Here is a 119,551-nt window from a genome sequence, read left to right on the forward strand (position 1 = left end):
ATTAGATTAATTGATTATGACATGAATTGATTTGAATAAAACATCCTTATTAAAGCTTTGAACTCCTAAAATATAATAAATTAACTATAGACTGTAAGAAATGTAAAATACAACATGTATAAATCTAAAATCTAAATAAAAAGAAATAACACACCACTAAAATATGTAATATGGACACTTTAGTCATTACAAAGTCAAAGAAAATAGACTGGAAAGAAAAAACAAAACAAACAAAAGGAATTTGTTATCAAGTTTGTTGAAATTTTAATGTGTTCTCCTGCCCAACCCCTCTTGTAATTACTAGTGTATTACTGGTAGCAGAAATAACAGGTGGTTTGGGGGGAAAGTTGGGTGGGGCTTTTATGAGGCACCATGCTGTCAAGCTTGACATGTGGAAACTTTGCCCATCAGATGCAAAACTGAAGGAAACCAAATTGACTTTACTTATTTTGCTCTCTTGAGTCAGAGAGGGCCTGCCTTAGGCAAAATGATATGCACAGCAAAAAGATTGTTGATACCCAACATTTAGATGAGAAGAAAGGGAAGACTTGGGTGATTTATTTCTGGCTATGCACATCTGTGAAAGTTGCCTAAGTTTGTGGGCTGCGATGTCAGTCTTATTGTGCACAATAGTCCCTTTGCCATTCCCCTTTTCATGTCCCTTGAGGTTTGGGTCAGAGCAGGAACAGGGGGGATGGGAAAGTGAAACATGAGTCAGAAGTGGAGAAAGGCCAATGTGATGATTTAGCCCATAGAATTATAAGCATGTGCGTTTAAGCTGTTAAGCAGGAACAAGCCGGTGTGATTGGTGTCAGCAATTGAACTTGGGCCAACCTTAACCATCGTTTTTTCCATCAATGTTTCTGTTGATGCAGCAAACATGTGTTTGCACATGACTGAGTTTGGTGCCTAAAACATGTGGAAAGGACAGAAAAACTGTGGTCATTTCCTAGTTGCCGAGTGTAGTTGGACTGTGACTGGCAGAGCTTCTAGGGTACGTGGATGTGGTAATCATGTTTAGCAACCCAAATAATAAGCACTGAATCAAAAAAAAAAAAAATTTCAAAGAAGCTTTATATTCTGGCCCACAAGAGGTTGAAGCTGTCTCTGTAAATGAGGAAATAAAGAAGGCAAACCTGGAATAGGAACAACATTTTAAATCACTTTTAGTAGCCTTCAGTGTAAGTCCACAGCATCAACCAGTTCACTAAACTAAGGACTTTTCACATATATGTGACATCAGTTAGCAGACATTTGCACATCAGTTGTATCTCGCTGGTAAATTGCTTCTTTTCTTTTCATATCTGTACAATAAAATCTACATTAGGAAACAAAGACACCTTTTTTCCCAATTTTTGGAAGCAAACTCGAAACGTGTTACTAATTTAGTCCAGAGATGTGTACACAGAGGTGAGACTCCATCTATTTGGAAAACAGCTACAATAATTGTTGCGTCTAAAAACGTTGGCCTTTGGTTGTTGTCACTCATTGATTGTGGATAAATATGAATTTATAGCATCATCGTCACCTTTGACATTGACATAAGAGCCATAGCTGAAATATTACGTTTTAATTTTCAAGTTTTTTTATATATATTTTATTATTTTTATTATTAATTATTCTATATTAAAAATATTTAACCTCCCATATTGATTAATGATCTGAGACCTTTCAATTGGCTGAAAATCTAAATCTACATTTGTTTTAAACAATGAATAGATATAGAAAAAATGAATGAACTAATAAATAATATAAAAAGTTAGAGTTAGCAAAGGTGGATTCAAACAGTTTACATTATGACCAGTGTGATAATAAAGGATTCCAAGGAAGACACAGCTGATTCAATGCTTTTAATTTCAAAGTCGAACATTTATTTCCTCCGACTGAAATATTAGCGAGAACTCAGCACTGTATTTGTAAAATGTTGTTAAGTTACGGTGACTCAGTCAGAAGGAACTGTCTGTGTAAGTAGTAAAGCTTTAATAAAAGATAGACCCACCGTTGCTTCTGATTGGTTAATATTTCGTGGGGCCTTGTGGGATTTTTCAATCATCATAATTCCCATCAGCGAAACTTAATAAGACCCTTGCGAACAGTACACTTTAATGGTTAAAGAAATCAGCTAGAGACTGTGGAAAATCAAAGTAAATAAACGTATAAGTGAGCATTATATTGGCAACATTCAAGGATACGGCAACCGTCGCGCGTACATTGCATGTATCAACACAGTTTGTGATGGGCTGCGCATTGAGTGGTGAGGCATTGCCTCACCTGCCTACCATGACCACACACCCCTGACTTCTATGATACTAAGTTGTTAGCTTGAAAACCTGAAATCAATGAAAATGTGCTTAGGTTACTACTATTTGTAACCCAATGAGCGAATTTACCGAACTAGTTACTTACTGGCTTGGGAGAATCATTCATTTAAAAAATTACATAGGCGGTAGGGTTGTCACAAGAACCCATACTTCGGTACCTATTCGGTACCATAATGCAGAAAATATAACATTACCACTTTTTTTGGTACCGTGAGTACCAAAAACACGTTTTCTTGGTGGAACGAACAGGGACAGATCCTCTACCGTCTTCAAAACAATGGCTTCTGCTATTTCGAGTAAAAAACACGACTTCTTCTTTCCTTTCAAACTGCTACTTTCTGGGGTCGCCACAGCAAATCAACCTCCTCCATCTAACCCTGATCTCTGCATCCCCTTCTCTCACAAACAAACTTCATGTCCTCTTTTACTACATCCAAAAACCTATGTTTTGGTCTCCCTCTAGACCTCCTGCCTGGAAGTTCCAAACCAAGCATCTTCTACCAATATCCTCACTATCCCTCCTCTGTACATGACCATCTCATTCTGGCCTCTCTGACATTATCTCCAAAACATTTGCTGTTCCCCTGATTGACTCATTCCTGATTCTATCCACCTTTGCACTCCTAAAGGGAGAACCTCATCATCTTCATCTCTGCTACCTCCAGCTCTGCTTCCTGCCTTTTCGTCGGTGCCACTGTCTCTAGACCAACATCGCTGGTCTCGCCACCGTCTTGAATATCTTTCCTTTCCCCTACAAGGCCTCCCTCACTTCACATTTACTAATCTCTGCTACTTCATGGTTCACAGTGCAGTGAACTCCCTGAAGAATGGAGCAGTGGAACGGCGCTATCCTGTCCTTATCCCATCCTGTTCATTTTCAGACATAGGGTCTTTACAGCCCTTTTTCCAGGGTTCTTCTGTCAAATTTATCGATAATCCGGTGCCGTGTTGATTTTTTGCTCTGGCGGAAATCTCGCGATGAATTCAAGGTGCAAGATTGGAATCGCATTGCTTAATTTCACTATGATGTTGCGCCTACATCAGTCTCGCCTTAACAATACGTTGTTTACACTACGGGTCATGACAAAAGGAAGCGTTACTCGAAACCTTCAAATCAAAGGACAATCTCGTCAATCTTTGCGGGTCCTTCGGCAGACTCCTGCCGTAGAAGATGATCTGTCTGAAAAGCGCCAGAGGCGTGAGAGCAGCGATCGGGAGCAAGTCTGGGGAGCGAAGCCGAGGTGACGCTGATGACAGCCCGGGCAAAGGCAAGCGGCAGGCCGCCGACGCTGTCGATCCAAGCTTCCGGATCGGTGGAAAACAACAGTTCTGCCGCCCCTGTGACCGTCAACATGGCCGAGTTTGAGCGAGAAAAGGCGAAACGGAGATCGAGATTCTCGAGATACCATCACATATTTCAGCACTGAAAAGATTGTTTTGGGACAAAATAAAAATGGTTTATAAATTATTTATATTCTTTCAAACTTACTTTTAACAATGCCAATATCTTTTGATTAATTACTTTTTTAGATGTTTTTATTTATTCTTATACATTTCTTCTGCACCAAGAATGATAAGGAAGTGTATGTTGATAAGATAAGTTTAGAGAGGTTACAATTTTTTGTTTGATTTCAAGATCGACATCTCAGATATTTTTGTGTGGGTACCCAAGCTGAACCTCAATTTATATCTGAAATCCAAGGGCAGGGTATGAACTATTTCTCACTTCCTTTCTCTACCATGGGCATTCCAACCTTTAAAATTGTAATTTATGTAAAGCTAGAGAGGAAGGGTAAATTGTTGAAAAATATTTTTTATTTCAAAGTTCAGATTTTTGTTGTTGCACATTGTGTGCTGAGCTATGTTGCTATGTATCTATGTGAAAAATACTCAGGACCATGTTCCATTCAAATTGCTGTTGTTGCATGTTGAGAACTTTAAGTAAAACCATATCTGTATACAAGGAAAAACATACTCAGGACTTGACCATGTTGCATCCAGATTGTTCTTTAGTTGTTGCGTTAGTGGACTTGAGAATTTTCAAACTATATTTTTATTGAAGAACATAAATCCTACTCAATGATCATACAATCAATGTACAATCAAATGTAAAACATCTTTATACTCAACGTTATACTTGCTTCCAGATCCTTATTATTTTTGTGCAATTCCTGACATTGAGCATAATAAATTAATTTTGAAGTTGGAATGAAAGATTGAAGTTGAAGATTTTCCTTGTCTCTTCTTAAACTGTACTTTTAAAGCTAACTCCCAGGAAATGGCCTCCATTTGTCTTTCAAAAACAGGCAAAAAGCAAGAGCTCCATCCCTCCATCCTGTTCCATTTTTCTGGGAAGAAGCCTGCAGTAGTCACCTCTTTCATGCTCTCTTTAGTTTTCCTCATTCATTAGCTCATCTTCCTATTACCGTATTTTCCGCACTATTAGGCGCACCGGATTATAAGGCGCATAGAATAAAAGATACAGTCAATCGTTTGACTGGGGTTGCGTTAGGCATCCACTAGATAAAGCTGTGCTAAAGGGAACGTCAACAAAACAGTCAGATAAAGTCAAACTTTACTAAGCGTTCTGACAACTCTGTTCACTCCCATGGTAACGGTGTTCAAATGATGTTAAAAAGGCTTCAAGCAGCAGCGCGTGAGACTGTTGTGAGCAGCAGTGAAGTTGAGTGTGCGTATGACAAGGGAGCGCTCGTGTATGACATGTTGAGCGCAGCAGAGTGATTTTAAGTGTACAATAACCAGGACACACTCACTTAAAGTGGTAATCCTGCCCACGGCATGGAGGCTCAGTCGGCGCAGAGTCATGAAAGTGTTTGTAAACAAGTCACCCACCAGGTAATGTTCATATATAAGGCGCTCCGGATTAAAGGCTTTAAAGTGCGCCTTGTAGTGCGGAAAATACGGTACTTCTGTGGCACCTGTCAACACATTATCCCTCTATATCCTTAAACACCAGAACCTGCTGGACGTCTTAACCATCTATCTCTCTGTTTTGCCAACCTATATAGAAAAATCATCTCGCTTTGTAAAAGATTTTTCAGAAAAGCAGTGAGCAAAGTTAAAGTTAAATAAAGTGGATTACCAAATTGCTCATTGCAACTTAAAATACGAACTAGTGCATTTTTAAAAATTTTGGTTCGAAGTTGCTAAATTGCATGTATTGTATTGTATTTTCAGAATCAAATGGTTCAACTTGTCAAGGTTTAATTATTTGAAGGATTAGGATTAATTAGTGCAATTGAGCAATTATTTTCTGTTAAAAAAACAATGTTTAATCATTCATTCATTCACCCATTCATGTTCTGCCGCTTATTCCCTTATGAGGGTCGCTCATGGGTCGATTGGGATTCTTTCTTTTTTTTTTGACATCACGTTTATCTTTAGACTTAGATTGTGTCATCTTGCACTTTCTTTTTATTGCACGTTGTTTTATGAATCTATCGTTGGTGTTGCTGGAAGAACAATTACCCGAAGGAGATCTCCAGAGGGATCATAAAATTGATCTAATCTCTCAAATCTAATCTAATCTAATCCTAACACCCTGAACAAATCACCAGGTTGTCGCAGACTGAGACAAACCACCATTCGCACATGAACTACTTAAATATCTGTTTCTATAACAGTATTATAGATGCCTTAAAACAGTTGTTTTTTGATTCACAGATTTTGAATGTAACTGTAGTGGACAACATGCATGAAAGTCAACAGATCCTTGATGTACAAACTCTTTTATTTCACCTTCTATCTTCTCCAATTTATACAACAGTAAATTCAGGCTCATAAGTCCCATCACTGCGTAATCCTTGGCAAACAATAATGCAACAGTGAATATAAAGGACTGTTCAGTGACTAAGAAGAATTTATGGCTGTGCCCCACACACTGCTGACTCTGTCCCTCTGGGGTTGGGAAACTACAGACAAACGTCTAACCGTTTATATCACTCTTTTGCCTTTCCTTTCATGATGAGAAAAAGGGGAAAGGAGGTGGGAGGCGAATGTGGGTGATTGTATGAAGAGTCCTTTTAAAATAAACTGAACTGAACTGAACAGTGGGTTGGAGGGGGTGGAGGGGGTGTCAAAGGGTGACCCACTCTCCCTCACCTCTTCATTTTAATGATTAGCCAGTGACATCATCCCCACCCCTAAACAATTGTGTGTGTTTGTACGTGACAAATAATGTAAGAATAGTCCCATCAAAATACAGTACAAATGCTGTGAAATGGAAGATAGTTGATACCTACGAAAACACACACACATGCAAAGAATAATAGAACCATGAACCAGACCTTAAAAAGACCTTAATAGCTTTACCAGGTTTCCTGTAGCTGCTGTTTTGGGTCGGGATCAGTTTACATCTATGGCTGCTTATGCCATAACCACAGAGGGCCTGGTCTGCATTCTACTTTAACATCTTCTTCTTACTACGTTAGCTTTTTTACTGTTAATGCTTGACATTGTGATCCAAACCTATTGTTGTTAATTAAGATCTGCATTTGTTCTTGCTAAATGTTGATGGGCTCTTACTTATATATAGGTATGCTAATTCAACAAACACATACTTTACACAAAGTCACCCATTTAGGCACACGCTCACACTGATGGGAGTGGACGGATCTGGAGTGATCAGGGTTAGGTTTCTTGATCAGGGATACCATGAAATAAACAAGCTGGGATTCAACCGCTAACTTCTCAGTCACAAGTTAACCACCTCGGAGATATGCTACCCTAAATAATTGTGATGATCTATATTATATTTATTAGCTGAAATATTGTCTTGTTGCTAATCACACAACCACATTATCAAGTCCCTGGGGGGTTTTACCATCAAAAGAGGTTATAGAATTTTGATTATGAAAACATTTAAACAGCTAAAGAGCTGTGTGAAAATAATACAGTGTCTTTCCCCTCAGCCTGTTCTGAAAAAAGTATGTTTTTTGTTCAGCATATACATATCTATGTTCTGGGCTGAAATACGACAGCAATGTTGATTCAGACGATTAAAACTCATTGCTTTGTTCTCTTCAGTTACTTATTTAACACAGCCAACATTCTAAATACTTTTATGATCCTGTGGTGATTGATTTGTTCACTCCAGTTGGCCGTGAGACAAATAGAGCTCTGTTCTTAAACCCACTTTTTGTTTGTCCACCTTCATCATAGACCATCTTTACATGGCAACTGACAAAACAAAAGCCTTAGTCCAACTAAAATCAGCAGATTATTTTTATACAGCCACCAGTTATAGCTCTCCACTATTTCTATCTTAACCGCTCGGTTCTTTATGGGTTGACTGGAATGTGTGACGACAAGTCTCTTTTTTTGATTGTCCATACATCTCTTTGGGTAAAATATCTTGCCTTTGCTGGGGAGTTGCATTGCAGAGTGACAGTATTTGCTTAAAACTTAAAAATAAAACAATTCAGCCACTGTGTGCGCCAAGAAGTGTGGGAAACTAGGGGCGGCTGGTGAAAATTACTCTAGGTGAGGCCCTTTGATTTAAGTATTTGCCTATATCAATGAAATAAAGTCGAAACTAGTAGTACAATATTTCTTTCATGAAGAAATCAATACCTTGACAGCTAATGATGAATAATAATGTTAATCATGCTCCTTGTTTAGATAAAACACATTCTAATTATATTGTTACATACATAACACAGAATTAACTAAATTATTAAGACTTTAGGGAAACCAATTAATATAAATACAAAAGAGGTAAAAAATGGTGAACGGCAACAACTGAGCTAACCAAGTTATGACACAGTTTGAACGAGCATTGTTATGGATAGTACCCATAACTTTTGTTTCATCCATTCAGTTAGATTCTCTACTACTTCTTACTTATGCTACGACTCCAGAATTTGGATATCTGCCAATGCCGATAAAGTTCCAATTTCAAAGGCCTGAAATATATATATATTTTTTAATGCAGAGTAAGGCATGTTGCAGAAGCTGCCTTGTGCAGCATCAACAGCGAGCATCAACAACCAGTATAAGATTAAACTCCATCTGAAGGGAATTCAATCTGGAAATGCCAAATTACCGTGTAAATGTTTACATATTTTAAAGGGCAACTAATATGTTGATTAAAGTGTGTTTTAAATTTATCCTTGACCTATATTGTACTTATTAGTACTCTCTTTTAATTAAGATATTAACATTAGAAAATGTGCATAAGCCCTGTCCACTGAAAAATGTTTTTCTGGAGATGAAATCTGGTTTACCATAGCCACTCCAACTCTGCTGTGTTAGGTCAATTATTGAGGTTCATCAGTGTGTGTCATCAATCATGGAAGTCTCCACCTCCAAGGAACTTGTTGTATAAACAAAGCGGTGCATGATTAGTGCAACCCATTATTATGCTATGATGGACTTCACTCTCGTAACCTCTCATTTGCTGAGATTTTAGACTGGGTAGAACTTTATTATTTAACTTTAAAACAGAGCATTATCATGATGAGCGACTTACTGCGTCTTGGAGAGAAAGACTTGAGAGGAAGATTTAGTGAGTAAGTTAGAAGAATTCTTCTCCTTTTTTACATTCATTGCCCTTTAAGTAGTAGATATATTTTTCTTTTTCCGTTTTCTGCACTCTTGTTTGGGTGAAATAAGAAATTGTATACAAACACAGATACATTAATAAATGTATTTGTAATTAATGTATATACAAGGCCTATTCTGTTGTGTGATGTTTTGAAAGGTAATAATAGTTTGAAGGCTTGAGGTATATATTATATATTCATTATTCATCTATGATTATAACATTTTTCTGCTTAAATTTCAATAGGTAAATAAAGATGTGTTATTCATAATCTATGATGATTTTATTATATCATGTATCTTGTGTCAGTCATACTACAATGATCTATTACTTGCGTTCAGTGAAAAATGCAGTTTGAGATTGCAATTGGATTATTTCCCCAAATCACTAAATCCTAGTTAAAGACCAGAAAAGTCTTAAATATGTACTAATCCCACCCTAAAAAAATATTTGGTAAAATATTGCTACTTCTTTAATGATCTTTTTATTATTTTTCTTTAGCTTGCTTTAACACTGGGTCTCAGCAGCACATTTTGCGTAACTCTCGTTGAGTGAAATGACAATAAAAAACCCTGAATCCCTGGATACAATCCCTACTAACCAACATTCCAACAGTTGCTTTGAACAACGGTGAACCCTAACACACATACTGGCTGTACAGGCCCTGGCAATGGAGGAGTAACAACAAGACACAACTGGGACTTGCATGAAGAGGGGCACCAAAGAAACCCCCCTCTCTCATTCGGGAGAGTTAAGGGGGTTTGCAGAGTTCTGGCATTCAACGCTGACAGTATCTGGCAGGGCTCTGGGGACCCATGAGGACGAAGGAAGAACAAGGGGGGGCAAGCAGGCTTTCTGCATTTTTAAGCAGGCAGCCTGTGGAGCAAGTTTCTATAGAACAAAGAAGGACAAATCCACGAGAAGGAAAAATCTCCCAGACATGAAGTTTAAGTTTGGGTATGAAAGTAAACATACACGAATATAAGTGGCATGCATAGAAGCAGTGTGACACGGATGATGCTGTTTAGGATCTTCCAGCCTCATTCACTGCTGCCCCAGACTCCACAGAATGCGTCTAGAATGGATCAGCTTGTCCAGGGAGTCATCCGAACTAGGACCGCCACTGCCTGAATGACTGGGTCTAACAAAGCTTTGCATAGAGAAACATAAGACAACATCAAGCAAGGTGAAAGCACCCTCTTCCTCTCACACATCCATCAGAAACACATCACAATGGCTCCACCCAGACACAGTCAGCTTCTAGTAAGAATGGTTGACACTTGTGATGCAGCATCATCCTCCTCCTCATCATCACACATGCTTGGACACACGTTTCCCACGGGAGACCCCTCGAGCCTTCATGACTGCAGCCAGATATAAGCAGCATCTCTCCGTTAGCAAAGACGCACAACAGTTGTTCCTCCAGGACTGCTGTGTGTGTCATGGATCCGGGCAGCGGTGGTGAGGACGCAGACCCGGGGTGGGCCTGCTCTTAAAGACAGGGACTGCACGGGATCAGATCGATAATGCATGAATATATTGACAGATCCAATACAATACAATGCATTGATCCTTTAACCGAGAGAGAAAAGGGGGTTCTGGCTGCAGGGCGATGTACATGTGGTCCAGATCGCGGCCGCGAGCTCCGGACCCTCACCCGAGCCATGACAGTCGCGGGGAACCATGACTAGAATCGAGGTTTACACAAAACTACACATCGATGAAGAAGAAAAAAAAAACAAAGGTTTGGATCGCGGGGCCACCTCCCCTCGTAGTCTTAGAAAAAGAGGGAAAAACCCATCATCGCAGGGGTCGATCACACGCACGCACATGCACGTCTGCGGTTCTATAACTATCGCAAACACTCACCCCGCCATTCCGCGGTGGATCCGTGCGGAGGAAGCCCGTCAACCCGTGCTCACGGTCCACGGATAGAGAGCTCTCGGACTGGAGATGTTCACGGCCTACGGTTGGAGAGGCGCGCACCCCGGTGCACGGTGGCGCGCGGAGGGGGCGTGGGCACAGAGCTGCCCCCCGTACACTCGTCATCATACCTTCAGATGTTCACTCGTTATTTCTACAGTGTCGACACAGCCTCCTGAAGCACAGGTTGAATTATGACTGACATGTGTTTGAAAGCAAATCTCCAGGTGAAACAAAAGACAAAAAATGAGCTTTTTATGTCTCATTCATATGGTGTGTACAGCAGTGGCCCCCGAATCTTGGCCCCAATGTCAGACTATATTTTAGCAGATCTGCATTTAAAAGGGTTGGATAACCCAAAATTCAATACCCATTTTCTACTCACCCTAATGTCGACTACGCTTTGGGATTATATTCAGAGTAATCAGTTCCTTACTTTCAGATCTATTCATGGTCAGGCTCCTCCTTACATCACTGATCTGATCCAGCCTTACACCCCAGCTCGGGCTCTGAGGTCTGTGGATCAGAATCTACTGATGGTTCCACGCACACGGTTCAGGACCAGAGGAGAGAAATCTTTTCAGGCTGTTGCTCCTAAGCTTTGGAACGATCTTCCTCTCTCTTTGCGCTTGATGGAGTCTACTGACTCCTTCAAGAAACATCTTAAGACATTTTTATTTGTTCAGGCTTTTCCTTGATTTTCTGGAACTCCTGTTGTGTTATCAGTTTTATCTTGATCTTTAAAATATATAATTTATTGAATATTGTTTTGATTGTTTAAGCGCTTTGTGACCCTGGTCTGGAAAAGCGCTATATAAATAAGCGTGATTTGAATTAGAGAAAAAACATTCTGGAGTGAGTTAGATGAAGTGATGCAGAATCTCCCCAGAAGTGAGAGAGTGGTCATAGGTTCAGATTTCAATGGACATGTTTGTGCAGAAAATAGAGGTGATGAAGAAGTGATGCACAGGTTTAGTATCCAGGACAGGAACACAGAGGCACGGGTGGTGGTAAACTTGAAAGTGCAGGAGTATGTAAAGAGAAAGAAAAGGGGGGCATTGAGAAGAATGAAGAGAGCAGACAGGAGTACAGGGAGATGCTGCACAAGTTAAAGGTAAAGGAGGCAAAGGCAAAACAAAGGGTCTATGATGACTTGTATGCTAGGTTGGAAAGTAAGGAGGGAGAGATTTATTTATACAGGTTGGCAAAACAGAGAGATAAGGGTGGTAAAGATGTCCAGAATGTTCGGGTTATTAAGGATAGAGAGGGACATGTGTTGACATGTGCCACAGAAGAAATAGGAAGATGGAAAGAGTACTTTGAAGAGCTAATGAATGAGGAAAACGAAAGAGAGAATAGGGTAGAAGAGGTGACTAGTATGAACCATGAAGTAACAGATAATAGTAAAGGTGAAGTGAGGGAGGCATGAAGAGGATGAAGAATGGAAAGGCAGTTGGTCCTGATGATATACCTGTGGAGGTATGGAAGTGTCTAGGAGAGGAGGCAGTAGAGTTTCTGGTTAGACTATTTAACAATATCTTAAAGGAGGGGAGATGCCTGAGGAATGGGTAACAGGTGTGATGGTGTCCGTTTTTAAGGATAAGGGAGATGTTCAGAATTGCAGTCACTATAGAGGAATAAAGTTCATGAGCTTATGAAGTTAATGAAGTTATGGGAAAGATTAGTGGAAACTAGACTGAGGGCAGAAGTCAGCATTGTAAGCAACAGTATGGTTTCATGCCTAGAAAGAGTACTACAGATGCAGTATTTGGTTTAAGAACGTTGGTAGAGAAATACAGAGAAGGTCAGGGGAAGCTGCATTGTGCCTTTGTAGATCTGGAAAAAGCTGATGACAGAGTGCAGAGAGTAAGTAAGTAAGTAAGTAAGTAATATTTATTTATATAGCGCTTTTCCAGACCAGGGTCACAAAGCACTTTAACAATCAAAACAATACTCAAAAAAGTATATACTTTAAAGATCAAGATAATACTGAGAACAACACAGGAGTTCCAGAAAATCAAGGAAAAGCCTGAACAAATAGAAACGTCTTGAGATGTTTCTTAAAGGAGTCAGTAGACTCCATCAAGCGCAAAGAGAGAGGAAGATTGTTCCAAAGCTTAGGAGCAACAGCCTGAAAAGATTTCTCTCCTCTGGTCCTGAGCCGTGTGCGTGGAACCATAAGTAGATTCTGATCCACAGACCTCAGAGCCCGAGCTGGAGTGTAAGGCTGGATTAGATCAGTGATGTAAGGAGGAGCCTGATCATGAATAGCTCTGAAAGTAAGAACCAACATTTTAAAGTTGATCCTGAAAGAAACTGGAAGCCAGTGAAGAGTTTTAAGGATCGGAGAAATGTGAGTTCTTCTACTTGACCGGGTTAGAATTCTCACTGCAGAGTTCTGAATCAACTGCAGGCGAGACAACTCCTTCTTGTTAATACATGAAAATAAACTGTTACAATAGTCCAGACGAGAAGAAACAAACGCATGGATTACAAGCTCCAGATCATGTTCCGACAACATTTTCCTAAGTTTAGAGATTTTTCTCAGTTGAAGGAAACAGTTTCTGGTCAGTTTTCTGCAGTGTCGAACAAGAGACATGTCTTTATCAAATACAACACCCAGGTTTCTCAGGCTCAGTTTGACAGACTGACCTAAGTCAGCCAAGTACTGACTCAACCCTGGAACCTTATCATCAGGAGCAATCACCAGTGTTTCAGTTTTGTCCACATTTAGCTGTAGAGTGTTTTCACTCAGCCATTGTTTGATTTCTAACAAACAATTGACTAAGCTGTTCAGCCTTTGGGGCTCAGTTGGATCAAAAGAGCAGTAGAGCTGGATGTCATCAGCAAAAATGTGATAAGAAACATCAGGAAATCTCTGAATGATTTTACCGAGGGGAATCAAGTACAGCAAAAACAATAAAGGACCCAGAACAGAACCTTGAGGGACTCCACACAACAGATCGGCCGATTCAGACCTCATTTGATTGGCAGATACACTAAAACTGCGCCCAGAAAGGTAAGATGAGAACCATTCTAACTCAGACCCAGACAGTCCCACTTCATCCCTCAGTCTTCTCAGCAGTATCTGGTGATCAACTGTGTCAAAGGCTGAGGACAGATCCAAAAGAACCAGAACAGTCGATTTACCAGAGTCAGCCGACATCATGATGTCACTGGACACTTTCAATAAAGCTGTCTCCGTAGAGTGATGTTTACGGAAGCCAGACTGAAACTTCTCATGGATGTCGCTCTGATCCAGGAACAAAGACAGCTGCTCAGACACCACCTTCTCCAAGATCTTGGACAAGAAAGGGAGCTTAGAAATAGGCCTGAAATTACTGAGGTCAGTTGGGTCTAAGCCTGTTTTTTTGAGCAGAGGATCCACAATGGCATGTTTAAATGCATTGTGAAAAAACCCTGTGGAAAGGGAGAGGTTCAGAGGAACTATGGTACTATATGAGGAAATCTGGAGTAGCAGTGAAGTATATTAGACTGGTGCAGGACATGTATGCCAACTGTGAGACAGTGGTGAGGTGTGCTGTAGGTGTGACAGAGAAGTTCAAGGTGGAGGTGGGACTACATCAGGGTTCAGCTCTCAGTCCCTTCTTGTTTGCGGTGTTTATGGACAGACAGTTTGGGGTTTTCTCGGTTGACTTTAGGTTTCCATAACACCTTCACAAAAGCGCACATTTTTTAAGGTGAGGCTGGATGGTGGCTCACTTGACTGCAGTGTATTCCAAACACCTTATAAAATTCCTGTGTTCCTTACAATACCGACAATTAAGGTTAACAACGATTAATTGCTCTCTTTGGTTATGTATGCTCATGGCAAAATATAGAGAAGAGAACTAGTTTGTTCTTGGTTCTGTGGAAATTTGATTATGGACTGAATTAGTTAATTTTAAAATTGGTGAACTGAACTTTGAACTAGTTCACATAGAAAGAGATCTTTCCCAACACTTGCCAGGTGCAGATTTATCAACAGAAAAGATGGTTTAAATGTCATCAAGAGTTTTATTAACATCAGGTTTAGTTTAATCCATTTAAAATACAGGCCAGGGTGTTTCATTCTCAGGCCCGATCCTCAAGCGTTAAAAGTCGAGTTCTTTTATTGTCAAATATGCATGTATTAAGACATACAGCATAAATGAAATTGTGGTCCTCTCTGACCCACGATGCAACACATGAATACAGTTGAAAGAACTTAACAACAGACATAAAACACTTCAAACAATTAAAGACTTAAACAGACATTAATTAAGACATTTAATGCTGATGGCCTTGCTGGTGATGCGGTTGTTATAAATGTCCAGGAGGGGGGGGAGAGACACCAATGATCCTCTCAGCTGCTCTCATGATGCTCTGCAGCGTCTTGCGGCAGGAAACTGTGCAGGCGCCGTACCACACGATGATGCAGCTTGACAGGATGCTCTCTATGGTGCCTCTGTAGAAGGAGAGCATCATGGGTGGTGGGGCTCTGTAGACCATCTCATTGCTGTTGTTGATGAGACCCACCACAGTTGTGTCGTCCGCAAACTTGATGAGCCGGTTGGAGCTGGATGATGGGGTGAAGTCATGGGTCAGCAGAGTGAAGACGAGGGGGCTCAGCATACATCCTTGGGGGGGCCCTATGTTCAGTGTGATGGTGCTGGAGGTGTTACTGCTCACCCTCACTGTCTGTGGTCTCTCGGTCAAGAAGTCCAACAGCCAGTTGCACAGGGAGGTGTAGTAGCTGAAGGGTGACGACTTCTTCGGGACCGGGATGATGGTGGTGGCTTCGAGGCATTTGGGGACAACAGCTTGTCTCAGTGAGGAATTGAAGATATTGGTGTCAACATCTGTGAGCTCCTCGGCACTGTCTCTCAGGCCAGACCAGGAATGTTATCAGGATCCTGGGCTTTCCATGGGTTTGTGCGTCTGAGGCATCGCCTCACACTCTCTGGGGATAGCTATAGCACTTGGTCCTCAGGAGGTGGAGTTGTCTTCTGTGCCTGGGTGCTATTGGATGCCTCAAAGCGAGCAAAGAAGTCGTTCAGCTGGTTCAGCAGAGAGGTGGAGCTGTCGCAGGTCTGTGGAGGGGGCTTATAGTCCGTTATAGTCTGCATCCCTCGCCACAGGTTCCTGGTAAACATTGGCATCAACCACAGATTCTCTACATTTACACAGAACCATGAGATCTTTCTTTGAGGTTTAACATTTTTCCTTGATCATGTGAATGGCTTAGACATAGTTGTAAGTGGTAATAGTCACTGCTTCGTCCCCAGCTTAAGTGATCAAAGTTAACAAAACAATGATTTTTATCCAAACCCTCCCTAAACACCAGTTTACAAGTTCAGAGATTAAATGAACACAGCCTGAATTCAACAAGTTGGTTGTATTTATAATGAACAATCATCAAAATTGCAGATAAAATAGAGTTTGATGTGGATCTTGAGACCAAGTCCGCTACAAACTTCAACAACCAGGGGTTAACTGTGCAGTGAAGTTGTAGGTCTGCAGCCTTTCAGTCCACTGTAGAGGCTCAGTGACCTATTTGTGGCTAATAAAGATGTCAGGTCCTGATGAACCATGCAAAGATATAGAGGCTTTCCATACACTGGAGGTCAACATCATTGACGTGGACCTGCTCATCCGGCTGCTGTCGTCAAACAATGATCCTCTGTGGGGCAGCAAAATGTCCCTTTAGCATAAATTATTTAATAATTATTTAATAATTTAATAATTGAATTAATAATTAATTAATAATTAATTAATGCATGGCACGGTAGCGCAGTGGTTAGCACAGTCGCCTCACACGAGAAGGTTGCTGGCTCGATTCGAGGCTGAGGAAACCTAAAAAAAAAGGTGGTCTTCCAAGGTGCTGTCGCTGTGGACGAGAATAGCATATACATCGCATATTTAGGTCTAGTTAAACCGATGGCTGCTATAAATGAGCAAAAGAGGTCAAAAAACAATAAATTAAATATGTAAATATAACACAACATTGTCCATGTTGAAATCGTATCTTCAAACTACAACTGCAGAAGAAACAACTATCAAAAAGTAACTATTCTAATTATTGGTGACAAATAGTCCTCCCTCCCTTCCTTCAGTCTCTGGAAACACTAATAGGCTCCATGCAGAGTAATGTGAGCAAATGATCAATCCCCGCCCCAAAGCTGGACACTGCGGTTTTGAGGAAATACACACTGTCAGAGTCACTGCAAAGGACTCTTGTGGGACTTGTGTTCAGTCCTTCTAAGAGGAGTAGCTGTTTACTACATAACGCTCTTTAGAAGATCTTGAAGTGGTTTTCCGAGGTCAATGTGCCACACTCACTACAACTTCAGGTAAGTAAAGCTCAAGCGACTCATGATGATAGTTGAAGAGAATAACTTTTATTTTGTAACCAATATTCTTAAACCCACTGCAGCAATAGCGCCACCTCTTATTATAGTTAATCCTGTACTTTGTGCTGTACCTTAATGGAAACAAAAGCTCTCCATTGTAAAATATATTTTAGCAGAATTACCATGATGCCAAAACACACATAGAAATATTAGAGCAACTTTACTACCTTTGCGATTTTCAATACATTACATATTTCTCAAATTCACATACTGTTCCTTATTCCAGATCAAGCAGTAGAACAGCTGCGTTATTGATTATAGATTCACAGGCTCTCAGAAGGTTATCAGAAGAATGTCTTAGGCATTTTGTAGAAACAATTGAATTGTTTCATTGTACAATTGTTTTGAAATGATCCCTGCTCATTCAATGGATCGATAGAGAAATCATATGCGACAGCCTACAAAATAATCAGCTTTTTGAAATACTGCAAATAATATTGAAAAAATAAAATACCTTGTATGAAAACTACGCGAGAGGAATTAATCAAAAATATTTATATATATATATATATATATATATATATATATATATATATTTCATAACAGGAGTATAACAGCAGATAAATAAAAGCACTTCCTATTTCCAATCCGATGAAAATAATAAATAGTATATATAGAGAATTATAAAATAGGAGACAGGAAGGTCACAGGGCACCAGTACCAACCTTTGAACCAAATCTATAGAATTGGTTGTTTAATTTGAAGCAAACTTTTTGAGTCAATATACGGTTCCTAATTCCTATCACGAAAAGATAATGATTTCTGTGCATAATTTACTCAATGCCTTTTAGAAGTATGATGAGTCGTATGTAAATATGAGTTCCACAAAGGAACTTTTGAACAGAAACTTTCAACTACAACCAAAATGAAACACCTAATATACATGCTTAATTAGAGTGACCAGTAATATAGAAAAAAAACACTGACTTCTGTTTATAACAACTTATATTCACAGTTGTACCTCCTAACTGACACTGAATCCTTCTTTACCAAACTGGCATGTTAGTTTTTTTCTAAGACCTCTAAAGCTACAAGTGAACCTGATCATCAACACTCAAATGAAATAACATTGAAAAAATGACAACAACTTTTTGTCATACCTTTTTGTGTCGATTTAATTCATTAAAAGGCTTGTTAAAAATGTTCTGTGTTCAATGAATGATAAATATACAACAGTTATACATTAGTCAAATGTGTGGAATGTGAAAAGTACGAATCAAGTTGTATTCGTAGTGCTTTTAGTCTTTGTTAATCACATTTAGTAATTATGAATTTGTTTCCAAGAATAACATGTAGATTGTGCTATCATAATGTTGATGTAGACAGCCACAAAAAAAGGAATGTTTAAAAGTGTACAACTCATTCAGTGTTTGCCTGCATTTGGAGAAGAATAAGACTTTAAGAGCGAGGAGTGCACTAAGTTTTAAGCGTCAAGCAGATGAAAGACACATTCCTACTCTGCGTGTCGCTTGGTTCCTCAGACAGATTCCCAGCTGGGACCTGCTGCTGTTGCCTGGCAACAATATTGACATAGAAATAAAAAATGTTTAGAGAGCACAGGTCTAATTGTTGGCCTGTCAGATCTCTCTTGATGACATCTGTGGATGATGGTACTGAAACAGGTACTCTCACAGGCTGGACCCACACAAACAATACAGGTGTGAACTTAATGCCATGTGTGAATCTGCAGTGCAAATACCTACCCAACAATTCCTGCTAATTGCCTGCCTTCAGCGTAAAGACACTTTTACATTGTCTATTTTTCAGGTGTACATTTTTAAGTTTACAAGTTCCTCACCAAAATGTACTCATTGGTTGAAAACCTCTCTTATATATATATATATATATATTTCCAATGACGTCCTACATTGAGAAATGTCCACTTTCAATATATTCCTTGTTTTGCTGTCCACAGTTTTTCCACTAGCTGTGGATCAACTTGATGGTTCTGTTCTGTGTTTAACAGCTTTTTGGTTCATTAGTTTTTTGTTTTACTGCATTTGCTAAGGGGCATTGTGATATCTTGCAGGTGTGTTCCCATCTAGCTTGACCTTGCATGAGAGGTAAAACCATGACGACCAAATCCAAGACCAGTGTTATGTGTGGCAAGAATTCTTCCTCTCCCCTCATTTCTTCACTAGCCCGGAAGCGACTAGTCACTAAAGATGGACATTGCTCTCTTGAGCCTGCCATGTTTCCGTCTGGCCCTTTGTGCAGATCCTCAATTCAAGCCTGGCTACTCGCTCTGCAGGACCTGTGGGGTCTCTTGGTGGGTCTGCGCTGGAGATGGGTCCTACTTGCCTTTTGTGCATCCTTCCTGGCTCATTGGATGCTGTTTGCTGCCCTGTGGTATCTATTAGCTCACTTGAATGGAGATCTTGCCGTACAAGACCACGATGCTCCTCCACAGGGGCATATCATTTGTGTGAAGCATATCAACAGCTTCACCGCTGCCTTTTCCTTTTCCCTGGAGACTCAGCTGACCATTGGCTATGGCACCATGTTTCCCAGTGGGGACTGTCCAAGTGCAATCGTTTTGCTGGCAGTGCAGATGCTGCTTGGACTCATGCTGGAGGCCTTCATCACAGGTAAACCCACGTCTTATTTGTAGGTATATAAATGAATATCGTGATGATTTCAAACCTTCAATTATTATTAATGTAGAATGAATTTATAAGTAATTAGAAATAACTTAAATCAGACCTTACCCCTGACTCTAAAAGCATTTGCAGCATTGCGCAGAAAATAGAAGGCAAATCCACGGAAGAACTTGCATGAAAATCGCAGGCATTGAGCTCATGAGTTCAACTAAAATTGCATTGGTATATTCTCCACTACGTGTCACAGCTCTCTGTGATGGCGGTCTAGCTTTACTTATTCAAACATTTTATATATTTTTAATTCAGCAATCTTATAAATGCCAATGAAGCTTTTTTAAAAACATTGCTCCTGTGGCCATGTACCGTTATTAAAGCACAACAAAGAAAAATGTGATTCATTGAACTGATGATAAATTTGATCACTTTTTGGGTGATGTCAGAATGTGTTCTCGCGGTTTTGCTGTTTTTGGGTGATTTTTCACCCAATGTAACACAGGGAGCTTCAGGCCCTAATTATTTTAGTGTGAGTCGACAATTTGCTTTTGGAGTTATTCCGGATTTTTCTCCCAGACGGATACAAGAACATTTTGATTACCTACTGAATGGTTGTTACGATTATGGATACAAACTTAGTTTACAAACCAAGTTTAGATTGATCTGTCATTGAGAAGGTTCTACACAACCTTCACACATGCTCACACATCTTAATGGTTCCAAAATAAAAAGGAAAACTGAGTGCTGTTAAAAAAACTATATATACAATTTTGGACACATTTTGAGGGTTCATAAATCATATGATTAATCTATATTACAATAACAATTAAAATTAAGAAAGATAAATAAAGCAAGTAGATTTTATACGACCAGAAATCACAACTCTTTCCACTCTTAGTATTAAGAGAAAGTGATGAGAATTAGTGGTATCATTTTCAAACGTTTAGAGTTTCATAGAAGGTATGCATTGTGATTGAGTCTTTTAAAAGTAAAACTAATTTTCTGCTTATTTATCTTCAGGAGCATTTGTGGCCAAGATTGCACGTCCCCAGAAAAGAGCCGGAGTGATCCACTTCAGTCCTCAAGCATTAGTAGGTCCACATCAGGGTCAGATGTGCCTCACGCTTCGGGTGGCAAACATGGTGAATCGTCCTCTCGTGGATGTAAAGATGAGTGCCCTTTTATACGAGGAGCACGATGATCAAGCTCTGCATCAGACGGCTTTGGACTTCTACCTTGACACCGTAGGACAACATCCCTGCCCATTCTTCATTTTTCCACTTACTTTTTATCATCGCCTGGAACGCCAAAGCCCACTTTTTCCAGCTCTCTGTGAGGGTACATCCAACCACTTTGAATTGGTGGTGTTCCTGTCAGCTTTGCAAGAGGGTACTGGAGACACTTGTCAGAAGAGGACCTCATATATACGACAGGAAATCCAGTTTGACCGACGCTTCGTGCCTGCCCTAGAGTTGGATGATTGTGGAAGGTACAAAGTGACCAGCAATTACTTTGGAACTATCCACTGCAAAGAATCTTTGGATAAAGAAAGCATCGTGCAGATCAATGGAGATGGCAGCGAGAGGTTGGAGTAAGCTGTAGTTGAGCTTTTAATTGGACAAAGAGTTTCTTTTGATGGCAAGGAAGCTATTTTTTTTGTTAACTTGGTAAATGTGTATTATAATCTCAAGTAGTTCTTTTTCAGATATTTTCTGTGACATTGTTTTGTTTTTTAGCATTTTAAGTATACACTGCAAGAGTTTGTTCTTAGTTCTATAGTTTTGATTTTGGACTGGTGTGGTTCTTTAAACCATTGTCTCTAATCAAAACCCTTTTGATCACATTTGTAATAATTGTTTTCTTGTTGCTTCTGCATCTGGAGCAGCAATGATGTGGTAAACAGAAAGATGAAGCTTCCATATTAAAGATCATTTCCATTGTGAAACATTTGACTGAATTATAGTGTTCATTCACTGTCAATATTTACTATCCCGACATAAAGCTGCTTCGATGAACTAAAGACATCCAACTTTAATTTTAAATTTTGGTTTTATAATTTCCGCCGTTTCAAACAACTTCCAGCGTCATGCATATTGGGTAATGATTAAATAAATATGTGATGTATATTCAAGATAATTTCAGTTGCACTCAGAGAGAGGAGAAACTGTTACAATTCCTTTCAACAATTTTCAGCAAAGTGTTCCTCTTCATGGATACAAAAAAGGATCTTTCATTTCCTTAGCTACCTATCCTCGAGCTCCCATCTGTGGTAGGGTCTCAGGGGCAGCCAACGGTGCAGAGAGGCCCAGAGTTCACCCCTGCAAAAAACAGGTTGCAGCTTTTCAGCTCTTAAGTTTGTGAATAGTGAAAAGTGTGCACCTATAAATTCTCTCCATGAAAATGAAAATGAAATGAAATTCCTAAATTGATAATGTAGATATTTGTAGTGTTCCCGTTCAGTCTCAAACACTAATATAGACACACAGACGAGCAACGTGCATTGGAAGTGTTTATTTAGTTTTACCTCACAGTCTTTCATATCACTTCCTGTTGTCATGTGATCCTATCCGGGTCAACAACCAAATAATGGCAAAATAATTACTTATAATTGTACCTTCCAAAGTAAATGTTTCAACAATGTATCTGGTTCACAACACAATAACTAATATAGTAGTTATCATATCATTCAAGAGCTGGTATTACTATTAATTATGATTATTATGTTCAACGTGAAATTAAATAATTTGGACAGAATAGCATTAAACTTCTTATGTCTCTTTGCACGCAAGTTGCATTAACCAATCAACCTAGATGACAAGTTTATTTAGACAAGCGGAGGAGTGTAAGTATTTTGGGGTCTTGTTCTCATTTAAGGGAATAATGGAGCGGCAGACCGATGTGCAGACCCTGCTCCAATACTTTGTGGTGAAAAGAGAGCTAAGCCAAAAGGCAAATCTCTCGAACGACCGTTTACGTCCCCACTCTAACCTATGGTCAGTAGTGTCCCAAAGAACGAGATCATGGGTACAAGTGGACGAAATGAGTTTTCTCTGTTGGGTGGCTGGGCTCTCCCTTAGAGATAGGGTGAGAAGGTCATCTGGGAGAGACTCTGAGTAGAACCGCTGCTCCACCGTGTTGAGAGGAGTTAGTTAAGGTTGCCTTTAAGGGTGCTTTGTAAACAGCATGGTTGACTGAGTTAAGTTTTTGTGTTTTTTTGCTTTCCATATTTTGGAAAAATGTCCTTTTTGACACACATAACACTGTTTGTTTTGTTTCCCAGCATGTCCATTCCTTTTCCCGGAAATTTCCTAACAGCATTGACTTATCATTTTTCTATTTAGTCTATTTTCTTTCACTTTCCCCCACACATTTAGCCGTTATGTTTTTCATTCTTTCGCATCTCCTTTTCCCCCCAAAATGAACGATCCTCGTAGCCAAACGTATAATTGTCGAACACTAAACTATACCCTCGGACACATTCATCTGTACAAACTGTATTTTGTCCCGGTGGACTAACAGTAGCTACGTCATCAACAAGTCGACGCTTCCGCGCATGTGCAGAAGCAGTCGTGCGACTGAAGGGAATCGTGTATTGACAGACTGTACAGAGAGGGAAACTTCTGACAGCGAGGATTGTTGTGAAGTATGTCTGTTTATTTTCTCAATGAGTCCATGGTTTTGAGTCATGCCTTTGATTCCTATAAAGTTTTTTTGTTTAGTTTTGGCGGATTTATTTTTAACATTTCTGGCGTTCGTGGCTGTTGATGTATCTTATGTTATTTCATTTCATAGGTGGTTCCAACACTGTCCTGGAAATATGAGCTCGCTGCACAGGTGAGAGGGTGAACCCGCTGTTTCAGACTGGCTTTTCACTTACAAATATTTGCTAACTGACGATCCCATTTGACATTTAATGTCTCACCATTGACTATACGATGGAACCAGGAACAGCTTTGTCTTGAATATGGCTGTGAGTGACAGCTTCATGTCACCCGTCATGTTCGGACCTGCATCTTTGGGCTAGAATGTCAGGCAACGTCGCACAGTTGGTTCGCCAAGATCGTTTCCACAGCACCATAACCTTTCAGGTTAATTGTTATTTTAAATCAGCTGATGATCCTATGAACTGTGGATGATCAATGACCTGATTCAAATAACAAGCAACATTTAATTTGTAATGTTGGTTAGGTTTTTATTTATGACAACAGAACCCCCCAAAACACAATTTCCCTTAAGCCTTTGCTGTTTAAGCAAAAGTAAGTGTGTTTAGTTTTGTAGTTATAGCCTAAGAGTCCGCTTATGAACACAGAACAAATGTTTAAAAGTGTTTAGTGTTCAGATCAAGTAGTACATCAAGTTCATTGGTCTGTAATGACCAACATATGTTTTAGAAAAAGAAGCTAGTCATAATGTAATAAAGTTTTTATTTTTATTTTTATTAATCATTGATTATTTGTTTTTATTAACTTCCTGTTTTGTATCAGTTATGTTGAGTAAGACTGTCACGTGTTTCTCTCAGGAAAGGATCTTGGCAGCCTACACTGTCCAGGCTGTGAATTTGCAGTGGCTTCAAGCACTTGATACGTCACTATGGTTCCATCAGGGGGAAAAACACCTTGAAAGTGGTTAGGAACTCTTCACCGTGGACCGTCAAAGTAATCACCAACGGTAATTTAAAACATATGCTGTAATCCAGTGAACAAGAGACGAACAGCAGACCTTTGTTTTACTTAATTAGTATTTTTGTACACATCTCTGTTATTAAAGAAATCATAAATACATCTTTGGTAGGACAGAGAATAATAGACTCCAAGTGGGGACTTTGACTAACATTACATTATTAATTGTTTAATTAATGCACTTTATTTGTATTAAGTTATTACTCAAGTAGATGATTGATGATGTACAAAATATTAAGCTTCATCAACGATCATATTGTTTTTTAATTCGCAAGTAATGGAACTGAAGAACAAACACTGTGGCGTCATAATTTTTTTTTTAAGAATGGTACGTTTTTATGAATCAATGTGATATGGCAGAGATGTTTCTATAGATATTGATCGTGTTGTAATAATGTAGAACAATAGGTGTTATACTAAGAATCCACTAGATGGCATCAATGTATTAAAAAACCCCACTAAAGCTTGTAAAGCTTAATAGTTTGTACTTCATCAATGTGCTACTTTAGTAATAGATAAATACAGATAAACCTAATTCATTCATTAATTCATTTTAAACATGAATTTATGATTCCTTTAATAAAATCGATGTGTACTAAAATACTTACTAATACTAAGTTCACAATGGTCTACTGTTAACTGCATTACAGCAATTTAATTTGTTTTAAATTACTGTTGGCGATTGGTTTAACATTTCGTTGGGTGCTTGACGCTGCCGCACATACAATACTGTAGGCTTTGTCAGTACAGGATTAACTAAATTACTGTATTCACTCTTGGACTGCCCTCTCTATCTACATCAGCAACCTGACACTCGATAACTGTTCAGATTGCATTAAAGTTAATACAAAAATCAGTTTTAATTTTTTTAATTTTAACAGACAATATTTTTTAAAAAGCCTCGCCATTTATGAATCTCACTGCACACTGCACTCTCTATTTTAATGGGTTTAACATCACAATGAAACATTGTTATACAGCATGTTGTAGGATTGGTATTTTGGCACTGACCTATATTTTTATATTAAAGCAGATGGAGCTCTTCTATTGTTTTGTAAAAGGGCTTCAGGAGAGTTAAATTGTTGCCCAGTCAAACTAAAAATTATGAGACATGAGTAAACAACTATTTTAATAAGCTGATCAACTTCATCAACTTTGGTAGGGTTAGATTTTCCAAGTTTCCTTAAAACTAATGAACAATATGGTGTTCAAGTGTTAGCTGCCTTTGATTAATGTGAAACATAAACCCACAGATGTATCAAAAGGGCTCCGGGTTCAGCTTGGAAATGGAACAGGATCTGGAATTTGAAGGTTGCTCTGCATCATTCTTCCAGCTCAGCATCCAGGACTCTCTGCACCACCCCTTCAGAACCAGGTGAAAATACACACTTTTAAATCGGCAGCATAGACAAAACTAATGTGATGGATAATAAGCAACAATACTAATCAATATTGTTTTGTGTGCCTACATTTGTATTCCTTAAATTGATAACCTTGTTGTCCAAGTGGAAAATGTTGGCGTTTAAATCAAACATTTAAGGCTTCATAATCTGCATTTAGCATTTTTTACTTGTATGTAACTGTACATGGTTTTTATAGACGCACCATGAGGTGTTTAGTGTTCATTAGTTAATATTTTGTTTTGGGAGTATTTCAAATGTTTTCAGATAACTCAAATATGATTTGACACTTCTTCATGTTTTACTCTGTGCAGCCTGCTCAGGGCTTTACTGTAGTGTTTACATTTTTGTTATTTTGTTATTATTGGCGTACACAAGGTGCTCAATTTTGTTTCAAAAGTCCCATGGCAAAAATCAGAACTCTATAAACCCAAGTGTGCAGATCATGTAAGTATAATCTTAATTAAAAAGCTACTGTATGTGTTTTTTTGTTTTGTTTGTTTTTTCAAGACCATTTTTTTATTCATACTCTTCTTTCACAGGTTCTCTGGATCCTATAGAGATCCACAAGAGAAAGCTATTTCTATGGTTCAGCCACCTTCCTCTCGAGGAAAAGCAGTTTGGAGGTTACTTCACCCCAGAAACCATGCATGTGGACCCTTTGATCCTGGAGAGAAACCCAGAAGAGCATGGATTCCAGAGGGCCCCCCTGGAGCCATCGACCATCCCCAGTAACTCTGTGACTGTAAATCAGCTGTTTGAGACGGTGCCGTCACTGAATGACCAGCGAGGGCTTAATATTCTCCTGTATGGTGCTGTGGGAACTGGGAAGAGCACTGTTGTTCGGAAATTGGTTCTGGATTGGTGTGCTGGTACAACCCTGACTCAGTTCAAACTGCTGGTTCCATTCTCTTGTGAGGATCTGGGTCAGCTAACAAAGTAAGGTTCCTTGAAAATGCAAGAGTTGATGAATCAAAAACATTGAAATGAATTGTTGTATGTCGTCTTTTACATCCACAGAATATCCTCCCTGCGGGACCTAGTAAGCAGAAAGTACCTGCACCTAAAGAAACACCCACTGTTGAGCGGGGAAGGAACCGAGGCAAAGAATGTACTCTTTCTGTTTAATGGTATGGAGAAGATGAAGCTGGACTTTAAGATTGGTACCACAGAGCTTTGTGACGATCCCAGTGAGGCCTTGTCAGCAAGCACAGTTGTGGTCAACCTACTGAGGAAGTACCTGCTTCCTGAGGTATTTATCTCTATGATATTATACCAGACACAAGTGCTAACTACACAATTTAGACCAAGTATGATCAAATATGTGGCTCTGTCAGTTAGAAAAACTTTTTTTTTTTTTAATTGTAGGCAAGCATTATGTTTAAACTTTGACTTAATTATCAATTCATCTGTAATGTTTTAATTTCTGCCCGTGTTTCAGGCCAGTGTGTTGGTGACTACCAGGCTTTCTGCCGTAGACTGCATCCCCAAGAAGTATGTGAGTCGTTGTGCTCAAATCTGTGGTTTTAATGACCCACAACGCCAGCGGGCCTACTTCACAAGCCGTCTGCTGCAGCAGAGCGGGGACACGGTCCAGAACCGGGTGGCCCAGCAGCTCGTGGAGCTTCTTTACCAGAACCTGCAGCGAGAGAGTCAGTTGGCAACAGCCTGCTTCCTCCCGTCCTACTGTTGGCTCACATGTGCCACTTTGCACCACCTTCGCTTCACTAGTGCCAGGTCACCTCTGCGCACTCTCACCGGTATATACACAAGCTTCCTCAGGCTCAATTTTGGAGGGGAAGTGCTTGGTTCAGGGACAGGCGTACCAATGCAGGACCAGCACAGTTCTCTGATGCTGTATGTCGTCCGGACAGTTGGCAAACTTGCTTTTGACGGAGTTACCGACAAACGCACCTCATTTTCTGAGACCGAGCTTGAGCAGTGGATAGGAGGTAAAACCAAGACTGATGAGGAATTGCGTCAGTTGGGCATGTACAGAACGGATGTCCTGGACTTCTTTTTGGCTCCTTGTGTTGAAACTGGCAAACATTACCATGGGGATCTCTGTGAGGGTGATGAGAGGCGCTTCGTGTTTGCTGTTCCGGCTATGCAGGAGTATCTGGCTGCCCTTTATGTAGTGCTTGGTGAAAACAAGTCTGCTCTTGAGAAACTGACCAAACAGGTGTCTCTGGTCCTCGGTCAGGCCAGTGAAGATGTGGCTACTCTTGTCAGCGTCGTTTCCAAGTTCATTCCGCTCCGAATCTTTGCCATTTTCAATGTCCTCAAACTGTTTCCAAAGTTCTTTGAGAAGATCAGTAGTCACAACAAAGGCAGCATTGCCAGAACCATGGCGTCAGAGATGTTCCGCAAGGAGGACAGCTACAACGAGGATGTCCTTGATCAGGTGGAACAAAGTTTGCTGGGGGTTCATGGTCCAAAGCCAAAGCATTACATGAAGAGCCAGCCTTTTGAACTCTACCCCATTTTCATGGGGGGACTGTTGCACTATGGGAATCGTGTTCTCCTTCAGCAACTGGACTGCAGCATTCAAAGCACCACTGTGGTGCAGATCACTAAGGCACTGAGAAAATACCTTGTCAGAGGTAAGTATTAAAGTAAAAGTGACCAATGATTATGTTTGAAAATTTTGAACATATACTCTTATAATTTCTTAGAACTCAACAAGCCACAGCCCCCAGAAGAACTGATGGACCTGCTAGTTCTGCTTTATGAGTTTCAGAACCCTAGGCTGACCGCGGAGGTGGTGGCGTCTCTGAGAGCCATCCGCCTGCCTAACATCCGTATGACGTCCCTTAAATGCTTTGTGCTGAGTTCAGTACTCTCCTGCACACCAGCAAGGTAACCAACAGAGAACGTTTGCAGAAAAAAGTCTACTGAGGTTTGTTGCTACCATTCCATACCAAAGAGAAAATGTGCTCTAAAAGCTTCTCAAAATAATAATCAAAGGGAAGCTGTCTCTGACTACTTAAATTTGTTCTTGCACGACAAGCTGGGATCTAAATCTAGTAGTTATTTTCAAGACAGTTGGATTCATTGTATTTTGTTTATATAGTGAAATAAATACAACCATGTTAATGTGGGGGGATGAGAATCCCAATACTTGTACTAGTACTATATTTTTTGTGCGAGAATGCAACTCATTTAGTTTTCATTGTTGGAATTTAAGGCAACAGACTGTTGTTGTTTTTTAACTACCTTTGAATGTTGACTTAAACCTTGTCTTTTTTTAGTTACCATCTTGAAGTCCTGGACCTTTCATCTTGTCTGCTGACTCCTGACATGCTTGAAATACTGATGCCTGCTTTCAGACACACCCGCGATATCAAGTACAAGCATGCTGGTGTTGTTTTTAGACTAACTGGGAGTTTTTCTGTTCAAAATTATCACACAAAAAAGAAGTATCAATGTTTGACACAAGATATACAATTTACTTGAAAGTATTATTATGATTAATATATATAATATAATATATATCCTCAGTGCATTCTTGGTTTTCAGGAAATGTGAACAGTGAAGTTTCTAGTTTATATATGTCGGAACGTTCAGCAACCTCAGCATAAGAGCCATTTTGTGGATATTGTTAGATTTTCACCACAATACTATATATACTAAATGACCCAAACTGGACCACTGTGTTTGCATTTATATAACTCTGTACCCAATGACATCATTTCTGGTAACTGGCTCATTTTCCTGAACCTGGAGGGGTTTGAGGCATGAACGGAGCAAAAGTCAGCAAGTAATTTATTATTTTAGAAGATAGAAGAAAAATGCAATCTAAACACATTGAACACCTGGGTATAAAAATACTTTATTAAAGGCATTTACTACTTCATTCGCACTTGAAGGCACTTTACATTTGCCAATTCTAGGAGTTAGTTACTCCCTTGTTTTTCTTAATCTGACTGAAATTATTAATTATTATAATAATATATAATAATATATTTGGGATATATTTTGTAGCAAAATAGGTGCTCAAATATCACACCAAGATGATCTATAACTTATATATATATATATATATATATACATGGTTTGTAATTATTGTAATTACTTGTAACTCTTGAGTTATATGAAAACCTATATATATATATAGTAACTATATATATATATATATATAGTAACTCAAGAGTTACAAGTAATTACAATAATTACAAACCATGTCAAATATTTAAATTCACCTTTGTGCCTTTTTTTGTTGTTGTTGTGTTGTTGTTACTTACAAGTATGTGTAGCGTGTGTGTGTGTGTGTGTGTTTGTCAGCCTGCAGTTTAACAGCTTGGGCCCTGAGTCCTGCGACCTGCTGAGAGATCTGCTACTAGACAACAAGAGTCACGTTCAAACTCTGCTGTAAGACTATTTAAATCAGACTTCCTTCTTTCAATAAAACACATTCATAATTATATTCTTTTTTTTTATATTAATACATGTTTCATTTAATCTTTTCTTTCAAACTGTTGACTGTGTCATATTGGCATAAATATTCAGAAACCTTTGACAAGACTAGTTTAAAAGTAATCCCGCCACGGCTGTCATCACAAGGCTCTCCATGCATTCAGCAAAATATTGTTTTTGCCTGAAGAAACATTCCAGATGGACTGCAGTTATTCTGTATTACAAGAATACATTGATTTATCAGAAAAGGCAATAGTTTATTTACAACCTTGCTTCAACAAAAAAAGGGAAACCTTTTTAGTTTAATCTTTTATGTTATCATGGCTTAATATGATGATTAAAAAATGACATGAGTACTTTTAATGTACCACGCAGTGGATGCATTATTATTATATTTACTAATATGCAAGTGTCAGAATGTTTTCGCTCCTGCTCCAATTTTAATGTTTTTTTCCGTAGACTATGTGACAACCCTCTGTTAGAGTCTGGGGTGAGTAGCCTCCTCAAGGCCTTGCATGAGAACCAGACTCTGAGACACCTGTCCCTGATGCACACTGGCCTGGGGGACCAGTCTGCGCTACAGCTGGCTGAGGGAATCCAGCATCACCCAAGCCTTAAAGAGGTCAACGTTGCCTACAACAACATTGGAGATGATGCAGCTTTGGTCTTGGTTGATGCTTGCAGGGAGCATCCGAACATAGACACTGTGCAGTAAGAGATTACCGTTTTAAGAGTTTTTAAAAGTGGCTCCGTGCTAGATTTGGGAACTGATATGCATAAATACTCAGGACAGCTATCCAGTAAAAGCTATATTTTTTGTGATATTGATGTAGCATAAAAAAATATTTAATTTGACAATCAACATTCTTCAGAAAGTTTTGACTAGCAATAGATGTTGAACGCTAACAATGTTTTCAATTTTACTAACTCTATTTATGGTTTTGTACAGTTTGTACCTGAACCCGCTCAGTGATGTTGGAAAACAGTCCTTGTACATGAGAGGTAGCGAGAGCACAAGTAGCAGAAGAGTCAAGGTTTTGGCCTCAGTCACCGAGGGCCACGACATATCTGAGGACTGGCACCCCATACTCCGTGTTATCAGGGAAAACGCATCTTCCTGGGACCGGGAACATCTCAAACAGCAGTTAAAGGTACCCGTCAAAGAACAACAGACTCCATGACGATTCTATAAGTCCATTGAGGAAAAACGCAAGGTTGACTTTATTCTTCCTTAAGGTGAAACTGCAGAGTAGCATCATAAATGTGATAAAGATTTCAGTTCAGACAGCTTGAAGAGACAAAGCATTTCTTTATTATCATTAATTGAAGAGAACATCAATGGCCATATTTCTCTTACTATACAGGGACGTTTGTGTTACAGGTGGTTTTTTCTTTTCTGGTCAGTTGCAACAACATACTGGCAGAAGATCTCCAGCATCTTTCTTTACACACTGTTGAACATAAGCTTTCTCATCTTAAGTGTCGTTTTTAGTTCCTCAATTATACATTTTAAAGTATATTTTCAATTCCATTTTCTATCCTTTTTCGCTTTAATGCATGACTCATTACGGAGGCCTTACAAGTTCAAAAAGCATGGATGCTAACCAAGGCCTGCAGAAGTTTGTCTGTGTACCCCTAGTCAGCCACAAACCCAACAGCATCCCATCATCATTCTCAGCTTTGACTTTGAGCCTGGACCACAAATAAAGATGCTGATAAATGAGAGGGAAAATCAACAAAAAAAACTCCATGTTCGGTACATTTTGGAACTAAGTCAGATATTCTATGATGTTCCAGGTGTTCTTGAGGGATCTGGAGTGGGGCCGTCAGCAGCAGCAGAGCTTTTGGAAGAGGATGCACTTCCGCAGGGTGGAAAAGGGAGTACAGAAAACTCTGCGGATGCTTGAGAGGGAAACACCTTAAGTACCTGGACGACTAAACCTCACCTCAAACATTTAACTGCCGTTAATCAGACAATAATTGAAGCGTTCCAAAAATTCTGTTTATAAAAAATGTCTCCATTCAGCCAAGGGTCAAACTGTTATAAAGCAGGAGAGTGCTAATAGCTAGAGACAGTCTTGCTATTCACAGCAGCAACGTCCTTAAGAATCAACCCATCTGTGTCGGGTTAAGTTCCATTGAATGTGGTTCATGTTTTCATTTTAAATTTATAAGAATGTATTTTCTATTGATTTCCTGCCTCGAAATAAAAGTAAATCATTCAGGAAGAAGTTTGGGAGGTTTCTATGTGTTGATGACATGACTGCAAGTGTAATTATGACTGGCAATGATGGGTCAGGTTTGTGTCAGGATTTACAGTACATGTAAAATGTTTTTTTCTTTGTTCTTTGAATGTCAAACAATGACAAACAACAGGGACTTAATCTTAAAGACCAACTAATGTGAAAAATGTAACTTTCCTGACTTACTTGCATGTTTCAAATGTTGAAGTCTTCTTTTCCAAGATGCAGTTAGTCCCTCATCATGATGATGTTTTGAACTTTACTTTATAGACTTCTCTCCCGTCTGACATGTTTAAATGAGTGGTAACGAAAGCAGAGTCCATTATGACGAAATAATGGGCTTCACTCCTCCTCCAGCCATCAGTATTCACAACCGCTTTGTTTATACAACAAGTCCTTTGGAAGTGGAGATGTCCTGGACTTCGATGCGCGGTGATGAACATGATGGTTTTCCAAATCGCTAAATTTAATTTAATCTACATAAAAGCGAAGCTTTTAAGAAACATGAATTTTGCTTTAACTTGCGTGTTCCCTGAGTATACCAGGGAGCAGAACTTCTGCTTCTCGGTTGAGTCCCCAGACACTGAAACAAGGCATTTTACTGAGGACTCAGGGAATTACTTCCTTAAATTTGACAATTACACTTTCAGACAGACATTTTAAAAGTGCTTCTGCTCTGTAGTGCTGGGTCAGTTAAGATAAAAGCAAAAGTGATCAATTGATGGTCAGAAAAATGTTATGTACATACTGAGAGAAGCCAAGCTATCCTGAAGCATATACACATGGATGTTAAAGTCACAAACAATAATCACTTAGCTGGTATAAAAACCAGGCTAAATAACTCGGGGAACTGAGACAAGAATTCAGAATATAGACCAGGAGTACAGCAAATAGAAGTGAGTGACCTGAACTCAAGGTTGTATGAGACATGCTAAGAAGGATGTTTTCAAAAGGGTTGACCCTCTAGTTTAGATTTGCTTCTAATCTAGAAAAGATCTTCAAAATATGATTGAAGCAGATGATTGATGATTGAGACCGGAAGTGGGATCAGGCCAGAGTTATGGCTATGGCTTTGCAAATTAACTTATTTCAATGAAAAGGTAGGAGATGCATCATAGGAGATGCCCACAATATGAATGATATCCCATGTTCTCTTAATGTATTCCTCTAAAGGACTTGTCGTTTATAACCCATGTGAGGGAAGCTGATTAATGTCCTCAAACCAACAAGAATTTGCTCTTTGGTCCAGTTAAAACGCCATGGACCTCCTAATGGACGAATAGAAAAACTTACACATTACATTTATTTTCAATGAATGACGAAGACATGTATTTCTTCAAAGAACCATTTACGTTCCTGTTAGGATCAAGATCTGATATTGAACTTATTACTGAGTACTACGATAAATGACTGATCCGAGCCCTTCCACCTTGATAACTCCTGGTCTGAAATGACTGGCAGCATCTGGATGCTTCTCTGCACGGTCGTATCAGTCTTTTAAGTGTTTCAGTCGGTGGGAATCTTGAATTGACCTGCAGTTACTCACTGTCATCAAGATAAAAAGGTGAACGGACAGGGGCCTAGGGTATTCTGGTGACAGTTATGGAGATTTATAACTATTTTAGGCTCTCTAAGTGTCAACAGTTAACATCCTGAAACAACTTAGACAAGCATTAGAACATTAAAAAGTTAACAAACAATGTTTTTTTTTTCTAATTTCAGTTTGTTTTCCTTGGCTCAGAGATCCTAAGTTTCACTTTTCTATTATGTGCAAAATAGAATGGCATGTGACAACAGAGCCCCCTCATTAAGGATCAATGTTTAAGCCAGAAGTCGCCTGCTTTTATGGCCACTCAGCGCTGGACCTTGCCCGTCCCTCCAGACAGGACACCATGACTGCCAGCACAGGTGAGAAACACTTCCTACTGTATTCTTCATAGAAGTATTCTTCTTGTTTTTAACCTTCAAACTTAGAAGTGAGAAAACTAGAGGCTCTATGGCTGTATGAATGAAGAGACAAAATATATTTTTCTAGATCGTTTACTTCCTCTTGTTCTCAAAGGTAAAACATTGCCAGGGTTGAAATACTTGCAGAAAAAGCTGAACATGGGGCCAAGAATCTGAATAACAGAATAAGATATATAATGTATATAACGTATATAAAAAATGTATTCATGTTGCGGTTTTTTTTATTAAGTTTGAAATTTTGTAATGTTCTATTACAGAAGAGGGAAAAAAGAGTGCTAACAAAATAAATATTTCCATATCTGTCAGTTTTCAATAATAATACCAAATATATACAGTGTATATACAGTTTATATTTATATAGACATGTGCATGTGTGTTAAGTGTATTTGATGTTGTTTACTTAGTCTCTCTCTCTCTCGCTCTCACTAACTGGAATGTCATCAGTTTTTCAAGGTTTTTGGCTCAGGCTATATTGTTTGAGCTTGATCTGAGATAAGATAGTTGTAATAGAGTTAGCAAGACACTCTCCCTGGATCAATCTTTTTACTTATTAACCTCCTGATACTGAATTAATTTTTAACCGCTTGACCATAAGTTCCTCACAAGTACTCAGGAAGCTTATATCCAAATGGAAGCTGACCTTATATTCAACCCATGATCATTCATTATGAGAGGATTGCTATGCTAAGAATCCAGAAGACCTGATTCGCTGTTGAACCTTTGCGATAATTCTGAATAATCTGGAAAATAAGAATAAAGCCAATATTTGCTCAGCAGTGATTCGTTTTGTTCACACCTGTTCATTTAAAATATACTGTTGACATTCTTTTTTATTTCCCACAGCAAGCCAAGATGTCATTCCGAGGTGAGTGCAACACCAGAGTAACTTATGTTTCTTTTAGATCGGTATGATGGTTAACAGTTATTTTACACTTTTTTTTACCTTTTTATAAGAGAGCCTCTGACATAAGCAACAATAATGCACACATATTTCCACCAGTAAACACCCACACACACCTCTGCAGGGAAAGAGAGAGGCGACCCTCTTACAGACAGGCACTGAGCCATGGAACATTAAGTACTGCTACCATGCTCCAGTGGCGACAAGGTCCCCACCTTACGCTGCCTGGAATGCATCTTGTTGGCCCCTCTTACAGTTTGTGAGCCCATGGGAAGTAGGGGTCAAAAGTGACCTTTTTTGCCTTGGGTGTCCCTATCAAGGGCGTGAAGCCCCACTTCAACATATATGTAGCTCATGGGATAGTACCTTAAAATTGTTTTTGAAACTCCTTCTTTCCTGTGTTAGATTTACTTTTAATGCAAGGGAAGGGATCGATAATCCAGCCCTGGTGGTCTGCGATGATCCTGGTAAGCTTGTAGTTATCTTTCTTCTGCTCACGTAACATTAGGAAGCACTTAATATGTCAATTCTGTGTCACAGAATTTGGCCAGATGCCTCGCTTGTGTCAGCTGAAACGGGTTGAGGGTCAGAGATTTGGGTTCAACCTGCGGATGGATAGAGAAGGCAGAGGCCTGGAGGTGCGAGGTGTGGAGCGATGGACGCCAGCAGAGTACAGCGGCCTCAAAGAAGGAGACAGAGTCCTAGAGATCAATGCTGAGTATGCAGCAACCATGGAGTTCACCAAGGTGAGGAGGCTCAAATAGCAACGAAATCATCTGCTACAGTATGAGGCACAATTTGCTGAAATCTTTGGATTTGGACAGGTGGTGAGAAAGATCCAGTCGTGTGGATTGTATCTCTTTCTCTTAGTGTTGAGGGAGGACGAATACAAAGAGGTATTGTGGGTTTCATTTTTTTCTCTCTCAACATTTACTCTACGTCAAGTGTGAATGTTAACCTGTGGAGGACTGGATCTAGTTTTGCTGAAATTGTCAGGATCAGTTTCCAAACAAAATTTGGTGTAATGAAAACCAGAAACTCATTTGATTTTGAGAACAGTTACTATTCAACTATGCTTTTTAGAAAGGTTGATTCTGTGGCCATGAGTGATTTGAATAGAAATAGAATGAATAGAAAACCATTATTGGAAATTGTTTTGACAAATGAAATATACCCTTTTTTTTTGGTGTTCCCTACTAGAGACAAAGACTCATGAAATTAATGTTCTGGTAGTTTCTAAGGGGTACTGAACTGATTAACTCAGGTTCCGCCGTACATGTTTGAACAGTTCCAGAGTCTGGTCCACATTTACTGTTTGCGGTTAGATTCGTTTTTAGTAAGGTTTGGACTGGACCTATCTACAGTTTAGCATGAGCAGTACCTCCTAACTGCTTTTTGCAGGTGATGTGATGATGTTGGGCCAGATCCTTCAGTCCTCACTGGGTGGATTCACATCTGAAAATTAGGCAGCATGGATGAGAATCCCTTCTCAATCCAATGTGTGTGTCTATCTTTTTCGTTGAGTGTGCTCCCCACCTCATGCGATGAGGAAACCAGGATAGCCTCCTGTGACCTCCATAAGGGAAGAAGCAGCAGAAAATAAATGAATGAATGAATAAACCTCTTTCTGATTTATGTGTGTTCACAGGCGTTGTGTTCTGGTGTAGACCTATGCATGCTGGCTACTGCCTACAAAGGATTCCCCTGCTTCCGGCCCCGATTGTATCACATCCAGAGAGACCCACAGCACGGCCTGGGCATGAATGCCATATCTGTAGATGGTTTGTTTTTCCTACATTAAGATTAATAATTCATTTTATCTAACCTTTTTCAGAGATGGAATATTTCCAAAATTGGGTAATATAGACATATTGTAATGATCGTGTTAAAACTTCTTCTTCTGTAAGATCCTGATGTGTTCATTACACAGACCTTCAGAGCACAATAGAGAGGAAGTGTTACACACAAGAGAAACAAACATCACTTTCATTGGATCAAAATAATCTATAAAACTTCCAGGGATTGTGTCTGCAGGTGGAAAGGGTCAGTACATCCTAAGTACAATTACTAGTGGTCCAGCAGAGAAGGCTGGAGTTCAGTCTGGAGACAAGCTCATTTGGATGAATGGTGTGAAGGTGTCGGAGTTACCGCTGTTGAGTCTCAACAGAACCGTAAGTCTTGCTGCCACACACCTCCAGGTAAGTGAGATAACTGACATGTGTGTTCATCTCCTAGTTGAAGAAGGGTGGAGAGGTCACTGTCTTGGTCATTGACCATCACAGTGAGTCCAGCTACGCCAGAAGAAAGATGCCTATCCTCCCAGAGTTTGCCGAGTCCTGTTCCTTCCCTCACACCGCAAAGACGATGCAACTAGAGAAAGGCCTTGATGGTTATGGTTTCCTCCTCAGGCAGGAGAGACTCACTATGTCACGCCGACTTGGTGAGTGAGAAGATGTAAACTTGTGTATAAATATACTAAACTAGACTTAAATAGACGTTTGAATCAGGTCCAAGACACAAGGTCTACTTCAAATCTCCCACAGAAATGAGGAGATTAAATAAATGTTGTGACTCATTAGACTTATTAAAGCAGATATGAATCATCCTAGTAGAATTCACGAAAAGATCGACACATTGTCAAAAATAAATGTCCAAAATGTAACACACATTGTTATAACCAGTTTACACACATGAGATTTGTTCCTATTATTTTGATGAGGGGCCTTCACACCAGAGCGAGTCAACTATAAATACAATGTATTAAGTGTCTTTTTCCTTGGGGGTGGATAAGTACACGTACTGCGTGAAGTCGATGTAGGAAGCCCAGCTGAAGAAGCAGGAATGGAAGATGGAGATCTGCTGTTGGCAGTCAACGGAGTTCCTGTAGAGTCGATGGAACATGAGGAAATTGTGACAGTGATCAGAGACAGTGGTGATCGAGTCAGTCTCACCTCCATCTCTCTTCCTGGAAGAGACTTCTACCGACAGGTGAGTAAAAGCAGAGTTACGACATTTTCATGACAATGTGTTTTGCCTGTGTTGAGCCTTTGATCTCAGACTGATACTGTAAGTATCATGAAGCAGTCTCCTCATTTTAGGAGGTCAGTTGATGGCGGTGAGTGTTGATATTGCTATTTAGTGGTCTCTGTAAGCAAGGGCACCACTTTAGAAAGGGTTAATATGCCTATCACTAATCTTAGCATCCCTTAAAAAAAACCAAATAGCATCTGGCTTCTAGTTCCAACCATTTTGTTCCAGGACATTCTTTGTGTGGCCAACATTCAGAAAGTGATTGAGGATCCTTCATGTCTCTTCGTTCACAGCTGGGGATCTCGCCTTTGTGGTTCAATGAAGAATTCCTTGTCCAGGACTCACTAACCCACAACAGATCTGTAGGACAATCGATGCTGTAGGACCATAGTTGCTGCTTCAAGAATCCGATTTCCGACCTGGAGTTCATCAAATGGTCGAAGCAACAAGAATTTTCTACTACCAACAAGACTCTAGAGCTTCAAATGACTCCTTTTACTAAATAAGCTTTTTGATTCTCAGCACCTGAAAATCAACAAATTCCAGTACAGTATATATTTATTTATATAGTGCAATGTAAAATAAGTGTGAATGAGGATTTAGTCAAACAAATCACATCGTGAATTGTCTTTGTATATAGAGTTGGGTGGACCACGGTTAGTGGCACAGGGACAGTCGGTGTGGCCTCCACCGATGGAACAAAGTGATACCTTTTTTTTTCCATTTAACGACTGCATTGTGGTGTTTGTATTGTAATGATTAAAATGATTCAACAACATCCAACCATTGTTGTATAACATTCACAAAATGTATATGGTCATGACAGAATGGAATACTGCATCTTAAAACACAATAACAATAACAATATATATATATATATACAGTACTGTGCAAAAGTTTTAGGCAGGTGTGAAAAAGTGTTGCTGTAAACTAAGAATGCTTTGCAAAAATGATTGTTTATAGTTTATTTTCATCAATTCACAAAATGCAGTGAATGAACAGAAGAGAAATGTAAATCAAATCAATATTCGGTGTGAAAAAGGTACACTTTGACACAGTTTTTGAAGGAACTCGGCTGGTAGGTTGTTCCAAACATCTTGCAGAACTAACCACAGATGATAGATGATGGCTTTCTCAAATCCTTCTGTCTCCTAATGTAATCTCAGACATACTCCATGACGTTGTTATCAGGGCTCTCTGGGTCCATACCATCACTTCCAGGACTTATTCTTCTTTACGCTGAAGATATTTCTTCATGACATTGTCTGTATGCTTGGGGTCGTTTTCCTGCTGCAGAATAAATGTTGTGCCAATCATACGCCTCCCTGATGGTATTGCATGATGGATAAGTATTTGCCTGCATTTCTCAGCATTGATACCACTAATCCTGACCAAATAACCAACTCCAATTGCAGAAATGCAGCCCCAAACTTTCAAAGAACCTCCACCAGCTTTGCCTACACTCATTATTGTACTGCTCTCCAGCCCTTCGGCGAACAAACTTTTGCTACAGCCAAATTTTTAAAATTTTGATCCATCAGTCTAGAGAACCTGCTGCCATTTTTCTGCACCCGTTCCTATGCGTTTGTGCCTACTTGAGTCGCTTGGCCTTGTTTCCATGTCGGAGGAATGGCTTTTTGGCTGCAACTCTTCCATGAAGACCATTCCTGGCCAGACTTCTGCGGACAGTAGATGGTGTACCTGGGTCCCACTGGTTTCTGCCAGTTCTGAGGGGATGGCACAGCTGCATATCTTCCGATTTCGAAGGGAAATAAGCTTGATGTGACTTTCATCTGCTGCACTAAGTTTTCTTGGCCGACCACTGTGTCTACGATCCTCAACGTTGCACATTTGTTTGTGCTTCTTCAAAAGAGCTTGAACAGCACATCTTGAAACCCCAGTCTGCTTTGAAATCTTTGTCTGGGAGAAACCTTGATGATGCAGTAGAACTACCTTGTGTCTTGTTGCTGTGCTCAGTCTTGCCTGGTGTATGACCTGTGACATGAAACTGTCTTACACATCCTCAGCTTGGTAGCAGAGTTTGTCTGTTCCTTACCCAGTTTTAAGCTCCTACACAGCTTGACAGCCCTGACTTTGTCCAAATGTACCTTTAAGAATTGATGCTGGTTTGAAGGCAAAGGGTAGTAACAACACATATTGATTTGATTTAGATTTCTCTTTTGTTCGCTCACTGTGCATTTTGTAAATTGATTTTTCCACACCTGCCTAAAAAGTTTGCAAAGTACTGTATATATATATACAGTATATATATACATATCTGTAGTTTTTCTGAGTGTGTATGTTTTTTATCAGCCATTATCTCTCTGACTGTTAGAAAATGGCCAGAAAATATTTTAATAAAGTTTGAAAAAAGGGTAATTTTCAGTCATTTTAACAAGTTTTTACCATTATAACAGGCCCCAGTGCAAAGTGGGAACAGTTTTTTCTCTTGCCAGGGCAGGACATTAATGCGCGAGTCAGGCTGCCATTGTCTAGTCTCAAGACATTAGACATTAGAGGAGAGTTGTTTCAGTCACACAAATAGCAAAAATATTGTGTGATGCCTGTGGAAAAGAGTACAAAGTTAAAATTCAAACACAGCATACAAGGCACTCAAGATGAAACAGGTGCAGGGGGTTGATGTGGAGCTTTAATCGTTGCTGTTCAAATAATTTTAGGGAAAGAACTGATCTTAAAAAAATAGTTTTTATAACATGTATGAAGCAACTACCATATTGATCTACGAAAATCAAGAGAAGATTGGTATATATATCAAAATATCTAGAAGAAATATATATATATATACTCACAGGTAATTTGAGAGAAACTCAATAAAAACTAATAAATCATTTTTTTCATTTAAGTTCTGTGCACTTAATGTACATTTATTCAACATCATGTCTGCCATTTTCCTTCCTTCTGGAAAGAGTCCACAGCGCATCCAGAGCAGGACCAACAAGAGGAACAGCTTCTATTCCAAGGCTTTCAGACTGATGAACAGTGTTCCTTCTCTGGAGGAACATCATTTGTTTCCAGAGGTATATCATAGTGATCTTAAATTAATATTGTAGTTGAACTGTTAATTATATATCGTTTGTGATTCCGTTTTATATATTGCAGATATTGCAGGGCTCAGAAAATGAATCCACCGAATCCTGTTAGAAAGAGATGCAATAAAATGTTTTTAATATCTACACCATATTTTATAAAAATGTTCACTTCATGAGACTGCAAAAATATCTGTTGAAAAGGGCCACTGAAGAGAAGAAATGTAAATGAATAGGATTCATCTTTAAACTTGTAAATACTTTTGGTGAAGGTTACTTTAAATCATTAAATAGTAATACAATCTATTTCCAGCTCGTAATTTGCAACAATAAAATGATGTCAGTGTTTATTGTTAACACAGTTAGTGATTTTGTAATGGTTTTAACTATAATTAACACTATACAGTGTAATGTATCTTAAACTGCTAACACCGATAGTTATTTTGAATACTGTGCACCTTTTGCGTGGTTTGCCTGTTTGAAAAAAAGATTTGTGGAGTAGAAATGTATATGAAGTAAACTATAAAAGATGTAGTTTTAGTTATAACCAATACTTTCACTAGTGTAAATATAATTTTAACTAATTGTGTAAGAAAGCGTTGATTTTGAAAACTAGACATTGGTGTAGACATGCCTAATGCCTTTAAATATCAATTTAAAGTAGACAAAAGCAGACACTCTGAAAGTGTTTAAATACACTCCTTAGGAGTTTAATTAAAAATTGTAAATTTGCTCTGCATATGTAACTGAAACATAAAAAAAAACAGCTGGAGAGTCATTATAATGCGCTTATATAGAATACTGTACATTTAAATAATTTACGTGAAGTTCCATGAAGTTGTTGATCATCTCATTTTTGAGGTTTGCGCTTCAGTGCCGCTGAGTTCCTGGCACACTACAACTGTTGATCTCATTGGAGACCAACTGCAATATGTTTTATGATTAAAATGGAGTGAAAATTTGACTTATTTCAGAATCTAGTCAAAAAGATTTTACCTATCATTTCACACATCTGTCAAATCCCCAGAGAAATCAATACACACCAGAAAAACAATGTTAAGCTTCAAAAGAGACAACCGATGCATGAACTGTACATACTGAAGGTTTTATTCAAATTACAATGCATCTGATTAAAACATCAAATATACAAACATTGTTTTAGACAAAGTTCGATAAATTCAGAGGTTCAGTAAGTCTCAGTGATTGCTCTAAAGGTTAAATGATTCAAGTACTTCATTTGACCTGACAAAGAAAATACACAAACTGATGCATCTATATAAGGAGAGAAAGTGTCCGGTTGGACTCCAGAGGCTGTGCTTGTTCCTGAGCAAAGTATTGATTTAAGAGATACAAATGCATGTTTGAACCAGAGAATCCATTTAGGGTTGGACAGGAAACTATAATATAGCAGCTGAGGTGACTAAACCCAAATCCATTATTATATTTAAAATAAAACATATTTCACTTGAGAGAAACCATTTTAATTTAATACGCAAATCATAAAAAAATAAAATCATAATAATGATTAATCATTAGAGCTAATCATGAATCGCATGAAGAGGCAGGAACAGGTCGGTAATTTGCTTGAATGAACATTCATACACGTTTGATCTCATAAATATATGCAAACAAAGCCAGGTGATTGAGCTCAAGAGGTAGAGACTGCAAGGAAAATCCTTACTGTCCATCTTCTTTGAGTATTGCCATGGTGACGAGAATGGTCAACAACTCTCTCAGGAGATAGAAACGATGATAAAGAACAACGTTTACAGCAACTACTTGTCAGTTTAATCATCTAAATAACACATTTTTTAACTAAAACCAATATATTGTGGGAAAAAGGTGAGAGAAATGAATGACTTTTGATACACTTTCATGGTTACATTGTATGATAAGAATTATAACCGCCTTTTTGTCAAAAGCAGCATCTGATCTGGAACTTTACCCAGAACACGACCAATTTAAAGCCAACACAGGGGTGTCCAAGTTGACATTTGCTACATTATATATACTGTATTTTTCATGATTGTATTCTGTGAGTGAACAAACCGTTCTCTGAACAGTTATACGTTTCAGTTGGAGTGACTGGTGTTTCCATGTGTGTAGTATATAGGGGGAGGAGCACAGGCATCCACCAAAGCTAAATAAGTAGATATTAATACTGCGCAATAAACCAGCAAGTTTTTATACGTTAGTAAATATCACCTAGTACGACAGACTCAGTGCCAGTAAACAGTAATACCTTCACGCTTGTGTGTGAACGTTCTAGAACATACAGAGCTACCAAAGTCACCTACACAATGGATTGTTGTGTATCGTTTGTTGGAGATAAATGATCCCAGCTACCTTCTAGTGAAAGTCAGAGGTTCTCGCTGGGCTCACAGGGTTTTATTGTAAGTTGTACCTTTAGATCTGTTCATTATGTTGTTGCCTTGCTGAAATATAGCTTGGTTTGAACAAGCACAGGTTATTAACAGCTAATAATACGAATAATAAAAGTTATATTCTCCGCTTCAGCAAACAAACAGCTTTCAGGGCAATAAGTAATTAAGTAGGAAAATGACAAGTTCCAAGCATTATAAAGAGTGTGTTCTCGTGTTTTTTCCTTTTGTAGCTGCAACTATGTTTATTTTGTGGAAAAAAAAAATCTGCAACTATGAAAATATCATGTACATTTCAGGGGTGTTGTTTCTTTTTTACATAATACTCAACTCATACTTAATATGAATTAAACCTGGTTTCCTATCCATTTAAACATACACAGCATTTTCAGCCGTGTTGTTGTCTATGAAAGATAATTTCAAAGTTCTGTGGTAATTATTGTGACACGCCTGCAGAAATGGAAAATGTCTGCTGCAAAGTAAAACCACAGGCCATGTCCTTCTTTACAAAAGGTGCTTAAGTTACAGAGGAAATCAGAAAAATTGGATTTACTTAAACAAACATGACAGACACACATGACATGAGACTAAATTAATTAGTTTAAAATGATGTTAATCATTGAACTGGTTAAAATTTTCTCACTTTTAAAAGTATTAAAACAAATGATATATGATTCAAGTCTTTTAGATTGTCCTGTCACTGCTGAACACAGCAGATTTTGTTCTCGCAGGTCACTAAATATCTGACCATGTGATTTTAGAATGGCATAAAATGAATCAAGGTGAAATACCTCACTATCTAAAAGTTTATCAAACTTGACATGAGTCTCAGGATCTTTGGCCAATTCATTTGAACGTAGTAGAATGGGACAGACTGTCTAAAGTATTTTCCACCATAACTACAGCCTATGGTCTGGATACTTTAAATATTGGATAACAAATTGAGTTTTTGTTTTGGGCCCAAATTATATTTCCGTATTCACTGGCATTTGATGAAAAAAGGGTCTGCTAGATTTTTATTATCTGTTGGTTCCATTGCATGCATTGTATGCAGTGCAGTTGCTGAGTGGCCATGAGTTATATTCAATTGAATCAGAGCAGTTCCACTTTTTTGGATTCAATGCTGACCGAAATACTCTTTGTGTCAAATTGGATCCAGCACATTAAAAAAATCTATTAACACCTTATACAGCTAGATGGGCAAATCCAGGTTCTGGTTTTCATTGTGTGTCAATGCTCAGTGTTGGGAAGGTTAAGTTTCCATGTGAACTAAGTTCGCCTCACAAATTTTAAAATGAACTAGGCGAGTTCCTGATCTTTTCCTGAATTTCATCACTAAAATATATTAACTAGTTCATAGTCATTTTTTCTATATTCTACTATTCATGGTCAGGCTCCTCCTTACATCAGTGATCTGATCCAGCCTTACACCCCAGCTCGGGCTCTGAGGTCTGTGGATCAGAATCTACTGATGGTTCCTCGCACACACTTCCAGACCAGAGGAGAGAAATCCTTCCAGGCTGTTGCTCCTAAGCTTTGGAATGCACTTCTTCTCCCTCTGTGTTTGATGGAGTCTACTGACTCCTTCAAGAACCTTCTTAAGATATTTTTATTTGTGCTTTTCCCTTACTTTCTGAACAGAAAGTATATACTTTAACTGTATATTGTTTTTGATTGTTAAAGCGCTTTGTGACCCTGGTCTAGAAAGATCTTTACAAATAAACTCCACTTACTTACAAATAGCTATTATTTTTCAAATTGATTGCCACAGCCAATATAAAACTATAGACATCAATTATTTTATCGTTACGTGTGAGACTTCATCTTAATATCAGAATCAAAAAACATTTAATAACAGTATTGCAAATAAAAATCAGGGATTTTACGTGTTTTGGAATACAGTGTTGAAGAGAATTAATAAAATAAATCAAATGAGATAAATAAACCTCAGTAAAAATACAGTACTTTCAATTCATGTTTGTCCAAAATATATGAACCATTTCATTTGATTACCTTGTTGCTTTTATTTTGGCTCCTATACTTTTTCACATTATTATGAGAAAATTAAGCTACTTGGACAATGGCAGTTTGCAGCCTTCTTTTGCAGCCTTAACATTCCATACCAACTGTCAAGTGATGTTGATAAACCATTAGCAACTGCACGGCTCAGCAGACCAGTGGAACCAAGGGGTGAGCAGGAAGCCCTGGGCTAGCACGTCTCTTTAGTAAAAGCACTGCAACCATATTGGTTGAACTGAAGGAATAAGAAAGCCATCAGTCCACACACACACACACACACACACACACACACACACACACACACACACACACACACACACACACACACACACACACACACACACACACACACACACACACACACACACACACACACACACACACACACACACACACACACACACACACACACACACACACACACACACATACATACATACATACATACATACATACATACATACATACATATATATATACTTCTTTATGATGCAGGTCTGTTACATGTTGGCATAAAACCTGGAAGTGACACTATAGATATTTAAAACATTCTGATTGGTCAAAAGATACTTGTTTAAAACACACTTCCTCCCTCATATTTGTTCATACACACCAAGGATGTGATCAATGCTCTCCAGCTAACAGACATCTAGAAGACTTGGAGCCGCTGTGGTCGTCCCTCCTCAGGAGATGGTCACCAGCACAGTTGTCATTCCCACACCAGTGGGGACGGCGGCATCTCTGAGGGTTGAGCCACTGTAGAGCTAGAACATGCAATCGTGCACAAACGCAGACACAACAAGACACATACAAAAACAGAGACAAAACAAAAATGAACAACCATCATTGATTTCACTCTATAAACAGTAATGGAACCTTCATTTCAAATATCTCAAGTATTGGCTATTTTTGCCAGCCATTATTAAAGGGCGAAATCTAAACGATTCTCATAAAAACATACAGTCATGTTTGGTGATGTTTAGTTGAAAAAGAAAAGCCACAAAGCCTCAACTAAAAGGTGAGCTTTTTGAAAGGCTGATTTAAAGAGATAATAAAATATTTGATCACAAACGAAAATAATTTTTTTAATGGTCAGTTCAGCACAAGAAAGTTTCACGACGGGTCAAATCAATTGATGACAAGATTGCAATTGACTTCAACAATCCTTTGGGTTCTACACATTTGTGTTGGATTCAATTAAAGACAATATCTTTGAATTGACCTTGCTGTAATGAAGGGAGTTGAGCTCCACAGTTGGACTAGGAGTTAAGTTGAAGGGGGTCTTCCATGACATATCTGTCATAGTTGAGAGACCATACAAAAAATAATTTTAAAACCTTTAAGAAAACAACAGTGGGACTTGCTTGGGTGTGATTGTGAGTGACAGCCTGTCCAAGCTCCACCCAAATAACTTGAACACCATTTTCGAGAATTAGGTTTTCCATCGTGCTCCACCAATGGTCTTACCACAGATCAAGAATTTTTGTGTGTAACTGCTCATGTAAGCTGCAAATCGTGAAGTTCTTATGTACTCGAATCCTGTTGGATTGCGAGTAATTTACTGGGAGACAGCATGGAGAGCATACTGCTTCTGCATTTGAAGAGATAGTGAAAGAAAATAGGATTCCTCAGAAGACAACATCCATCATTATAAGAAAGCTGATGAAATTAAATTCACTTTCCAGGTCAAGATGTCAAAGCAGGGATCTCTTATAGGGGAAAGAGATGAAGAGGTAGTGACCATTATAAGAGGACTTGGAATCATCATTGTCAAAAGATGAAGGTTTTTCCTGTTGCTCACTTTCTTTGCAGCTAGTTGTGAATGATGGCATGAAGCAAGTAAGATACAGTTCTCTTGTCATTAATAAAGTATTCTGCTTCACAACAGTTACATAGCAGCTAACAGGATTCATACGTAGACAGTTCCAGAGGAAAATACCACACTCTCGAACAACATTCAAATAGGGTTGTTACCTGATAAAGCTTTTGAAAGCAGATGATTGAGGGTTGATACAAAGTGGCACTCGACTTCCCTTCTGCTGTTCCAGTATGAACTGATGGATGATCTCTAGGTAGACGATAGAAAGTAAGAAAGTTGGTATGGAGTTCAAAAGCAGAAAAATCAAGAAGTGGAGAGTCTAGGTCAAGAACGGGGAATTAAAGTTAATGTTAACATAGACTTCTTGAGGAAATATAAAAGAAAGAGAAAAAGATGGTTGAGCTCACTATTGTAACAACACAAATGAACAAACGGCGCTCAAAAATGTTTTGCAAAGGTGTGTTTATGTTTGCTGTGTTTTCTCTGGTTTGATTTTTCTTTTGTTTCTGTGTCTTAACCCTTACTTTTAATATCTGCCATAAAAAAAGTCCTTGTTTAATTATTACACATTTCGAAATGAGACTGAATCAAGTGAAGAAAAAAAGATCTTACCTTTAACTTGTCTCACAGAGCTCATGTTTTTTTCAAAACCGTCATCAAATTTAAGATCAATGACAGGCTCAAAATCACTGGTGTAGACACGACCAGAAGATGTGGTGTAACAGCATTTGCACATGCATGTGTGGTAGCGCAGCCTGCCATCATCCAGGTATGGGTGTGCCAGAGCGTCTTTGGCTGAAATCCGCTTCAACTACACAACATAGAGAAACAAGAAGTAGTTAACATTCTTTGAGAAAACTGTTCAAATATAAGCTTTTGCCAGTTTTCTTTTACTTTAGTCAGAGTTAGTAAAACGAAAACAAATACAATATGAATATATATATATATATATATAAAAGTTTGCCCAGTGACATAAGGGTCTACATTTTAATGGCAGGTTATTTTAACAGTGAGAGACAGAATATCAAAACGAGACTTAATGAACTTAATAAATGGACGTAAATATTAATATATATGCATGATTGGAACTTGAAACTTCTTCATTTCATCCAGTTTATCTACAAACTTTATTATGTACCAAACTACCACTTACAAACGCTTTATCAAAATATCCCTCTAACAATCCCTTCAAATTTGGACAAAGTTCAGGCGTTCTTATAAGATCGATGATTTATACATTTTTATCCGCGTTTAAGATGTGAAGGGAATATGTTGTTCTAAAGATCTGTTTGAAAATTCTGCATTCATGTCATTTCAACAACTTCAACGAAAGTTTGATATACCAAGGAACTATTTTTTCAGATTCCTTCAATTGCACAACATGATAAAAACAACTGTACTTGGGTCCCGTTACCATACCTGCTACAAATTAAACTGGTGCTAAGCTATAAAAGAGTGACTCACCGGATCAAACACCAACATCCTGCAGAGGAGGTGGACTGCTTCATGGGTCGCTTGGCTGGACAATGTGTACAGAACAGGAAGAGATGGCTGCAAACAGACCAAGAGATCAGTTTTGAATTGAAAAAACACTGTTACATTTTTAGAATAGATTGTTATTGGACTTTATAGAATTTGCTATCAATAATCGTTTTAATTAAAATCTAAATAATAATGGAATAATGGAATCTTATTTTATGTTTACGTTTCCCTTTTCAGTTCCTGAGAAGGACATGTCTTCTACACTCCTGAGCACTCCTTTGTTTTTGTTGTCATTGTTGAATCATTTAAAAACAAGAATAAATTCAAGAGATTTAAGAGATTCAAGAGCAGCTTTATTTGCCAGTACATGTTGGTAAACATACGTGGCATTATTCCTGGTTGTGGACGACTCTGGAATTTGTTACAAATATTTGAATAATCTATAAAGTAAAAGGTAATAATGATAATAACATAATAATTAAAAGCTCAGCGCAAATTAAATGAATGGAACTGCTTGTGTTACAAGTTTTTTTAAAACAACAAACACATGTGCAGAAAGGATGACACAAATATACAAAAAGGAGATGTGTCTCAATGAATTTATTTTGCATTGATTCATGCACTCTCTTAATAGCAGATTCTTGAACTGATTTTTAATGCACACAATGGGGTAAGAGCAGCTATGTTATTGCATAGGAGCCCTAGTCTTGAGAGTAACCCATTTTAATAAAAATCATCCATAAAATATATACACTACAACATTTAAGTACCTGAAATTACTTGACTTCCTAACTTTTATCAATAGGATATTTACCGAGGAACCTTGTAAACATTCCATGTTCCGGTCACTGAAGTTTGCTATACTTTTAGGAAGCAGATAACATTGGATAGATTACCATTTCAATAGATTAACTTAAGATACTGGTCAGGGGTGGTCGAATGTTTAGGTGTGCTGAGCAATCAGAATTTTATTAAGCCTGGCAAGACTGCACTTTTAAAATTTGGATGATAAATTCTAAATACAGCTTGGTCTCTTTTCCCTTCAAATTCCATAAGAAATGTTGCAAAATATACTGCAATACCTGCTTTTGTGGTCCTCTGAGAATATGTGCACAAGCTCCTTCACATGCTGTCCTCATGGCCTCTATCGACGGGGTTCCCAACAGATCAGTGATTAAGTCCAGCTGGAAATTATACGCACACACACACAGCATATAAAATATTTATTTTTCAGAAAATTTGTTTAAAAGTAGAAGTAACAGCTTTGGCCAGCTCAACATAAAATAACAGTTTACCTGCTGTATGGGACTCTGGGCTTGGAAAAGAATGCGACGGCCAAGTAGCTCAGCGAAAATGCAGCCTACGGACCAGATATCGATGGAGTTGGTGTAGTGGCGGCTTCCCATCAGGATCTCAGGGGCTCGGTAGTACTGTGTGACCACCTCCTGAGTCATGTGACGCGACTGGTCGGACTCCTCCACACGAGCCAGACCAAAGTCACAGATCTACGAGAAATATGTGTTCAGCACATGAGCGCTGTAGCCTCAGCAGAACAGTAACAGCAAACATAAGGGAGGAAAGCATTATATGGTCTCATTAAAAGCATGGGTTGAAGTCACTTCAGTGGTCAGTGCTAACAGGCCCTCGGTTAAAAAGGAAGCATCAGTTGAACAGCTGTTCAAAGAAAAGACTTAAAAGCAGAGAGTGCCCTGAAAATAATGACACTGCCTTATGAAGCTACAAGAGCGGCTTGTAAAAGGTTTGCATTCAGGAAAATAAAAATAAACATGTTTTTAAAATGGAGACAAGAATCCACATATGCCTGCTACCTTCCAAGACATCATAAATGCTTGGTGATTGTACCAATATATTTTTCTATGTGTACCTTGGTTATATTTTCATATTCTCCAGGTCCCTTGATGAAAATTATTTATTTACGTCTTATATGTTTTGGATGTATTTATTGTATTTATTTGATTGTATATATGTATCCATTTAAACATTTTTTTAACCTGTATTTATTTGATCATTTCTACATGTATTTATGCATGCTTGTATGGATGGATGTGTTATTGCTGCTGGACAAAATCATTTCTACTCCAGGGGATGAATAAAGTATCCATCCATCCATCCATCCATCCATCAACACTCTCAGCTCTTCTGACTCGTCCTCCAGCGCCTGTTAGAAACCTGACTCTTTGTCAAACTGAAAAATGCGAGTTCAGGGTCAGTTCAGACAGCTTCTTGGGGTTTTCTTAAGGGGTTTGTTAGCCCTAGCCGGATCCTAAGACAGAGGCGGTAGATAAATTGCAGGTTCCTACTAGCAACTTTTACAGAGGATTTATAAGAGGCTTCAGTAAGGTCTCTGCTCAGAGTTAGTTAAAGGGATCAGAAGGGCCTTTTCTAACCTACCAAGGTTGCTGATCGTTTGAACTCACGCCAGGCTTGTTGAACACTGTTCCTGACTCATTTAACCTTTTCATTGTCATACAGACCTAGCAGCAAAGACACTGAGCAACTTGAACTTAAATCTTTCACGGTAACCAGTAGGATTTAGTGAAGTGAATCAATTTTCCAAATGATTACAGGCGTCATGAAGGTCCAATTTCTCAGGTTTTCCTACCTTCAGCAAACAGTTGCTGTTGACCAAAAGGTTTCCAGGTTTGATGTCTCGATGTAAAATACCAGCCGAATGGAGGTATTTAAGTCCTGAAGTTGGAAGAAAAAAGTATTAAGATCGGACAGGTCAACGCATGGTCATTGTAGTGGACAAAAAAAGTCTTACCTCTAAGAATCTGATACAAAAAAACTTTGGCGTGGTCTGAGCTAAGGGGCTGTGGTGAAACAATGATTTTGTGGAGGTCGCTTTGCATCAGTTCAGTTACTACATAACTGTTTTGGTTGTCAAGGAAAAATCAAACATGCCTCAAGGATTCAATATGCAAATTGAATAGAATCTTTTATCAATGAAATGTGAAATAACAAACTACAGTCACTCTTGTTTATCAACTTTGCAGAGAGAAAAAATGATAGAAACCATTATTGGGTTATATTGCATTATATTAGACAGTAAATTAAGATATGTAAAATAAACTGTTTAAAAACTGCTATTTGCATCCGGGAGGCTGTCAAAAAATTACATTTTGTTCTGTTGCGCAGAGAGCACTTTGGCCAGGGTCACCAATCTCCTCATCCTCCTCGAACAGCTGCATTCACAAATTTTCAACTCATCCTTATGTCAACTAGGGGTTGAAATTATTTAAGTAATAAGTAAGTAATCGGTTCTTTTTGGAGACAAACATGATTGTTCATTTTAATGTAGCTACTGGAGCTCAGTTGTCTTTGTCTTCATCACCATCTTTGTCCAAAAATAAATCTTCCAAATACCTCCATACTGTTCGTCTTTAACGTCCATCTTATATTAAGCCTCAACATGAGAGCTTTAGGCTGCAGGTCTGGTATCATCCACCAACAACAAGCCTAAAATAAAGACTAGTTGAATTTTCTTTGGAACAATTCCTCATATTTGGATGTTTTTAAGTGTCTTTTTGGATGAAAATGAAGTCCAAGACAAATGATCTCCAGTCGCTATATTAAAATGAACAAACATTTTTGTCTATAACTATAAAAATTACAGATTTCTATGAAAATGATCCAAAATTATTTGACATGAGGGTGAGTAGAAAATGACGTATGAGGTAGAATAAAGTTTGAATTTTGGGTGAACTATCACTAACGTTTTATTTATAGTTTGTTTAAATATAGCATAAAGGAAAACAAAGAAAGTGAAGATAATATGGAATTATATTTAACTTTAAAAATCAAACAGGGTTTTGCGGCTCCCAGTGTTTTCTTTCCTGTAGGAAACGGGTCCAAACGTCTCTAAGTTGTAAAGTTTGCCGACCCCTGTGCTAAACGATGATTATATCATCATATACCACCCATTGCCAATTTTTTTGCACCTATCAATGTAGGCTTTTTCTTTTATAATCATATTCAAATACTTTATTCCAGGTTTTTAGCATTGATTGATAGAATACTTCTATTTGTATAGGAGTATTTAGGATCATAGTTTGACATGTTATGCCCAAGAGGTTTGCTTGTGCTCCCAACTTATTAAAGTGGTGCTCCAGACTAACTTTTTGACCTAGAAGCACAGTGCTCCTGTGTGGAACGTTCTCCCTGATCATCTGAAGGCCCTTAAAAACCTTTTTAGAAAAGCCTTTAATTTATCTTTTTGCCAATCTTTTATTGGTGCTCTTTTGTTGTGATTATTTTTATATCTAAGTAGAACTTTGAGATTGACCTGTTTCTGTAAAGTGCATACAAATTACATTTTATTTTTGTAGATTGAATTCTGTTAAATAATACCATAACAACTATAAAATGGAGCAAATTAAAGGTGGTTGTCCTGGCAGTAAATCTTTATGTAGCCAGGGCAGAGGAGTGCTCATATCACATGAGATGCTGCTCATTTTCTGATACACATTTGAATACATACAAAACAAAAGAAGTGCTGAAGGATACATCTCTTCAAAGTAGTCCACATGTGGAGGTTGCAGAATGTCCAGAGCAGAAAGAACCTGTTGAAAAGACATAGTTGTCAAGCTTAAAAGGGATAGTTTGAATATATGTATCTATTTAACAAGTCTATGACATGATATTTATTCCAAAATTCAAACTCTAAGTCCATTAAGATGTAGTTCCCTGTTGCACTGAGCATCATCCTGCACCTGGATGCACCTTCATGCCATAATGACAAACAGTCCTTTCAGCTGCTTCATGAGTTCCAACTAATCAGAAAGACGTTTTGACCAATCACTTGTTTTAGGAGTGTAATCCTTTGACGGTCAGTCTAGTGTTGCTTGTTTCCTGAATTACCTTTGAGGGCCGGTAACCTATATTTTTTGATTCGTAGCCTTTTATTATTATTTTTTCTTTGAAAGCCTTTAAGTTCAATATAAATGCTGGTATAATAGTGTATAGGTTTGGTACTATAACATAGCTAAAACTCTGCTTTAATATCCCCCTACATTACACATCAAATCCTTTTCTGTTCTAACATGACAAGTGGCTATTTTAGTGGATAAGATTTTTATTTTGTGTTTATTTGCTCTTATATTCTGCATTTGTTAATGACACAATAGATGTCAGCTGTATGCTGATTTAACTTTAAACTCATCAATTTTAGAGGGGATTTCACTGCAAACTAAAATAAACTGTGTCCAGTGGAGCAACTTCATCAGACCCTTCATCCTCTGACAAGTGAGAATCATTATTGCTTTCAGAATGTTCAAATAAATGGCCAAACTATCCACACATTTGTCAAATCCTTGCTGATCACCAGACGCTTCCTTCACTTCCTGGACCTGTGCTTGTTAACATCTATGGTTTCACTCAGTATGTTACGAAACAGCACAGACGTTTGACCCACAGAGGAAGATGGAAATGTTCCACTTACGTTGACATGTTTAAAGAAACAGAGCATCTTCAACTCCCTGAACACCCTCTTGCAAGAAACAAGGTTTTGGAAGACATTAGGCATCTTTTTTAGAGCTACTCTCTTTCCATCCCTGGGGTCCGTTACTGACCTGCAATAAAAAGGGGAAAACGTAAACATAGACGCAAACATCTGTAATATTGGAATCATTTATCCCCATAGTTTCGAGTCTTCCATTTCTATAGGCAGCATATGTGAGGTTTTTATTATCATATTGGATATCACTGTTTCAGAGAACTTAAAGATTTACTTTTGTTTGTTGGTTTTTGTGAGCATGTATTTTATGTGTTCTCAAGGAAAAATAAGGATTATACGTTATTGCTATTTTTGGTAAAAACTCATGTCCCTATTATAAAAAAATGATCGTCGATTGTTATTGTTTCGTTGACACGCTGCTTCTGATGCTCTTTGTGGTACAGCGCCACCCAGGGGCTGAATCGTTAAGTAAGTAAGTAAATGTTATTTGTAAAGAGCCTTTCTAGACCAGGGTCACAAAGTGCTTTAACAATCAAAAACAAAACGGTACACAGTTAAAATATATACTATAAAATGCCAACACACATAAGACAAACACAGGAGTCCCAGAAAATCAGGGAAAAGCAAGAATAAAAATGTCTTAAGATGTTTCTTGAAGGAGTCAGTAGATAATCAAACACATAGAGAGTGGAAGATCGTTCCAAAGCTTAGGAGCAACAGCCTGAAAGGATTTCTCTCCTCTGGTCCTGAACCGTGTTCAGGAACCATCAGTTGATTTTAACCCACAGACCTCAGAGCAGGAACCGAATCGCATACATTTGCTGCTTTTCACATTTTACACAATTTCATTCTGCTCATGCTTCATGAATGAGAGCCAGTGTGCATGCATGCCTGTGTGTGTGTGTGTGTGTGTGTGTGTGTGTGTGTGTGTGTGTGTGTGTGTGTGTGTGTGTGTGTGTGGGTGTGTGTGTGTGTGTGTGTGTGTGTGCTATAGCTGACCCTTTCTGTACTTCTGTTACTTGCAAATGTGGACAGATCAGCAGTCTTTATTCTTATTTTAAAAACAAAACCAAATTCTAATCAAGATATATGAGATAAAAAATGAATGAATACAAAGAATTGCCATTGGTGGCATTTAGTGGTAATGTTAGGACCTACCAAATATGTGCAAACATGTATGTTCCACTTGAAGATGGGAAAATATTCAACACAATTTGCAGACTCTAGACAACGGGGTTTGAACTTTTGAATTGAAATGCAAATGTCATGTTTTGAGCGTTAAATGAGGATTTTAAAACTAAGTCTTTAAGTGCTAATGAGGTTATATTTTTTGTCCAACATTATCACAACACAATTATTAGTCTGTTTGTTTTCTTTTGGAATTGCTGAACATTGAAAGCCTTTGTCAAGCCACATTTTTTTAATTTTCAAATAAAAATATTACCATTTTATTTAATTCTATAAGTATCATGCTCATTTCTGGAGAAAAAGTCTCAGGTTCAATATTTTGTCAGAATGATTTATTATTGTAATTCACTTCTCTATCTCAGACAAATAAGGATTGTTTTGACTATCAAAAGAAAATTTGACAATATTAAATTATATAGAACTTTAAGAGATCTGAATCTGCACATATATATGGTTGTTTTCAAGCTTTTAAAAGCATAACTGGGTAGAAATAGTTTAATAAACATCGCCTTCTCAGCTGGGAGGTGTGGTTGAAGGCAGGTATCCACATTTAGACACTGGCACCCAATTAGAATCCATAACAGTTGCATTCCTCTAATAACTTGTTGAGAAGTTGCTGCGTCTGCAACATATTCAGGAAATTAATGTGCAAGAGAAAAATTCGATCTAACATAACCTTTTTCTAACTAAGTGTAAAAAAAAAAAAAAAAAAAAAAATGGCAGATCACAGATTAATAATAGTAACTTTTATTGAATGTATTAATCATCACTGAACTATGTACACTGTTGCTTCTGATACATGCAACTGTGCACAATCAAAGCTCCTCATCATACAGTGAGTCTGGTCAACGTTTGCCTAAATGCTGGCAGATTTCCTGAACCTCAACATCATTCCATTTACTCCTGGCCAGGCGAAGGACATCCTCATTAGAAGAAGAGCCCATACGAGGTAGAAAAATACATTTTCATGAAGGCTGGTCACAACATTTATCATCAGCATCAGTTATCATTTCCTATCACCTCATAACAACACACCACTGGAGTCGGAACTGGCCAATGCCTAGACACGCTGGAGCGGATATTCGGGCTGGGGTCCCTCAGAAGATGCTCCCGACAGTCCATTATGTTCATTTACTAAATGCTGCCTGGAAGTAAGAAATACAAGTAATAATTAGTAACCAAAAGTTGTCAAATCCACACAATGGGTCTCATTCATGAAGTGTGAGCAGACAGGCTACGAATGGAGAGAGAAACAAACTTTTCTCCAAGTGGATTGCAGAAAAACTCAACAAAAAAAAAAAGAAAAAGAAAGTTAATCGGTTGGTAATGGAGTTTCTTCCGTTAGTTGTGAGTTGTGACAGGACAGTCAAAGTGCGATGTGGCGGATGTTGTTAATCATTCTCACATAACAGACATATCACACAATAAATAGGGAGGGATGCAAACAATTCATTAATTGTCGATTCATTGTCAATAAGAAATTTCTCGATTAAAATTAATGAATTGCAGTTAATCGTTTTTCGCAAATATTTTTTGACCCTGTAATTCCTAGCGCGTCCACGTGAGGGCGCACTTGAAGACAGACGTACTCTGACAGTATATACCAGGGGTCGGGAACCTAAGGCTCGCGAGCCAGGTGTGGCTCTTTTGATGATTGCATCTGGCTCGCAGATTTCGGCTTTTCAGATAAAACATAAAATATTATCACTTGTTTCAGGGGTGGGCAATACGTCGATCGCGATCGACCGAAGCTGTTGCGAGTAGATCGCGTGATTTAATAAAATATGATATAAGAAAATAGTAAAGAGAGCTCTGATTGGATGCTGTGCATATTAATCAAATGGTTATTGTGCCGATTGGTTGAAAATTTGATTGACATGCACAGCAGCCAATCAGAGCTCCCGCCTCTTCCACTGAACGCACGGAAAAGATCATATGAATCGAGAATAAAAAGAGCAAAACGTGCGACAGTCATTTTACGCAATTCAGAAAAACGATATAGAATTATAAGCTTGTTTTTTTTTAAATAATATATCGAACAAAATAATGCGCGTTTGATCGCTTCAGGTTCTTCTCTACGAGAGTCACAGAAACATGACGTCAGGTCCATCAAAGTTAAGCTGCAGGTTCCAATGAAAGCAACAAATGCTGGTTTTCCTTTTGTGATCGCGTCCTTAAAACACACTTGTATTAATACACCATCACATGATGACTATTTGTAAATTACCTTTATCTCACGAATGTAATAAGAATACGCAGAAACACAAACACGTTAAACAGGTGCAGGTGAGACACACATTCTAATGACGTCAGAGACGATCAGACAAAGCGATGATGATGTGAAGTTTCTGATTTATTTAACAGTTTTATTCTCGTTAAACTTCATCTGAAATTTAATTAATCCACTTGTGTGATTCATATCAGACATGTTTAAAATTAACAAATATAAACTGTTAGTTTGAATTCATGTTTTCATTTGTTTTTGTTTTTTCATGATCACAGAAATGGAGAAATTTTAGTCTTGTGCTTCCTTTAAATATGATGGACATATTGAAATGGAGGCATGGAAAGGGATGAACCCGTCTGAATTCTTTGTTGATTTTGATGAACAAAGGAAAAGGGCTTGAATTCGTGTCAAGCACAGATTCTTACATCTGAATATTATTTATATGGCTCTCACTGAAATAAATTTCCAAATATTTTGCTTTCATGGCTCTCTGAGTCAAAAAGGTTCCCGACCCCTGGTATATACTGTAGACATAAGTTAGCATTTTAAGTTTTGTATACAGTAGAAAGAACCTATTCAGAGGGAAATTCAGGTTCTCAGAAAAATTGCCGCGTATCAATTAATCTATCCTTGATCGATAAGGTGAGATTATAACTGTTTTATTTATAAACGCAATACTTAAATTACTTAAATTAATGCTAAAGGGTAATCACATATATTGTTGCATTAAAACGGCTATATTATTTATTCTAGACACTAAAGTTAAAGGGTAATAAAATATACTGTGTTTGATGTTGTATGACATCAGCACGCACCCACGCACACACGCACGCACACAGGTTTGGTAATATTACTGCATTAAAAGCTTTCTTGTTAATACCATTTTTTTTGTTCTTCAAGTTTTAAGGAAGAAAAATTCCCGATTGGTCAAAGAAGGAAAAAAAAACCCTTTTGTAACATTAAGTGTTTTAAGTTGTAAAGGAAAAGGTTCCCAGTGCGAGTTGCACCTTGACATGTTATCACATTACACACTGAGTGAAAGACAATGTTGGAATATACTATAGTTACCAACGAGGACCAACGAAAAAAAGATTAAGAAAGAAAACTAAAAGATCTTGAGGCAGATTATCTATACAAGCAAACCGATAGTCTTCTCTGTTAGATTGGGAAAGTTAAACTAGAATTAAATGATGTCTTGAATAAAAAAATGAAATTCCAAATAAAAAGACTATGCCTGAACTTGAACTGAACTCCAGCACAACAAAAAATCCAATAAATATTTGGCAAATTCAATTAAACGAGAAAAAGAAAAATCAACAATCTCCATTATAAACAACTCTAATACATCCAGATCAAACTGGATTCATCAAAGGTAGACAGTCCTCTGAAAACACAAGAAAACGATTCAATCTACTACAAATCTCAAATCAAAGCAATTCTGTCCAAAGACTTGTATATTGGGAGACACTTCTCAGCTCCCCATACCGGAAAAAACACAGACCATATTGTTATCTCGTCTAAATAAAGCCAAGAAAACAATCCTTCTGAACTGGAAGACTAAGGAAAACGTCAACAGCCGTATTTGGATGACCTTTCAATGGATTACATATCGAAATATTATATATATAGGCCTGATCAGTTGTGAAGGACACTGCCTCCTAGAGGCAGTTTTTCTTGCCACAGTGATGTTATCATAAGCTCTTGGCAAGGAACTAGAGCTGCACTGGTAGCATAGAGCAAGATTAAACCAACAATGTAAATAATAAACCATGAATCCAAAGGTTAAATCTTTGTTAATAATACAAAGATGACTCGCTTATACACAGATAAATTCACAGTTCACTTCAAACCAACTTATATTTCATCCAGTTTTTACCCTGAGCTGAAGCTTATGGAGGTCTAATAAATAGAGTTATTTAGTTAGTGTTTTTTTTTTTAAAAAAAAGGGGCTTTTCTTGTGATTTTATATTGCACGTTTTTTTTAAGAAAAGGTTTTGGCAGTCTTGTGGAACAGGTCATGTGGTGCTGTATTGGGTCAAACTGTTAGTTTGTATGTGGAGAAGATGAGTCTGTTGGATCGGAGGGGCATGTTGATGCCTGAAAAAATATTCTTTGAGAAATTGTGAAAAACATAGAGCAGGAAGGCATCAGAAAAAGAAGGTCAAGTTGGTTTTATAGTGAAAAAAAGAGACCAGCTTTTCTAAAAAAAAAAAAAACTGATAAAGAGACTATACAGCAGCTGGACGATGGGAGTGAATACAAGATTTGAACTATAGGCACGCCACTAAAACCCTCTAGAGATGGAGATAAAAGTAAGAAAGATGGGGGAAAGGAATTGATGGTGAGAACCGTTGGCCTGGAGAAAACAGTGGTGAAATTATACTGATTACATCTCATGATGGATTTGCAACGTTTCAAAGAAATACCTCTGCCATCAGCAAGAGAAGCAGGTGCATGAATAAAGTGTTTCCATAAATTGTTCAAAATAGAGGAAAAAGCAGCAACTAATAGAGAGCCACGTTCGGCACCGTTTGAAGAGGAACGTGAGAAAAATAATATGCCACAATTTAACAAAAAAACAACTTTCTGAGCTTTTTCAACAGGCCGATGAGAGGAACAACAACGGTACCGAGGTAAAGACACATGGTGCAGCGGGGTAGAAACATCAGAGGACAGAAGATCCATCAGGGGGGTTGGAGAGAAAGATGTAAAGAGAGGCAGATTTTCACTACTCAGCGATCTTCTCGTCTGGACTGCCAGAGTCAGATCTTTAAAGATGGTATTTATTTTGCTTGGAAGTGATAAACAAATGACCTGGAGGTAGTCTGGATCATTTCCTCCGCAGAATAAGGGAAGAATAAGAACCGCGAGAAAAAAGAGTGAGCAGGACCAGACGTGAGTTTAACTCTTTCAAAAAGATGAAACAACTATCGATTAATGAATAACTTGATCATTTGCATCCCTAATACACAGTCCAGTATCATTCGCAAGTGTATCTAAAGAGCTGTAGCTGAAGAGTTTTTGGAAGTATGACCAGCCGTGAACTTGGATTTCATTTCAGGGATGTTGCGAATATTAAATATAAAACTATCTTTACCGTTACCTGTTCGTTAATCTTTCCTCTGTAGAACAGAATACAAATCACAGATGAAATGATACCTGGCTGTTAACCACTCTATTGATCTCTAGCAGACCGTAAAGACTAATTCATTGTTATATACAGAAAGTGTTTCACAGGATTTGAAGATAAACAGAATCATTTTTTTTAAAAGACATGTATCGAGACACTAAAGCGTATCAAAAGATTAATGCCATTAATCTAAATGGAATCCTTTGGTGCACATTGTTATTAAAGTTCAGTATGTGACGAACACCAAAACCCCAGTAGTCTGTTCATACATTCTAGGTTGGAGTGTTCTGCACGAAGAAAAGGAAATATGCAATACCTTTGACTCTTACATTGTTGTCAACTTGATAGGTCCAAGAAGCGGAACTTCAGCAACACGGGGGAACCACAGGAAGTGTGCATGAAGCCCATGCAGATGTCCATGCAGGTCGACCATAGAGATTCAATTATTTTAAAATTCCACAGGGTGCTAGAAACAAATCCTTTCTACTGATAACTACTACTAAAGAGCAAAACATTGATTTTATTTAAACATTGTCACTGAGTTTAAACCGGCTCATAGCCTTTTCCTAAAACACTGAGCTGTAATTTTCATGAATATAACTGACCATAGGATGTCATGACATTAATATGACACGACAGATCTGGTTGATGAAGAATTAGGTTTGTATTAAAATGTTCAGTTCAATAGTTGAGTTGATTATTATCAGGATTCAATGGTGAGAACCCACTAAAAGTATTTTAAGGAGTACATTTAAAGAGATATATAAGAGGACATAGGGACTCCAGCGCTTTGATAAAAGTTTTGTAAACAATTTAACTGGTTTCTGAATCTTTTTTAAACACATATAATAATTTCGGCTCATACTTTAGAAGAGAAACGTAATAAGACAATTATTTATTCCTCTCACTGTGTTATTGTATACAAGTCAAGTGCAAGTGTGTTCATGGAAGTGTACTGGATCCAAGGTCATACTCCCTCCCCACAGAGGCAGCACCTACAAAAAATAAACACTTACCAGACGACACCAAATGCCCCATAGCCAATAGGTCTGTCGGGCTCCAGATCCAGCTGGGATGGCAGTTGGTGATGTTGCTGATAGTGGTGCTGAGCTTTGACAGAGGTGGCCGCCTGCACCTGGGCAGGTGCTGCAGCGGCTGCGGGGCCAGGAGCCTGTCCTGGAGCAGGGGACGGGAAGTAGGGCTGTTGCTGCCCGGGGTTGAGCATGACTGCTGCTGCAGCACCTGTGGAGGTATGTTGCTGGACGGCAGCAGCAGGGCCCGGATGCTGCAGGTGGTGCTGAGCCAGGGGGTGATGGTGGTGTTGCTGCAGGTGTGCTTGTGGGAGATGCTGGAGCTGATGATGGTGATGGGCCGTCAGGGTCGACGAGCCACTGCTGTAGGCGGCCATCATTTTAGGAGCAAAGTGCCATCCAATGAGGTCCCAGTGCTGGAGCAGTGACTACAGATGATCAGATTCAAAGTGGATCAAAGAAAGTTCCGCCATAACTTCTTCAGTCTGACCACAGAAATCCAAGCCATCACTGGAGATCCACGTCCATGGTGCAGGTCAGAAGCTTGGACACTAAGAACAAGTTGTTTGCATGATCTCAACTGTCAACATCAAGAAGAAGAGTGAGGCAGATGTCAAGAGCTACAAAAGATGCAGGTGTGTCAGGTGCATGGTGGAGTGAGTCTTCTAGAGGTCCTACCAAGTCCATCCAAGAGTGGTCCAGAGGGTGAGGTGAGGGCCTGCGCGTGAGTTCCCCAAAGGAAAATGGCTTCTGAGATAATCTCTGAGCGGATGTAGCGACTGATCAGATAAGAGCCAAATCCTCTCGACAGGAGCGCGTGAGTCCTGCACTCTTGGACCACAGACCCCAGAGAAGTCCTCGCACTACATCACGTTGACGCACAGCCCTGGTGAGAAGAAACATCTCAGCTCCCCTCATCCATTGACAAATACAGCAGGAGGTCGAAGAAAAAAGAAAATAAGTCCTCAAAGTTCAGAAGGACAGAATCCAGAGTCTCCTCTTCATGGGCGCCACCAGGACCAGAGTCATCGAGGACTACCGAGAGTCCAGGTCTTCGAACCAAAACACTGATTTCCGGGCCTCCTGCGTCACACAGATCTGGCGTCAGCGGAGACCGTGCGTGGACGCCCACTCTTCTGACACCCGGGTGCGTGCGCACCACAGGGGTGGGCGGGACCTCCGCTCGACCTGCGAGAGGAATCCTTCGCTGCGAACGTCGAGGCCGCTCGACCAATCAGATCACACGTACGCTTAATGACGCGGAGATTTTCCTTGATTGACACGTTTAACAGCCAATGGACGGATGGGCGCCTGTCAGTGCGCAATGCATCATGTGAAGGTGCTTTATTTACAACATCCCAGTTCATTTAACTTACATAACTTATCAGGACTGAAGACAGTATTTGTTAGTAAAAAACAGGGTGTTACAGATATATTTATGGAAGTTCAACATTGACAAATAAAACATACAATTCAAACTTGCCAGTGCATTACAAATCGCATCACACAATAAAGTAATAGTATTTTGTTCTATAAGGTCGCCTATAAAGCTTCATATATTAGAACAGCAATGCACTAAAACAAAGATAATAAATTAACGTTTGAAGTTTTTTTCAAGTAATTTCAGTCCCTGCATTTAATGAAGGACTGCCCTGTTTTTTTTTCTTTTAATAATATACTTAACTTATATTTCACATTTTTCTTAAATTTGCAATTGTGTCAAATTAACTAAATATCCAATTAATAAATTCAGATATTTATGGATTTAAGATTTTTTTTTTTGTCAATCAAGTCATCCTCGTTCATTGTTCAATCATTTTTCAAGCTCCGTTTTCTTCTTCGATACTCTCACTTGATCATCAAATAGTTCAATAATAATAAACAAATGGATGGTATAATCACACACACATGTGGAAACACTTAATGAGCAGAAGAATTGATCATATTCGCAGGTGTCCCTGACCAAGGAAAATAAAAAAACACGAGACGGAAAGACTAACGGCTAAACTTATACGTTTTTTCATACCAGTTAGAAGAGAGGTGTACGTTTTTCATCTGGAAAACTGGAGAATATGAGACATTCATCCATATGGACATAGACAAACACAAAATCTTGACCCTACACATAGTATGAGTAAGAAGTATGTTACCAGATGAAATTCAAATGACTTCTTGTTGATCACAATAGTTGTTGTAAAAACTCAACTTCCCGAGTGAATTAAACATATTAAACCCATCATGTCATTCCAACATTGTTGGTTCAAGTTTGAAAAACTGATGAGCTACACTCAAACTGTCCAGTGTCTTGAATGCATTCTTCCACTGATCTCCCACTTGCATAAATAAGGGATCGATTTAGACCAGGGGTGGGCAATTTGAAATTCTCCGAGGGCCACATTCAATTCTGTGAATGTTGTTAGGGGCCATCAAGCAAAAAGAAAGACCAGAAAATCCCTCAAAACATTTATTAAGCTAAATAAGCTACAATTGTATTCTTGTATATATGAGTTTTTAAAAAAACATTTCAACTAACTTAAAAAAAAAGTTTTGAGGGATTAATATATACTCGAAAAATTACACACAAGAAAGGAGGTAAAAAGTAAATAAGTGTGAAAATGTAGACGAATAATAAATACAAAATACATTTGATAATGCATTAGAACCATTTGTACATGATCATACTTTGACATTACGAGGGCCGCATAAATGCAGTCAAAGGGATGCATGTGGCTGTCCAGTTCTGGTTTGGACCATAGTAGTAAAAAAGACAGTTATGTCTGTCCTCAGAAATGAAGCCCAAAAGGTGAGGAGGATAGTCTGAAGAGACCAACTGTGACCAGCTAGAGCATGTCTGCCTTCTTTCTGGAAGGAAGCAACATTTAAAATGAGTAAAGCGCTTAATCAGCCCTTGAAGTTCTTATAGGGCCAATAATAATATTAATTTCTGAATAACTACTTGGCACCAAAGGTTCAGGACTGGTGTACATATTAGAACATCTTTATCAACTGATTCATTGAAGGTCAGAGTGGATGAAGGTTTTGGTTAAAACTAAACATGATGAAACTTCGCCCTGATCCAGAGAAAGTAACCCTTTCAGCTAACTGAGGAGTCCTTCCCTGGGTTAAGGTGTCTACATAATCCCTTACAGCTGTTGTTGCGTTGTTATTTTACTCAAGTTTATTATTGGCTTCCATTTTATTGTTCTTGGTTGGAACAGCCATGGGGGTTTTGTACCGTTGTACGTCATAAAAGCATCTTCTGCATGATGATGTCAAGTAAATCTCAACATTTAATACGACAGTCTCTCATACTTTTAAATGAATTGAATGTTTTACAGAAGCTTTTTTTTTTTTTTTAAATACTCAAAAACGAACTATATAAATCGGATAAAACAGTTTTATGTTGATGGCCACCAATGATCTCTGGTTTACTGTTAATAGGAACTTGTTTACAGATGTACACAGACTCGGAGGTTAATTCAAAATTGAAGATAAAATAACAGCTTACTAATATTTGTGAAAAGCAGCACCCTTGATTGAAATTCCAAATTCAACACCTCTGAGCAAAACATTTTATTACCAACACTGGAATAATTTTATATTAATACACGGAAACTAACTGCTTTACAAAAACAAAATGATACAATATCACAACTATGTACAGTGTAGTAAATATACCATCTCATTGTACACAAATTATTTACATTATCACACATCCTGCATTAAAAACAAACTGGGACTAAAATTCTATAGACATTAGATTTTGCATTATATCAGCTAAAACATGCCACATTTTGAGGTTTTCCGTCTTAACAAACCAAAAATTCAGTTTTCAAATTAGTGCAAGTCAACTTTCTTTTTCAGAGGTCAGGGAGAAACACCAAACATCAACCAGGAAACACGCCCACCTGGTATTACAGCTTCAGCCTTCATTTTTTTTTTTTCAATTTTACCATTTTATTATTTTAAAAAGTGCAAACATGGATCCTCGGGCAGATGCTAGGTACAACAGCTAAGAATACCTAGAGTTAATGATCGGAAAAAGAGTTAAGTCCGGCTCATAATGGTGAACAATTCTCACTGGGATTGAATATTTTAGATGCTTCACTAAATGTGCCCAGTTTCTTGTAGACCCCATCGATCATGTCCAGGGAAGAGTGTTGGTTGCATGGTTGGTTCTTCATTTATGTTGGGAGAAGATTACAGATTAGTTTGGATTATAATAGACATCATGTAATTAAGCCATAGATTGTGTTCGTCACATGACATAGCGCTCTGTTTTTCTGAGTTCACTGAAATAAAAATGGAGCACAAATAAAGAAACCTAAGACTGTCAAAAGCAGTAAGAATAAATAAATTAAATAATTTGTCCCAGCAATGTGTCAATTGCTGGTTTCAAAAGAACTTCTCCATTCATTAGGACAAAGTTGTAAATTAGTGGATGGAGGCTGGGTCGTAGACAAATAGGAGTGATTGAAGATTATTGCCTATAACTGCAATCTAGACATAAGATGTTCAACAATGTCAGAAGTGGGGAAGAAATCAAATAAAAAAAGAGCTGGGAGTATTTACACGTGATGGACAGGCGAGTCTATCCAACTATACAGGTTAAATGGGTGATTGTACATTTGTATGGTCCGAGGCCAGTGGAGCCTCGGCAGGTGGACGGCTCACCTCTATAATTAGTACCTGTTCTTTTCCAAGCAAGGTTTCACATTACAAATCGTACATTTTGAAAACCCTGACGAAGGCACACAATGGAGAGCACGTCAACATCTAAATAAGCACAAAGTACTTGGTACACATTATCCTTCTTTTGAAAATAGAAACAAGAGACCACCCATCACATCCATACACACACTCTCACTTTGCAAGCTTACACACAAGCACACATGTCATTTGGTCCATTTAGGCTGAAAAAACACATTGCGACAAAGGTCAGGGAGGCGACACTTTTGTCTAAGGTCCTATGAACCTTTGAGCAGCATTGTCCGGTGATGGCAGAAACTGTCTCAACCTCATTCCTCATCCCCAATGTCTTTCACTTATTACAAAACAGGTTCCCCAGGTCAACACAACATGGGTGCAAGATGAGGAGGAAATAAGAATAAAAAGTTGGATAAAAAGTTGAGTGCAGTTTGAGGTATGATAGGCAAGTGATGGGTGGGGTGAACATCAGACGAGCTTCTTATTACTGGGCCCCTTGAAGCTGCCAGCACTCCGTTGCTTCTGGACCTGACTAGCTGAACCGTGACGGGCTCGACCACTGCTGGAAAGAGCTGCACTGGGGGACAGTTGCACATTGTCTTTATCAACGCCTATAGGAAGACAAGGATTAGTCAGGGTATGTAGACAAATATAGTTCTTCTAATTCACAGCAAATATGAAGAGCTAATAGACAACCAGTCAAGTCAGTAAATCAAGTCTTTTGTGGATATCCAAATGGGGTAATCCTTAATGTGAGATTTTTCGGTGTGATACTGAGCTTCCTTAGTTAAAAATAGCCGGCCCCCCTTTCTTAGTATCATTTGTATAATTAACATTCTTGTTGTTGCTCTTAATGCTCCACCCAGACATCCCAAAGATGTATGATATATTTGAGAAACTGTTTCTTTGTTCCTAAACATACTTTTGAATTGTAAACATATTTGTCTGTGTATCTGCTCAGGCATCTTTGTGTGTGTTTTTCAACAAACATATTTTGGTGTATAAACACCATATAAATATAAAATATAAAAATATATTTTCTAAACAGGTGTATGTTTTTTACCCTTGTGTTGACTCTGGGTCAAGATGAACGACCTTCACCACAGCATTAGTATTTCTGGAAGCCAGAGACAACACAAGGGATACCACAGACACATTTGTTATATAATATAACACCTGTATACGTTTTTGAATTCTTTTAGTTTAAAAATCAAATATGTGAAATAATTAAAACATTTTAAATATGTGTACGTTTTTAACACAAGTGTTATCAGGCAAGTATTTTCTCAAAACATTTTTAAAGATGTATATTAACATACTGTACAGTATTTAATGCTTTTTCTCTGTTTTCATGAGCATTTTCATAATAGATTCTCACTTAAGGCATCAAAACTGTGAGGGACTATATGCAAAATTATGTACTTATTACTAAATATCTGAAGAAACTAGAATATAGAACAAGTTTTCGAAGTAGTCTCCTTTTTCTGGTATGACTGCTATGCAGACTTTTGGCATTCTTTTAATGACAGTCTCAAATAGTCACCAGAAATGTTTTTTACTTCGTAAGTGTGTCTTTTCAGGGTTACTTGGTGGAATTCTTTGCATTATTAATTGGGTTGGGACCATTAGATGTGTGCAGAAATCTAGTTGAAACAGCCCGAATGGACAACCTTATGATTCATTGTATGGAAAGAACCAATCAGCCAATTAAAGAGAAATTAGTGGCCATCATTACTTTAAGATCAGTCAGTCTGAAAAATGTAAAAAAAACTTTGAATGAGACAAGAAGGTGTGTCAAAACTTTTGGCCTGTACTGTATGTTTTTAACATACAGCTCTAAAATCCCTAAATTCAAAAAATTCATACTTATTTCTGTAATTCCTCAGACCAAACAAGGTTTACTTTTCTCTCGCCTGCTTCCCCAAGAGTCTCTGTGACCTCCAGCGAAGGCGCACCACTCACAGAAACCCGCTGGGTAAGTGATTATCAATAAGATTTGATAATTAAAATTAATATCAAATCAAGAAAAGACAGACCTGTTAGAATGGTCGATATCGACTTATACATATCCTAAATATCTCGTATGAAAAATGTCGTCAAAAAGTTTTAGAGTGTGATCTGGAGTCTTGAAGGCCTGTTAAGATTAGTTTGAAGTTCTATCGGTCTTAAAATTTACCATATGAGCCTTCAATGTTTGCAAATAAATACACAGAACAAACATAAAAAAGTACAAGTGTGTACAGGACAACTTTTACCTATGTGCATGTGGGTGAATTTTTCGTAACGAATGCAGACCTGGCAAATGCTGTGACGTGGCCAGTGATGTCATGGAGTTTGAGAGGTTGAGGTTGGCAGTAATGCTGAGCTGGCTCTGGCTCGTGGGTGGGTACGGCGAGGTGGGGGTACACAGCTGTTCTTCCCCACGCTCCTCCTCCGCTACAGGCAAGTAGCTGTCAATCAATGCCTCCAAGAATTTCACTATCAGCTCAGCATAGTCTGGTATTTGGGTTTGCTGTAAGAACAGAGGTTAAAAGAATTGACGCAAATGTACTTGTGAAACATGACTGAAGCAGACGGGTCAATACCTTAGAGAAGGGTCCTGCAAACCTCCAAAGCCCGTTGAACCCAAAACCTGTGTGTTGAAGAAGAGAGCAGACAGGATACATAAGCCAGATCGTACTGATGGATTGTTAGTGCAGTTGCTCCTCACTTTGTAAATAGGAGGGCTGGTATTGTGGAGGGGACTCCTCATAATACACAACACTTTGGACGATCCCATGAACTGGGTTCAGAAGGTTGGTGTCCTGGCACATGGAAAGTACTGTGTTGATCTTTGAGTCCAGAAGATTGTGGCTAAAAAGAAAAAAAAATAGTGCATTAGGAAATGTCTTTGCTGCTTAAAATGTTGTTTCTGATGGAGAAAAGGCAAATCAAAATCCAATGGGAAACTCATACATGGATGCGTTATTGAACAATTTAAGTATTATTACTGTGACTGTACTTGTAACAAATCAAATCCTGTGATTGTTTGTGGGGTTATATTGTGTAGTTTAACAGATTTGGCTGTCAATATTCAATTTCCTTACTTGCATTATGCACTGCATCTTACTATAGTGACAATATAATGTTTTATTATAGAATAAGCAACTTGTCTTCATGCATGCCCCATCTATACGATTTTTTTTTCATGATCTGATCTACATTTTGAATCAGAATGTACATTTTCAATATATCTCAGCCGCTGGAGAAAAAGAGGTGGTAGGAAAAAACGTATATGATCTTGAATCAAAAGAAAATCTAAGTTAAACTCCCACTAAAGTATTTCAGGTAGCATAAGAGATTCTTAAAAGAAAAGATCCTAAAAAGGTTTGTAGCAGTTGGTAATCTAATACTCCAATAGTTGCTTTGATTTTTTTTCTTAAAAGGGTAAAACATGTTCTTCTCAAAGACAGGGAGCAAAGCCTCTCCAAATATATTGGATGCCATAGCTGCCAGGATACTTTGGATTTGCTTGGGACACGAACATAAATCATGTTTTTATTTGAATAGAAAATTATGAAATTTTCTGAGGTGATGCATTAAAGTAACCACTAATTAAATAAAAATAAATAAAAATCCTGACTAAGTACATATTGGAGAAGAAGAAACATGAAAGTCCCTCATCATGATGATGTTTTGAAGTTACTTAAGCAAGTTCTCCCTCATATGTAATCTCGGCGAACGAGAGGTTACAAGAGAGGAGCCCATTATGATAATAATGGACTTCCACTCCTTCTGCAGCCAGCTGTAATTACGCCATGCTTTGTTTATACAACAAGTCCCTTCAAAGTGGAGACTTACAAGATCGAAGTCAAACCTCAATGCTTGACCAATGAAAGCATAGTGGGTATGGTTGAAGGTAAATGAGCTTTAATTTCCAGACAGATAAAGCAGGTGTGGCTTAAGCACATTTTCTAATGGAAATATTTCAATCAAAAGAGTTTTTACCCTGATCAGGACAGTAGTAGCCCTTTAAATAGATGGATCCATAACATTTATTTCGCCTGGATTATGTTGTGCTGATTATTGTTGATATTCTGTCTTTACGTTCATCGACGAGTGCTTCTATTCTATTCTCAGTTTACTCTGTGTGTTTTGTTTTTGATAAAAAACACCTATGACTACATTGTTATTTTTTTTCATAATATTGCATTGCACTATGACTGCCTGACATTATGAACGCAAACAATCTTTTAAATTAAGACGCCATCTACGATAGTTGTGTAATGACGAAGTTTTATGTTATTATTTCTTCGTCAATGTATTTCCGCTACTTTTCTGTTTTCTATTTGAGAGTTCTGTTCTGGATTAGTATCTTAATCCCCTAATAACATAATACTGGTCTCATAGTTTTCATTTATTTTCTTCAATGTCAAACATGTTGTCCTGAAGACATGGTGTATCATCTAACTATTTACTAGCAGATATTTTTCCCCCTAATGCGTATGGGATGGACACTTCATGATTGGCTTTTCGCCTAAATTAGTATCTACAAGTGAACGAAACCCAAGATATTTTTTTATTAACAATTAAAATAAATGTAATCAGTGAACTTGATTCTAGGCTAACTCAATAAAGCTGAACTGTGGTCATCACGTCGTATTTAAATAGAGGTGATATACTGTACAAATACTTAAAGCGATTGTATGCTATTTGAACTCGAACGACGCCAGTGGACTAAAGTGGTAGTGTTTAGCCCAAAAGGAAACCACATTTCCCATGAGCACTCGCTAAATGTCCCGGTTTGCAGCAGTTGGACGAATTTTCTGTTTCCAGACCTCCATTGTCTGAATGAAGGATGATACCAATTAGGTAATGAATCAGATTGTGGATAATGAAATATGCAATATTCTAACAGCTGAAGGGCTCAAATTGTAACACATTGGATCCAAAAGAAAAAGAAGGACACAAAATGAACACTTACACAACTGGGAACACTTTTGGAAAGACCACACTAGCCTCTGCCAAGTACTCATAGAGGATGCGCTGGTCGAAGTCATCAGTGGTGTACTTCACCTGTGTTGCCTAAAGCAGAAATGAAAAGATCAAACAAGTTAGCACCTAATGCTATAAAAACATAACAAGGACCAATGGCTTATAATATGATTGGATTACAAGTAATCGTTTTAAAAAAATATTTTCCTGTTAAGATTAGCGCTGTTGAGCTGTGCGTCCTTACCAAGACTGTGAGCAGCAAAGCCTGAATCTTTGGGTCGGTTAGCACTTCCTCATCCAGCAGGACATTGGATTCAGACACCGAAACTTTGCGAAGATGAGAGTTTCCGATCCTTTGCGTTTCTGTGATATTTTAGGAATAGTTGAGAATGATTTATAGTTTTTTAAAGGACTTGTTTAACCCTTGTATTATCTGGGTAAAGGTGAACGACCCCCCTTGCTTCCAGAAATACATACAGTATGCAGTGGTGGAGGTTGTTCACCTTGACCCAGAGGCAAAACAAGGGATACATCACGTTTATTTTTGCCAGTGGTCACCTTGACTAAGAAGCTGCTAAAGGGTTAATGTCTTACCAAGCTCATAATCATTTTCAGCAACACGTCTCATCTTCGGTGGAGTCGTCATGCCAGACTCCATCTCTGGTCTCTTTGGTGGCTTGCAGTCTGATATGAGGTGATCAAAGCTCTTCCTGGTGCCTGTGGGAAAATGACAATGAATGATTTCACTAAGACACATGAGAAGTCTGAAGGAGTTGATCCTACCTAGTAGTTTCTTAGTGTTGGCCTGTGAGGGCTGACCCATGTCTAGACTCATTGACTTGCGTGTCCGGGGGCTAGTTTGGCCAACTGTGGGGTAGTGGTTGGCTGAAAGGTAGCCTTCTGACACATCCGGTGATGTCCATGGTTGACTCTCTCTGAGAGTTCTGTGAAGTCAAAATTACAAAGACGCACACATTGACAATCCTCAGAAACAATGTCTTTCCTGTCACAGGAAATAGTGTAAAGAAAATATTAATTAAAGGAGGAAGAAGAATGAGAGTTGTCGAAGTCGAAGAGGAAAATAAACTGCAATCACTTCAGCACATAGAGAAGAGTCTCATTGTCCTGGTGGTGATTTTTTCATCACGATCAACAAGGAATTACTGGCATCATTGAACAGTAGATAGTTGTTTTCTTGTAGAGGCTGCAATGTGTTTAACAAATTAAAAGTTGTATATAATAACTGTAACAGACTTACAGACAGACATACTAGAGATCAGGTGTGGTGATCTGGTGGTTACCAGTAAGCTGGACTTGCTGGTAAAAGTTAATAATAACTGGCCATAATAGGCGATGCAGTGCCTTGCAAAAGTATTCACCCCCTGGCATTTTTCATGTTTTGCTTCCTCAAAACCTGGAATTAACATGGATTTTATGAGGATTTGCATCATTTTATTTACAGAACATGCCCACAACTTTGCTTCACAATATAAAAAAAATTAATCTCTTCAACAAAGAACAAATAGGACAAAATAACAGATAAAGTAATTGTGCACAACTATTCACTGCCCGAAAGGTGGTTCTACAATCACAGCTCCAAGATGCTATAGCCAAGTCTCTATATTCTCTAGTTTTTGCCCATTCCTCCTTGTAAAACTGCTCAAGCTCCTTTAAGTTGGATGGTCTTGCTCAACAGCAATCTTTAAGTCCATTCCAACACATATACATGTTGACCCTTTAACCAAAGTGTTGTTTGGGGCCATTGTCCTGCTGGAAGGTTTGGCTCAAGAATATATCAGTATTTAGCACAAACCCTCTCTTCCTCAACTCAGAGCAGTTTCCATGTACAGAAGAATACATATCTAAAAAATAATTTTAGTTTTACGTTTTTCTCATTTCAGACTTAGACTACTGTGTTCTGATCCATCACATCAGATAAAGATATAAAAAACATTGATCTTGATGCTGTAATATAAAAAAGAATGGGTAAGAATCCAATGGGGGTGATTAATTTTGCAAGACACTGTAACCCTTCACATGGTCATCAGCATGAAGCTAAAAAGATGAAACACTACCTCTTGAGGACTTATGAGTGGAAGTCCATTATTATCAACTTAAATAAGTTTTATATAAGTCCAAGTTTTACTTTTATCTTGATAAAAATTTGGATCTTATTGATCTGTTGACAGTTTGTGGTCTGTTTATCAGGAATTCCTGAACCTTTTTACAGTGAGAGGGATTTAAAAAAGGCATGCAAAGTGTGCAAAGATTGAGGACATTTATTTAGCGCAGAATATATATACAGTATATATTAATATATGGGTTAATTTATTTTTTTACTATACATTTTATTCATATACATGCAATCAAAATATTCTATAGATTGGTACAAAGGGCACAAATAGAGCTCTAGACCCACCTGCAGCTTGGATCAGTGATGTGAGTCAAAAAAGTATCCATAGGGACCGGATCCATGGACATGTCCGACATCAGGAGGGACTTCCTATGTTTTAAGCTGCAGCGACTTCGGACTTCTTCCGAGACCGTGAGCAGAGCTGTGCACAGATGATAACCATTATTGGCATGTGGTGAAGAAGTTTGAAAGAATAGAATACACACCGGCAAGGTAGGCAGCACTGTGGGTGTTGACCTCAAACTTGTCACACTTCATGTGTTTGCTGATGAGAGCCAGAAGGGTGTGCAGGATTCTCACAGTCCTGGCTACAGTGGTGGCTAAAGGGTGCCGGTAACCTGATGATCGAAAAATAAAAGTTTTTAACCAAAACTGGCTACAAAGAGGGGCAGCAAATGACCTTGAATTGAGTGACCAATCCTAAACATATGATCACCCTGCAGAAGACTCCAATTCAAACCCTTAAAAGGTAGCCTTTTTCTAACCAAAACTGAAAGATTTATAAAACTATGTTCAACAAAGTAACAATCATGTATAAGGCTATATAGGACATTATTACCAATTTCTAAAACGATTTATACCATATATAATTACAGTTTATGTCTTATTTTGTGTGTCATCTTATTTAATTGTTTTATTCTGTACCTGACACAAAAAAAAATGTCCTATGTTGTATTTACAAAACCTGAAATTAAATGTTGTGAGAAGTGGTGGACTTGATGCATTATAAATCCTGACTAGATAGCACAGTTCAACCATTATTACTTCATATATTTTCATGACTCATAACTACTTGGACGTATAATAATTAAAGTTTCAAAAGAGATCATCAATCACAAAGATATAATTGCCCGCCATAATGATTAACTAGAAAATGTAGGTAGGAACCATTACCCTCCGCTGCAGCTAGAAGGAGATGATCTTAATATGACTGAAATCTGATGAAAGAATGAAATCTTAAAAGACACCAAGACTGTGTTTCTTCAAGAGAGATTGGAGACATGATTGTTTGAAGTCTGAGTTTCTCTGCATTAAGGGTCAAGCTCTTTCCTAACCATTTCAATTTAACCAGAGCACACTTTGAAAACATCAAAAGAGTGATTATGGACAGGTTTCAAATAAACATGGACTTTTTCCAAGTGCATTGGAATAGTAAGGATGTTGAAAAAACATATACCTTAGGTAAATTTGCTGCACATAAGGGAACCCAAGCTTCATAATAAAGAAAAAACATGAACAATAAATTTCACCTTTAAGAAGATGGCCTACTAGCGCAAAGTTGAAGTTAGCACTGAAGTTAAGGCCAACAAAATGATCCATCTGTTTGCAGTGCCACTCCAGTGGACAACGGATCTCCATGAACACCTCTTCTGGACTCTTGACAAGGAGGCAGACACATGAGCATTTTAGACCAGACAACCTTATGATGTACAGAGGTATACAAGCAATGGAAATGTTAAGCTTAAATTATTATTTTTTAAATGAAAAAGAACCACACACCAACCTGTAAATGTAGAGGTGTGTTTGTGTTAAGATTGTTACACTGCTGCAACTTTTAATCATGATAGTATACTTATAAAAAACAAGGCACAAACAAGGGGCATTTTATCACAAACCTTGTCATTAAAGACGCGCATTGTGTCGAGAGTGTGCAAGTTTTGCTCCAGCAGTGCCGTCCCAGCCGAGTAGAGGTTGACCTCATCCAGCTGCAACACCGCAATTGCCACCCAGAACAGAGCTTTGTGCATGGGAGAGTCCTAGGACCGGAAACACCAATGAGCATGATTAGACTTTCTTGGATTTTGTGATGAAAAGTATTGGCCATGTTAATGTGTCAACCCCCTTTTTTTTTTGTTTTTGATTTTGTTGGTAGTTTGTCCAACTTGTCCATATTCATTTTTAGATAATATTATCAACATGACATTACTAACAATTCAGCTATAAATACAAAGCCATTCTTGAATCATGGATGTATATATTGGTTTGTAAGCGGTGTCCTTGGTAACGAAATTCTCTGATGGATATTATGTTGGTGCTCTCTGCAGATGAGGTGGTGCCCTTAGCTTAAAGGCCAACCTATAGCCAAAACTTTGGATAACGACAGAAAGAACAGATATAGAAAGATAAAAGCGGTCATAATGTGTTCTTTTCTGTAAAGGGCCAAACTTTCCCTTTCAAAAGCGGAGCTCAGTCATCCTGGGGACTGAAAGTAGAACTGCTGCTTCTTCGACTGAAGAGAGGCCCCAGGATGGGGAATGTGTCTCAGTTGGGACCCCGGAATTGTTGCAAAGGTTTCTGGAGCGAGGCCAATCACTTCTTGCTCCGTCTACGATTGCTGCGACCAAACTTCTGGTACATTTTGGAAGATGGGTTGATGATTTCTATTTAATGAAATTTTGTATTGTGATGTAATTATTTCTAATTACTATGTAAAATGTTTCAAAAAATGTAGGCGCAAACTCAAAAAGGAGGTTGATAAAGCAGTGCCACACCTTTTCTCTCAATAACAAACATTCAATAATCAAGGGAACACTCGACAATCCTTGAGTCACCTTGATTAGCAGGGGCTGCAGCTTTGTCAGAGCAATGACTGTCGCCTCGATCAACACTTGGCTGTTGTAATTGTCGGGACCCTTCAAGCAACTTTCAAGACTCTGGAAAAATAAATAAAAGTGGCATCAAAGGTTTACATTTTGTACAAACTGGTGCCATGCTTGATCAGTTTCAATACACTAGGTATAATGTTGTGTCAACTTTCATTTATACTCACAAATAACCTAATAAATCAAGTACTTGTTTGTTTGTGAGAGTTTTAAAGCAAAGTTAATGATTGTAACTATTGGTGTGCTCTCACCCTGTCGATGCTGAGGAGAGGGCTGGCCTTACTAAGGATGCGAATGATCTGCTTGATCTGACCATGGCTTACTCGCTTACTTATGCAGCCAAACACAACCAGTGCTCTCGGCTGGAGAGAAGGGTTGTACTGGAATGCAAACCTTAACACAGACATACACACACACTTAGTATCATATATGCATTAAAGAGGATTTAGGATAAAAAAAAGCATTACTTCTGAGCCAACTCAGTCCATTGGTCCAACCACTTGCACCCTGGAATGTCTCTCATGCAAGCCTGTTCAGGTACAAAGAAGTAAGTAAGTAATAGTTATTCGTAAAGCACCTTTCTAGACAAGGTTCACAAAGTGCTTGAAGAATCAAAAGCAAAACACATTTAAAAATACCTACAAGAAGAGTACATTTTTCAGGGACAAAACAGAAAACTAGTTAAGATGACCACATTTTATATGAAAATGATTTCCCCCTGATAATGAGCTTGTAAATCCAGCAGTCTCTAATGCTTCAATTGGGATTGTTTTTTTAATATTGATCAAACATGACAGTACAGCAAACACATTCTTAACATTTTCTTCAGCAGTTGTCTTACTTTGCTACTCGCTAGTTCTTTCTGAACCTCCATTAACTCTTCTTTAAACATTCTTTCTGTCTCAACTTCCATCATTTAATCCTCATCCTACTCTCTTCTTCCATTTCCCCAGGCACCACGGTCTCATGGCACAATTGATCTCATGTTAAATTCACTGTTTTGCACATCTACCTGTAAGCTTCACCCTGTATTCCTTTATCCTGTCTTCTCCAAAGTTACAAGTCTTCTTCAGGCAAATGCCTTCCATCACCATGTCTAATGTTCTAAACATCCCCTCTTTTTCCTCCTGCCGAGATTCTACCTTTGGGGGCATACTGTGACTCGAACATCTACTTTAAAACTCATAAGCCTGTCTAAACCACGTTTCACTTTCCCCATTATTCAGATTCTCCTCTGTCAAGGTGACCCAAAACATCATAAAACATCTGAGTGGGTGGTCTAAATCTTGATACAATGTGTTACTGCAACGTCAATAACGGCCCTTAATAGGAAGAAATCAACATCCAGATATTCAAAGTTAATTTACAGTTACTTGGAAAAAACAAGGCAGACCTCCATGATTTCCAACAAGGCCTCCGTGACCGTCTCAAGGGAGGACAGGGCAAATGTTTCCCTCTCGTAAGACCCAGGAGAGAACGATCGGTCTCTGTAGCTGGAGCGGAATGCGATGACAGCTGCCGACTTGACTTTACTGATGCCAAATAGCAAGTAGAACTTTGGCAGTGAAAATTCCGTTAAGCTCAGGCGCAGGACTTGTTTAGTCTCCTCTGAAAGAACCAATGAAGATTAATGCAAAAAAGGAGCCGTGACCACGACTCTGATATTTCACTTCTTACCAGTGAAGTTAAGCTGGGAGCAGGTGCAGAGTGAATGGATGATATTAATGACCAAGCCATGGGTCGAGGCCCTGAGGGAAAGGGGTCCAGTTGCTACTAGCAGAGTTACAACGTGAAACAAATACGGCAAATGAGCCGCAACATCAAGAGAGTTATTGAATGACAGCATGAGCATATAGCGAGCCAAGATCGCAATGTCGTCCCACATCAGGTGTTGCTCCAGTGTGGGTGTCGGTGACAAACAGGTCTTATCGATGATCTTGCACATCCGGCCAATAACCTGTCAAAGGGCAGAAGAAGGAAATGCATTTTTTTGTAAGAAAAAAACCCACTCATATTGATAGTATTTCTTCTTAGTATTTCTTCTTCTTCTATTCTTTTTAATTACTGCAACGTGAATTTCCCCTCGCGGGACTAATAAGGGATTCTAATTACAAAATCGACATGCACCCTAGCGCTATAAACACTTTTGAAAATTCAAAATAAATGTTTTTTATTGTTGGGCATTTAAAAAAAAAAGAAGTTTAAAGGTCAACTGATTAGAGTGCCAGTGGGGGCAGAAGACTCCTTTTAAGTATTACAGAGGACAGGGTCAGTCTAAACAACGCCTTGAATTAATTGTATGGGGTTGATGCAATAGCAGAAATCAGTCAGACACACAGAACATTGCATGTAGAAATATAAATGGTATTTGAAGATACAAATGCCCCACTGCCCTTTTACTTCATGTAGTAAATATGTTTTGTTGTTTTTTCCATTTACCTTACTAGAAACCAGTTTGACATTTCCAGAAGCCAGAGCCACTGCTGTATCTGCCATGACCTCTGCCTTGATAGAGCCCAGCCCTCCTGTGGCACTGGTCTTTATGAAGCTATCCAGCACCACATCCAGAAGGTCTGTGATCTGAGGACATAGCAAACCATGATGATAAATCTGAACAAAAGAAATCTGAGCAATGATATGGCACAGATACCTGGCCTAGGCTTCCCCAGATCTTTGCTTGAATGGATGGATACATCTGCTTCTCATTGATGGTCATGGTTATGAGCTTGTCCAAAATGGCTGTTACACGCTGGCGCTTGGCATCATCTTTATGCTTACAGAAGTGAACGAGGTTGAGCAGCCATGGTGTCATGTATTCCAGACAAAGGTGCTTCAGCTCAATACCTGAAGACAACAGTGTTAGCTCGACAGACTCAATCATACGTTTGCTCCTAGTAGACTGATCTGCCACGTGGATTCAAACAGTATATTGTACAACCGTGATTAATAAAGGATTAAAAGGAAAACACAGCTAATTCTATGCTCTTAATTTGAAAGCCGAACGTTTATTTCCTCCTACTTAATTTACCGTAAAGTTTATCGAGAACTCTCCAGATTTAAGTTTGGCTCAAGAGTGAAATCCCGAGCTTGACGGCATTATGATGTCAGGGCTGTAATTTTATTAAAATTTTAAGTTACGATGAATCAATCACACATTGTTCTCAGTGTTAACTAGTAATAAAAGATAGACCTGCCTCATATTGCTTCTGATTGGTTTATATTGCATGATGCGTTCTGTAAATGGCTAGATTTACGCAGAAAAGGACTAAATATTTATATGTTCCTTATAAACAACTTGGGTATTAAATGGGTCAATATAAGACAAAAAAAAGAATATTTTATGTAAGGAAAAAGTATTTTTAAAGAGTCCACGTATAGTTTAAATGTATTTTTCTTAGTCTAAGCTTTTTATACGATTGAAATTAAAACTGTTTCTGGTCTTACATTTATCTGTAGATAAAGTCTATAATGCTTCAATTGCATGTATCAACGTAGTTTGTGATGGATTGCGCATTGAGAGGTGAGGCACTGCCTCCCTTGCTTACCCTGACCGCACATCCCTGGTCTTGAAATAATCAAAGCTCTCTTGGTGGTGTGGCACTGGCAAAATGCAAAGCAACTATTTTCCAGAAAAGGGTTTGGTTTAGGTGCTAAAGCAATAACATTTGCTTCCTCCTCTATAAACTCTTGTATTGACATCTACATCTTTTCATTTTATTCTAAAAACATATTGAGATCTTAAAGTGCTGAGACTTACTTGACTTGCTGAACCCAGAGATGCATTCCTCGAGAAACTCTAGTGTGAGGTGAGGCTCATTGGCAGCAAGGGTCTTGCTGATGGAAACTATAAAGAGTGTGTTGTTGGCCGGGATGCAGAGCCCCGACGTCTCCAGCAGTTGTCCCTCGATCTTTAAGTTGAACGTGCAGGTCAGGGCACACAAAAGGTTATATGCAGCAGATCTGTGGGACAAAAAGAAAAAAACATGTTTTTGTTAAATGCAGGTATTATTATAAAAAGTACAAGTGACGTTCATTCAGAATAACATACTGACCTGAGGCTGGGATCGGAGCTGCCAAGGTTGAGCAATGCAATGTTCAAAAGGGTGCCAGGGACATCTTTGGGTCGGATCTTCGTGTGTTGAGGGATAGAGTCAGGCTGAGAGAGCTCCCAGCGTGTACGAATGTGAATGATGGACTGGACAATGGCATCACACTCCTGATGCATGAACGTCAAAGGTGTACCTTGGTTGGCCATGGTAAGGGTGAACTGACTCTCATCTACCAAACAAATCTCCTCAATCTCTGAAGCATAGTAAACATCATTCAGGAACACGGGCTGGCCAAGAACCCGAGTACGCTCAGCAGACGTCACCTGAACTGCTGTCGATCCAACCTGAGCAAGACATTTAAAAAAAACAATTAATGAGCATATTTCTTTTTATCAAATCATTCAAGAATAATGACCAAAGGACCACCCACCTTTATTGACACCTTTGTGTCTTTGTGGGCCAACTTTAGAGCATTGTGAAATACTTTAAGATCTTCCTCAAAAGTCAGAGTGGCTGCAGGAAGCTTCTGTTGGTCAGGTTCAATGTGTTCTGCCAATTTGGCCGGGGAGTCAATAAACTGAAGACGCTTACTTCCCTTTAGGCCTGTCAGCAGCCGTTCATGATACTTTGTGTACTCTCTGACCCATGTGTTACAGTTGTACACATAAACGGCTGCCACATTCTCATAGGCGAAGCCAGGAAAGACCACAAACCACTTTGACAGGAAATCTGTCTTGAATCGATTACTGGGTCCCACATGTGTCAGGTCCACAACAATCTCATATGGCTTGGCATAGTATGGCTTCAAAGTGAGGAGGACGTGGTAGATAAGCAGGTCTCCATTTATCTGGCCAGTTTTGAATCTAGGAAAAGATAGAAAATGTTGCAATTTAGTTCAATCTTTTCCTTTAATCATTTGAACGTATTCATTTTATTTTAATTAAATTCCTTGTAATAAAATGCCCAAATTATTGACCTGGAACCCTTAGTCATTGCACTGGGATCCTCTACAGAGATCATGGATTGAAAAAGGTTCTAATTACCATCTCTGCTCACATCTTCATTGGATGAATAGAATTATGCGAGCATGCAAGACAAGCACATTTTATTTAGCTCCGTCATGCTGTCTAAATGCAGACATTATGACAATGGGATGTAGCCCTGATCGTTCATCCATTGTCCTATCCTGTTTTTCAAGGTAACTGGTTGGATTAAATCAAGGCTTAGTTTGCTGTGCTATGATTTCAGTAAACCATCTCTCTAAGGTTGTATCCGCCTTTCCCTTCTCCAGTGCTTTCGGCTGGGGGGAAAGGAGAGCACAGAGGAGGCCAAAATAATTGTATGCTCCCTTGTTGTTGTTGTCGAGATCTGGACAAATTTGATACATCCCTCTTATTGACCTGTGATAATGTCTTGATTTAAACAAAATAAAATAAATAATAATTTCTTTTTTCCACCTTTTTAAAACCTAGTAGTGAACATTTTGATTGCTTTATATTGTTGACGTCCAGCGAAATTGTGTTTTTAAACAAAATGTAATGTAATGTTTAACTTTTGTCTTTGGTATCAATTAAGAGGACAACACTGTTCTTACCTTCGAGCCACATAGTAAAAGACTGGGTTCCCGGTCTTTGAGGTTCCTGCCTGGTAGAATATGTTGAGGGTCTTTAAGGCTTTAAACTCCTCTTTTTCATGGACCTGGTGTCTGGAAGGAAACCACAAGCATGAGGAACATCATCACACATTAAAACCACAATTAAGGAAATCATAACCAGGACTTTTACAGTCAGGTTCTATTTTCACAGGCCATAAACCGTAAGTAAATCAATATGCTATTAACTGGAGGTTACAAGCAACCTTGACCAATTTGTATCACAGTTTGTACTACTACAAATGGTATATTTAAATAATAGGAAGCCAATAGGTTGAATACCATATAATAAAATGAATTCAACTAAATAAATAGCTACTACTTCTATAATGTATTTAACAAGCAAGCAAATAGGAAAACATTTAGATGTACAAATGAACATTCCCTTAAAGTTTCCTCTGTTTGGGAAAGGTCATTTATCAGGTCATGAGCAAGATCAAACCCTCCTCTTTCTCGTCTGGGTCTGTGTTACAGTGGTTCTCATCATACCTTTCTGTGCGCAGTTTTAGTGTATCTGCCAAACAAATAAGGTCTGAATCAGCGGATCTTGTTGTGTGGAGTCCCTCAAGGTTCTGTTTTGGGTCCTTTATTTTTTTTGCTGTACTTGATTCCCCTGAAAATACTTTGAAGCTAAATGTGGACAAAACTGAAAATCTGGTTATGGTGCCTGATGATAAAATTCCAGGGTCGAGTCAGTACTTGGGTGATTAAGGCCAGTCTGTCAAACTGAGCCTGAGAAACCTGGGTGTTGTATTTGACAAAGACATGTCTCTAGTACAACACTGCAGAAAACAGACCAGAAACTGCTTCCTATCTCTAAACTTAGGAAAATGATGTCACAACACGATCCGGAGCTTGTAATCCATGTGTTTGTATCTTATTGTTCAGACTATTGTCTATTGTTTATTTTGGTGTCTAAACAAGAAGGAGCTGTCTCGCCTGCAGTTAATACAAAACTCTCCAGCGAGAATTCTGGTTCTTGCTTTCAGAGCTTTTCATGGTCAGACTCCTCCTTACATCAGTGATCTGATCCAGCCTTACACCCCAGCTCGGGCTCTGAGGTCTGTGGATCAGACTCTACTGATGGTTCCTCGCACAAGGTTCAGGACCAGAGGAGATAAATCCTTCCAGTCTGTTGCTCCTTGACTCCTTCAAGAAGCATCTTAAGACATTCTCATTTTTGCAACCTTTCCCTGCTTGGCCTTTTAAAGTATATATTTTAAATGTAAATTGGTTTTGATTGTTAAATCATTTTGTGACCCTGGTCTAGAAAGGCACTTTACAAATAACATTTACTTACTTACTATTTATATCTTAATAATGTCAGAATTTCAGTGGCTGCCTCTCAAAGGCTGGGAAGTGACAGTCAAATACAAAAAGACGATAGTGAAACGTAAACCACAAAACATAAATGAGAGTTTCAACCTTGTCATAAACTCCTCAAACTTGGAGCTTGTCAGGTTAAGACTGGACCAGTGAGTATCAGCCACGGGTTTGTGTTCTGGAGGCCCCAAATAAGCCAGCAGAGTCGCCATTTTGTCAAACGGTCTACGGCCGACAGCCTTGTGGTCTCTAAAAAAAAAGTTGGTACAGCAAATTAAGGTTTTATTTTAAAGCCAATATATGTATAGCGTTTCTGTATCACATTCAAGTCTGTCTGACCTGTTGCTGGATAGGTACTGGCCAATTCTCTCTTGGTTGTTCCACAGCAAGCGGTGAAGTGCCAGAACATTTCCATCACTGATGAAGGACAGACTGTGGTTGACGGAGTCAGTGGGAGGGGAGTCAGAGGCAATGTCTAAAAAAAACCTGGTGTGGAAACAAAGAAGAGCCTTTTGAATATCACAGACCACAGATATACAAATATTTCACTCACTGGGTACCCCCTTAAAACCTGAAATATTGACCTTTACAGATGTTTACAATGTCTACATACTGTATATTATCAATTGTGTCCCTGGTCTAACATTTAAGTCAGCTCAACTATGGAAAGGTGGAGTGCCACATAAGACACTGAAAGCAGGCAGAAATTGCCTTGAAAACACAGCAGGCTTTGTTAAAGCTTTGTTAACATTTTATAAGGATTGCATAGATGGACGTCCTTGGCCACGTGCAGAAGAAAATATTAAGCCATTTCAAACAAAAATGTTAAACTCTTGCTCTACATGTCGAAGCCCTGAAAAGTTTTTGGGAATTGTTGGCATGTAAATGTTCATTAGCTCTAGGCCTAAAATAGATGAGCATAAACCATATGAGCAAAATGTGAATGTGGAATATTGATATAAGTATGGGAATATAATATCAACAGTCACATCTCACATTTGATTAGGTTTAGGCCTAGATCAAATTTACATTTGCAAAGACAATATGACTTTCAGAATTATTTTTTTTTTAAAAACAACCTTTATAATTTATGTTTATTTTGTGTAATTTTTTCCGTTTTACTCGATTTCCTGCTTTTAGATAATGTCACACAATAAATACTTGAGGAATACTAGGTAAATAATAATAAACAATCTTTTGCAAGACTTCATTGAACATGTTAACATATCAATTAGCAAAATGAGTGATTTCATTGAGACGTTGGTTAAATATCATGTTTCTAATCTATTTTCAATGCCACAAAAATATTTACATCAATAACTACTCTAATTCCAGTCTAACAACCTTATAAGTTGAGAGTCAAGCATTTTTATACTGGGAAGAATCATAGTCCTACCTGCGTGCTGAATCAAAATTGCTCTTCACAAAGTCATTGAAAGGCCTCATGTGTTCTTCCTTAGTAAACAATACATGATTGGCAATGCTCTGCAGAATCTGAAAACAAAATCGAAAATCAATAAATTTGTGGATATACAGTATATCTTCATGCAACAGTTTCTTGTCAAATGTCTACTACCATGAGTTTGTATGTTTGCATTGCAGAACGAGTATGTATGTAAATAAATTGGCAGTAGATGATGGTTTGTTTGATTTCTGCATTTGGGTTATAGGAGATACTTGAGCTAGTGTCATGTACATACTGTATATGTGCAAATCCATTATAAGATGCATATATCAAATTTGAATAAATGTAAAATGAATAGGTGTCATATGGCTTCAAAGTCATTTTATCCAGAAGTCTGCTCGACCGTAAGCGGCTCTTTTTTTTTTTTAGAGGTTTCAATTCGATTCTACAGCATAAAAACAGTGACATTTATAAGCAACAATTTTAATTGAGAATAGCATAGATGTCACGGTTTCATTTTATCGAACTAATTGTTAAATGCATACTTAATAAAGTTCTTTAACTGGATCATCTAGATCAGTGTTTTTCAACCACAGTGCTATGAGAGAACATTAGATGTGCCATTGAAAAAATATCCAATTTCACCTAATTAATGTAAAACATAAATTATCTGCAAATATTAGTACATTATCAAGTGTCTGTGCTGTTGTAGTAACTAGGAGTGTAGTCATGCTAGTGTATATTGTTAATATAGACCAGTGGTGACCAATACGTCGATCCAAGCTGTTGCGAGTAGCTCGCGTGACACAATATGATTAGAAAAAAACTAAAGACAAGAGCTCAGATTGGCTGCTCTGCATGTTAATCTAATGGTTATTGCGCCGATTGGTTGAGATGCAGTCAATCTTCCAGTGTGCCCATGGCAAAGTTTATATGTATCAAGAATGAAAAGAGCATGAAACTTGAAACTTGACTTCAAAAAGAAAGAAAAAAAATGAAAAGAAAAGGAATTATAGGCTTGTTTTTATAACAACGAACAAAATTATCCGCATCTGATCGCTTGCTGTAGGTTTAAATGAAGACGCAGCTGAAGTCAGTTTCCCTTAAAACACTAATATAAAACACCAATACTTGATAAATATAATTAAAAAAAAATCAATATAATAAAAATATGCCCATTTGTTGCACAGGTAAGCCACAAATTCTATTGAAGCTCCAAGACGATCATCCTCATCAATACTCATTGCTTTAGGTTACCGATTTACAGTTTTATTCTTCTTAAACTTCATCTAAAGATGATTAAAACAAGCCTCTGATCATCTCTGTGAATACAGTATTCTTGCAACTCTGAGTAACAGTGTTGTAAAACAAACATTTACACCGGAGCCCATCTGAACTCATTTACAATAGTGTGATTAATTTAAGAAATGTTTAAAACGAAAATCTTAGTACATGAGGCCCATGAACTTATCTGCAGTGGAGGATGAGATTTTGACACTACAGGCTATAATTGACACTTTTGGAAGTTACTCTCGGAGGAAAAGTAACACAATAAGAGGAAACATGCTACTTTCTTGACTGCAATATCCAAATCTACCTAGTTATTCATGTATCAGTGATGGACAATACTAATGAAGACATCTTCAATATCTGGAATGGATTTATGATGCAACATGCTGATGTTCAATTACCTTGGACATGAGCTTTAGGCCACGTTCAATCCTGGGCAGCGGCTTCTTGTCCAAAATACCAGCTTCGTACGGGGACACAATGGCAGGGTTGACAAAACGTAAAAACATGGCACTTCCCACAGCGCCAATGCTGTTCTGAGGAAATCGCTGACTCACCACCTTTGAGAAGAATTCATTGATCAGGGATAACAATTAATGAAGCAAAAGAATAAATAGTTCAGACAGAATGATGGGTATAAGAAGGGGACCAGGTTTATATTAAGATGATTATATTAATTCAATATCAAATTTAATTTGAGAAAATTAACACCATGATAATGAAGTGAAAGAGTAAACAAAAGAATGACCAAATAAATTACATTTAAGAAGTTTTGTTGTGTATGTATAAATGTATTATTTATACTAAATTCACCAATCTGTCTATGTTCAATTATGTTTTTCCTACAACAAAGCTTATCCTCTTATATATATATATATATATATATATATATATATATATATACACACACTACCGTTCAAAAGTTTGGGGTCACTTAGAAATTTCCTTATTTTTTAAAGAAAAGCTAATCTAAATTTAAACTAATCTATACATTGCTAACGTGGTAAATGACTATTCTAGCTGCAAATGTCTGTTTTTTGGTGCAATATCTACATAGGTGTATAGAGGCCCATTTCCAGCAACTATCACTCCAGTGTTCTAATGGTACAATGTGTTTGCTCATTGGGTCAGAAGGCTAATGGATGATTAGAAAACCCTTGTGCAATTATGTTAGCACAGCTGAAAACAGTTTAGCTGGTTAGAGAAGCTATAAAACTGACCTTCCTTTGAGCTAGTTGAGTATCTGGAGCATCACATTTGTGGGGATGATTAAATGCTCAAAATGGCCAGAAAAAGAGAACTTTCATGTGAAACTCGACAGTCTATTCTTGTTCTTAGAAATAAAGCTATTCCATGCGAGAAATTGCCAAGAAACTGAAGATTTCCTACAACGGTGTGTACTACTCCCTTCAGAGAACAGCACAAACAGGCTCTAACCAGAGTAGAAAGAGAAGTGGGAGGCCCAGCTGCACAACTCAGCAAGAAGATAAGTACATTAGAGTCTCTAGTTTGAGAAATAGACGCCTCACAGGTCCTCAACTGGCAGCTTCATTAAATAGTACCCGCAAAACGCCAGTGTCAACATCTACAGTGAAGAGGCGACTCCGGGATGCTGGCCTTCAGGGCAGAGTGGCAAAGAAAAAGCCATATCTGAGACTGGCCAATAAAAGAAAAAGATTAATATTGGCAAAAGAACACAGACATTGGACAGAGGAAGATTGGAAAAAAGTGTTATGGACGGACAAATCGAAGTTTGAGGTGTTTGGATCACATAGAAGAACATTTGTGAGACGCAGAACAACTGAAAAGATGCTGGAAGAGTGCCTGACGCCATCTGTCAAGCATGGTGGGGGTAACGTGATGGTCTGGGGTTGCTTTGGTGCTGGTAAGGTGGGAGATTTGTTCAGGGTTAAAGGGATTCTAAATAAGGAAGGCTATCACTCCATTTTGCAATTTTGATTCTTTGACGAAAGCAAAGTTTGAAGGAAAAAAAATATTATTTCAAATAAAAATCATTATTTCTAACCTTGTCAATGTCTTGACTATATTTTCTATTCATTTTACAACTCATGGTGGTAAATAAGTGTGACTTTTCATGGAAAACACAAAATTTTCTGGGTGACCCCAAACTTGTAGTGTATATATATGTATATATATTTATATATATATATATATGTATATATATATTATATATATACATATATATATATTAATTAACTCATATTAATAAAAAAAAAACATCTTATTATTAATCGTCTCAAACTTGTTCAGTGAGTTGATCTGCTGTGGTTTCCCCCACAAATATTAAGCTGAATGACTACAATGATCCTAGCACAATAAGCTAACATACTGTATCAATGCAGGGGATTACTGACTGCAACAGCACATTCATTTCAGTCATTAAATTAGATGATGTGTTTATCCCAGCCATCAAATTCCAGGCTGACACAGCAAAATACAAGTCATCAGATAAGCTAAAACTGTACTACAGTATATCACAACAAACCTAAGAGTTAGGTACCCAAATTTAAATGATGTGGCGTGGTGTGTGATGACTCAATGAAGACAAAACCAATAAACTCTGCTTTACTCGCCTTCTAATGTATTCAATTTTGTAAATCAGATTCACATACTCCAGATAAGTGACCGAATTTGGTCATTGAATAAATGAAGTACATTTATTCAATGACTTTACACACACAACTGCAGCAACAGATTTGATCACATTTGAACTTTTATTTTGTTTAAAGGGAGCAACAGTTTTTGCTTATGTCGTATACATTTCACGACGTCTGGCACTGACACCTTGTGGCAGGCTTTGGTACTGCTAGCAAGTGAAACGTTAAGATACTTTCATAATTATGTTTAATATTAGCAATATTTCCAACACCGTTTCAACCAAAGCCAAAAAAGAGAGGTAAGTTATTGTTAATTGCAGTTTTGCAGTACAACACAAAATACCTCTATAATAAACTTTAAAAATAAGTCTACTGCAAGGATCAAGTCTGCAATCTCTTGCTTAAAGGGGACACCCTGGACAGGACGCCAGTCTACACAAAGACACACAACCTTTCACTCACTCACACACACGCACGCACGCCGATCCCTTTTTTAATAAATAAATATCTACCCGCAATCAAGTCTGTTTTATGTGTTAATGACTTTAAGACCATATTGATTGTTTTAAAATAAATTTGTTTTACATACAATGCAACAGATACATGATATTATTTTGTAATTTTATTAAATTATAAGAAAGGTAAACTTTGCCAGGGTTTTTGTGTTGTTCTCTAAGAAACGAATGAAGCACTATTTTGTCTGAATTGAGGCGATTTCTTAATTCTTCTTTCAAGATCATGTAACCAGTAGCACTCATAACTAACCTTTACAGCCAGTCTATGTGATGGATATACGTGATCAGTTCTCATGGCTGATCAGTATTGGTGATCGGCAGCATCAAACCTGCCCTTATTTTTTTTATTTCAACCTCCTCTTGACCTTAATATCAATAAATAGTACATGTTTATATGTTATTTATATACAATCATACAAAATACTGTTTTGCATCTCACACATACCATTTTCAACTGTATTGAAACTATTTTAAGAATAATCAACCATTTTAAACTAACCAAACAAAATTGTAATTTTTAAACTGAGGACCATCGGCTCGGATTTAAACGGCATGATTTTTAGCTTGAAAAAAATGTTAAATGAATCGGTAGGGCAACCCTCAATGGACAGTGTCAAACCCCCGGCAGTGTTAGTATTTTTCTTAAACAATGACATCTATGGCATAATGTTTTATGTACGTACAATATCCAACATAATGTCATAGAACTATAACAGCTGTTTTATCAGTATTTGTTTCATTTATATTTGAAAATCACCTTAATATGAATTAAGTGATTCTTAATTTATATATAAATAACAAGGCAAAGCCCTCCAAATATTAGATGGATGGATAGATAGATAAGACTTGATTGATCCATCTGGAGGTCTCCGTCGGGAAATTGTTTTTCCAGCGTACAGCAACACGATAGATAGAAAGGCGCTATATAAATAGAGATAATTATTATTATTATTATTATTCATAAAAAAACAAGAACAAAAGAAAAGTGCGATAAAAAGAAAGTATCTAAGTCCAAAGATAAACATAGATCAAAGAACAATAACAAAGAAAAGGATACAAAGATTAACATAGTCATCTTTTCGCTCCACTCCTGCCCCCAAAATCAGAATTGTACAATCTAATAGCACGAGGAATGAATGATCCCTGAGTCTATTAGTTTTGCATCTGGGAAGGAGCATTCATATCCTCCATCTGCTTCTCTGCTCACTGATGACAGTGTTCAGAGGATGACTGTCATCATCCATGATGGACAGTAGTTTGACGAGTGATCTCCTCTCTGCAGAGTCCAGCTTCATGCCAACCACAGAGCCAGCCCTCCTGATCAACCTGTCCAACCTGTTGACACTCCTCTTGGACACATTCCCACCCCAACACACCACAGCATAAAACAGGAAACTGGCCACCACAGACTGGTAGAACATGCAGAGGAGCTTCTTGCAGATATTAAATGATCGGAGCCTCCTCAGAAGTACAGTCTACTCTGAACTTTCTTAAACACATGGTCTGTGTTGCAGGACCAGTCCAGTCAACTGTCCAGCCACACACCGAGGTACTTATAGTTATCAACTATCTCCACCTCGTCACCTCTGATGGACACTGGGGAGCCTTGTCCTGGACCTCCCAAAGGCAAGACCAGCTCCTTGGTCTTTGAGGTGTTCAGCCGAAAGTGGTTCATCTAACTCCAGTCCACAAAGTCACTATCACTCCTATACTCGTCCTCGCTGTTGTCCCTGATGCATCCATCCATCGGGACTGAAACTATACAGGAAGTCTTTTCACAGGGTTGGTACTTTCCCCAGTTGTAGACTCAGGTTGAAGACATGCTGGCGCGGCTCAGCTAGTTCAGCAGCGCAAGTGTTTAGACCGAGCGGACACCTTGTCAGGAACAGCAGCCTTCCCTGGACGAATCCTCCAAAGTACATTGCGTACCTGGAGTGAGGTGATGCTGGGAAGCGGTTGTGTGGAGCTGAGGGGGGCAGAGGAAGGTGGGGCAGGTTCTGATCACGTGACTGAACTCGCGTGGTAGATAGTTTGGCCGCAGGCTGAGAGCCAACAGTTCTAAATCCTGACATCACAAGACTTTTTTCACAGTAACATGTTCCGGGGTACACCAGCATTTGTTCACGTACATGATGAGACCTCCTCCTCTGCACTTCCCGCAAGCGTGTGTGTCTCTGTCGGCTCTCACGCTGGTGAAGCCCGGCAGTTCCACGTTAGTGTCCGGAGTCAGCTGAGTGAGCGCCGTCTCTGTGAAGATCAACAAGCTGCTCTCTCGGTAGATCCGCTGGTTGTTGAGGGCAGACAGCTCGTCGATCTTGTTTATCAAAGAATTGACGTTCCCCATCATGACCGTGGGGATCGATGGTCTGTGACGTCTCCAATTGTCCGTTAGCTTAGCATTTATACTCTTGCTGGTTCTACATCCACGATACGCGGAAGTTCCATCAGGATATTATGACGATCTCCAGCCTGTGCCATTGACTTCAGTGAAAGCAGATCCTCTCTTGAGTTGTATTCAGTACAATCAGTGAAAAGTGGTTTTCTTAACCAAGAAACGATATTTTCAGGGAATTAGGACAAATTACTTATTTATATATGTACGGAAGGTAGAAGACCTTAAAATTTTAACCTTCCTTAAATCATTATGAAAATACAAAAAAAAAAGGTTCTAAAAAGACATCACTCGTACTCATGTTTTATATACATCATGACCTCTATTGTACTCATCACTATGTGTCCGTTTGCAAAATAACTCTCTTTTAATCCAAATATTTATATATAAAAATGTTCTTAAGCGCCAACCACTGAAAACATTAACCACGCCCACACGCTGTGATTGGTCAAGCAGCGTGAGTCATCAATCCCGGAAGTCTTCGCCTCCAAGGGGCTTGTTTTTTAAACAAAGCGGGGTGTTATTACAAATTGGAGGAGTGAAGTCCATTATTATCTCAAAATTGAAGAGGAAGACTAAAACATTTGAAACATTCGAGTAAGTCAGGAAAGTTGGGTTTTGACATAAGATGCCCTTTAAACCAAAAACTACTCCATGGATGAAAGCCAACTCCTTTGTGGCAAGGGCAATATTCAATGGTGTGAAACATTAAAAAAAAAGTGAGAGTTGTGAGAAAGCCAAACAAATGATCTGAAAATTACCATGAAAAGTCAACAATGCATGCCAAATGAAAAAAATCATGTTAAGTTCCAAATATTCACATTTTCTAAATGACTTTAAGATGGATGAAGACAGGTTTCAGAAAACACCATCAGACATAGAGAAGAGTAAAAAAAATTTGGTTTAGATATCTGTTGCTTCACGGGAAAAGTTTCTATGGGAAAATAGATTTTCCAAACTTACTGATTTTTTGTTTTCCTTTTTTTCTTTTACTGTTGCCTTATTCAGTAGAGAGTGGCAAGTAGCCTACAGAACAGAGATGAGCACAATCATGGTCACAACACCACCTACAAAGACAAATACTGTACATGACCTAAGTTTACACACAACAATAAATAAAATACAATAAAGGCAAAAAGTGTGTTCACGGTTGGTTGCAGGGGCAGACACGCATGCATGCAGATATTTTCTAGACTAGTTGGTAGACAGTACCTAGAAAGCATGTAGAAAGACACTATCCTAATAGAGACCAAGACATCAATGAATATATTAAATAGCAATGATTATGTTCCTCAACATATCAGCTTTTTCCTGGGATTGGTCGGTTTAGTCTACATGTTGAGTGTAAGCAGTAAAGGGGAGCTTCTGTTTCAGAGAGGAAGCAGGAACAGCAGCTAAGTTAAAGCCAAAGATAAAAGAAAGCACATAAACCTGTTATTGGATTAAATGGGGTTTGTGTGCAGAGACCTGGATATTAGAATATATAATATATATATATATATATATATATATATACACACACACGTTGGAAGCTGAATGAGCTAGAAAACCCACCAGCTGGACCCCTTATATGGGAAAAAAAACCCTCCTCAGAGTCAATAATAAATAAAATATAATCTACCAAGTATTGACTTATGCATATAAGCATGCACGCAACCATGCAATCACACAGACACACACAAAATATTTTTAAATGCATAAAAGGAGAACACATGGTTATAAAAATATGATCAATTTTAAGATAATTATAACATAAATAAAATATATATATTTTTCACCAAAGACGCATTGGGTCTCAATCATGAAGCATGAATCCCCGAGCAGATTTTCACATCAAGAAAGAACCTTATTCACGAAGGATCTGATAACAAACGCGTGTATGGGATGAATCTCAAAAGTGAGAGCAGATCATGGTAATGAGTTATAAACATATACATATACATATATATATATATATATATATATATATATATATATATATATATATTTTTTTTTTCAGTAGTAGAGTTAAAATATACATTTTATTTTCTTCTGTTAGTAGTGGAGTTAAAAAAATCTATTTGATTTTGATCTCTTAGTTGTAGCAGAGATCTGACAGATGTTGTTTATAGTCTTAACATGACTGTCTTATCAGGCAATAAATATATAGACAATCAGTTCAGTTACTGCTGTAGCTAAAGAGGCTTTTGGAGGTTTGACCGGCCGTGATCAAGGATTCATTTTTGTCATGACGCGGAAGAAGACTCGACTGGTTCTGGAGTTAATGTTCATTAATAAACTATGATTAACACGGACCATTATTCTTGCCTCCCCAGAACAGAGAACACAGGAGTCCAAACATCCCCTGCTAATAAGAACATTGCTCACATTAGTGAGAAAACTTCTCGACCATTGTTAACATGTTTTGTTACTTAAACCTTATTTTAGCCTAGCCTATGTTTTACTATTATTATTTTTTACAAACATAAATCATTATAAAGTTACAAACATAAATCATCAAAGTTATTGATGGTTGCTGTGGAGCTACTAGAGAAGCTGCTGTTCTCTTACAGCGCCTTTTGACGTAAAATGCATGTTTAAACCTGCTGATTGTCATTTAACTAATGTTATTTATGGAACTTTTCCAAAGTACATATCCTGCAGTTAATGTTTGACAGACATATTTGTACTGCTCACGCTTCATGAATGAGACCCATCGTGTCTATATTCTGATTTAAAATTCTTCATACTTTGCAGGTGTTGTGTTCAAGTAAATTCAATTTTACCACAACTGATATGCAGTACACTATATTCAATGCATACAAGCCAATATTCCTTTCCCCAGTTGCCTCACTAAAAAATATAAAAGATGGAAAGGTATTTCTCATAACCTTTATTTATTGCATTTCAGGTCACAGACTGGGGTTGACAAGTCCTCTTCATCACATCTACACTGCTCTAATTCCCGTTACATGGGTGAGGGTGCTAGAGTCTTAGCCAGCCACGTTGATCGAGAGGCAAGGGGCACATACTATAGGTCACTAGTTTGAATGGAAACTATTGAGAGGCAATAGACACACCAACACCAGTATCCAATTATTTAACTTGCAGTGTTTCTGTTGCACTCACCCTTACTTAATCAATACAATGAAAAGGAATGACAACTTCTAATGCATTTTTGCAACTATGTTTGAGACATAACATGTTTGATTTGATGTTGCAGTAACAAAGTGATTCCAGAATATAAGCAACACAAGATTATGTAAACCTAAAGAGCCTTGGATGAAGCCAGGTTCGTTGAAGAGCAGAGTAGATAGGTTTCAGGAGTGTGCAGTGTGAGGCAGCAAGAAGCTAGTCCAGCAATAACAAACAACTCGGAACAGAGTTGTAAATAGGTGATACTGTGCAAACTCAGGAAAAAGAGGGAAGGCAAATGCAGAGCTGAAAGAAGGTGGGTGTGTTGGGATTGGGTCTACCTGGTAGAGGCAATGACAGACACTGCGCAGCTGTGGGGGGAACTCGCTGGAGGAGCCTGTAATTGCGTGGAAGAAGCGCTCCGTTATCTGCTTGAGATTCCGCTGGTTTTCCTCCAGGTTTTCAACAGATTCCAGTCTGAAGAACGCAATGCAGAGTGTTTAAAATGTTTGTCTTTCTTGATGTAAAAATTGCATTTGGAATATAATCTATGGAACAAGGTAAACATTATAACACAAAGAACAGCTTCATTTTGGACCAATTGGATTTTAAAATCGACTTGGAAGGCAAATATGAAGTAGCGCTCAGCTTGACTAACTTATATCTTAATTTGAGCCCTTGACCTGTTGGTAAGGAAGTTTAGAGACCAGTTACAAACTGTCAGGATCTACCATATCCACTTCCTTCCTTCTTTGTCAACAATGAGACTGAGGCTCCACCAATTATCCTGCCAGATTATGCCTGGTCTGCCGAAGACAGTGCCAGTAAAATCTGCAAATGAACATCTGTGTTGGGATCTATTAATATTAATTTTGAGTCTAAATACAAAAAAGGGGTTTAACAAATGAATTATGTGCCCTATCAGTATAAATGTGAAAAACTAAAATGAGATGATGGTGGCCTTTATGAGAAGATGACAACACAGCCATATTAGGTAGCCTTTATTAATCCCTCTGGAGATCTCCTTCAGGAAATATCCATCTTGCCTTTCTTCCAAAAAGTCATCCGCTTAACAGTCACGGCAAACAGATTAGTAGTCGTTCAGCGTTAAAAATATATATATTTTGGAATTGGTTCACGGTGCAGAAGTAAAGAATCTACTGAACTGATGAGGAGTACAAACGTATCACACTCTAGAGCAATAGGTCTTGTTTCAGTGAAAGGGGTGATGCGGTACAGCTTTCTATAAAATATGTTAAAATAAAAATCACATTTTTGTCCAAGTTTTCTTGTCCGTTTGGTACAGTTTGTTGGAAAAAGCTCGCCGACCATTTCTTAATTGTCATTTATAGCATTAATAACTGCTTCCGACATATATCCATGGTGGCCTCCTTAATTTGGTAAAATACAGCATGTTCACAGTATGACTTTTTTTGTTACAACACTGACCTGGTTGGATCGACCTCAAAACTGATGTGTTCTGGGGTGGTGATGACACCTTTTAGCAAGGGTTCAAGTAGCTTCTGCAAGTAGGTAGCTCCATACACCTGACATAAAACCGAAGGTCATTTATGAAAAGGTGGTCTTACAATTCTAAAATACAGTATCATACTTTACGTTGGTTTCCTACCTTAAAGCAGAAGGTCATTATCTTGCTTGCCAGACTATTTCCTCGGAACAACGTTTGCATGGAGTCTGCCAACTCAACTTCTTTGGAGAACATGTTCCAGAGCAGCTGGTATAGAAGGTGGCGTGAATCGAAGAGTGTGACCAGGACACGGGCCAGCTCGTCCTAATAATACAGACAGATGTTTTAGAAATATGATGCTGCAGACACATTTTAACAGACAAACTCACTTAAGTACATGGCTCTTGCAGCAAAGTCACTCACTTACAGCAGTACAAGTGATGGTGGGGTTGTCTGAAATCCGAATGTAACCGACCTTCAGCTTTAAATTATCTGTTAGACTATGGTAAGTATTTTCCATATTGATAACCCTAAACACAATAAAAACAGATAATAATTGACAACCCCCAATAGTAAGTTGGTCCGGGACCAAATGCAGCATATTAGGCATAGAACCGTTTCTGCATCACTAATAAAACACCTCAAAAGAAAGTAATTGAAGTAATTTCTGGTTCTATTTTCTCAAACTGGCCAAATGCAACTCAATTTCAATATTACAGAAGACAGAATTAAACATGGTTTTGATTAACCTCCATTTTTTCATAAACCTTTTGATATAGTACAAGTAAATACACAGGGGTTTTATTTGACATGTTTGGGATTTGAATGGATCGTCTACAGTTTATCGTCTGATATGTCTGTTATGTTAGGATGATTAATGTCATGGCACTTTGACTTTCCTGTATATAAATTTGTTACTCCACGACTAACTGTCGTCAACAACGTTGTGGGCATTTGGATCCAGGTTCTCATCCACATAAAAAGCCACAGTTTATAGTGCACGTTTGTTTTGCATTGATCAATGTTACAATGATTAACTTTTTCTGTAAATGTATTATTGAGGTCAGTAGGTGTAGTCATAGTGTTAAACTAAAATTAATTGAAAAGAATTTAGAAGAAATAGTGGGCTTAAAAATGTGGCCAATGGACTTACCCATTGAGAACCAGGAACAACATTGGCCAGAGCCATTGCAATGGGTAGTTCTCCCTGATCTCCCATCATTGTGACCAGCTCCACAAGCCTTTCAAAGCGATCGGCCAACACCGTCTCAGCAAGAGTGTCAAACTCTGTGCCCTGCTGCAGGATCTTGGTCAGCACTTCCATGAAAGTGGCCCGTGTCTGCAGGTCCTTGTGGTAGCCTAAGCCTGCCAGGGAGTAAAGGTAAGAACTGTAGTACATCGCCATTTGACAGCTTTTATTTCTGTATCTTACCGATAGAGTGCATGAGACCACTGTCCACATTGGCATTCAGGAGGTTGGACATTGCTAGGACGGTGCAGTGACGAAGGGAGGCGAGGCGGCGAGACATGCCTCGTTTCCGTCCACTCACTGCCTGTCCATCGTCCTCCACCTCACTGCAGTCATTCAGCAGGTTCATGAAGAGTGTGAAGTACCTGATTCAGAGCACACTTTTTCAGGACATGCAATTGATTGTCAATTCATAAAACTACAGCTAAAATCTGCATCTTTGCTAAAGTTCACTGCCGTTCTAAAGTTTGGAATGATTTTTAAAAAACTTTTTTTCCCAAATAAAATAGCAACAAATTGATGTGAAACACAGTTTTGACATTTTAACATAAAAACATGCAGATATAAAGCAAGTCTCAGAGCAAAATAATAATAATATGAAACTATTCAATGGCAGTGTGTAAGAAAAATTATATTAAGACAATGGCTTGAATGCACTTTAACCAGAGTTTACACCTTACAAGTGCTTCTTGTAAGTAGTAAAGTACCAGTCTTCACATCCACAACAAAGAAAGCCCTCCATTATGCTTGCCTTCTAAGTGGAGTGGCAAAGAAAAAGCCCTATTACAAAAAAAAGTAGATTACAATGGCTAAAACAAAAAGAAAAAGATCTTAAAGTGTTGTGCCCAATTGGTCAATACGACAAAAAAAATTTCCATTTTCATGAAAAGCCTTTTCTGGAATTTTCTGACATTGTCTTGGCAACCCAAAACTCCAGACAGCAGTGTTAAAACACAAAGAGAACACAAGAAATGTATAATAAGGGAATGAAGGTAGTTATTAAAAGTTTCCAGTCCAAATTAAATCGATCTTGCATTAACACATTTCAGGAACTTTTTATAAAAAGATTTCATGAATGAAATTATAAAAGGCATGTTCATACTTCAGAAAAAGCTGGGACTTCGCCTCCATCAATTCCACTCCATCACCCTCTTCGGGCTGCAGAGGCAAACCAGCAAGAAGAGATACTACAGCTTCCATACTTGCCTGATCCAGGTCTCTGCACACAAACCCCATTTAATTGATTTATCTCCTAACAATGACAATTTAACTACAATATTGTAACAATCCTTCACCTTGTCAAACATTTTATATCATCATCAGCAGCCTGGTTGGAAGTTCCCATTACCCAATCAGTTAAATACTCGACCATTTTGTTTCTGCAATAAGTGAAAAAAAAAAGTTAGCTTTTACTGTGCATTTAGGAAAAGAGTAAATAGTAAATTCCTTAGAAACTTGCCGGAACTTCATCTCCTGACAGAATGAGAGATCATCACGCCTCTTCATCATCACCTCAACAAGCTCACACAGCTTGGTTTTAATCTGGATGGCACGGAGCACATTTCCCAGAATACGCACATACCTGTAAGAGAATATACTATTTATTCTTGTTTTGTAAAAATAAATATGAAAAGATAAAAGTTGTGGAATTAGTATCTGGGTAGCAAAAAATAAACAATCATACTAATTGTTAAAGGCGGACATTAGAGACACGGTAGCTCATAAACAAAACTTGTTCTTGTATGAAATAAAATGAACATAGGAGAACAACAGAACCATGAATTAGAGCTGACCTGACAAGATTGAGCATCATGGTCTCAATACTGGCTTGACCTAGATGTTCAGAACTGCCCTCTGTGTGGTTATCCAGTAGGTTCTTCATGATTGCGATGGTTTGCTCCACAAACTGGGTGTTTGTATCATTAATTAGAACCTAGAGAGAGCAGAGATGGATCACAGCAACCACAAAGTATTAGTGAAACATATTTAACTCTTCTACTTTAAATATAATCTTTTAAAAATATTATATACATTCAAAAATGTATATCATACATGCATAAATACTGTATGAGCATAGTCAAAGTGGGTTAAACAAATCTTGACTCACTGTCCCCTGAGTATCAAAGAACTTTCCAATGCTGTTCCTCAGCTTGTTGAAGAGCAGTGGGTAGAGTGCGGGACTCAACTCCAACCCCAGCAGGTCTTTGACATTGGTTCGAACATGGAGGCCGACCCTTTCATGACCAAAAACAAGCAGAGCCAGTAGCCTGTCCAGAAAGCAGCTGACTGGTGTTTCAATTGATGTTGATGATGAGCAGGTAGATGATGGGGCCAAAAAATTTGGTACATCATAAGGGCTCATGGAGATCATGGAGTGTTTTCGCTCGCTCAATGTGCCCATGGGTGGGCTATAGGTGGCAGGGCCAGGCGTACTTCGCTGCTGCAGACACACACCCCCAAGAGCACACAGGAAGCCTGTCATGTTGATCCACTCCTGCTGTAAGTATAGAAAGATATTACTTTACAAGTGTAAATTAGTCAATTCGACTTCAAAAGCAATGTTAGGGGGAAGGCACTGAGGTTTTTTGTCAAACAACAACTGCCTTATTTTTTTTAAAGACATTATAATGTAGTAAAAATACTAATAATATTCTAACAAGTTTTTTTTATTAAAAGGAGTGGCTGTAGAAAAAAAAATAGGAAAGTCATTTTTATCATTTTAAAACAAGAATGGTAACATTGCTTATTTAAATGTGTTGTTACTATCTAAAGCAGGGGTCGGGAACCTTTTTGACTCAGAGAGCCATGAAAGCAAAATATTTGGAAATTTATTTCAGTGAGAGCCATATAAATAATATTCAGATGTAAGAATCTGTGCTTGACACGAATTCAAGCCCTTTTCCTTTGTTCATCAAAATCAACAAAGAATTCAGACGGGTTCATCCCTTTCCATGCCTCCATTTCAATATGTCCATCATATTTAAAGGAAGCACAAGACTAAAATTTCTCCATTTCTGTGATCATGAAAAAACAAAAACAAATGAAAACATGAATTCAAACTAACAGTTTATATTTGTTAATTTTAAACATGTCTGATATGAATCACACAAGTGGATTAATTAAATTTCAGATGAAGTTTAACGAGAATAAAACTGTTAAATAAATAAATCAGTAACTTCACATCATCATCGCTTTGTCTGATCCTATGACGTCATTAGAATGTGTGTCTCACCGGCACCTGTTTAACGTGTTTGTGTTTCTGCGTATTCTTATTATATTCCTGAGATAAAGGTAATTTACAAATAGTCATCATGTGATGGTGTATTAATGCAAGTGTGTTTTAAGGACGCGATCACAAAAGGAAAACCAGCATTTGTTGCGCTTTCATTGAAACCTGCAGCTTAACTTTGATGGACCTGACGTCATGTATCTGTGACTCTCGTAGAGAAGAACCTGAAGCGATCAAACGCGCATTATTTTGTTCGATATATTATTTAAAAAAAAACAAGCTTATAATTCTATATCGTTTTTCTGAATTGCGTAAAATGACTGTCGCACGTTTTGCTCTTTTTATTCTCGTTTCATATGATCTTTTCCGTGCGTTCAGTGGAAGAGGCGGGAGCTCTGATTGGCTGCTGTGCATGTCAATCAGATTTTCAACCAATCGGCACAATAACCATTTGATTAATATGCACAGCAGCCAATCAGAGCTCTCTTTACTATTTTCTTATATCATATTTTATTAAATCACGCGATCTACTCGCAACAGCTTCGGTCGATCGCGATCGACGTATTGCCCACCCCTGAAACAAGTGATAATATTTTATGTTTTATCTGAAAAGCCGAAATCTGCGAGCCAGATGCAATCATCAAAAGAGCCACACCTGGCTCGCGAGCCATAGGTTCCCAACCCCTGATCTAAAGGAATACCTTGTCAAATTTACTTGTGTAATTGTGTTTTTGTGTCGCTGGTTTGTTGGATCATTTTGATGTCAGTTAAATCTGAGCAAAGGTCTTTTCTGAAATGGATGCTAAAAGAGCTCAGCAATAACTAGAAATCAGATATACAGTACCTGTCCGTCGTCTGCTTTGTTCTTTGGAAAATTAAGAATCTGCTTGGTGACCAGTTCCCATTTAATATGCGTATCTTCCCAAGCCTAAAGACCAGAAAAGTTTGTGTTAGCAACCTTAACAAGTTAGGAGTGGCTTCAGGCAGCAGGCTAAACTGTTGTCTGAATGTGTTTCTGAAAATCATGCACCCAAACTAACAAATATAAAAGAGAAAATATTCAAATACTTCAACAGACCTCAATGTTTCCTGGTGTTGGGTGTTCTATTCTCCTGAGCAGAGCCATGACTCTCTTCTGCAGTATAGAGCGCCCTGTGGAAAAAAAAGATCAAGAGATAGGGAAGGAATGAAAAGAGTAAATTTAGGAGGGTACTGTGGATGTTCGCTTGACCTTACTGTCTTACTCGCAGCAAAAGCATTACATTAGTTTCCACAATGCAAAAAAGAATCAGCGTCGCAACCGCTTTTGGTGCGAGTCCCTGGGTTATGTACATAAAATTGCATGTACACAACCTAGGTCTTCCTGAGGGTTTGGTGGAGAGAGCAATCCGATCAGGTTAAGGGAGAGGCTGCAATTGTGGGTCAGAAGCCAGGAAATTATTTGCTCCTTATGGCAATTATGAGACAGACAGGAACAGAGGAGCCCAAAGATCATTATAATATTTCCAATTTAGATGAAATGTGATATATAATATTACATAATAATTATAAATATTTGCAGAATTACAGCTCCTTTTGTAAATTGTTATGTGGCACAAAGAGGGGCAGAATATAATTTCATGACATTCAAGCCAGGCTTCTATAAGTGTGTGTTATTGTTATTTTAGCAGGGAAAGGTGTTTATTCCGTCTGTTGATTAGTTGTTGTATTGTGTATTTGTTAATGATGCAACAAATGACAGCCAATGCCGATTAAGTCTGATGAGACAAACTTCAAGTGGTACCTCTACCAACTTCACTTGCATGAAACATTTCCATGTATCCTCACCTCCCGAGTTTGTGGTTAGTATTTCATAGTAACTGTTATTTTTTTTAAGATTACAATACAAGTTTTCTAAATGTAGAGGTGAGTCAGACTCTTTTATTCTCATCTATATAGGGTGCAGCCAACCAGCAAACATTGCTTTTAACAAATCATGTGTTGAAACTGACCTGTTCCCATTATGTTACTGACGGAGGCCAATTCACTGAAAGTAGCGTAGTTAGGCAGGATGGTCTGGACTGGCACCTCGTCTGCAGCACAGCGGATATTTGCCTCCTCACAAAGATGGCGGAAGCAGGACATAGCCACAAGCACTGCCTCTGTGTCTGGACTCCACAAGAACATGTAGAGACAAACCTCCAACTTGGTTTGTGCTTGTCGACAAATGGGTATAGCAGAACCCATGGTGGCACTTTCCTGTACAGTAGAAATTCTCATTAAAAGTTAAGTTGGTCTGGTTGTTTCGCTGAACCAGGTATGTCTGATTGCAAATGTCAATGTTTTCTGAAAATCATGCATGTCTGAACATTTTTCAGAAATATTTTTGACATAAATCTGGATTATCACAGACATTAATATTTACCCAAGATTAAAGGTTTTTCAACAACGTTTATTACTAAATGACACCATTTAATCTACACATTGTGCTGTAATGAAAAAATGAAAACAAGCAATCTTTAAAGAAAATAAAAATTGACGCAATACATGAAAACTAAAAATGTGGAATAACTGCCTTGCTATTAAAATATTAAACTTCTTCTACCTTGTTTTTGAGCAGAAACTTGTTTCGGCAAATGAGGATCTCTCGCAACCATTTGAGAACCTCAGTTCCATTAACCATCTGCTGGCCAATCAGTTTTCTACAGATGAGGAACAGCACCTGTGAACTAGAAGGATGAGAAGAAAACTCAGTTAAGCCACTTTGGATGACAACTGTATACTATTCAAAAGAGTTTCATTTTCTGGCTCTCTCTTAACGACATGCTTTATTGTGGCACTTTAAGGACCTTTTAAAGCTTAGGGACCATTGACAAAAAAACGTTTTTGGAGCCGTTCTGTGGGAGCTGACAAAATAACAGAACAATATAAGAAGTAATAGACATATGACAGACATGTCAGTCATGTCTAGAAAATAACCAATTATTAAACTGTTGAAAGCAATGCAAGACCTAAGAGACAGGATGAATTGAATACCTGATATCCCAAAATGTATCAATAGGAGCATCTGGGTTCCAAAGCTCTATGGTCTCTGGTTGGTGTATTACTAGCAGAGCCTGTTGGAGACAAGACAAAACATAAATTGGGGAGATTTTTATGCACATTTGGCCAATTGCTCTCTGATGCAAAGAGATGTTAGGAACTACATTGCAGGAGGTCCTCCTTGTTTAAACTGCTAAGGTATAGGATGCGGTCCACTTTAAAGCAACCAGTAAAAACTACCACCTCAATCAGCCAGTCTAGTGACACCTCTGCTTGGTCGTCATGTACCAAGAGTGTGTCATCACAAAATAGGTGTGCCTGTATGCTCATATGTATCAAGAATTAAAATACAAATGTGTTGACTTCTCACCAGGTTTTGCACATGCTGCCACTTTGGCAGTACTCACTGGTCGGGTTCAGAAGTGCACATCAGTGTTTAAAGACACATTAACCATCGACATTGACCCAAATGTTTGCAGTTACACGGGTGTATAACAGAGTATTCACACATCTATTAATGCGTTACTCATTCCCTAAACTGATGATTCTTGTTGTTCAGTTAAAGGGAAACTAATGTCAAACTGCAACTTTCCTGACTTACTCAAATGTTTAAAATGTTCAAGTCTCCCTCTTCAAGATGCAGTTAGTCCCTCATCATGACGATGTTTTGAAGTTATTACTTTATAAAGTTCTCCCAGTTTGAAATTTCTGGAACGGGGAGCGGAAACGATTATGACGTAATAATGGCTCAGTCAGCTGTATTTGTGGTTACAGCTGACTGACTCCTCCAATAAGCTGTAACCATGCCCCACATGAGAAAACCCGGCCCTTGTTGCAACCTGCACTTTAATTTGAACCTGTTCAGCTACAATTTGATTTGAGATGCGGTAGATTCCATCTCACATGACTGGTATTGGTCGGTTTAGAGTCTCGATTGGTTCCTCTCGAATGTCTGTAGGTTGATCTGTAGATTTATACAATGATCCTCCAATCCCTTGGAGGTGGAGACTTTTCGGGATTGATATCAACCTACAGACATTCGAGAGGAACCAATCGAGACTCTAAACCGACCAATACCAGTCATGTGAGATGGAATCTACCGCATCTCAAATCAAATTGTAGCTGAACAGGTTGCAACAAGGGCCGGGTTTTCTCATGTGAACAGATCTCCTGAAACACATCTCTATAAACGCACCATCACATGATCATTATGTTTATGTAAACAGAAAACACTTTTATCAAATGCAATTCAAATATGCATGCATTTGTGTTGAGCAGGTAGTTTCGTAGTTTTATTTTTGTACTTCATCCAAGTTCTCTTCTAACAAGCCCCTGATTGTCTCTGTTAATCAACTATTGGTGTTAATAACCCAGTATGTAATGTATAAACAATATTAGATTAATAGTCCTACTTCCTCAGCCTAAAGACAACCATCACATTAGGGTCCCATCAGAGTTCTATGGGTTTCACCATGAAAGGCACCAACTACCAACTATTAAAATGGGAACAGCACAGAGCCTCTTTTGACTTGATGTCCTTTGCATTGATGTATCGTAAAGTTTTGTCAGAGGTGGGAGTTTGTTTCCCATTGTTGTAATTTATTGAGATTAATTAATCCCAATCGTTAATAAGATTTTAAGTTTTGTTATAAGGTCAACCCCGTTATTGGACCATCTATTTGACACACCAAAGTCCGACCTTTGATACTCCATTTGGAAAAAAATCTGATCTTTCATGTTCTAATATGATTGTGAGTCTTAAATTTAGATCCATCATTGACTGAAAGTGGAAAACCAAAATAAGACCAAGGACAGACCTCCATGGCTTCTTGAGAGAGTTGAGTGGTGTTGTTGAGAGGCACAAGCTGGACCAGGCCTGTAATCAGCTCTGCTGTGCTGCTCTGTGCATCAGGAGCATGTCTCACTGGGTTCTGAAAAACAAAATGTCACATAACGCAAGTAAACATTTTTTTCCTCCTAATATTTTTCTTATAGTATAGAGTATAGCAAGCGTTGCTTTGATGATTACAGAATCAAAACTAAAATGGACTCCTTTTTCCAAAATCACTGGAGATACAGAAAGAATTAGGTCTATCTACTAAAGCACTAACTGAATATTTACAGTTATCACAAAAAAAACGCTGGAAATCTTAACTCACGTGCAACATCAGTTTGGGGTCAGCATGTATGAGTTTGACCAGAGCAAGAAGGAGGCACTTGTAACTTCGAGTGTCAAGGTCTGTGGCTTTCTCTTTAAACTTTAGGCTGGTGCCCATCTTTCCTTTGAATGTCAGACTCTGTAAAAGTGACCATTAGGCAACATTAAGAAAATAAACATTAGATCGAGGCATTTTTTTAGTCTCACAATTGAAATAAAGGACAAAAGAGACATGAGTTACCGGTGCCATGCGAATAGGAGGATGGGTTGTTGCGCCTTGAACAACCCGGTTGATTGTGTCAGAGAACATCAAACGAAGTTCTCCAGAATAGCAGTACACTGCGTCAATCTTGGGCCACCAGTCCAGATGAGACTTTAACGAACAACAAAATTAGATAGATAGATACAGTGGCTTGCAAAAGTATTCATACCCTTTAAACTATTCAACATTTTGTCACATTACACGCCACAAACATAAATATATCTTATTAGAATTGAATGTGAAAGACCAATACAAAGTGTCACACAATTTTGAAGTACAAAGAAAATTATACAAGATAAAAAAATCAAAAACTGAAAAGTGCAGTGTGCAAAAAAAATTCAGCCCCCTTTCTCTGAGTGACACTAATGGCCTTCAGAAGTTGCCGATGACTGAATAGATCCACCTGTGTGTAATCTCATCTCAGTACAAATACAGCTGTTCTGTGACGGCCTCTGACAAGAGATGCAGCCAAGAGGCCCATGGTGACTCTGGACCAACTGCAGAGATCCACAGCTCAGGTGCGGGAATCCGTTCACAGGACAAATATTGGGCGTGCACACATATCTGGCCGTTGTGTAAGAGTGGCAAGAAGAACGCCATTGTTAAAAGAAGACAACGACCGTGAACATAAAGCCAGGGCTACAATGGAATGGTTTAAAACAAAACATATGCATGTGTTAGAATGGCCCACTCAAAGTCCAGACCTCACTAAGGCTCTCCATCTAATCTAACTGAGCTTGAGTTGTTTTGCAAAGAAGAATGGGCAAAAATCTCAGTCTCTAGATGTGCAAAGATGGTAGAGACGTACACCAAAAGGCGGTTCCACAAAGTATTGACTGAGGGGGCTGAATACTTTTGCATACTGCCCTTTTTTTTTAATGTATAACTTTCTTTGTACTTCACAATTGTGTGACAATTTGTGTTGGTCTTTTACATTAAATTCTAATTAGATATATTTATGTTAGTGGCGTGTAATGTGAAAAATTGTGGAAAAGTTCAAGGGGTATGAATACTTTTGCGAGCCACTATAAATAGATAGCTTAGACCTTAGACTTACATTGGTGATTATTCTGTGCAATGAGTTAACCAGGACAAAGTGAAAGGTTGAGGGAGATGAAGGAGCCAAGCAGACCTGGTGGAGGAAACATTTCTTTATTTAGTAGAGATTTTCTTAAACTATGAGGAACTACCAGATGCGAGTTGACTGTCACCTTAAAGTGTTGGTTGTTGTGAGGATTAATACGGAAAAAGGAAACAAAGCAGTCCATCATCAGCTCCACATCAGCATTCTGGTTCCCAGCACCTCTCCAAAAGGGTTTTGTGGGGTTAAACAGTAAAGCCTGGACATAGAATGACAGTTCAGACTTTTGGGTTAAAGACAACATGCAAGACATTTTTATGGCAATACAGTTGAGGTTGCATTAAACTTGACTGATACACATTTAATTTTTAAAGGATTTTTCAGTTCTTTTAAACTTCAATAATTTGGAGTCTATATAAGAAAAATAAAAAAACAAATTTGTTGATTATTCCTAGCATCTTATGAAGGAAAAAAATTGGAGTTGGACCTTAAGATCCATTACAATGGACTGAACCAGGAGGAAAATAGTGGAATGATCCTCCCAATTGATGTAGGTAGAGGCTTTACACAGCTTGACACCGGCTATGGCAGCACTCTCCATCAGCTGCTTACTTCCTCCCTGCCCTGCCAAGGCTTTCCGTAGACTTTCCAGGAAAAGCTTCTGTATAGGTAAAATACAAGTTAAGAAAAATACACAGTAAGTAATTAAATGACTGTGTTTGTGGGTTCAATGAAGAGACTGAATGGGGTTTGGGCACCTTGTTGGCCTTGCTTTCTTCCACAGTTTCTTTAGAGATTGTTTGTATGAGGACAGGACAGAGAATGAGAAGAATGATCTGAAGTGGCCACACCGCCGCCTTCCTCTTTGCACTTTCAGCAAAATTGTCGACCAGGTCAAAAAGTTTCTCTGCAGCTTCTGTAGAGAAAAAAATTAGGAGAAGCCAAATATAAAAACATGGTTATAAAAAACAAAACAAAAAATACATACACTTTAGAAATAGAATAAGGAAAGGATGACTTAAAGAGCTCCAAATAATGCAAAAACACTGATCTAAATCTAATGCCATTTAAACAGTATACACTGTTGTCACTTTAAAATGTTTACTAATGATAGTTTATTAAACTTATTATAGGTCGACATACAGAATTTGAAACATTTTCTGTACAGGCATGATAGTATCATAAAAGGGACATGGAATTAAAAGTATAATGCTTTATATGTCCTACATTTATTAAGTCAGAGAATTAGGAGACGTTAAATACCTGCCATGTCAGCCTGGGGCCTCTGGTACAGCATGGTGAATTCATCTGGATAATTCTCTACCCAGTTCCAAAATGCCTGTAAAACAAGTTTCTGTAATTGCGTGGAGATTGCCAAAACAAAGATAAATCATAATCAGGAGAACAGCAATATTTCACCCTAGTTCTCCTAACTCTTTGGACCCAAAACCATTTCATATTTCAATGACAATCCATGAGGCTGACATTAGAGGATATCAAGTAACCAAACATCTTTTGTAGAGAGCAAAGATGAACACTGACCTTTTCTAAACTGTTGATGACTGATAGTTGTGCCGGCTTTTTTAGGGCTCGAAACTTAAGAACAGTTTCTAAGAGACATACAAGTAAATGATTAAACTCAAGGTTAAATCGTGTTGGGTGTGTAGAAAAAAAACATCCTGGATAGATGACCTTGGAGCAGCCTCTTTAATTTGGAACAGTCCACATTGATATACTGCATCAGCTCAATGTCATGAACATCCACGGTGTCTTCCAAACACACCGTCAACTCCTGCAGCCTGCAAACAAAAACACATTTAGGCACCAAGTAAAAATGTTATTTGATTATAGATCAGGATACCTGGTTGAGATACGACTGAAGACTGCATTAAAGTTGTTGCAGCTCAAGGAGAAGAGGACGGCTGATGCAGACACCCGGAGTTCAGCGGCGTGCTGGTGGCCCTCACGATAGGTATAAATGAAATGGCAGATCTCTGGGAGGAGCTGTTTTACCAGCATGGCCTCATCCAAACGCAGACAGTCCTTGGATTGCTAAAAGAAAAATACCTGTTTGCCTCTTGCTATTTAACAAGTGGTGAAATTAAATTATAATCATCAGTTTCAATCCATGATTCTATATTTTGCTGATAAAATAAGTTGATTTAACAATAGAAATGGATAAAACCATAAATCCTTAACAAAAGGATGGTAAAGTACACCTCATAAACTTCAGCTGAATAATAAAAATAAAAAAAGGTCAAAGGGAAATCAAAATGTTTACAACAGCAGCTGCCATTTTATCAGTAGTAGCAATTTCAGTTTATCTCATTCTTGATGGATGGCTCATTAGGACTGCACAAAATAAAAATAATGGACACAAACAACTACACAAACAACCCAATGAACACGATAAACAAAACCTGGTTGTGTGTATTTCTGAGAGATTTTCAAGTTAAAGTGGGTTTTAACTTATTGTTGTGCGTCCGCCACAACTTAGGTTGGGCGCCTGTTATGGTTGTGCTTCCACACATGTTTAACCTGCTCAATGTCACTCAGATAGGCAGCAGTCCAGTTCACTTGCCCCAGTCAACATCCAATGATGTGGGCCCACCTGACTAAATCAAGTTTCATTTCATACGGTTAGATAAAAACAAGAGAAGAAGCAACACCATCAGAAACACACAATAGTCAAGACAACATCGGTATCATTATGAATAACTTTATTAACACAAACAACCACTTCAGAAGCCTTAATATTTTCAGCAGGAAAAGCTGAGCATAAGGGGATGGAGTTGAAATAAACAAGAAAACCTAAGATATCCCTGTCCCAATAGACACACACCTTTAAACCAAATTTCTCATATTTTTGTTAGGTTAGGAAAAACTGCCCATATGACATGGAAGTAACCCAAGTTGGTGACCTCTCACACTGGGTAAATCCATGATGTCAAATAGTTTCTACGCCAGGATTCGGTATGCGGACTATTAATCCACTTTCTACACAGTTGTTGCTGACCTCTTCTAGCACAAACCTTACCAGCTAGATGGTCCACACTCTGTACAGATGGATCATTAACTTCCTGTCAGACAGGAAGATGAAGGTCAAGCTGGGGAAACAGCCGTCAGACTCTCAGACCATAAGCACTGGTATTACTTAAGGCTATGATTTTTTTTTCCCCTTTATTCGTCCCACAAGGGGACCTTTTTGTAAAAGGGGAACTTTTTGTAATGCTTTTGCCATTTTCTGTCACCCCTGCTCTTCTCCCAATACACCGCCAGCTGAACCTCGAGTCTTCCCTCTGTTATTGTCCGCCAACCTGAGGAGATTGACAATCTGATCTGACTTGTCTCAGACATAGACATCCACAGAGGTGACCTGGTGCAGTGAGAACAACTGCAGCTCAACGCTCAAAATATAGTGAAGAGGATCATAGCCAACTGTAGAGTTCTAGCCACCCACATCCTTCCATCATTTTTAACGGCTCCGCAGTTTAATTTATGGACTGAATCCATCAGCCGAGTTCTGTCCTTACTGGAGACTTGAAGTTGGAGACGAACATTGGTCTCGTCGTGAAGAAGGCTCAGAAGTGGAGGGAATTCCACCTCCCACGGAAAATACCCATGCAGTTCTACACTGCCTTCGAGGTGTACACCATTTAATGTATTTTTTTTATCATTTCATTCCATTCAATTGAATTTTATTAATCTAATTTGATTTATATTTATTATTTTTTTTTTTTTCTTCTTATATTTATTTTATTCTAAACTATCATCACCAAAAACAATTCTGTGTTATAATTTACAACACTGGTAAAGAATATGTTCCGATTCTGGTTTCAATACCATACCTCAGCCTTGACCAGATTGGCATGGGTTTCGACAAGAGTCCAACTAAATCTAGTAAATAGTCTCCACCAAAAATAGGGTCAGAATAATATTTTGTTGGACAGTCATTAGCTTCAATGATGACAACCACATGTTGTATTATTTCAATAAGATACAGAAATGCTCCAATATTTATTTCTCTCCAGGGTTGCCTATAATTTTAACTGGTATAAAGATTATTTTCAGGTTCGGGACACTAGTGATGGCCAAGTCTTTTGTTAGAATCATCTCTCATGCTTCCTGAAATACTGCTTCCTGATACCCCCCCAAGTTTTAAAAAGTCACTAATGGCGAGGAAATGTGTATCATGAAATAAACTGCCAGGATTGCTTACCCCAGCAAGGCACTTCTCCAGAGTGTCAAGAATAATAAGCTGGGAAAGGTAGAGGTTCTTCTCTGAGGCTTCTCCAAATATTCTCTGAAAACACAGTGGAAAAACATTTCACATACTGACACAACAAAGTACGTTTTCAAAGAGGAGATCACAGACACTGACCTACTAAAATATTACTAGGAAAGCTTAACATTTCAGAAGATAAATTATTATCTTTGTCATTTATATTTGGACAGTTTTATGTTTTTTTTTCTTTTTCTACAAATACAAAACTAATTTGTTTGCACCAGCTTGATGAAATTCAAAACTGATAATCACGATTCTAAATTAAACATAAGGTAAGGTAGGACTTTATTAAAATTGTTTGATTGATTACATGTGTATTGTCTTTACTTGATTGCAAGTTCAGTTCAGTTAATTTAAAAAGGACAATGTGCAGTTACATTAGAAAGATTGATTATTGATTTATGAAAGTTATGAAAGTATTTTTAGGGCTGTGTATTGGAAAGAATCTGGCGATAGGATACATATCATCATACATGTGTGATGATACGATATATTGCGATATTGTGGGTAACGATATATTGTTTCTTTAAAGAAACAACACTTTTTCTGGCTTTTACGGCAAATAAATGAGCATGTACCATCTCTAATCAAATTTGAAAAAAAAAATGCTTGTAGGAAAGTGCTTCTCAAAATATTAACATGTACAGTGTTCGAAATACCCGTCTGCAGTCTACAATTTGCAGTTTGATTTTTAAGATTGCGGAAGAAAAATTAAACAACCTGCAATTTTGAAGAATTTAAAAAACCTCTAAAAGTCATATGGGTCATTGGTGAAAAAGCGGCGATCCACGCATCCAATCCAAGCAGTTTAATAACTATATTTGCGCTGACGTCACGCACCGGTATTGGTGAGGCAGCCGCTGCTTACAAAAGAGCTAACAGCAGAGCAGCATCTCTGATGTACAGAAGGTGATTATATGAGAGATTATTTACATTGATTTTGAATTTTAAAGCACTACCAGAGAATGATAACTTATATCAGAGGAGGATTTGTGAACACTGAAATTAAAAGTTGAATAAGATAATAAAGATTTAACAAATTATACATTATGCAAATGTAAGCATTATTATCAGCTATTCCTTCATTTTATCCTCAAAAAAAAAACAACATACATTAGAAATTGTTCAACATGAGCCCTAAAGCGATGACGTCTGTTATTAAAAAAAAAAAAAATCATCTTATTTATTCATTTACTGTCCTAACTACTCACCATATTGTTGACATTTCGAAGGATGTTAGTGAGGCCACTGATGACGAGGGAAAACTTGTACTTGGATATGTTGATTAAACACTCTTTGTTGTGCTCTGTGCTGACTTTGGTGTGAGTGTTCTGATGTCCCACCTTTATAGGAAGCTGCAGCGAAAATACAAGACTTGTCATTTAAAAGAAAATGTATTACAAACTGGAAGAAAACTAAAAGAAAAAATCATGTATGTTCATGTCTATACATCGTTATCTGGGATCATCAAATCAAACTTTTAGATTACCCAATGTGTGAAATAATACAGAAGTAAAGCTCAGGAGGAAAAAAGAAACTATGGCACAGCTTTCCATCTCTCTGTATCAACTTTCCTGATTTACTTCACAGTTTTAAATGTTAAAGTCTGCCTCGAAGACGCATTTCACATGATGCGAGTCCCTCATCAAGTCAATGCTGCATTTTGAGATTAATACTTTATCAAGTCTCCGGTCTGAAGGGTCAAAGAGAACGGAGCCCATTTTGACGCAAGAATGGACTTCACTCCTCCTTCAACCAGCTGTAATCACGCCCAATTTGTTTATATAATGAGTCCCTTGGAGGTGGAGACTTCCAGGATTGATGAAGTGTGTGTGGTTATGGTAAACAAGATTTTTATTTCAAGATCGAGATCAATTTAAGAGACTCTTAACTAACACAAATGTATTGTTCTTTTCAAATTTGAAACTTTTTGATGGAAACAAAGGCGTTCTTGCACACAGTTGTCGTTGCCTTTTCAAATATCTTCCATTCTCCATCATTGTGAGGACACTTCAGGTGACTCATGAACTTGACTATGTTTAGGGTATTTTTGTTGCTGTGTCATGCTCTTTTTACTCCTCTGTAAACCTCATCTGATTTTCTTGTTTATTATTGTTAATAATGAAGGAATTACACATCAGAACATTGGTTTATTTTAGTCAAGATTATTAAATAAACGTTTCTAAATCACATATTATTGAGACATTTGTTACCAAATATTTATCTGTGCAGACATACTTGTTTGTGTTACAATAATGATCCACCCTGTGTAGGAACATGATGTGGTAAATCATTTGTATCATTATTGTCAGTAGTAATATGCAAGTAAAACCTTTGTCTGATAATGAAACCCAAAGCATACAACTACAATTTGTAACACTTCATTGTATATATACATTTAAGAAGAACATGGACCCCAGTTATGGGTTAGAAAAAGTAAATAAGCTGTGGGTATCAACTCCAAAATCGGCTTTCTTTTGGCGACGGTAATCTGAGTTGAGCTCCTTAACTCCAAGATCAGATGGAATTTATACAAAGCTATTGGGGCTTTGAAAACTTTGATATTCCCTTTTTTAAATATCATTTTTAAATACGGTGCACAAATATAGTTCATGTAATGCTTAAATTAAATTTTGCCAAAATGTTTCTCCAACATCAACTCCATCATTCAAACGCTTCTTCTAACACTAACGTAGCAGTGACACACATGTTGTGGCAGCATGGCGAACATTGGACAAATAACAGCAGAAACGCTTTCAAGATTCATCCATTGGCTTTTAATCGAGACCAACAAGTCTACTTCTTATTTGTTTACATTACACACCAAGGCCTGCTTGTGTTAGCTTCTATGGCTACATGACAAAACATGATGCTACGAAGCCAGATAGCGAGCTTTAGAGTGACTCTAAAGTGTGGATGTCACTGGAGCTGAACATCTAACCCTCACAGTCACACTAGCGTTGACCTGAGAGCCAAAACAATAAGGTGATGACGAAGTGGCCCTAGTTGATGGGTCTCTCAGGCGTCAGGCATATCACTCCACCTCAGCCATTTCTGCTCCCCGTGTTAGAACCCACTGCTTTCGCGTCAAGTCCTCGCAACAACAGCGCAGCCAGCGACAGAATCTTAATACTTTCTCATCTTACCTGCTCATCGAATCTAGTGATCACGGCCTGGACCCACTCCACTGGCTTGTGCGCCGCCATGGCAGGGCAAAGGGACACAGCGCCGCGCAGCTACTGGATCCACGCTGAAACAACACACTCCTTGAACCTAGATGCACATGGCAAACGTGTCTTTCTGTCGATGGGGAAGAATATGTAGGGCCCAGTTTTCCCTTCCTGTTAAATTCACCATGCCACCGCCATGAAACGCCACCGGAAGTCTTCTTCAGAAATGTTGATGGGAGGTGTGGACATAAGAGATCAAGTTAGAGTTTGTTAAATGTCTCACTTCCGATTGCCAGTCTCAATTCGCAGACACAAATAGTTCAATAAAAATAACAAGTGTTCAAGTATAAACTTAATGTAAGAGAAGGGGATTGGACGTATAGCTCCCCTTGTTTATTAAGGCGGGTGCGCGCAAACACATACACAGTTACACAGACAGCAAGTCGTATACAACATACGATACCAGACTCACTAAAATCCACAAACCCCTCGTTTCCTTTTGCTTGGATTGCCAAAAGCAGACGCCAAGGGTTCCTTTGAGATCAACTGTAATTTATTGTATTTTCTTTTGAAGGGCTGGATTAACTGAACTTCCGCTACATGAGAGCAGTACAGTTTACAGCGCAACGAGCGCACGTCTAGATTGTAGACTATTTGTTCTTCCATATGCCATTCGTTTTATAGTTTAAAATCTCAGTTGAAATTTTGCATTTACAGTAGCCTATTAATTTGTTTATTATAAATCGTATTTATGACCGTATTTATGCCTTACTCTCTTCAAATGATCCATCTATGAAAGTTAATTTTTGCAACTAAAATGACTGCGATAGCTGGATTACACTTTGTTTCGTAATCTAGAGAGCAGGTCGGATTACCTGATGTTAGAACAAAAAAGGCAATTAAACACTCAAATAATCCCTTACATTTACAAAACAAAAGTATTACAGGAATTCTTCAGTCACAGAAAAATGTCTTTATTCAACTGACATAATTGAGATGCAGTTGTTATAAGGCACTGGTGAGGAAGACACAGTTGTATCACATGCATTTAAGTAAAGAAAACATTCAGATATATGACAACTGTGATCCCTTCTCTGGTTAAGGTAACTGAAATGGATCCATCATACAAGCAACACAAAATAGTTATACAATCCCAAGATACTCATGCATTAAAATTTGACATGCCTCAACAGTTTCCCCATGAATTTGGCTTTGGTATATGGGATTACATACATCATTAACAGTGTAATTGCAAGAACTTTAATGACTCAATTAGTAATAACTGTATTTGTTATGGCTCTGTTTTTAACACACAACCATTGCAGTAAGGTTGAGCATGTTTTTTTTTTGTTTTTTGTTTTTTTTAAACAGACGAATAGTGCTGTGTTTGATTGTCTAGAGGAGAAGAACCTAATAAATGGGGCTGTGGTCAGCAGCAAACATTGTTCTGAAAATCTACTCCATGTCTCCAGGCCTTGTAGCTACATATACAAACAGCACAATTAACAAAACCAGAACAGCCACAGTTGGTAAGACGACCGTGGCAACCTGCTGACGAGCCTCCTGCATTGCCTGCTTCCGTTCCTTCTTGTCTTTGGATGTCTCCTTCTTGGCTTTGCCTTTTAACTGTCTCATGATGTTTGATTGTTCGTCCACCGTCCTTGGTGCAGTGATCTCAAACAGCAACAAACTGCTGGACACACAAACAAATGCTGGTTAAAAATGTATTCATATTTGGTTATTAAACTAATAAATCATGTGTAAATATACCCGAAAACAAGAAAAAATATTAGTTATCAGTGTTTTTAGCAGCCTGACCCTAAAATTGATTAAATCAATAAATAAAAGAAATCACAATAAAGTTTGAAAAAAAAAAAACGTTTTACTGAAGGTCTAAATTATATTTTTGTTGAACACATCTCTTTACTCTAATTTACCGGTAATTTGAATTAGAAACAAGAAGGTGATTTATCCATTTCAAAGCCTCACCAATCATGAACCTCACTTCATGTATTTAAGTACTTAAAATGTTCATATAAAGATAATGGCTCACTAAATAATTTCTCATATTCTCCAACCGCTTTAAATGTGTTCTTAAAGGAATGCACTTGGCAAAATGGGAGTCGAGTCGATCACCATTTTACTTTAAGTGTTTTTTCAATAGAGTTGTCTTTTTGAACATCATACACAGTGTTGGGTAAGTAACTTTAAAATAGTAACTTATCAACAGTTACTTCTTTCAAAGGTAACCAAGTTAAATTTACTTCTTACTTTTAAAGTAAGTAGGAACACAACTTTGACATATGACATTATGACAGCTAAATAACAGTGTTTGTTTTTCAGTTGCGTTACTTTTGAAGAATGATAATCATTTTAATAAATATTGGAATACTATTAATTAGTATTTTGTGTTCCAAAATACTAATGAAGTTTATGTAGCGTGTAAATATCTTTTATTATTATTATTTTAAACTTTACAGTAGAGTTCAAAAACGCTTTCCAGGGGCCCTTTTGATAGAACCATAGTGACATCATCAATACGTGCATGCGCAGCCTGTATACTGTAGCGATCCTGTACTGACATCATCATCATCATCATCAGTCAGCTGCGTTGCAGTCCATCACACATTTCTTCCACGACTGCTGGTCTGCAGCCATAGCAGCTATAGCATTAGGGCTCAGGTCACCTTCTGCATCCCACAACAGGTTTTGGACATAGGTCAGGTAGCTCGTCTTCTGACGTCCTGGGTATCTTCTGCCATGTGTTGGGAGGTAGAGGGCATATGTCCTGAGTGGCTCCTGTGGGGCCCAATAAAGTGCAATTGTCGCTGTCTGACTCTGTTAATGAGGGTCAAGGCGCTTAATGTTCAATATAACTCTGAAGCAGGATGTGGCAAATGCATTCATCTTCTCCATATCAAGCGACAGGAGCCAGGATTCACATCCATATAAGAGCACTGACATACATGTGACATTAAAGTGTCTTCAATTGATTTTGTCATTAGAAAGTCAATAAGCACAATGAACAAAAAGTGGGCAAGAACATACCCTTGCAACATCCCTGTGGTAACTTGAAGAGGATGATGTTACCATCCACCATAACAGTACTTTCAGAGTTGTTCTAGAGTACACTGATGGCATTTACAATGATAAAGGGGATACCATAGTGGCATAATGACACCTGTACAACTCCTGTTCTACTGATCTGTCCCCCATTGGGTATAAAGTCGGAGTCTAACCGATTTCTCCATTCACCAGCCAGCTGTCAATGGTTCTATGCTGGCTATTTTTAGCCACTTCAAGACCAAAGCCCCCGTTAAAGTACCATAGACAAACTGCAATAACAAACTGTAATACATGTAATCGAAATGATTGAGTTGATGCTTGAAAAAATAGTTTTATGAAAGCCCTGATGAGTAACCTTAATGTACATATATACATATACAAGTTTGACAACTGTTTAATATTTGCGTGAAAGGGCATATTACTTACTGAAGTACGCCTCGTTTACACTGAAACGGAAACTTGCACCAAAGAGTTGAAAACTATCTGGTGGAAACACTCTTACACACTCCAAATACATTAGAGCATCTAGCCTTAACAGCAGATCCGCATGTCCAAACTTTTTGGCCATTTGCGATTGCTGTGATAAAATGAGCTCGTGGTGAACCTGAGGCTAGAAAACGTCATGCAACTTGTTAGCGAGACGCTATGAAAGAGAAGCAGAGCGAAGTGCTGAGAACGAAGGCGTGTACAGTGAGAAGGCGAAGTTTGGACAGCTAAGCTAACTTCTTGACATGCTAACTAACACTGCTCATCAGTTTGAAGAGAGAAGTTGTCTTACATGTCACAGACGGCACTCTTCGCTTGTGGGCTTCTTTTCTTCCCGGGTTTATTTCGCACTTGCGTTTTTCTGGAAGAAAATAAAAGTGTCAAATTAAGTGTGGTGGATCCTGACGTGGCGAGCGAGCCCAGCTGCAGCGGCGCAGCACGGCATCTTCACAGAGCGGATCTGGCCAATCAGAGCCCAGCGTCAGCGCTGGACTCACGGAGGTACAGGAGTCCCACGCGCATGCGCATGGGTCCCGTGAGGCATGCGCACTGGCCTCTCTGACTCCCACCAGAAAGAGACGTCAGTGTTCAGAACGCATTACAGTATTCACAAATGTTAACTTGTGTTTTCAAACGTTTATTTATTTATTTTTTTAATCTTCTAATTTAACGTATGAAACGTTATTTTATTGTTGTTGATTACCCTTTTGCGAAATAAATTAATTTCAAAAACAATTTGAAGATACACGAAACGATTTACACTCAGAAACTTTATTATTAAAATCAGTGATGT

At 38.2% G+C, this 119,551-nt stretch overlaps 5 protein-coding genes and 1 long non-coding RNA gene across 10 annotated transcripts; 3 read left to right on the forward strand and 3 right to left on the reverse strand.

Moving 5' to 3' along the window:
* The first annotated feature begins 17,058 nt into the window (after positions 1-17,058).
* Positions 17,059-21,387, forward strand: kcnj13 (potassium inwardly rectifying channel subfamily J member 13). The gene is made up of 3 exons (XM_087795752.1): positions 17,059-17,138; positions 19,228-19,786; positions 20,813-21,387. The coding sequence occupies exons 2-3, from the start codon at positions 19,255-19,257 to the stop codon at positions 21,385-21,387; spliced, it is 1,107 nt and encodes a 368-aa protein (XP_087651878.1). The 5' UTR covers positions 17,059-17,138; positions 19,228-19,254.
* Positions 21,388-23,361: 1,974 nt separating this feature from the next.
* On the forward strand, positions 23,362-32,507 carry nlrx1 (NLR family member X1). The gene is made up of 12 exons (XM_087795877.1): positions 23,362-23,435; positions 23,585-23,626; positions 25,725-25,846; positions 26,414-26,810; positions 26,892-27,123; positions 27,313-28,474; positions 28,547-28,730; positions 29,123-29,218; positions 30,156-30,242; positions 30,747-30,998; positions 31,237-31,438; positions 32,085-32,507. Exons 2-12 carry the CDS (start codon positions 23,610-23,612, stop codon positions 32,208-32,210), a joined length of 2,877 nt encoding a protein of 958 aa, XP_087652003.1. The 5' UTR covers positions 23,362-23,435; positions 23,585-23,609; the 3' UTR covers positions 32,211-32,507.
* A 1,897-nt stretch (positions 32,508-34,404) lies between these two features.
* On the forward strand, positions 34,405-39,207 carry nherf4a (NHERF family PDZ scaffold protein 4a). The gene is made up of 10 exons (XM_087795886.1): positions 34,405-34,438; positions 35,342-35,363; positions 35,805-35,866; positions 35,940-36,145; positions 36,224-36,295; positions 37,048-37,180; positions 37,434-37,570; positions 37,635-37,839; positions 38,191-38,387; positions 38,723-39,207. The coding sequence occupies exons 1-10, from the start codon at positions 34,423-34,425 to the stop codon at positions 38,810-38,812; spliced, it is 1,140 nt and encodes a 379-aa protein (XP_087652012.1). The 5' UTR covers positions 34,405-34,422; the 3' UTR covers positions 38,813-39,207.
* Positions 39,208-42,603: 3,396 nt separating this feature from the next.
* Positions 42,604-63,338, reverse strand: nlk2 (nemo-like kinase, type 2). 2 transcript variants are annotated; one of them, XM_087795161.1, is made up of 11 exons: positions 62,215-63,338; positions 54,639-54,768; positions 53,705-53,760; positions 51,963-52,069; positions 51,801-51,886; positions 50,473-50,682; positions 50,260-50,361; positions 49,160-49,246; positions 48,308-48,506; positions 47,851-47,944; positions 42,605-46,640 (listed from the first exon to the last, which is right to left on the reverse strand). In XM_087795161.1, the coding sequence occupies exons 1-11, from the start codon at positions 62,607-62,609 to the stop codon at positions 46,586-46,588; spliced, it is 1,521 nt and encodes a 506-aa protein (XP_087651287.1). In that variant the 5' UTR covers positions 62,610-63,338; the 3' UTR covers positions 42,605-46,585. The 2 variants fall into 2 exon arrangements, with proteins under 2 accessions (XP_087651288.1, XP_087651287.1); XM_087795162.1 differs by lacking the exon at positions 49,160-49,246 and having other exon boundaries at positions 42,604-46,640.
* Positions 63,339-65,787: 2,449 nt separating this feature from the next.
* Positions 65,788-115,406, reverse strand: nf1a (neurofibromin 1a). Of its 4 annotated transcripts, none has more exons than XM_087795035.1 (57): positions 115,183-115,406; positions 113,248-113,391; positions 111,971-112,054; positions 109,613-109,803; positions 109,444-109,550; positions 109,294-109,361; positions 109,015-109,090; positions 108,510-108,667; positions 108,239-108,412; positions 107,882-108,010; positions 107,728-107,802; positions 106,650-106,781; positions 106,410-106,547; positions 106,068-106,181; positions 104,245-104,324; positions 103,814-103,937; positions 103,221-103,467; positions 102,308-102,381; positions 102,074-102,157; positions 100,108-100,494; positions 99,794-99,933; positions 99,460-99,582; positions 99,296-99,379; positions 99,103-99,219; positions 98,184-98,365; positions 97,905-98,116; positions 96,914-97,075; positions 96,733-96,830; positions 95,625-95,760; positions 93,133-93,195; positions 87,046-87,204; positions 85,346-85,443; positions 84,289-84,435; positions 84,052-84,198; positions 82,570-82,680; positions 81,406-81,838; positions 80,979-81,319; positions 80,684-80,886; positions 79,577-79,770; positions 79,366-79,506; positions 78,604-78,883; positions 78,320-78,534; positions 77,394-77,455; positions 77,178-77,319; positions 76,876-76,977; positions 75,940-76,080; positions 75,574-75,700; positions 74,530-74,661; positions 74,330-74,465; positions 72,694-72,854; positions 72,505-72,627; positions 72,155-72,273; positions 71,900-72,000; positions 69,647-69,789; positions 69,522-69,568; positions 69,232-69,448; positions 65,788-67,547 (listed from the first exon to the last, which is right to left on the reverse strand). In XM_087795035.1, exons 1-57 carry the CDS (start codon positions 115,240-115,242, stop codon positions 67,405-67,407), a joined length of 8,328 nt encoding a protein of 2,775 aa, XP_087651161.1. In that variant the 5' UTR covers positions 115,243-115,406; the 3' UTR covers positions 65,788-67,404. The 4 variants fall into 4 exon arrangements, with proteins under 4 accessions (XP_087651161.1, XP_087651160.1, XP_087651162.1 ...); XM_087795034.1 differs by having other exon boundaries at positions 100,108-100,497; XM_087795037.1 differs by having other exon boundaries at positions 67,412-67,547; positions 69,192-69,448; positions 100,108-100,497.
* A 1,426-nt stretch (positions 115,407-116,832) lies between these two features.
* LOC148076109 (uncharacterized) lies at positions 116,833-119,214 on the reverse strand. Its single transcript, XR_015711855.1, has 3 exons — positions 119,051-119,214; positions 117,894-118,005; positions 116,833-116,899 (listed from the first exon to the last, which is right to left on the reverse strand). It is a non-coding gene; the product is annotated as an uncharacterized LOC148076109 (long non-coding RNA).
* Between the last annotated feature and the right edge of the window lie 337 nt (positions 119,215-119,551).

The sequence above is a fragment of the Callionymus lyra genome, chromosome 7 (assembly GCF_982586985.1).
Source record: "Callionymus lyra chromosome 7, fCalLyr1.hap1.1, whole genome shotgun sequence".
NCBI classification, from domain to species: Eukaryota; Metazoa; Chordata; class Actinopteri; order Syngnathiformes; family Callionymidae; genus Callionymus; species Callionymus lyra.

Coding starts and splice junctions, on each gene's coding strand:
- nlk2 (XM_087795161.1), bottom strand. CDS start 62,609: ATGATGGCCGCCTACAGCAGTGGCTCGTCGACCCTGACGGCCCATCAC. Junction 52,070..53,704: donor GTGGACTACTTTGAAGAGAT/GTATCCTTCAGC, acceptor CAACCAAAACAG/TTATGTAGTAACTGAACTGA. Junction 50,683..51,800: donor ACAGCAACTGTTTGCTGAAG/GTAGGAAAACCT, acceptor TATTTCTCGTAG/ATCTGTGACTTTGGTCTGGC.
- nlrx1 (XM_087795877.1), top strand. Junction 26,811..26,891: donor GATCTGGGTCAGCTAACAAA/GTAAGGTTCCTT, acceptor TTACATCCACAG/AATATCCTCCCTGCGGGACC. Junction 31,439..32,084: donor ATCTCAAACAGCAGTTAAAG/GTACCCGTCAAA, acceptor ATGATGTTCCAG/GTGTTCTTGAGGGATCTGGA.
- nherf4a (XM_087795886.1), top strand. Junction 37,571..37,634: donor TGTTGAGTCTCAACAGAACC/GTAAGTCTTGCT, acceptor TTCATCTCCTAG/TTGAAGAAGGGTGGAGAGGT. Junction 38,388..38,722: donor GAAGAGACTTCTACCGACAG/GTGAGTAAAAGC, acceptor CTTCGTTCACAG/CTGGGGATCTCGCCTTTGTG.
- kcnj13 (XM_087795752.1), top strand. CDS start 19,255: ATGAGAGGTAAAACCATGACGACCAAATCCAAGACCAGTGTTATGTGT. Junction 19,787..20,812: donor GCTGGAGGCCTTCATCACAG/GTAAACCCACGT, acceptor ATTTATCTTCAG/GAGCATTTGTGGCCAAGATT.
- nf1a (XM_087795034.1), bottom strand. CDS start 115,242: ATGGCGGCGCACAAGCCAGTGGAGTGGGTCCAGGCCGTGATCACTAGA. Junction 108,668..109,014: donor GCCCCAGGCTGACATGGCAG/GTATTTAACGTC, acceptor TTTTCTCTACAG/AAGCTGCAGAGAAACTTTTT. Junction 74,662..75,573: donor AGTAGGCCATCTTCTTAAAG/GTGAAATTTATT, acceptor TTCGATCATCAG/GTTACCGGCACCCTTTAGCC.